Source organism: Neomonachus schauinslandi, chromosome 1, assembly GCF_002201575.2.
Source record: "Neomonachus schauinslandi chromosome 1, ASM220157v2, whole genome shotgun sequence".
In the NCBI taxonomy this organism is placed as follows: Eukaryota; Metazoa; Chordata; class Mammalia; order Carnivora; family Phocidae; genus Neomonachus; species Neomonachus schauinslandi.
This window is the reverse complement of record NC_058403.1, coordinates 125,342,062-125,486,240: the sequence shown is the minus strand read 5'-3', so window position 1 is coordinate 125,486,240 and position 144,179 is coordinate 125,342,062. Positions and strand designations below refer to the sequence as shown.

The 144,179-nt window shown below is 45.2% G+C and overlaps 2 protein-coding genes across 2 annotated transcripts; both read left to right on the top strand.

The window, feature by feature from the left end:
* Positions 1-10,711: 10,711 nt before the first annotated feature.
* On the top strand, positions 10,712-29,376 carry TMEM108 (transmembrane protein 108). Its single transcript, XM_044912571.1, has 4 exons — positions 10,712-10,832; positions 14,638-16,065; positions 23,643-23,797; positions 29,119-29,376. The coding sequence occupies exons 1-4, from the start codon at positions 10,712-10,714 to the stop codon at positions 29,239-29,241; spliced, it is 1,827 nt and encodes a 608-aa protein (XP_044768506.1). The 3' UTR covers positions 29,242-29,376.
* A 4,155-nt stretch (positions 29,377-33,531) lies between these two features.
* Positions 33,532-97,816, top strand: BFSP2 (beaded filament structural protein 2). Its single transcript, XM_021678704.1, has 6 exons — positions 33,532-34,020; positions 71,028-71,110; positions 76,414-76,570; positions 77,610-77,771; positions 90,648-90,779; positions 97,592-97,816. The coding sequence occupies exons 1-6, from the start codon at positions 33,532-33,534 to the stop codon at positions 97,814-97,816; spliced, it is 1,248 nt and encodes a 415-aa protein (XP_021534379.1).
* Positions 97,817-144,179: the final 46,363 nt, after the last annotated feature.

The following is a 144,179-nucleotide window of genomic DNA, read 5'->3' as shown; positions in this document are numbered from 1 at the left end:
TACAGATATGGTTCCCAGAAAGCAGACTATGAGCTACAAATCTGCATGTAGGATGTTTTTTGGAAGTGTTCCCAGAATCAACATTTTTAGTAGAATAAAGGAAGCAGGACTGGGCAGGGGGAGAAGTTGGGCTTTGATGCAGTCACACCAAAGGCCTCAGCCAACCCTGTGGGGAACTCCAAAGCTGGAGTGGCCCTTCACAGTTCTCCCAAATTAAGGCAAGGAGATCAGTTCTTTTAACCCCACAGGAACCAGTCATTGGATCCAAGTTTTCTAGGAAGGGGGTGTAACCTTGAGCAAGGCAGCTCTCTTCAACTGAGAGCAATTCCTGAAGAGAAACTCAGCTATGTGCCATCAACTGCCAACACTCCTAGCATCTATAGAACAAGAGCCTCCTTTTTGGGAGTAGAAGGAGGAAACTAGGTGGCAGGCTACATTGTCCGCTCAATGCAAAATCTAAAGAACCAATGAGAGAACATGATGGTGAATAGAAAGCACCAGACAGAATCCCAACATAGCCAGCTTGCCTGGGAAGTTGATACAAGGTCATACAACTAGTGAGTGAATTTATACCTAGTTCTAGTATCAGCTTTCTTCCCATATCTCTCCAGGAAAGAGAAGAGAGAGGTGAAGAAGAAAAATTAAGCACCCTTCATTATAAAGTGTCCTATTCCTAGGTCTGTAGGATTTAAACAGTGTGTTCTAGATTCTAAAAGAAATTTGGATCACCTTTGGGTGGGGGGACACCACTTACCTATGTGGTTTAATACCTGAGTTGTGGGAGCTGTGGCTAGAATAAGGGGAGAACAGCTAACCAAATTTGGGGTAAGGAATTACCTCCCCTCCTCCCCATGCCTAGGAGGTAGTGGCAGCTACCTTTAGCTACTGAGGAGGGTGTCTACAAAAGACAACATTCTGAAGTTGGACTGTGGTGGTGGTCCCCATACCACCCCAGGCTTAGCCTGGGATTAGAGTCTTTCAGCAATGTGCTTCAGTTTTTATCCTGATCTTATTTTCTTAGGTTCAAGTCAGAAGCAGGATTTGAACTGTGCTATGTGTTCATCTTGGCTCCCCATTGAATGTGTGACCTTGAATAAATCTTTTAACCTTTCTGAACCTTGGTTTTAGGGAATGAGACCCACCTCTTATAAAATATGAGTATTTAATGGGTTTGTAGGAGTAAAAATACCTATAAACATAATTAGATACTTAATAAATGCGTGTTCTGATTCTGAACATTAGTACAGTGTAAAATATAAAGTGCTAAAGTGTTTCTTACTCATGGATAAATTCTGAAAAAATCCTTTTCAGAATTTGCCAGAATTTTCTCTGCCAATATGCATTTTAGTACCCATGATAGGGAATGAGGTAATAGCAGCCATCCCCATGGCTGAGATCAGGATGCAAGTTTGTCTGGGAAACACAAAGCCACAGTCAGTTTAGCCCTCAATAAATGTTTGTTGAACATATGAATGAAGAAATGAATGAACAGTGGAATGGTAATGAGGGGATTCAGATTTCTCCTCTTCCAGGAAGCCTTCCTGGGTTCCTCTTGCTTTCATGGGTTCCCTGCCAAGCTACTGCACATAAAATCTGTTACATCCCACATAGTTTTTAATTACAGACCATCTTCCATTGTTCTCTCCTTGTTCTGTGTGTGTTGTTCTTGTCTCCTTGGTTTGACATGGATAGGAAAAGATTTTATTAGTTTTTCCTCCAGAAAGCTACCCCCAAGTCCACACTGAATTATCCAGGTACCTATATCCATGGATTTATACTCCAAAGGAGAATAATAAAGAGGTGGAGGGTGGGCACTTTGTAATCACATGGATTCCGATTTGTTCTTTTCTCCATCATAGGGTTTTATGATGACTGAATAAGATAATATATAAAAATCACCTAGTAGAGTGCCTGGCACATAGTAGGTACTCAATAAGTAGAAATCTAGAATTAGTGAATAGTTATCAGTATCAGTACTGGGGAGAAAGAGAGATGAGCAGGGAGGAAAGCCTTAATCCCCAAGCACGCACGGCCTGGAGGAGGGCTGACTTTCAGAATTCAATTGTGAAATCTAACTCATGCCCAAAACCTAAATTATACCTTGGAGTATGGGCATCCTGCCTTGAAATGGGAAATTAGGCAATTTCACAAGGATGCACAGCTGTGTTGCTTGAGCCGTTTTGTTCCAGGCAAACTGGAACAGGCAGTGAACCCTTGGCAACTGATGAGAGCCGTACCAGACAGTCTGCGCCCAGCCCCATCAGGGAACCAGGCGAGAATACCAAACAGCCTTGCACAATGCACATGGAGGAGCTGTGGGGGCTCAGGAGCAGGTGAGCCAGTGTCCCAGAGAGAGCAGACATCCTTCTTTGACGTCAACCTCTCCACTCAGCCCACCCCCCTTCTCCCAGACTTGCCACTGTCCCTGCTAGCCTCTTTTTCTCCTCTCAGCAAGCAGTAAGCTCTTCCGTGAGTAGGAGTGGGTGCTGAGAGATAATGCTTCAGACTGTCAGCAAGCACAGGAGGATGTCAGGTCAAAAGCCCCAGTGCTCTTTTTAGGTAAGTGATTCTCAGACATGATTAGGCCAAGACTTTGTGCTTTTTCTTCTCCTTTTTGCTTTTGAGAATTTGAAGCTGAGGGTAGACAGATACTGGTGAGCTTAACCTCTTTGTGCAGGTCCCAGGACTATCCAAAGGGTTCCTCAGGAGTCCCAAAGATCCTCTTATGCTCGCTGAGGAGCCCACTGGACCAGACCCCAAGCTGTGGGACTTTAGGGCCTGTGGGAATCATTTTATTGGGTTTGTAGGAACCAAGCATTTGGAGACTCCATGGGCTTCCCAGGGCTGCCCTGTGAGCTGGTCCTCAACAGTAAGTCCTCCTGTTTGTCCTGCTTCCTTACTGCTCTCATCAAAACCTGCCCAGAGCATACACCTTCAACCAGGAAGCCAAAGCTGAGACATAGCTCCATAAAGCCCAAATCCTGACACACACTCTCATACAACCTTTTTAGAATTTTGGAAAGAAATAAAGACTGATTTGCTTTTGTAATTAGGAATAGAACATGCAGTGATGGGCACAATTGTGGAAGAGGATCTTAGGAGAATCTGTAGGAGGTAGGTTCCATCTCAGCCTTCTCTTGCCTCACCCTGTCTTACGGGATGTTGTGTGCCCTTGAACTAGCTGATGTTAATCACCAGAGCAAGCAAAGCAAAAATGAGATAAATACACGCATGCACACACTCACACACCTTATACTGCCACAACATAGGACTCACATTATTTACTGCTTTCTTTCATTGACATTGTCTTCAAAGAAATAAACTTTATAATTTTGTTGTAAGCATTCAGCTGCAAATAACTTAAATGTATGGAATTAAGTATTCTTTTATTCCCATATTGTTCAGAAAACATTATTGTGTTCCTTGTATGAGTCAGACAGTGAACTAAGTTCTGGGGCTCCAGATGCTTAAGAATGGCCCCAGGGGAGTGACCTAAATGTAGTAGAGACTAAAACAACAGTTGTCACCTGTTGAATGCCAGTACTGTGTGGGGCCTCTGTACCTCTTAGTCTCCTATCCCACCTCTGAAAGCACCTTGAACTGAAGTGAGGCATTATCATCCTATTGTATAGCTGAGGGAAACAAAGCTCAACTCATTTGCCTGAAGGCACAGAACTAGGAAGTTACAGAGCCAGAATTGTTCCTAAATACCACTGTCCTCCCCGCCAGGCTCACGCCTTCCCCCCACACTCTTGAATGAAGGGCTCTATGGGGAGAAGAGCCACAATATGAATGGGAACAGAGTGTCCTTGGAGCACTGGGCTGGGAGCCATCATTTCTGACCAGAAATATTGAAGGACCTTGATCTTGTCAAGACAAGGTGACAGTCAAGTTGGGTTTTTAGAGATTGATACATCATCACCCAGCAGGAAAGGGGTATAGGCAGAAATTTTGAATGAGGATGGAGGTATCCATATCCAACACCTTATATGGCTCCCATGGTTAAACAGCAGGGCAATCTAGCCCCGTAGTAATGATAAATAAGCTTTGATTTTCATGCAGCCTGCTTCCTGGGTCAAGAAAGTTGTGACTTTTTTTATTACATGAATGGCATTTACCCTAACCCCTCAGTTGGATTTTGAACAGGTTTAAAACTATGTGTTCAGGCTATTAGTCTCTCTGACCAGTTCACCTCCAAACTCTACACTTTAGTTCTGAATGCAAATATTTAAAATCTGAGAATCAGAGGGAATAAAAAAGATGTGGCAATAGTCATGGATTTTTTTTCCCTTTTCTCTTTCTCTAAATAGGCTCCACAACATATCAGTAGCTAGGTTAGATCAGAATCTACCCACTACGTTAAGAAAGATCTGAGGAGCCAGAAGCCATTAGGGCAGGGTTGAATGCCAGTACTGTGTGGGGCCTCTATACCTCTTTGTCTCCTATCCCACCTCTGAAAGCACCCTGAACCCTCTACCCACTGTCCTATCTACATGCCCTCATCTCTGATCTTATACCAAGTTGCTGGGAAGGTTGCCTGCAAACTTCCCTTCAGCTATATCCCCCTCCAAAACCCATGTGGAACTTTTTAAGAATATTTTTTTTAATTTTAGAATAGTTTTAAACTTACAGAAAAGTTGCAAGAGTAGAACAGAGAATTCCTATATACTCTACATTCAGTTTTCTGTTAGTAACATCTTATATTACTATAGTACATTTGTCACAATTAATGAAATGATATGTTATTATTAACTGAAGTCCATACTTTATTCAGATTTTCTTCATTTTCCCCTAATGTTGTTTTTCTGTTTCAGGATCCTACCCAGGATACCACATCACATTTAGTTGTCATGTCTCCTTAGACACCTTTTGGCTGTGATAGTTTCTCAAACTTTCCTTGTTTTTGATGACCTTGACAGTTTTGAGGAGTATTGGTCAGATGCTTTGTAGACTGTCCCTCAATTTGGATTTTTCATTTTTTTTTCTTATCATTAGCCTGGGTTTATAGGGGAAAGAAAAGTACAGAGGTAAAGTGCCATCTTCAGATCAAGGGCACATACTGTCACCATGACTTTATCGCTGTTGATGTTGACCTTGATCACCTGGCTGAGGTAGTGTTGGTCAAGTACTCTACTATAAAGCATGGAACATTTTTTTTATTAGCCTTTTCCTTTTAGTCTTGGGAGAGTACAAGCCAGTCGGGACTGCATTTGTGTTCTTTCCCATGATGTCAACAAAATGTTCCCTGAATATTAATAATCCTGTTATTTTATTAGAAGCTGAGTTGACCTTTTCATTTTTGTTTGGGGAAAGTCTTCAAGAGAATGTCTTTAGTGTATGGGTTTGTGCCCCAGTCCTAGCTGATTTTCTTCCCTTTTAGAATAGCAGTTCCTTGAAAGAAAAATGGCCATATTCTCCAATATGGGGCACCATATACTGGCCTCCAACTGTATTCCATCTGTCCCCCAAGCCACAAAGTGCATGTGTGCCAGGAAGCTCCATGGCACTCCTAGGATGCCATGTTCCTTTCTTCCTTTGGGGGAACTTGTAGCCTAAATTGGAGAAAGATGATATAGAAAGAGCCCAGAATTGAGATGTTTCCCTTCCCTTTAGTATGAGCAAGAGAGGAGGAAAATTAAGGAACCCAAGTCAAAATCAGCCTGTTGAGTTCCTGCACTTAAAAAAACAAGCAAAAGGCACCTGGGTGGCTCAGTCATTAAGCGTCTGCCTTCGGCTCAGGTCATGATCTCAGGGTCCTGGGATCGAGCCCCGCATCGGGCTCCCGGCTCAGCGGGAAGCCTGCTTCTCCCTCTCCCACTCCCCGTCTCTCGCTGTCTCTTTCTCTGTCAAATAAATAAATAAAATCTTTTAAAAAAATAAATAAATAAAAATAAAAAAATAAGCAAAAAACAACTCTGATGCTTAACTCCAGAATGAGCACTGAGAGTTAAGTTCACTTAATACAATGGGAGGTATTCCAGTTACTGTTGCTGCCTAACAAAGCACCCCAAAATTTAATGGCTTATCATAAATCTGTAGTTTGGGCAGGGATCACTTGTCTCTGCTCCATCAAGATTCAACTTGGGTAGCTTGACTCAGCTGGGAGATCCACTTTCACAGTGGCTCACTCCCAGGGATAGCAACTTGGTGCTGGTTGTTATCCAGAAGTTCAGCTGGGACTGAAGGCCAGGGGCCTCAGTTCCTTTCCACATGAGCTCTTCAGTGGGCTACTCAGGCTACCTCACAGCATGGTGGCTGGCTTCAGAGAGTAAGCACCAAAGAATAAGAACTAGGAAGAAGCTGTACCCACCTTTTATGACCTGGCCTCAGAAGTCATGTGACTTCACTTCAGCCACAGCCACAGCCCCACCCAGATTCAAGGGAAGAGAACGTAGACCTCACCTCTCCAGTAGGAGTGCCAGCTCACATTTAGGAAGAGTAAGTGGGTTGGGATGTATTGTAGTAATTATTTTTGGAAAATACAAACTGCCACAGCTGACTATGGTTTTTGTGAGTGATTTAGGTTTCTTAGCCTTCAGCAAATGCTTGTTGTAGCCACAGTGCTGCACTAGATAAGGAGTTATAACATTGAGCCAGATGCAGTCTCTACCCTCTGGCAGCTTAGAGTTCAGACAGGCAAACAAGTAAGACACTCACCATTTCCATTCAGAGACATGGAGGCTGGAATAGGTTAAAAGTAGAGGTTACAGGGGCGCCTGGGTGGCTCAGTTGGTTAAACGACTGCCTTCGGCTCAGGTCATGATCCTGGAGTCCCTGGATCGAGTCCCGCATCGGGCTCCCTGCTCGGCGGGGAGTCTGCTTCTCCCTCTGACCCTCCTCCCTCTCATGCTCTCTGTATCTCATTCTCTCTGTCTCAAATAAATAAATAAAATCTAAAAAAAAAAAAAAGTAGAGGTTACAGGCACAAGGAGGGACGTCTAACAAGGCCTTCAAGACCAAGGAGGAGTTCTAGGTGGAAAATGTCTGTCCTAAGAGGAGCTGAATGCATAAGGCAAAAAGCTAAAGCTGAAGACAAAAGGCAGCATAGTTGCCCTAAGTGTTGCTATCTTTGGGGGAAGTTTTATTTTTTAATTGTGGTCATCACAGTTGTTACTATTGTTATATCATTGCCTGTCTTCATACTACATTCTTCTGCTCCTGTAGGACATTTTCCTGGATCAAAAATCTCTCAGTCCCTGAGGTCTCAAGGCACCAGGATCAGAGAACCTGGGTTTAAATCCTGGTACTTCCACATGGTAGCTGTTTTGACCTTAGACAAATGACTTGACCATTTGTTAGCATGGAGATAATAGGAGGGCCCGGGCTGCAAATGGGGTGTCCTTGCCTGTTTCCTGCTCTAAGAGAGAATCTGTGCTGTGTGTGCATGCGTGTGTGTGTGTGTGTGTGTGTGTGTGTTCACATGTATTTGTAGTGTTTTTGTTAGGAAACTGTGCTCTGTCAGCCTTCCAGAGCAGCACAAGGAAGTTCATGCTGGCTGGAGGCCACAGGTGTGGCTGCCTGGAAGGAGGGTAAAAGAAAAGATTTGCACCCTAAATTCCCTGGTTTCATAAAGAAGCCAAGGTCACAAGCATAAGTTATCTCTTAAGAGCATTTGTCTAGCACATCCTGAAGGCAATGATGCATATTTCTGAGGGAAACCATGCTGTGAGAAATGAGGAGTTCATGTTTGATCTTTAAAATAAAAGGGAACATTGAAGTTTAGAGGATGGAACACTCTAGAATACCAGGACCAGTGATATAAAGAAAGTACTGTGGGTTTGGAGCATTAGTGGGATTGGAGGGGCAGTGAGTTGGCCTGAGTCACTCCCAGTTGTAACCCTATATAGCTGTATGGCCAAGGGTAAGTATTTCACTTTGTTGGGCCTCAGCCTTCTCATATGTAAAGTGAAGGAGTTAGCTCCAGAGAATCCTAGTATCCCTTCCAACTTCCAAAAGATAATAATCTTGAAATTAGAAAAGCCCATTTCCTGGCAAGATGGTATGTTCCTGCCCATGTTGAGAACAGACTCCCTGATGGTCAGATGATATGGTGTGGATACTCTTCCCTTCTGTTGTTAAAACACCAGTTCAGAAGCTAAATTCCTAAGTGCTCCACTTATTCATTGCCATAAAACAAACTACTGCAAAACAGTGGCTTAATCATTTACTTTGTTCCTGAATGTTAAGAGTTGACTGAGCTCAGTGAGGCGATTCTCATTTGGTGTCTCTTGTGTGGTTGCAATCCAACAGTGGCTGGAACCAGGGTTATCTCTAGCCTGCTTCACTGTCGTGTCTGATGCCTGGCTGAGGTTGGAACAGCTGGGGTTCCTTAGGCCTTTGTCTCCCTTTCCATGTGGTCCCTCCACTCAGTCTCTCCACGTGGTGGCCTAAAGGCCGCTGGACTTCTTATATGGGACCAAAGACACCCAAAAGAAACCTGCAGAAGCTGTGTGACCTTTTCTGTCCTGGCCTTGAAAGTCATGTGATGTCACTTCTGCCCCATTCTATTCCTCACAGAAGTCACAAAGGCCTACCTAGGGTCAAGGGGAGAGATACAGACCCCACCTCTTGGTGGGAGGGGTGTCCTTGAACTTACAGTGGCTGAGCTGCCATCTTGCTTGGTGGCTTGGTGATGGGGGGGATGGCTCAGAAGACTTCTCAGTCTCCTGATTTTGTGATTCTGTCACAAGGTTTGAAGACAATGGGGAAAAGACCTAGCAGTAGAAATCTAGTTTAATGGGGAGGAAAGCTCTACTTAGAAGATAAAGACATTTTAAATTACAAGGAAAATGATGGGGTGCCTGGGTGGCTTAAGCATCCAACTCTTTTTTTTTTTTTTAAGATTTTATTTATTTATTTGAGATAGAGGGAGAGGGAGAAAGAGAGAGCATGAGCAGAAGAGGGGGAGGGGCAGAGGGAGAGGGAGAAACAGGCTCTCCACTGAGCAGGGAGCCCGATGCGGGGATCGATCCCAGGACTCTGGGATCATGACCTGAGCCAAAGGCAGATGCTTAACTGGCTGAGCCACCCAGGCACCCCAGTTAAGCATCCAGCTCTTGAGCTCGGTCCAGGTTTTGTTCTCAGGGTCATGAATTCAAGCCCCATGTTGGGCTTCACACTGGGTGTGGTACCTACTTAGAAAAAATTTTTAAAAATAAAATAAAATAATAAAATTACAAGGAAAATGAGATAGAATTGTTTATATGTGTAAGGGAAATTTATCCATGTAATAAATTGGTCTTGTGTGTGTATAAGCAACTTTAAGACAAAAATTAAATAATTATTTACATGATATGTCAGGTTTGGAGAAGAGCAGAGAATTAAAGCAAGGATTTCCAGCCCTTTTATTGTACTGCTACAAGTTTCCTGTTACTTACAGGACAAAGTTAATTGACCATTTTATTCAAAGGACACCACATGTGTCATATAGAGCCCTGAAAGAAAACAGGTAAGAGGGAAGAAAAGTCAAAAGACCAGTAATAGAAAATCAGTTCCCAGAGGATTGTGAATCATTGCTTTTGACTATGCAGAGCAGCCTGGCAGGTGGGGGGAGGGGTGGTGCAGAGTAGATCCCTGAGTGAAAATCTTTTAAGAGTGTAGACTCTGTTGTTTGTTTTGTTTTAAGTACACTCCACGCCCAGTGTTGAGCCCAGTGCAGGGCTTGAATTCACAACCCTGAGATCAAGACCTGAGCTGAGATCAAGAACTGAGCCATGCAGCTGCCCTTAAGAGCGTAGACTCTGAAGCCAAGGTGCCAGGTCAAATCATGGCTCACCATTCCCCACCTGTGTGAAAGGAGACAGGGTCCTGAACCTCTCTGTGCTGCTTTTCCTCAGTTGCAATAATGAGCTAATAATACTACCTGTCTCATCAGGGTGCTCTGGGAATTAAATATATCAGGACAGGCTTAGCCCTTCAAGCAGTGCATGATATATAGGAAGCACCTCATACATTAAATTAGCCATTTCTCTCTTCACCAGCTTGCTCCTTGCCTTTGCCAGATGCAAATATCATGCCCAATATGCACTGTGGGCAGCCAACCAAATAAACAGAAGGAGGAGGACCTTTCCTTTCCTTGGGTCCTGGGATCATGTACGCATTGGAATTCTAGGTAGGAGGAGGCCTTCCTGCAACATCTGGACACCCATCAGTCTGTGGGTTTCCACCCCCTACACTTGTCCAGTTTCCGAGATGCTTTAAAATTCAGTTCCACATTTAAAGCATGTCAAGCTGAATTTTAGTTTTAGTCTCTCTCACATATTTGGAATTAGAGCCTCCAGAGGCTATTATGCAAAGCTATGCAAATGATATGTAAAGAGGCGATAGCCCCAGATTGTGGGGAGAAGAGCGAGCAGGCCAACACAAAGGGACTTGAATGAAAATTCGCATCTGTTAGGGGAGGCACAGGTTGAAGGCCTTGCACAGTTATTGTGATAGTATGTGCCCTTCCATTCAGTTATTAACCTTTTATGCCAAAGAGGAGAGGTAAAGTCACGTAGGATTTCCTTAGTGAAGGTGACAGTGGGGGTTGAAGGAGGTGTTTGTGCAGTGCAACATCATAACAATTTTTATGATGCAAATGAAAAGTTGCTTTGAAATAGTGGCTGTGGTCCAGACTGTGTCCCCAACCTGCTGTGTGTTCTTGGACAAGTCACTTCACTCCTTCCATTGCCCCCTCTCTGAAATGAGGGAATTTGATTAAGTTCCCACGATGGCCCCTCTCACTGTGACAGCTAAATGTCATCCTCCAAATGCAAACTTTTGGCACCCAGATGGCAATACCCATTCATTGTACCAAAGGTTTACTATGAAGTCTAAAGAAGGGCTGGGAGGTAACTTAACAGTCTTCCTAGAGAGAAAAATAACTTCACAGGATACTGATAACTTAAAAAAAGGGGAGGGGGGGCAACAGAGGCAAACATTTATTTACACTGTAAGTCTTAGAGCAAGAAGGGTTGTAGTCATATATTTTCCAGCCGGGAGGATTTTAGCCCCTGGAATGCTGCTGGTGAGAAAGTCAGGAGAAGTTCTTTCCCTGAGTATTTTAAAGACTAGGATGTGTTAACCCCTCTGCCTCTAGAGTGCTGCCAAAGTTCTTCTGGAGGCCAGGGTGGCTCCTCTCCCACCTGTCTCTCGCTTACAGGGTCTCTGTAAGCTTCGTGCTGCCCTGGCGCTGCGGCCAAAAGATTGCCATGTCCTTGGTCTCCGGTGTCTGATCGTCTCTAACACATCTGGCATTCTACCCCAGGAATCCGCTGGGCCCTTAACTGTAACTCCAACTGTTGCAGCAGCCACCAGCTGGGCACAGGCCTACCCTGACAGCCCCTCTGCCCAGGGCTTCTCTGACTAAGCCACATTGGCCATGGGCCTCATGCAGGAGTGAGGAATACAGAGGAACGAGCACCAGTGGAGTAGCCCTGAGCCAGTGGAGATGGGAGTGATGTAGGAAATGTTGGGGTTCGGAACCAACAGGCAAGAAAGAATTCTTGAGACGTCTTTGAAGCAAAAGGTGATTTTATGAAAGCACGGGGACAGGATCTGTGGGCAGGAAGAGCTGCACTGGGGTTGTGATGGGTGACTGATTATATACTTTCAAGTTGAGAGGGGGTTAGGGACGGCACAAGCCTCCAGGGTATTTGGGAAGCAAGGTTTCCAAGATCCTAAGGGGGCTAGCCAGTGTTAGGAAAAGGTCATTTATTACTGTTTAGAAAAAACTCAGTCATGAGACCCTTCAGATGTATATCAGTGGGCCATATGCTTGGAGGATGATTGCTAACTTGTATCTTGGGGGATAGAGACAACAGAAGTTTCCAAAGGAATTTTTATCTGTTAAAGAAGACTTACAGGATCCTGGGAGGGCGGGATAAGATTGCCTCTTGCCCTTAGCAAAGTATTAACATCGAGGCAGCTGAGTTCCTAGAGGAATGTCACTGCCTGTTTCAAGGATTTGTCAATGGGCTGTAAGTAGTAAGGAAATTTAATTTTTCTTCTGCCTTTGTTTCCCACATCAGGAATTGCTGGGTAAGTGAGTGCTTCTCTCACATAGACAGTTTGAGGTGCAGTCTACTCAGCCCCTCAGAGGTCCCCAGCAAATACAAGTTGCTCGTCCTGATCAACTCATAACCTGCCCTCGGATTGATGTTCTCTATTTGACTCATCTCAGACCCCCATGGTTGTCCCCTCGGATCACTTCGCAAAATACACTACCTGCACACAACTCTGCCTTTCCTTTTTCTGAGGGATCTCTAATGTAAGACGCCTGTCTTAGCTCGGGCTGCCATAACAAAGTACCACAGGCTGGGGGTGCTTAAACAACAGAAATTTATTTTCCCCACAGTTCTGGAGGCTACAAGACCAAGATCAAGTTGCTAACAGGACTGGTTTCTGATGAGACCTCTCCCTTTGACTTGAAGATGGACACCTTCTCACCGTGTCCTCCCGTGGCCTCTCCTCTGTGTGCAAGCATCTCTGGTATCACTCTATGTGTCTTAATCTCCTCTTCTTATAAAGACACCAGTCAGATTAGATTAGGGACCACCCTAATGGCCTCATTTAAACTTAATAACCTCTTTAAAGGCCCTATTGCCAAGTACAGTGACATTCTGAGGTGCTAGGGGTTAGAGCTTCAACAAATGAATTTGGGGGACACACAATTCAGTCTTTAACACTTACACTGAACCAAGGGACTCATGAGCAAAACAGAGGCTTATAAGAGAATGTCCCTCAAAACATCAGAGATCAAGACTCCCAGCCCTAAGAAGAGATTGCCTCTGTGGTGTTCAGCTGCAAGAGAAGGGGTTGGAATAACCCTGAACCAGTCAGAGCATCGTGGCACAGCAACTTCCTGTCCTCTTTCTCCTCCTGCATCATTGGTGGTGGTTGATCGGGAAAAGCATGCATTTTAGATAACAGCTCGGTTTCATATACTGCAGCTATGGTGGGACTTTAAACACATTTGTTAATCTACCTGAGATCTCACTTTCCTTCCCCGTCGAGTGGTTGTGAGGATTAAATCAAGCACGAAAGACTGGGCCAGAGCAGGTGCTCAGAAAACAGTTTTTAGGGTTGACTTGAATAAGCAGAGCTTACTGTTAATATATGGTTTAGATCACCAAAGAAAGTTTGGGAAAAAATAGGTGGCTTAGGGCAAATTGTTGGACCTAGAGACTGCGTGTGCTATACAGTCTGTTCAATCTCTTGTCCCTTGGCCTCCCTCCACCCGCTAATTTAGAAGTGCAAGGCGAGGGGAGCTGGTGCACGCTCAGACCCCACCCCACACCTAAGTCAGAGGTGGCTTCAGTGGTGATCCTGGGCCTGTTTCAAAGGCAGGCCAGGAGATGATCTCCCCTTCTTTGTTTCGAAACCTCACCAGGGCCCCTGCCTTCCTCGGTCAGCAACTTCGCTGACCATCCCAGATATGTAGAAATCACTGCCAGGACCCCTGCTTTGGCCATTCAGTGCTTGAATCTGGTGGGGGAGGGAGGCTCCCAAGGAGTTACGAGATAGAGACAGATCTCTACCATTGTCTGAGTGGCTGGCAGAGCTGAAGGAAGGGCATGAGGGTAACCAGGAAGGAGTACATAAGAAAAAGGAGGAGTTCACAGGTCAGAATCAGGCCTTAGAAGTCGATCAGGCCACTCCTCAGCAGTGGAGACCAGTTCCTCCTAGGCCATGTGTTGCGCCGGGGTGGCCAGTTTTCCAGTTTATAATCTGAACAGATCCTATGTCTCACATTTATATGAGATGTGTTATTTGTAAAGTTTGGCACATGCTATTATGATTAATAAATGCACATATATTTAGAAGTATTTTTAAACGTGCAGGTTTTTGTCCTTGTGCATTTCTCAATGAACTAAAAGCATACCGCTCAAAAGAGGTCCTCCTACTCAAAAGGCTGGGCATCACCAGTGATTTTCCACAGAGAGTTCAGCCACATGAGCGCCATAGGGAAAGCAGTTAACATTAATGACAACCATAATACCAGCTGGCGTTCATGGAGTGCATCTTCTCTCCCAGGCTCTCTGCTAAGTGCTATATGCGCACCAGATCTGGTCACCCTCTGGACCCCTGTCCCCTTCGGCCTATCACTATCCTATAGCACTGAGATGTCTCTGCCTTGTTTTAAGATTGTTTGTGCGCTTGTGTGAGCTCCCTCAGAGCCAGAGACTGCCCTGTTCATTTTTGTGCCCTCCAGTGTCAAGGAGAGGATAGAGACCCTCCTTACTTGTCCAGTGAATGGTACTGAATAAACAGAGGTCTGACCATTTGTGCCTCTGTCCAGTCCATAAATGGAATATTCAGGAAGGGCAGAAGAGTTGGTCAGCTCTGCCCATGTAAGCCTTGCACATTTGACTAAGGCTGGCTCACACAGAGCCGCCAGCCTGCCTTTGACCAGCCTGACCTTGACCACGCCCTGGCCGCAGGGGGCAGCAGGCACTCAGAGGCCATAATCCTTCCCACACCCGGCCCGGCCTGTTCTGAGAGCTGCTCTTGGGCATCAGGGCGGCAGTGTGGACCTCCAGAATGATCCCAATGTTCCTTTTGTTCCCAGAGCTCCATAGGTTCATGGGTAAGGAAGGTCCAGGCTCTGAGCGACTCCCCAGGTATTTCATCTCTTCTCTCTGTCTTCCTCTCAAGGCTTCCTCCTGATCTTGGCACTGACCGAAGCACTGGTATTTGCCACCCAGGAACCATCTCCCAGAGAATCTCTTCAGGTCCTCCCCTCAGGCACCACCCCAGGCACCATGGTGACAGCATCCCTCAGCTCTACCAGACACTCTTCTGTGGCAACTGCCCCCACTTCTGTGGTCTCACTGAGCCCCCAGCCCGATGGACCCTCCTCACAGGCTGCAGCTCCCATGGCAATGACAACGCCCCATCCAGATGGACACCCTCCTACAAACACCGTCTCTACCATCATGGCGACAGCAACCACCCCACAGTCGGAAGGCCCCCTGACCACAGGGCCCCTTCCTGCTGCCATGGAAACCACATCCTCCCACTCAGAGGGCCATCCCCAGGGGGAGGCTGCGCCCACCATCCTGCTGACAAAGCCAGTGGAACCCACCAGCCGTCCCACCACAGCACCCACCCGGGCTACCACGCGCAGGCCTCCCAGGCCCCCAGGCTCTTCCCGAAAGGGGGCCAGCAATTCATCACGCTCTGTCTTGCCTGCACCCAGTGGCTACTCTGGGAGGAAGGAAGGCCAGTGGGGACGAAATCAGAGCTCCACACATCTGGGGCAGAAGCGGCCCCTGGGGAAAATCTTTCAGATCTACAAAGGCAACTTTACAGGGTCTATAGAACCTGACCCCTCCACCCTCACTCCCAGGAACCCACTCTGGGGTTATTCTTCCTTGCCACAGCCCCAGACAGTGGCCACAGCCATGGCACCCAGCAGGACCTCGTGGGCACCACCCACCACCCCCCTGGTGCCTGCAGAGGACAAGCCAGACCTTAGCAGAGCAGCCCAGGGGGGTGGTGCCACATTCACCAGCCAAGGAGGGGAGCCGGACACCACTGTAGCCTCAGGCGCCCCTGCCAGTCCACAACCTGCCCCAGTGCCTTCTCAGCGCCCCCACAGTGACCCACAGGATGGCCCCAGCCGCAGTGACTCCTGGATTCCTGTCACGCCTGACATCAACAGACCTCCATCTACCAGCCCTGGGGTCTTTCCAGCCACCATAGGGCCCACGCAGGCTGCCTTCAATGCCAGTGTCTCAGCCCCTTCCAAGGGGACTCCTCAGGGAACATCCTCAACCTCGCAGGCCCCAGCCCACCCCACCGGGGCCTCAGAAAGCACTGTTTCCCAAGCCAAGGAGGAGGCTACAGCCACCCCCACCATGACCAACAGGGTACCCAGTCCTTTCTCCACAGTGGTGTCCACAGCCACAGGAAACTTCCTCAACCGCCTAGTCCCTGCCGGGACCTGGAAGCCTGGAACAGCAGGGAATATATCCCATGTGGCCGAAGGGGACAAACCCCAGCACAGAGCCACCATCTGCCTGAGCAAGATGGACATCGCCTGGGTGATCCTGGCCATCAGTGTGCCCATCTCCTCCTGCTGTAAGTGCCTCACCCTCTCCTCACTCTTCCCTTTTTCCCTCCTCTCCCTTTATCACATCCACTTGTCTGTCCCCAGAGTTCCTTTGCCCCAGAGCTGGGAAGTCCCTACCAAGTAGGCTGCAAAACTTTCCAGAATTACAGGAAACCAAGTGGCAGGACAAGAATCATGGGTTATCCCTACCCCTAGTCCTCAGCTCTGCCAGGCCATGGCTCAGATGCCCACTCACCATAAAGACAGAGCTCCCAGGAGTGGGGGAGAACCTTCCAAGTAGTCCAGTCCAGCTCTGCATTGTGCAGAAACACCAAGCTGGAGAGGTGCCATGGCTCGCCCAGGAGCCCAAAGTTAAGTGAGAGATAGGCCTGGGATGGAAGGTCACTGTCTTCCTGCCCAGTGCTCTTGTCATGACACCACCCTGCCACCCTCACCCTCAAGGACAGCCTGCTAACGGCTGTAGGGCATGGCACCAAGACACCGTAGGTGAACATTGGCACTTCTAAACATACAGCCTTCAAGTAGCAGAGCCCTCACCTCCCTCTCCCACTTCACATCCATCTTTCTGCCTGTCTTTCCTCCCCTCCCTCATCTATTCTCTCCTGCTCTTTCTCTCTTTCTCCAAAAAAAGAGAGGGGGCTTTGATCTTGCAGGAATTTCTATTAGCCTTGGCAAAAGCAGCAGTTCCGATAGCTAAATTGAGAGCTTGAGAGTTACATGTGAATTTAGCTCTTCTCCTCCCCAGTTTTATTTGTTCATGGATGGTGTGAGCTGGATGCAGTGTGGACCTCATCATTGCTTCCACTGGTACTGGTGGAGAAGGGCTCTCCCCAGGCCACCAGCACCAGGCCACCAGCACCTCCTTGCTGCTGCCTGTCACTGCTTTAATGAGAATTTGAGAGGTCCTTCTCCCTGATGTCTCCGTAAAGAACCTGCTGTAATCACTCAGAACCTTAGGACTTCCTTTATGTCTTCCCCATGTACTTGATCCTAGATTCTTAGAGTTTCTCTAATAACCTCACAAAAATCCTAATTTTAGCTTCCCCCACCCCTACACAGTTATCATCTGGCCTCCTTCTGAACCCTTCCAGGGGTGAGAAACCCCCTGTGCCCTCAGTTATTGGACAGCCCATTCTCCTTTGACTCCCTCAGGTTGTTACCCAGCTTTCATGGAAGCCTGACGTTTGTCTCTGTAATTTCTACTCTATGGTCCTAAGCCCTCTGAAACCACACAAAACCAGTCTACCAACTCCTGAAACATTTGAAATGGTGCTCAAAGACAGCTTTTCCTTTTCTAAGCTGCTCATCCCTATTCCTTCAAGTCTCTTTATACGGCCGCATTGCCCTGGCCCTTCCCCATCATCTGCCACTCTGGATGACCACAAGTTTATCCCTGCTCTCCCAGAAGGGAGCATAGCACTCCACATGCCCAGCCATGGCAGAGGAGAGCAGATGGTGGTTCCTTTGTTCTGGACACTTCAGTCACACTCAGGAAGCCAACACAGGTATCAGTTCTGTTGGTTGCACTAGCTGTCACATCACACCATGAGCTCATCCTGATCTCAAGAGGAATGAGGCCCCAGAAACTTTCCACAGAGGAGGCTGTTAAGCCAGCTCTCCCAGCCCTTCCTCATACTATGGGTCATTTGAACATCAGTGTAGGAGGTATATGCCTTTAACAGAGCATAATTTCTACTTGGCGTTGTACCAACAAGATCTTTTTTTTTTATTTAATTTTATCTTATTATGTTATGTTAGTCACCATACAATACATTATTAGTTTTTGATGTAGTGATCCATGACCAACAAGATCTTTTTAAATCTATATTCTGGATTCTTTCGGAGAAGCCACCTCTGCCAGCTTTTTGTTTCTTTCTAGTTGACAAGCAAAGCCAACTTTCCATGTCAAAAGTAGGCAGCCTACTTCTGCTCAAGGACCCAATTCAGGAAAAGTGAAAATGTTTGCGGGTTGCATATTTTATTCATTCATTAAGTGCTTTTTTCATTTATTGTCTCTCATGGAAACCCACATGAATGCTTAAAACTGTGATTGTCCACTTCTAAAACAGAAGAATGATAATGAGAAAATGTAGCTCTATTAGCTAATAAATTATTAATAGTGGTCATATTTGAGAAGTAACCACATCAGAGACAGCTTTCTAATTTTCCATTCTTTACTTGTCTCTAGAAGCTTTAGTTTACAAAGTGAGTTCCCATTATTTTTAATCAATCCATCCTCAAAACAGACTAGCCAGAGGAATAAAAAACATAAACACACTATGCAAGGAACATACCTTATAGGCAGAGACTAAGTCACCAGGTGAATTGACTTGCCCAGGGTCCCAATCACATAAGTCAGCTCAGATCCGGTGGTAGAATCTGTCTGATTCAACACAATATTTCCCAAGTGCATGCCAAGCACTAGGGAATCGAGATATACAATGTGGCTGCCTCCCCCAGCTCCCAGAGCCCTCTCCCCGCCCTGGGCCTTTCTCTTTGCCTGAGCTGGACAGCACAGAGTAGATCTAGCCTTCACCCCACAGGCCACACCCACCTGTGTTTTATAGTTCTAAAAAGACTTCTACAGCCCTTTTTGCCATGTGTGAGTTTGAAATTAGATCTTACTGCAAAGCCAGAAAACCCATGAGCTGCCTAAACCATGCATAATAATGTCAGCCAAGACAGAAACAAGGACACGGCCTGGAACTGCACCTAGAGAATGCTCCCGGCACTCTGAAAGGAGCCTTCAGGTACTGGGATAGGACGTACTACTTTGTAAAGGAAGCTATGAACCCTTTGTTCAAAGTGGACTCTTGCAGCACCTTGGAACCACAGACTCCACGTCCTTCAGCATCTGTCTTGCATTCCCACTGTCCACATGGGAGGCTCCCCTAAGCCCTCACTCGCCAAGATCCCTGCCTTAGCCCTAGCTGCCCCCATATAAAGCTCCCTATCCTGAGTCATGGCCCCAACTCCTGTGGGACCATCCTGTGGGGGCTCTGTGAAAGTCCTGATGCAAGAAACATCAAGATAGAATACTTGTCCAGCTTCGGAATACCGTGCTCTTTCAAAGCACAGATGAGTAAATATCCAGGCTGCTTTCATAGCCTAATCCCACTCCAGTCATCAGACAAGCAGACCTCTTCCAGCAGCTGCATTTATCCTAAAGCTCACTCTACTGCCCTCCAAGAAGGGTCTTCTTTGCCAGTTTGCCATATATTTCAGGCATCTGGGTTAGTAGCAAAGCGCATGCATAGATTTCCTCACATCTGGCTTTTCAGACCAGCCCTGACCTTGTCCCTGCTTTCCTCCATCTACCGGAAACCAGACTTCAGGTGGCCAGGCTTGCTAGACAGATGGTTGAATCCCCTGCTTCTGTTGGAAGCAGGGGGTGATCATAGCAAATCTCAGGCCTGCCCAAGAAGGGCTGTCATCAGTTCCACCAACCCTTCCAGATCTTGAGCCCCACCCAATGGCCGGAAGGATATATGTGCTAGGACTGAGAAATGCCTTGTCTCCTGAGCCATGCCAGAGACAGCCACACAGGGGTTCAGATGTGCTGAAAACCGAAACTGATCGGATCCGGGCCACATTTGGCTGGGGCAGAGGAACCACGTGGCTCTTGAGCTGGTCTCTGCTGCCACCATCAGGATGCAAAGAGCCCACCACCTCCTGTTAGAACCTCTGCGCCTGGCACTGAATTGGTCCTGGCCCACCCCTGTCAGTGCATTGGGCTTTCATCAGGAGGTCAGTTTTGTGGCTCTGCCAAGCTTCCTGGCCTCTCCTGCATATACCACATCCATTCTCAAGAATGTCTTCACCCTGCCTCCCTGAAAAAGATGAAAGGCTTTATGGATGGTGAGAATAGTAACCAGGCCAGCTGCAGATGTTTTTCATCACCAATCTAAGTTGAGCCTGGTGAAGCAGAGTAGCACCTCTTTCTGCCCCCAGATATGTGAGGGTCCATGCGCACTGTGCCCCAGAGCATTCTGGCTTCCTTCCAGACATGCGGTTAATGCCATTAGATATATGTATCTCTTACAGGCCCAAAATGACTTTGTAGTTATTACATAAGAAAACATGGGTCAGAGTTACTCTTTCCATGAAGGAGTAGAATAAATTGGAATGAGAAGGAAGTGTGACCAAGAGTGTGGAAGGGAGTATGTCTCCTTGGGGCTTATGAACTAACTGAAGCAACGGGGATGGGGAGTAGGCTCAGAGCCAGGCAGGGTTGTCCAGAGACTGTCACCTCAGCTGCACCAGAGTACCATGCTCTCACAGCTCTTCTCTGTGCTTCCCAACCAGCACCCCCTGCTGGGAGCCTTCTAGTCCCACCCACCAGGATGGGGAGCCAGATAGCCCCCAAACCTGGTTTCTCCAGGCCTATAGCCTCATGTCCAGCCTGGCCTCCTTCCATATCCTGAGGCCTCCCTGAGCCTCCTTTCCCAACCCCCAAAGTAGGGAAGTGATTGTCCACAGGCTGGGCTGGTCCCTCAGGCTGGCACCACTGGACCAATCCTCCCTTCCAGGATTTCAGTTTTCTCATTTTCAAAATCAAGGAGCCAAACTGAAATATGTTACAACTACCTGTCTTCTAACTTTTTTTTTAACATTAAACCTGCATAAATCACTGGAGAAGAGGCCTGGTATGACAGAAAGGCTTGGCTCGTGGAATCAAATGTGTCACAGCCCCTCTCTTGCTGGCCACTTGTGGGGCTTGGGCACGTTACTTAACCATTGGTCCAATGTCTTCTCACCTATAAAAACAGGACTAATACCCACTGTGTTAGCTTAGGGCCTTCAAGAGGCAGATGCCAGGGGCGCCTGGGTGGCTCAGTCAGTTAAGCATCTGACCCTTGATTTCAGCTCAGGTCACGATCTTGGGGTCATGAGATCAAGCCCTGCATTGGGCTCTGCACTGAGCGTGCTGCCCACTTGGGATTCTCTCTCTCCTCCCTCTCCCCCTCCCTGCTCACTCTTTCTCCCTCCCTGTCTCTTAAAAAAAAAAAAAAAAAAGAGGCAGATGACAGCATGGGCTTGTGTTTGCACAGAGTTGTGTCATTTACAAAGTGCTTCCCCATGCCTCAGATGTGTTCCCTGCAGGGTTCAGGGCAATATAAGACAACAAGCATCACCCTGAGGGTCACAAAGACCCAGGTCAAGTTCCATTAATTACCTGAGTGATCAAGATCAATTTTGTTAACTTCCATGAGTTTCATTTGCCTCTTCTGCAAAGAGGAAGAGTAACAGTACATTCCTAAGACAGCTATTTTGTGGGTTAAATCAGACCGAAAGTGCCTACGTCAGCGCTGGGCATATATTGAGACTCCATAAGTCTGAATTGTACTTTTTCTTGGATGTAAGGTCAGGCCACCAAAATAATGAAAGTTCTAAATCACAGGTGGTCCCTTGGCCTTGAGCCACTCAGTAGTCATGTAGCCCAGTTTTTCTTTCTCTTGTGGAGGGTACTGGAAGAACTAGAAGAAAACTCTCATTAAATAAGCACTGACTGTGCATCAGGCAGTGTGCTCAGCATTTTGCATTCATGATCTCTAGCTCTCATGACAGCCCTGTGAGTCCATAGTAGTCAAGTGCGATGAAATGACTTACCTAATGTAACGCGCAGCAGAGTCAGACTTGAACCCAGGCCTTTTGGACTCCACGCCCAAGCTCTTTCTACGGCCAGGCAAGCTTCTATTGTAAATGAAAGGGCACTTGAGAGGTACTAGGAATTCCCGGAGAGAAACATTCAGGCCTGGAGCACTAACAATATTCGAGGGGAGAAAGCTAGGAACAGAGTTCCCTGTTCCAACCCCCAGATCATCCTGCAACAGGGCCAGCCCTTCCCACAAGGCAGGGTCCTGGTCCCATGTCCCAAACAGGCCCAGGCTCTGGAGCCAGGGGCAGTGTGGGCTTGAGGGGGCACTGGGCTGGGGGTCAGAGGACCCAGACTCTGCAACTTGTCAGTGCCGGCTAGCAGCATTATGGCCTCTGTTTCACCAGTTTGAATCCCCCCAGGCCATTTCAGCACCCCAGCTCCAGGAGCAGGATGGGAGGGTAGTGACAATGAAGAATAAAGATGCCAGAAAGGGGGGGGTCTTGCCCCAGCCCAGCCATTCACGGACCTGTGACCTGTGGCAAGTCAGCTGGATGCTTTGGACCAGTCATCTCATCTGTAAAATAAGGAGATGCCCTAAATTAGCAGATTTTCAGGCTGAGTTCTGCATCTCCCCCTCCTCACCCCCATTCATCCTTCAATCACCTCCTTCTTTGGAAGGAAGGGAATGAAGAAAAAAGGAGAACTTGAGTTTGGAAATTTTTCAAAATTTGAAAGTCTATACCAGCCAGTCTAAAATTTCTTTTAGCTCAAACATTCAGAAATGTCCTTTCTATCTTTAAAACTTTTTTAAGGGTACCTAGAAAAGTAATGAGCAAATTAGAAGCCTTTCTGATCAAAGCAGATTGGATCAGTAGAAACTTGCCCAATCTCTTGCCTTTGCCTGGAAGCCTTTTCAGGTTGAGGTGCCAGCAAGGCCAGCAGCTGAGAAGAGAACTACAGAATTCCTGTGTCATCCCACAGGGACTGAAGGGGTGGGCCTGAGGTCTCAGCCTGTATGGGTGCCAGCTTCGGCAGATACCCTACACCCTGGCATGTTCAAGCCCCCCCACCCCCACCCCCCAATGCTGGCCAAATCCTCAGGCTGCTGTGGGCAGAGCTGGCACTCTGCTGCCCCCTGGTAGTCATTGCCATCACGGTGCTGGCCTCTGAACTGCTGGATCTGGGGTCCCCTCCCCCCAGCACAGATGGTTGGCACCTCCAAGATGTTGAGTGCAGCCCTGCCCACCCCTGGCCTGGAGTTTCAGCCACCCCACAGGCTGTGGTGATGGTAAGCCTGGCAGGGAGATGCCCAATCTTCATTTACTGGCTTCTCCCCAAGAAGGCAACTGTCATCCTTGTCAAAGGATCACCCACTGCACTATGTGAGCCTGGACAGGCCACCTTACCTCCCCAATCTCAGAAGCCTTCCCTCTTGGCAAGCCGAAGCCCCTCTGTTCCCACACCTGGTTCGTTAGCAACATCCAAATATACTCATTCCCTCCCTGGAGCCCTCAGAGTAAGTCTCAGAGATTGGACAGACAGGGTCGCACATTAACGTCACCTCAGGAAAGCCTTTCATGATCACCCTAAAGCATTCTCTCCCCAACTCCTCTCCATTGTCTCTCTCACTTCACCCTATTTTATTTTCTTTGAACAATTATTGCTATCTGAATTTACCTTATATTCATTTTATTTATTATAGATCATGTGACCCCCTCTGTGCCCCTCCATACACAAACTCAGAGGGATGTTTATGACACAAGACAGCCTTGTCTTTTTTTCACTCTCTCTCTCTCCTGGAACCTGGCCCAAAGTTGGCATTCGATGTATGTAGATAATTGTTGAACCAACAAACAAATTAACAAATGGGGTAAGTGGGTGAATATATGACCATCACAGACCTACCTGGAGACTTGCATCTGTCACTCAGCAATGCTGGCTCCTTGCTTGTCTCCCTCCCCTCTCTGACTTGGACTCTCTCTACAGCTGTCTTGCTGACAGTGTGCTGTCTGAGGAGGAAGAAAAAGACGGCCAACCCAGAGAACAACCTGAGCTACTGGAACAATGCCATCACCATGGACTACTTCAACAAGCATGCTGTGGAGTTACCAAGGGAGATCCAGTCCCTTGAAACCTCTGAGGTAATGAGCCCCAAACCAAGGGGTGCCCCTGGAAGGTCCGGCCCCACCACAGGGAATAGCACGGGCTCCAGAGTAAGCTGTGGAGCATCTGCTTGCTTCTTAGTGTCTTGCTCCTCAAAGGATGGTCCACAGACCAGTAGCAGCAGTGCCCAGGAAACTACAGGCCGCACCCCAGCCCTACTGAATCAATCTGTATTTTAGCAAGAATTCCCAGGTGCTTTCTGTGCATGTTGAAGTTCGGGAAGCACCGTTCTTGGGACCCCGGGTTGCTGGAAACAATTCAGTAAGTATTCGTTGAGAACCCATTTCGTGGCAGGCAGTCTCTGGGGATTATGAAGGTGAGAGCTTGCTCTCAGGGGGCCCAGATTCCAAGATGTGGTTGAGGTATGAGCCCCAAGCATCATTCAAAAGCAAACAAACTAGGGGAGATACAAGAAGAGTTGCAGAGAGCTGTAGAAACCGAGAAGAAAGCCTTCGCAGTGGGGGTTAGGAAGGATAAATGGATTTTAACAGGTATTCCAGCAAAGGAGGTAACCTGAATAAAGGTGGGAATGTGGGCTGCACACAGCATATCATGGGAGAACAGAATACGTTGGGTCAGGAAGTGTTGCCCAAAACACCCATCCGGCCAGTGAGAGAGCTAGGCTGGTAGGAGACCGGGTGCTCCTTCCATTCTCACACAGAAGGTGAGGCAGAGGCCAGGGCACAGCAGGAAAGGGAGATTGATTAGGAGTGGGCCTGAGTGGGCTTGAATGGAGTTTATACTTCAGTCTTGGGCAGCAGAGGGTCATTGAAAGTTTTGAGCTTTGTGTGACCTAGTTTTAGAAAGATTGTGCTGATGGCCTGGTGAAGGTACTCTGTATGTGATTAGTGAATGGAGAGGAAGGGTGGTTTAATGCATGAATGAATGGATGGAAGGACAGGCAGGAAGACAGATTCAAAATAAGTAGGCTAGCTGGAATGTAATCGAGATGGCCCAGAAGAAAGATGGCAGACATCTGAGTAAAAGCAGTAAGAGCTGAGAAGACTTCTTCTGGAGACAGTCCCTTCTTCCCCTGCGGATCCATCCCCCACTGCAGCCAGGGTGGGCTTTTATAAACATAAATGTGATCACATCACTCCCAGACTCAGAACCCTTCAGTAGCTTCCTGATGCTCTTAAGTTCACAGTCTTCTGCAGGACCTGTGAGGTGGGCCTGGCCCAACTGTCCAGACTCATGTCGTACCACTCTCCGTCTCATCTGCTGAGCTCCAGCCACACTGGATTTCTTTTCATATCTTTATGACACCCAAGTTACATCCCATTCTAGGGCTGTGCAGGACTGTTCCTTCTGCTGGAATGTCTTCTGTCCCTGCCCAGCACTCCTTCACCCATCATTCAGGCCCAGTCTGTCACTTCCTCAGAGAGGCCTTCCCTGACCTGCCAGGCTGGGTTCTGCTCTCCTATCATATGGTCTCAGCTCCTTATGCTTTACGCTTTTCCATCATGGCACTTACCAGAGTTGTAAGGATATAGCTGCTGGCCTGGTATTAGTTTAATATTTCACTCCCCAACTAGAATACCCAGTTGCTTCCACATTGTGAAACCCAGAGGTTGATTCTAAGCATATCTCTTATTTGATCTATCAGCAGCATCAGCACCATCAGTCATTTCCTCCTCAGAAAGTTTCTCTGTCTTCACCCCAACCGGTCCTGGCTCCCCCCACCTTTCAGCAGCTCCTTCTCAGTCTCCATCACTGACTCCCATTCTTTTGCCAGCCTCTAATCACTGCAGTGCCTGGGCTCAGTCTTCCCACTGCTTCTCTTCTCTCTCTCCTTAGTTTCATGACTTTAAATACTATCTCTGCACCATTGACTTGCAATTTCCATCCCTGGCCTTGACATTTCCCCTGCATCCCAACTCATGTACCCAGCTACTGCCATGCATGTCTAGTGGGCATCTCAAATTCAATATGCCCAAGATTGAACTGTTGACTTCCCCTCCCCGCCCAAATACCCAGAAGTTCCCTGGTGTTTCTCATTACGTAGATGGCACTGCCAGCCACCTTTTCCTCTCACACTCCACATCCAGTCTATCAGTAGATCCTCTTGGTTCTTCCTACATAGGAGTATTTTTCACCACCTGCACTGGTGCCTCCCTCAAATCATGGATTGCTGCAGTAACTTCTGAAAACAAGGTCTCTGCTACCGTCTTGCCTCTGGTAGTGTGTCTTCCACACAGTACCCAGATGATCTTCTCTAGGAAGGGCTTCATGTCTGCCATGGCTCCCAGCCGTCAAGTGGCTCCTCTTCACACTTTGAATAAAATCCGGATTCGTCTTACCAGACCCTTCATAGGCTGGCCCCTGCCCACCTCCCTGGCCACCTCCTGCCAGACCTTCCATTGACTACACACTTGAGCCACACCGGCCTTTGGCTCTTCCTCAACACAGTCCTTCCAACAACACAAGATTGTTCTCGCACCTATGTAAGATGCTCTTTCCCTGGTTCCATCCCTCACTTCTTTCGGGTCTCTGTTCCAGTGCTGCCTCTTCAGGAAAGCTTTCCCTGACTTCTCTATACAGAGTAGAAGCCCACCCTCCACCCCATGGTTTTCTATCCTCTTTTCTGCTTTATTTTCCTTCAGAGCACTTCTCACCACCTGATATTGCATCATTCTCTGTTGACTGGCCCATTCTCTGTCTCTCCTACTAGAATATAAGCTGCCTGAGGGCAGAAGTTTGTTCTGCTCACTGCTCTATCCCTAGCACCTAGAACAGTGCCCAGAACATGGTATGTACTTGGTAAATGTTTATCACATGAATGAACCATAAGTTTTATTCACAGTTGACCCATCACCCAGCCCAAAGCCTAACACACAGTGGATGCTCAATAAAAATGTTGAACTGAAAGAGCAACAGGCTTCATGAAAGCATTGACCTTTAGTATGGTCAGTATAAATCTTGCATAGCAAAATTAGCAACTACGCTTACTGTGGTGAGCATTTCATAATGTACATAATTGTCAAATGACTATGTTGTACACCTGAAACCAATATAATATTGTATGTCAACTACACTTCAATAAAAAATAAAAATGTTCTGGGGCGCCTGGGTGGCTCAGTCGTTAAGCGTCTGCCTTTGGCTTGGGTCATGATCTCAGGGTCCTGGGATTGAGCCCCACATCGGGCTCCCTGCTCAGCGGGAAGCCTGCTTCTCCCTCTCCCACTCCCCCTGCTTGTGTTCCCTCTCCCACTGTTTCTCTCTCTGTCAAATAAATAAATTTAAAAATCTTGAAAAAAAAATTAAAATGTTTTAAAAAGTGTTCCTGAGAACTATTCTAGTGAGTGAAAAAATGAGTAAGTTGGCAAAGGGGCTGGCCACGCTTTGAGTGTGGCTTGTGAATCTCTGAACTCTAAATTTCTCATACTCTCTTTGCAAATTGGTAAATAAAAACCAAAGCCAAAGGACAGTGTCTGTGAGCTTACTATAGAAAAGGCTCTGCTTATGCAGCATCCCAGTTAGTCATTCCAGCCTAAAGCACTGGGGCTGCCATCAGACAGAAGCCAGAGGTTCTGGTAGAGCTGCCCCCTGCAGTCACCATCCCAGGTCAGGAGGTTACAGGAGAACCAGCAGCAGGAAGGTCAGTTTGGCTTCAGAATGAGTTTTATCACTATTTCCCTCCCAGCAGGTCTGCTGCCCTCATTCTGCTTTATTTAGAGTAATGTTACAATTTGTTCCAACTCTCTGGGCACACGCAGGCCCTACGGACCACCCATAGCGCGGTCATGCGGTCCCAGGGCGTCTGCCCTGCACTCCACAGCCTGGGGCTGCACTCACCGCCTGCCCTGTAGCTGCCAACTCTGGTGGCTGCCAAGTGCTTTGCCTAAGCAAGTTTCTCTGGTGCCCTGCTCCCCTTCTGGGTTGATGAAAGCAGCAAAACACAAATCCAGGCTGTACAGGCAAAATTGTGATGCCCAAAACATGCCTGGAAATTTTTCCATACTTCCCCCCCCCTTCCTTCCCTTCCTCCTCCTCTTCTTTTTTTCTTTTTTCTTGTCTGTCATTTTCTGAGTAACTTTCTCTTTTACACTGCAGGAGGTGTCCACATGGTTCACCCTTGGTGAACACTTGCTTTGTAAGAACTATAAAATGACATGCCAGAGCTCAGCCTCCAAAATTTCCCTCCACAGCTCAACCCAAAGCCCAGTGGAGAAAGGGGATGCCCTGTTTTCCTTACTCAGAGGGCTGACCCCCTGTCCAACTCTCAGATGGACACTCAATCAATTCCAGACATTGAAGAAAATTTTTATCTTCTGAAAAGACATTTCACCAACAAATGGCCTTTCTTCCTTTCTCTCCTTATTATCCATAAGGCAATATGTACTCCTCAAAAATTATACATGTTTTGCTTAAAATAAACTTCAGAGAATTAACTGTATCTTCTTCAAGTGAAGACAACTAAGCAAGTCTGGCTTAAAACAGTTCAACTTTGGCATATTACTGAGTCTTTGGTAGCGTATAGGTTCTGAGACATCAAGTTTTTTTTTTAGAATTGGAACAAGCTATTACTTTTTTTTTTTTCTTCCTCAAGTAATACCTGGGCCTGAGTCTGAGTACAGACGTTTAGTGGACCACAAATGTTTGCAGTCCTTGTTACTTGAGGCCAAAACCGTTCAGACGACCTAATCAGTGAATTGCCTATCTCTAGGCTTGTTCATTTCTGAGGCTGTGTAGACAGACTGAATTTTTCACTTACCACCTACTGTCACGTACAGATTCATATCTGTTCACCTCAGCACATCTAGTGCTACAAGAAATGGGGCAATAATTCTGACCAAGCTCTGGGAGGACTCAGGAGGAGGAGGAATGAGCCCCTGAAGCCTCAGACAGGTGGGTGGTAGTAGAGGAAAGAGGTGAGAAGTGTAGGGTGTGAAAGTGCAGGCAGGAAAAGCCGCCAGGTCTCCCAGAGATCTGTGAGAAAGAGGCAGGAAGGAGAGTCTGGGGCCCACACAGACCCAGTTTTGCCCACGAGCGCAGTGAGCCCTGCGCTGCGTGTCGCGCATGGCAAGCCCTCTCAGACTTCTACCCGGAGAGCAATGCCGTCTCTGGCAACCTGAGCTGGGAGTCATTCAGGGAGCAGGAAATCTTTTCCAGAAGCTGCTATAAAAATCTGAAAGAAGAGCAGAAAGGGCTCTGCACCTCAGCATTGGCAGTGAGGGTGATGAAAATGTTTATGGAGCCAATCCCATGTGGAAATGGATGTCCTCATGTGTATTTCTTTATGAATGGCCACCACCTGAACCCTCCGAGTACACACTATCTCCTCCTTCTCTCCTCCCAGGACCAGCTTTCGGAGCCCCGATCCCCAGCCAACGGCGACTACAGAGACACTGGGATGGTCCTCGTCAACCCCTTCTGCCAAGAAACACTGTTTGTGGGAAATGATCAAGTATCGGAGATCTAACCACAACAGCCCTCGCTTTGCTGTTCCCTACCTTTCGTCTCTAAATTATAAATACACAAATATATATTATAAATACAATCTTTGTGTAACCCTGACTTAATAAGAAACATTTTCAGCTTTTTTTCCTAAGAATTGTCAACATCTTTTTTATAAGTGTGGTTTAAAAAAAAAAAAAAACTTTACAGAATGATCTGTGGCTTTATAAAAATAAAGGTATTTCTAAGCAAAGCAGTTGCATTGATTACTTCTCTTAATAACTGTCCTTGAGCATTTGGGGGTCCCAACAGCCCCAGGCAGGTGAAGGAAGAGACAGACCTATGGAAGTGAAATGTTAAAATGGTCAAGAGCATGGCCCTTTGAGTGCTTCTTAAAGTTCCAGCTCTTCTTGATTCAGTGGGACCCCAATGCCTCCCCCTCCTTATGCACACCAGTGAAGGCAACTGGGCCTCCTAGGGAGAAGCAGCAGACTCGCGCACAGGGCAGGAAAAGGGAACATCTCATCACTCCAGTGGATGAGTATCCTGCCCCCTCACAGTGGCACCACTGGCTGTCAAGGCTAATTCCATGAGTTCAGGACAGCAGGCAAGAGCATGCCGCCCTCAAGAGTCTGTGGAGGATGTCAGGCACCCCAAGGCCACATCCCCCAACATCACATGACAGAGAGCTTCCACTGTGCTAAACAACAGGACTGCCTTGCCCTGATGGACAAAAAAGGCCCCCGCTTAAGCACATTCCTGCATCCTCTCCAACACCCACATCTGCTTTCAAACTCGTGCCTTTCTCTGGAGATGGTTTAGATGTGGATCCTAACCCTGGAGCTTGGGAATGCTTGCCCTTCTTCAAGGATCAAATGTTTATTGGGGTTTAGCTTTGTTTTCTCAAAAAGCATCGCATTGTGCCCCTTGAGGAACATGCTTATGTAAAAGGCCTTGAAGCGTGGAGCTGTAATTTTCTAAACCCTCCTGCAATCTTACAAAAACAACATTGCCAAAGTGGATCGCTTGGGAGAAGACATCACTATATCCCTCCTTGGCGCTGCAGACCTGCTCGTGGGTCCGCAGGTGGGTTTGCCACCCAGCGCTCATTTCCCAGTCTCCCCTGCATGGCTGCCTTCACCGGTGGTGGGCCAGCCACCTCCCCCAGCCCACACTCAGGAGAGGTCAGACCCTCAAAGACGCACCAGGGGCTTCCACAGATGGCTGCTTCTTACTTTTTTTCCTAGTAGATAGTGGTGGGGAGAGAAGAGAACTGCTTTGACTCTTTCTCTAAAAGAAAATTAGTTTGATAGTATATTTTGAATATAGATGTACTTATAGTCAGATTGGGAATTGACTTGAATGTTGATTCATATGTTTGTGTTGTTACTGTGGTCTTTTTATCATAACCTTTTCCTTTCTTCCTACGTTTCCTTTTAAAAAAAGATGGCCTTCAAAAATGTGTGTTCTCAATGTTGTATGGATCTACTTAACATGAGTTTGGTGGTTGTCTCTCTTTCAAGACACTTCAACCCATAAGGAAGCAGGTTAAATGTTGCTCTGAGATTCATTTGCCAGCGAGCTGCTGTCTGACCTTTTAACCTTATATTTCTGTCAGCTGTTGCATTTACTATAGCAGTGTGTGTGCGTATATAAAGAAATCTGTTTGTAAAGTAAAATTATATATAACATATGTAATCAAAGATACATATGTTATATATATATATGTGGATGTATGACTTATTTTTCCTTATCCACAGAATTCAACTACCATGTATATATAAATAAACTTATTTTATTAGCCAGAGGATTAAGTTGCTAACACATTTTGCATTCTTTTCATTTTAAAATAACTTTTAAGTCTTCCTTAAGGACCGACACTGCTTAATGTTCATCTATATTTTTTAATCTATTTGAACAATAAGTTGGGTTTTATGAGTGTAATGAGCTAACAAGATTAGCAATTCGTCATTTGATTATACAAATCCTTTAGAACATGTTTGTGATTTCTCCAAAAGAGAGTCATCTCTCTTTAGGTCTTTGGAAACATTGGTGTCATGTAAGGTATATCCCTTCTCTCTCCTCTTCCTCGCCCAGGGATGGGGGTTTGGCTATACATATCTTTGGGTCAGAGAAAGCTGCAGTTTACCTGGCCACTGAGAATTATCATTCTGTAGAGAATAACAGTTCGTAAACATGACCCCTGTGCAAAACCTTAATCAGTATCTTGAACCCTCCATTTAGCCTCGGATGATACACCCTGGAATTCCTACAGCTCCTCGAGATCCAGTGTTAGGAGGATGTTATTGTAACAGTCTGCTGGGTGCCATGGGCCCTACAGGGTGTACCACAGGGGGACGTCTAAATAAATAAGGGACACTGCCAGCTTTTACTTGATCAAGTTGGTTCCTTAATCTGTTAATCATATAACCAACAATGATATTTATGAAGTATCTTCTATGTCATCTCAAATAGACAAAGTAGAAGGGGAAAAAAAGGTTGTGGTGTCTTTTTTTTTTTTTTTTTAAGATTTTATTTATTTATTTGACAGAGAGAGACACAGCGAGAGAGGGAACACAAGCAGGTGGAGTGGGAGAGGGAGAAGCAGGCTCCCCACGGAGCAGGGAGCCCTCTGCGGGGCTTGATCCCAGGACCCTGGGACCATGACCCAAGCTGAAGGCAGACGCTTAACCGACTGAGCCACCCAGGCGCCCCAAAAAGTTGTGGTGTCTTAATCAGCAAGGAAGAGCACATAGAATATTCCAGTAGGTAATCGTAGTTTTGAACTCTGCTTGTGTAACTTTGAATAGTACCCTAGTTCTCTAAGTGTTGGGAGACAGAGGGGTTCCTAGATAAGTTGCTGGACCAGGAGTCAGAAGAGGCCTTCTCATCCCAGCTTTGCTACTTTCTGGACAGGGGACCTTGGACGAGTCACTGGAGCTTTCAGGGTCCTCATCACATAAGGAGTTAATAACCCATCATCTGACATGTGATGATATTTCTGAAGTTGTGCAGTGCACAGCCCGAGTAGTAGTACATGTCAACCTTCTGTCTACTTCCTCAGGTTGAATTGAGAATTCAACGAAATAAAGTATGGAAACCATATACAACACTAGGCTGGATTCAGTACATACTAGAAGTTGACTCCCTTCCCCTTCTTTCACTTGAGGTATGTTTCCATGTTGCAGGATTTGGGATAAATATCCAGCTCTGGGTTTTGGCTACTTGGTTTCTCTGGTATACAGCTTAAGTGCAGTGGGTTTTTGGTCCATTTTGTTATCTCAGAAGATCTTTTCTAGACTTGGAAAAGTACTCAAGATGTGACCATAACAACATGCCTTAGTAGATGCTGACAGTAGGAATTAAAACCCAAGGGGTGTCATTAAATCCTAACTTGAAACACCCTTAAAGAGCTTACTGGGAAACCCTTGCTTTGTTCTTATTTATTAGTTTTCTGGCAAATGGAGAAACAGAAGTGTACGGAACAGCTACAGCATAATAGGTGCCCAGCATGTGTGGGACCTGAATTTGCCCAGGTTCCCTTGTCTAGTGCTTTAGAGAAAGCTTAGGCCAGTGCATGGAAAGTAGGGTCCAGAGAAGTGGAGCAACATGGCCAAGGTCAAGCAGCTGATAACAGCAGTGTTCGAGGTAAGAAAAATGCCACAGAAGGACCTGAAGCTGCCAGGACTGAGGGAGGGTGAGGGAAGCAACAGGCTTCATTTGTTTCTCTTGAGTTCATGGGGCTACCTCCCACCATGGGCGGTTCACACCCATTTCCATCGTCTGTCATCTGTGTGGACATGCATGCACATTCACACATTCACATACACAGCACACACAAGGATGTAGAAAGCTCTGAAATTGGCCCTGGAACACCTGGATTCAGTTCTGGCTCAGCCACTCACTACACTTGTGATCTGGTCTCTGAGCCTCAGTTCATTCATCTGTGAAATGGGGCTGCTTAATGCCTGCATTGCCCTCTCTTAGGTAATGAACTACACAGACCCAGATGAGCCACCTCCACAGCCTGCACTGATCCAGCCTCCCCCACCACCAGTGGAAACATCTGGGAGGTCAGACACATGACCTTGCAGAGAATGCATGAGTGCCTTTCTGCACTCAGCCCTGGGCAGGGCCCATTTCTCTTTCAGCTCGGTGAATGGTGGAAGCTCATGGAAAACAGCAGACAAAGCAACCCTGGGGATAGGGGAGCTTCCAGAGAGGCCCACAACCGGACCACACAGACACTGGGGCTGGAAACCAAAAGCCACTAGGCTCTGTAAACCCACTAGGCAGAGCAGAGGCAGAAGGGGAGATGAGCACAAGGCGGGTGGTGGTGGACATGCCCACCGGGGCCAGCCCCAGCATGCCCCTCCAGAGGCATAGGGCATCCTTCGGGGGAACATGGTCATCATCCTCCCTGGATAGCCCCACAGCCTCCAGGACCAATGCCATGGGTGGTCTCATCCGAGCACCCAGAGTCTATGTAGGGATGGCGCCCAGTGGGTACGCAAGTGGCCTGGGCACACGAGTGACACGCCGGGCCCTGGGCATCAGCAGTGTTTTCTTGCAGGGCCTGTGGAGCTCAGGTCTGGCCACAGCACCAGCTCCGGGTCTGGAGAAGAACCTCAGTACCGTTGAAGACCTGGGGGCTTGCCTGGTGGAATACATGGCCAAGATCCATGCCCTCGAGAACGTCAGCCAGGAGCTAGAGGCACAACTGCGGATGCACCTAGAGAGCAAGGCCACACGCTCGGAAAGATGGGGTGCCCTCAGGGCCTCCTGGGCCAGCAGCTGCCAGCAGGTGAGTGCCTGGACCATGCCCACGGGCTTTGCATAGGGCCAGGAGAGGATGCTGACATCCGCCCGAGGGGTCATTATCAGAGAGCAAGAATGCTGAGGCAGGGGCAGGGGAGTGAATGGTCTGAGACCAAAGAAACTAACTATAACCTCTCATCCTTTCGTGCTAAAAAATTCTAATAACGATGAAAACAATAACGACAGCTACCATTTACTGACGTAGACTATGGGCCAGGCCCACAATAATCCCTGTACACACACTATCTCCTATATTCAAAGCAATGCTATGCAGGTGCTCATTCACTGATCACATTTTTCAGATGAGAAAACAGAGGCACAAAGGAATTATGTAATTTGCCTAAGATCATGCGGCCTGCAGGGAAGCTGAGCTTTCAGCCTGAATTTTTCCACTTCCAAGGCTTGCATTTGTCCCATTACCCTGGGCTTGCTCTGTAACCTTTGTGTTAAGAAAGGGTTTTTACAGCCATCATCAAATGGATGTGGCACCAAAAGCAAGGATAAATGGAGGTGTGTTCCTATATCCATCTGCTGCAGTACTGTCCAATAGAAATATGAGCCATGGGTGGTCTCATCCCAGCGCCCAGTGGGTACGCAATTGACAAGTAATTGACAAGTTTCTATTACTCACAGTAAAAAAGTAAAAAGAATCAGGTGAAGTTCCTATTAGCATATCTTGTTTAACTCAGTATATTTAAAATGTTATTTCAACAGATAATCAATATTTAAAATATTAGTGAAATAGTTTACACTGAAATAGAACTTTCTGCAGTGATTGAAATGTCCTATATGCACACTGTCCTATCTGGTAGCCACCAGCCACATATGACTATCGAGCATATGAAACGTGGCTAGTAAGACTGAGGAATTGAATTTGTATTGTATTGTATTGTATTTCGTTAGCCACATGTGGCCAGTGTTGTCTTATTGGACAGGGCAGGACACAGAGGTTTCATCTTTCTCCCTTGCTTGGTCAGGATGTGCTCTCCAGGGTGATTTCTGCAGAGCGCTGAGCTCATGTATCATGTCTGGCCTGCAGCTGCTCCCACCGCAACTCTAGCCAGCATCGCACAACTCATCAGGTCTCTGCGGTGGCTGGCTTCTCGTCTCCCTTCCCTCCCCCACCTCCACCCGACAAATGCTGGCCTTGGGATCCCTCAGAGCCACATCGCCTCCAACTCCGCCAGGAACTGCGAGCTTGGACCCCTTGCACCCTAGGGCCCAGCATGCACTCCCCAAGCAGAGGTCACCAACTTCCATTTGTGTGTGGCTGGGCGTTGCAATGCAGGCACACTCAGAGCTTCCCCCATTTCCCCTACCGCCTCCCATTTCATCCTAGAGTGCTTCTTCCCTGTCCGTCAGTACCCAGCCGTCAGCTCAGGACGTGTGATGTACAACACTGTCTTCTTGGTTTTCCTCTGGAGCGGTTGTTCTGCTTACATCCATCTGGGCTGGGAGGGAGAGCCATTTTAGAGCAGCCTGGGGCTTAAAGCTGCAAATCTAAGACGGCCATCCCTCCTGGACTCTCCCCAGCAGTCCTGATTCCAAATATTTGTGTCCTAGAAACCAGAAGACCATCCCTAGGTATTCCAGTATTTCAGCATCTGCAGGACAATTGCTTGCATTCAAATGCCACGCAGACTTTTCACGAGAAGTCAGGCATCCCAATTTCTAAGTCAAAAAGTATAGACAGAAAACTTAGTCCATATTCAACAGATACTGACGTGGTCTGGCTCCAGCTAGCCCCGGGGGATTGGCCAACTTCTCTAAGCCTCAGTGTCCTTATCCATAAAATGAGCATAATGGCACAGCTACTCTAGCAAATCCGTGGTTAGCTAAGTGGCATGGTTCCTGCTTGCCGGCAGACTACAGATTCAAAAACTGCACCATGGCAACAGCACGGCCCCACTGCTGTCAGAGCCAAGACTGGGCAGCAGGACATTCAGGCCTGCCGCTGATGGTCAGAATCCCAGACGAGCGTCTTTTCCTCTTCACTGACCCTAAGTGAGATCCTTCACACTAATACAGAGTTCTCTTCTTCTGCTTTTGCTTAAAAACAGGGACTTGAAGATACAGTTAGACCGACCTGTAAAATGTATTTCTGTATCACACAGCCTCGCCTTCCAGCCATATTAAGCTCTGTTCCACCAAGAACCAAAGAAAATTCTACAGATTTGAGAAATGCACATTAATTTTCCTTTGCTGTAGTGACAAAACTGACCCACACTATCCACCCCTCCCAGCTTCACCATAAAGCTTTAAGTGATGCCTGTTCTCCCAGTCAGCAGCATGATCTTTTGGACATGTGGGATCTGACTACGTGATGTCCCTGCCCAACACCTTTCTGGGCTCCTCATTGCTGACAGGACACAGCCCATAACCCTGGGCTTAGTCTACAAGGCTTAGAAAGACTTTCTTCACTCATGGCATTGCAGATACTTAAAACCGTGTACACAATTGATACTCCTCAGTGAGCAGGATCCCGCTTCAAATCCTGGTTCTGCCACTTACTTGGACCAGCCAGTCCTCTGCTCTGTGTCTCCCTTTCCCCATCTATAAAATGGATGAGCACCTCCCAGGATCATTGTGAGCATGAAATGAAATAAGATGTGAAAAAAGAGCATTAGAGAAGGGTGCCTGGGTGGTTCAGTTGGTTAAGCGTCTGACTCTTGATTTTGGCTCAGGTCATGATCTCAGGGTTGTAATATCAAGCCCCACATTGGGCTCCATGCTGGGCGTGGAACCTGTTTAAGATTCTCCCTCTCCCTCTCCCTTTACCTCCACCCCTGCTCACACATGCTCGCTCTCTCTCTCTAAAAAAAGTTGGGGGCATAAGAACTGTGAAGTACTGTGCACATGCAGCAGGCCATCCTGAGTCAGAGTGCCAGTCCTCTAGGGGCAAGGTCTCTGGCCAAGGGACTTGCCTCTGGAGGCCACAGCCCCCCTTCAGGGCCTTGGCTGGACCCTTTCTTCCTCTCTCCACCCCTAACAGAATCCTCTTCACCCAACAGACACAAGATGACAGCTCCCTCCCAAGCCCCATCTGCCCCCAAACGACAGGCCCAACTTCTGGCTACTCAGAAACAAAGCCTTTCCCACTGGGGAATGGGGGCCCCACTGCATTCCAGGGTGCTTTGTCATGGAGCCCTAGACCCACCAACCAGCCCAGTCCCCATAGAAGTGCAGGAGGGGCACCCCCGCCAGGGCCTCTAACCTAGACTTGGAGAACAGACTACCAGCAATTCATTTATTTCAGAAAGTGCTGCCTTCCCCTCAGATGGGCTTCAGAGGCAGCCATGCCATGCTAAGAGTTTCTGGGCTCCAGAAAGCCAAAGCTCTCAGCTGCCCAGGCCCACGACCCCAGGAACCCCAAGCCCCTCTTCACCTCCACCCACCCACCCCCACCTCCAGCAAGGGCCTGGTCACAGCCCCAGGGAGGGTCAGGTTTGCTTCTTAGGGCGGGGCATGGATCCAGGGCTGGAAGCACCACAGTGCACTTGTCAAGCGACTAGAACAGAAGGGCAAGCCTTTTGTCCACCCTTGATCCAGGTACCTCCAGAGTGGCACTGGGGTTCAGTACTCTTAGGATTACCTATCCTCCATGGGTTGGAGTGGCCAGTCTGTGGGAAAGGGAGATGCCCGGCTTCACTCCTCGCCTCCCCCCAACTCACCAGGACAAGGCACGTCAGTGCTGTCACTGGCAGGAAGGGTCACCCAGCAGTTGGTGGGCCACACAGTGCCCCAAATGGTGGGGCAGAGTCCCCGGTGGGGGGGGGTGCCTAGGAGAGTTTCCTTTTGCCTCGTTGAGTATCCTTGTGTCTGAGGATGTGCAAGATTAAATAGCAAAAATTACCATGACAAATCAAGAAAAAAACCATAAAGCTTCATATTTTACCACATTTATTTATTTATTTATTTATTTATTTATTTATATTTTACCATCTTTTGAAGCACCTTTCCCCCTGCCTTTTGAACAAGGAGCTCCACATTTTCATTTTGCACCAGGACCCACAATCATGTAGCCAATCCTGGCTAGGGGTACTGTATATGAAGTTCCTTTTCACTTCCAAACCTCTCTCTCCTCACTCCTCTGTTGTGTTAGAAACTCTCAGACACTTCTGCTAAGCAGTAAAAACAGACAGGAAAACTCCCAGGTGGCCATGGAAGCCAAGGAGGGCACAGTCCCTGCCCTTTGCTTGGATAGAAAGTGGTTCTTTCCCTCTCCTGCTTTGCCAAATGCTCCTGCCCTTTCTTGCCAAGTGAATGGTGCTCATAATAAGCTCCAGCGGCAACATCAGGCCCTTTCATCTTCAAATATGCCAAACTGCAAGCTTGGAATTAGGCAGCCTCCTTGCCTTGGAGCTGCAGATAAAGGGAAAGTGGGGACAGAGGAGGGACGTGGAGTCTCAATGCACAAGGAGAAGGAGTAAGCCAAGGCCAAGGCCAGACAGATGCTGTCTGGGAGAGAAAGGGGAACCTGGAGGCTTCGGTTCCACTGCAATTATTTGTCTCCATGGGAGAAAACAGCAGCTTACATCTCAGACAGCAGAGGTTGTTAGCTGGAGGAAAGGGAAATCAAAATTATTGAAAGGCAAGAGAATTAGAATTTAAAATGGACCTGATTTGAATATCTTTCCTGCTGTTCACAGTTCCTCTTTCTGTCCCTTGCAGAGAGAGAGAGCTCAGACTCTGGGGATCAGCCTATTTGGGGAAACTGCTGGAAACTCAGGCAATCCAGGTGAGGGCCAGCTCTCTCCCCACAGAACCTGTAGTCCTAGCAGCTTTCTAAAAAAAAAAAAAAAAAGAAAGAAAGAAACAAGAACTAACCGCCCACCCCACCCCACCCCCACTCCAGCCCCAACCCCCCACCAACCCTGAATAAGAAGAAGGCAACAGGACCATTGTTCTTTTTTTTTTTTTTTTTTAAAGATTTATTTATTTATTTATTTGAGACAGAGAGAATGAGAGAGAGAGAGCACATGAGAGGGGGGAGGGTCAGAGGCAGAAGCAGGCTCCCTGCCGAGCAGGGAGCCCGATGCGGGACTCGATCCAGGGACTCCAGGATCATGACCTGAGCCGAAGGCAGTCGCTTAACCAACTGAGCCACCCAGGCGCCCTGGGACCATTGTTCTTGATTCACAACCTGGTGTGCCTGAAAGGGGGAGAAAGAACCATGAGCTATTTATCTGCAACAGCCTGAATACATTTACCCAAGATAAACCACCCCATCTATTTCTTTTTTTTTTTTTTAAGATTTTATTTATTTATTTGAGAGAGAGTGAGGAAGAGAGAAAGCATGAGTGGGGGCAGAGGGAGAGGGAGAAACAGGCTCCCTGCTGAACTGAGAGCCCCGATGCAGGGCTCGATCCCAGGGCCCTGGGATCATGACCTGAGCCGAAGGCAGACGTTTAACTAACTGAGCCACCCAGGTGCCCCATCCCCATCTATTTCTTAATACTGTACATGCATTTTGTTTGGCCAGAGCAGGTCAGTAAGGTAGTTACTTTGTTAGCCAAGTTATAAGGGACACTAAAGTATCATTTCAAATGTAACTATACAGAGAAAAAAAAATGTATTCAGGAGAATTCCTCTCAGGGAGAGTAACATATGAGATTGGAAGAAATCTTTTGATGGAGCAGGGAAGAGAAGGAGGCATGAAGCTGCTCCCAAGGGTCTTGGTGGAGTAATATAGGTGGTCACCAAATTGCTTTCTAAGAAGGGTAGTTTTTGATTTCCTGGGTGGGGGTAGGGAGGGTCTTGCTTTGCTAAGTAGAGTATATCCGTGCAGAAACACAGTAGAATATATCTGCCACAGAAGACAGGGGAGAGAGTAAGTGCTCTCACTGGGGGACACTCTTTAGTCTCTTAAGATCTCTTAAAATATGAGGGCCATGTTGAAGAGTAGAGGACAGGGGAGTCCTGGTAATGAAAAATAGGGAATGTGCTACAAAGACTGAGGATTCTGAAGCCAGAGAGTCTGTAGGTCACACTCGGACCCAGCAAGGTCTTTGCTGATCTTTCTACATCTTGATTTCTTACCTGGATAATAAGGATGTTTGGAGACTTTCTTGACATGATGAAATAGCTAAGAAAGAAGTACTAGAGGACTTCCCGTAGAAATTAAGAACAAAATAAGAATGCCCTCTATCTCTACTGTGATGTAACATTGGTCAGAGGCAGGGGGCGCCTGGGTGGCTTAGTCGGTTAAGTGTCAACCCAGGGTCCTGGGATCGAGCCCCGCATCGGGCTCCCTGCTCAGGAGGAAGCCTGTTTCTCCCTCTCCTTCTGCCTGCCGCTCTGCCTACTTGTGCTCTCTCGCCCTCTCTCTGTCAAATAAATAATTTTTTTTTAAATCTTTAAAAAAATAAAAAAAAAACCATTGGTCAGAGGCAGTCATTAATGCCAGACAAGAGAAAGCAATTGGAGGTATAAAGATCGGAGAGAAAAAGGGAAAATGTTGGTCTTTCTGGAAAGCCCAAAAGGATCCATGTGAAAACTACAACAGACAATAAGATAATTTAGTAAAGTAGCAGGTTATAAAATAACATTAAAGACCTATGCTAAATATATATATATACACACATATATACATATATTAATTTAATATATAAGTGGCTACCATCTCATTTATGATAGCAAAAAATAAAATACCTCTAAATAAACTTAACAAGAAATGTCCAAAATGTATATGAAACAATAATAAAATTCTCTTGAAAGGACAAATGTAAAGAAATACCATGTGCTTGAATATAGACTCAAGAAAAATGTCAGTTCTCCCTAATTTATAAATTTAAGGCAATCCTAATTTTTAAAATATCATAGGGTTTTTTTTTAGAACTAGAAGGGTTTATTACAAATTTTCATTTGTAAAAACAAAAAGGCAAGAATAGCTGAAAAGAAGAACTGAAAGAGGAGGGCAAGGAGGGACACCCAGACATTGCAACATACTAGAGAGTCTCACTCGGAAAGCAGTTTCATGTTGGTGCATAAAAGATGGAAAGACCAAGGGAACAAAATATAAAATTCAAAAATAAGCCCTGCTCCATACAGAAACTTAGTATTGATAAATGCAGCATTTGAAATCAATGGAGGAAAGGACGGACTTTTTAATAAATGGTATTCAGGTAACTGGATAGTCATAAGGAAAATAAAACTGGATCCATCCTTCTTCACTGTACCCTAAATCAATTCCATATGTATCCTAGATGTAAGTGTGAAAAAGGAAACCATACAAGTAGAATGCATGACTGAATTCCTTTATAATCTGGGTGTGAAAGAAGTTTTCCTTGATATAATTCAAAATCGAAAAGCAATAAAGGAAATATCGATAAATTTGATTACCAAAAATTTTTAAATTTTGTGTTACAAAATAACACCATAAGCAAAACTAACAGATAAATGACAAACTAAACAGAAGTATTTGCAAATCTGAATGCAAAGGGTTAATGTCCCTACTCTATAAGTAGCATTTAGAATTTGCAGTTTTAAAATAAAAGCCGGCAACGTGCTTACTGTTAGGTAGGCTGGAGATATAAACTAGGAATTGACATAAATAAAATCTTTAAAAAAATAAAAAATAAAAATAAATGAAAGTGGCTCTTACCTTCATAAAAAGATATGCAGCTTCACTCCTAAGAAGAGAAATATGAACAAAACAAAACAAAAACCTACCTGAGATACCATTTTCACTTATCAGATTGGCAAAACTCCTAAAGTGCATCAATCTGTTTTGTTGGTGAAGTGCTAGGGAAACAGCCAATTCCACAGTGCTGATGGGGAAAAACATGTTACAGTGTCTACGGAGAAGAACTTGGCAATATCTAGACAAACTGTATATGCATTTATGTACATGTAATTTAATCCAGCAATCCCACCTCTAGGAATCTCTCCTGATGACACACTGGCAAAAATGCAAACAAGAAGTATGCACAAGGCTGTTCATTTCAATCATATCCATAATGCCAAAAGACTGGAAAAAACCCAAATACCTAGCAATAGGGGCTAGCTGAATAAGCAATGCTACATCCACAAAAAGAAAGAGGAAGGGCTCTGTAAGTATTATGGAGTGATGATCTCTAGGATATAGTGTTGAGCTGAAAAGCAACGTGGAGAGAGTGTGTATTTCATCCTACCATTTATCTGAGAAAGAGGAAGGTATGCATACATATTCACTTGTAACTGGAAAAACCAACCACAAATGTTTTTAAATGATCACTTACAGGAGAAGGGAGGGAATAGGGTAGAAGGGAAAGGAATAGACACTAGAATTCTTTCAATTTATCTTATTACATGGAGATGACTTTGGAACCATGGAAGTATTTTACAGAATTATAAAAGTGACTTTTAAACCACAGTCATTTGTACATCTCTAGTGGGATGCAAAAGGGTACTGAAAAAAGAATCTTAAGTCATTTTCAGTAATCATATTGTTGGTGGCATTGTTCATAATTCTAACACTAGTGTGTGTGTGTGTGTGTGTATACTGTGGGATAAAGCCAAAGAGTAATTATATTTGTGTCATTGAGAATTGAGACTTTTAGTATTGGTAAAAGGAGATACACTTGTAAGGCAGATTAAATTTAGTGACAGTTCTCTAGTCCTGAATTTGAATTGGAATTATCAGTATAAAATCATGGTGTATGTGATCCTAAAATAAATGTATACCCATTTCCTAGCTCCATCCAGTGAAAAGAACTAGAAACAATTGCCAACCCAGTGGCAATGAGCATTTTTAGCCTCAGATTTTGGTCACTAACTACCATCTTCATTAGAAGAACTGAGGCTCCTTAGTTAGAGAAATGGCTGAATCAAGGTTTGGGAGCAGTAAGTGTAAGAGATGAATCTGAAACATCTCATTATACCAAAACCAAGGGAGCTATAAAGAACTTCTAGAGTCATATCAAAAGACTTAGGAGCAATTTGAATAAGCTCCCACTAATCAAAGATGGCTACGTATCAATAAGAATATTAACTGCTAAAAAAAAAAAAGTATTAACTGCTATGGATTGAAACACATCAAATATGTTAAATCAGTGAGTTCAGTATAATACAAAAAAAAATCCCACTTATTAGTTGCCTTGGAGTCTGCTGGGGAACCAACTCATTATTTTGAAACTGGTAAATAATGAGAAGGAATTAGGAATTTTTCCTGCCTTTCCTATAAGAACTGAGGATCCATCATCATTTTTTAAAAAAAAAGAACTGAAGAGAAGAATTACCCTTTTATAGAAATATTACACCAAGAAACAAATAATGTAACTATTAACTATTTTATTTATATTTATAATTAATATTAATCATTAAAATAGAATTCAAATATCAACACTTTGCAACCATAATAAAATAATGGATCTAGGCAATAACAATCATCAAATGGCTACTAATATCAAAAAAGAGAGACCAGCAGACGTGTATACTTCCTGGTGGAGTATACAACATCACCTATGACATAGTCTTGACAGAAAAAGAAAAAGAAAAAGAAAACTGAATGTGATTGAGCCTCAAAATAAAATTACTAATTTACAGAAAATACAGAGGTCAGATGAACATGGGAAATGATGCCACTGGGATGGAATCAGCAAGACCCAGACTGTTAGGAAACTATAAAACTAAACACCCAATTGTTTCAACAAGCAAACATTGCAAGGGACAAATAAGGAGGTGAGGGGGAAGCCTATAAATTAAGAGATTAAATTGACATATCAACCCACTGAAATGGACATTATTTGAACCACTATTCAAGCAAACTGTAAAAAATAGACAACTGAGGAAAGATAAACTAGGTATTTGAGGAATTGTTATTAATGTTTAGATGTTATTTTTAGATTTTTGAAAGTTATTTTTTATTTTGTTAAAGATTTATTTATTTATTTTTCACCAAAAGATTTATTTATTTGAGAGTGAGACAGAGAGAGAGCGTGTGCGCACAAGCAGGGGGAGGGGCAGACGGAGAAGCAGACTCCCCACTGAGCAGGGAGCCAGACACAGACTTGATCCCAGGACCCTGAGATTATGACCTGAGCTGAAATCAAGAGTCTGACACCTAACCGACTGAGGTACCCAGGTGCCCCAAAATTTATTTTTTTAAAGCATCTTTAGAATTTAACAAGACATACTGAAATATCGGAAGAAGAAATAATGATATCTGGGATTTGTTCAAAATAATCCAAGGCAGAGTAGAAATAAGTGAAACAAAACAGGCCATGCATTTGTAATCATTGGAACTGGGTGATGGGTATATGGATGAAATAATGTATGTAAATTGCCACATGCATAATCAATGCCCAATTAAGTTTGTGGAATTGAATAAATGAGAAGCTACAGACATTGAGTAGTAACATAAACAACCGTGTTTACATACATGTATTCATGAGTTGTTCAACCCACCCATGCTGCAGGAGTTTAGAGAAGAGACAGGATATTGACTGGTCCTCAGTGAGAGTACCCCAGGAGGTTGAGTCTAAATGTGGGACCCAAAGAACATGCCAGAAAATGGCCCTTCAGACCGGGGGCCAGCATGGACAAGGGTTGGGAGTCAGGATCCAGTCTGACCATCTGCAGAGCAGTCTATGCATGGGGCAGATTTCTCAACTGTCAAAGAGAAATTTTGCACTGAACACTTGTTAAAGTCGGCAAGACATATTTTATTCAGACTACTGCAGTAGGGGAGAGACATTTCAGTATAGAATGAGCTCAACTCCACTGAAACAAAAGACAGAAGGCTTTTTAAATGCTGGGTGTGCTAAAGGAAAAGTACGGAAGGAGTTTAAGGGAGGGGATGGTCTATGTGATTAGGTCATCTGTGTTTGCTAATTGGTGCTTATCCAGAGGAGAAACACACTTCTCATAGCTTTATGACAGGAGCAAATTAGAGGAAGATGCCCACCAAAGTCAGCATCCCACCCTCCCACGGGAGCTGGGAGAGAGCTGTCTCGCCAGAAGTAAGCATTTCACAGAGATTGTTCCCAGGTCCTTGAGGAAAGATTCTGGGTTGTAGAAGATTTACATCTCCTAGGGGCAGAGAAAGGATTTACAGTTCTAAGTTTCCTAAAATAACTGCCAAGGAAAAGGGAGGTCGGGGGCCTCTTGTCAGGTTTTAGCTGGAATGGAACAGTAGATTCTTTTGGCAGCATTGACCTTTCTCAAGCAAGCATGTTAAGGGGGCTAGGTTCATGCTAGGGACCTTGTCTGGGGCCAACAGAAGCCATGCCAGAGTGTGGTCAGGTGCCTTAGTGTGCGGGGCTAGATGACATCATTTATGCCTAGAATTTTCATTCTCACCACTAAGCACCAAGCGCCTCCTGGTCTCTGCTCTGTCCCCCTCACCTCTTTATTCCGAGACCCAGCGCGGAATGGGCATGCCACGGCCCACAAAAGGCAACCAACAAATGGGCAGCCAAGGCTGAATACAGAACCAGACTTAAGATTTTCAATAGGAACCCTGAAGTTACAGGCAGGGAGCTCCCTTAAAATCCCACACCACATTGAAATACAAGCAACAACCTCAATGTCTAATACAACTAAATAACACAGCAGAATCCTCTGCAGCTGTAAAAAAAAAAAAAGAATAAGGAAGCTTGTTATATACTGAAGTGTGACTAGCACATATATATATATATATATATTTGAGTAAAAAGGCAGGCTGCAAACCCCCATGTATGCTCTGCTACTATTTAGGTCTCTGTAATGTGGGGGAGCAGACTGTCTGGAAACATATAGAAGGGGTGGTAGCAAAGTATGCTTCCGGTGAGGACTGGAGACAAGAGTAGGAGCAGGTGTACTTTGCACTATGTGTACTTTTTGCAGGGTTGGGATGTTTTCCCTAGGTTTTAAAAAATGAAGTAATAAATAAAACTCCTGCCAGCGACCTGGGGCGGGAATGGGGGTGTTCCAACCAGGCCCAGGGCAGGTGAAGCCCTCACAGCCTCACGGAAGCTACTGACATGTCCCAGGGGGAGAGGAGAAGACTCATCTGCACACTCTCCTCTCAAAGCGAAAACCCAGCAAATTAAATTAGCACATATAGGAGCAATAGAAAAGCCCTCATAGTGGGCTACACTCTCCAGAAGAACTAAATTAAAATTTAATCCAGGGAGCGGGCACAAATGCCGAGGACAAACGTGGTGGCTCTTTACAGGGAATTATCGAAAGAATGGGTGAACCAAGCAGAATGTTACGCAGGGTCCGTGTTCCTCCAGAGGGTTTATGCAGATCCCCTGAAGTCGAGGACTCAATTTAGGGAAATAAAACCTAGTTTATCATCGTCTGGCTGGGGAAATGCACATAAAGACTCATTTATTGGGTTGTAAACGAGCTAATAGAGCTGACGGTCACAAATGCATTATTCAGCAGAAATGAGAAGTTACTTCAGCTGTTATCAGTGGGTAGTGAAAAGCCGAGCACAGGGAGTGGAAAACTCCATCACAAAACCAACTTGCTATCAGAAAACAACTTGTAATTTTTATTTATATTTTTCAAGGGCCAATGAATAACCATCTAAATGTGTCAGAGGAGGGCACCTGGGTGGCTCAGTTGGTTGGGCGACTGCCTTCAGCTCGGGTCATGATCCCAGGGTCCTGGGATCAAGTCCCACATCGGGCTCCCAGCTCAGCGGGGAGCCTGCTTCTCCCTCTGACCCTCTCCTCTCTCATGCTGTTTCTCTCTCGCTCGCTCTCTAATAAATAAACAAAATCTTTAAAAAAAATAAAATAAATGTGTCAGAGGAAACACCACAGTATGGAGAGAGAAATGAAGTTAGAAAGGCTCCTTCAGGAGACTCAGGGCAAAGTTGGACAAGAGGCAAAGAACTGTGCCTGAATTCTGAGTGCCCGCACCTGCCAGCCCTCACCAGCACCCTGCCCCTCCCTGCACGCCCCCTTGCTCCTTGCACCCCTTCACAGCCCTCCTCCTGGCCCTGCTGCCCGGAGCACTTCCAGGCATCATCCCCAGCCTGCAATTGGGCCACGCCTTCCTCTTCCTTCCCACTAGGCAGGTAAGAGTCCCTTCCTCAGGCCCACTCCCAGCCAACTCTGAGGAGGAAGCTGATCTCACACCTGGATTTATTATTAGTTACTTGCCAAGGAAACCTGGGCCTCTTAACTTAGAGCCTCCGTGTATCTGCATAATGAAGGTGAAAACTCTCCTGCGGGGTTGTGAGGAGTAAATGAGACAAGAAGGTGAAGCCCTGGGGCATCTTGGGAGTTCACTGGCCCTGTCCCTAAGGAGCTTTGCTTGGGAAGTGAATTGCTTCTGGTGATATTTCAGACCACCTGCAGGTGATGGGGAGTGAGCCCAGGGACCCCCGGTGCAGAGTCTGCACCCTAAGGCCAGCCCTGCCAGGCACTAACCCCGAATTCCTGGGGTTTTGGCCCACATCCCAGCCACCCCCTGGAGCAGGCACAGGTACTCTGGGGGTTCTACAGATTTCCCCCTAAGGTCTCCTAACAAAACCGTGTACTGTGACAAGACCATGATCATGACACGGTCCACACTCTCACTATGAATGGCAGGCCTCGGACACCACACTCATTTTGCGTGACACAAGGACTAACAAGAACTTTCATTCACGTGTCCTTGATTTTCTCGACAACGTCTGTGTCACCCAGGATGCTGGGATTATGCCCACTGAATTAGTGTGAGGGCTGGTTCCGACAACGGACGTTATTCCCTCGGGGTCTGGAGGCTGGCAGTCTGAGATGGAGGTGTCAGCAGGGTTGTGGGTTTTTTCTGAGGCCTCTCTCCATGGTTTGTTGACGGCCATTTTCTCCCTGTGTCTTCACAGGGTCTTCCCTCTGTACATCTGTGCCCAAATTTCCTCTTCTCACAACCGGTGGAACTGGATTGGGGCCCCACCCTCAGAGCATCATTTTAATGTAATCACCTCTTTAAAGGCTCTATCTGCAACCGCGTTCTGAGGTCCTGGGAGTTGGGACTCCAACATGTGAATCTGAGGGGGACACATTTCAGCCCATAACCCCCATTTTATAGACAAAGAAACTGAGGCCTACAGAGATTAAGTTCCCCCTTTGAACTAGTGTCCCCGCCAGGACCCACTCGATGTTATTTCCACCCCCAAAGTATTATGAAAAGCCTCCTGTGGTCCTCATTTATAAGACCAAGGTCAGTCCTGCCTCAGACCCCAGGTCCTAAAAGGGTATATACTTTGAGTGCCCACTGTTTGATTAGACAGTCATGGTGAACAAGAGCTGCTCTCTGTGAGGAGTTTAAACACCAAGATATGCTTCCTTTTTCTCCTCTTCTCTCTCTTTTAATTTGGAAAAAACTGTTGGAAACCGTGATTGATCCTTAGCCAAGCACACTTTAACTGGAACTAACTGCTGTAGCTAGGATGCGTGAGGCTGGGCGGCTTCCAGCTTGTCAGGCAGCTCAGGACTAGGACTTGAAAGTTTAATAGCTTTGCTGCCAGGAAATGGTGCAGCACTCCCTCCCCTGCCCCAGGGATTTCTACTTTTCTTTTTCAGTGATTTCAATGCTCAGAAAAATGTGCTGAGCAGTCGGTCCTTGAGGCAGAACGTCTGTATCTGAGCAGAGTTCAGGAGCTCCCCGAGGTGCACCACTCCAGCATGGGTGGGAGGACGCCTCTTCTCCAAACTCCTGCCAGCATCAGTGCTTTCCACAGGATTTTGGGCTGGGTCCCTGTCCCCTGCAGGGTGATACCCTCCAGGAACCTCCAGTTCCAAGTACTACTTGAAGAGCTGAGGGTTCAGCAAGAGCCACACCCAGTGGGAGGGGCCCCCAGTGCCAACCCCCAGAGTTCCTGGTCTGGGGGTGAGGCATGCACCTGCTAAAGCCAGACAGACCACTGAGAACACATCTCTCGGTGGACAAAGTCAAGTTTATTAGCTTGCTGCAGCAAAGGAGAACCTGGGACATCTCAGGAAGAGGGAGTTGGAAGGACTTATTTTGAGGTCTGGGCTTGTGCTGGGTGATCTGGGGAAAAGGTTCAGAGCAAGGATTTGCTCTGCATCTGATGCTGCCAGAAATTGGGGGCGGTATGATGAGTGGGTATCTTTCAGGTTTTATCCAGGAGATGGGAGGGAGGAAGCAGGCGCAGAGCAGGCGTTAGTAAGCAGCAGGAAACCTTGTCACCTGTGCAGGCTGTAAGGGGGTGGGGGATGTTGAGTTTTGTGGCTGCGGAGCATCCTGGCCTCTCTGTTCCCCTATGATTACAGCAGGTCTCGTCTCTGTCTCTTTCCACCAGGATCACTTAGTGACCCTGTCTGGTTATCGCTGAGACTGTGTGCTTGTTCAGAGCAGGTGAGAGTACTACAGCCTAGCTGTTAGCTGCCAGGGCCATGGTTTTACCTCATCCCCCAAACTGGGCTTCCCCCCGCATCCTCAGGTGGCTGGAGGCTCCAGGCCTCTGGAGACAGAGCAGGAGTGAGGGGTCTCTTCCCCACACAGCTAAAAGTAGGGCCCCTCAAGGCCAGGGGCTGAGGCATAGTTTCCTGACTGGAACATGACTTAGGGCCCACTCTGTGCCTCTGGGAACCACACGCCTGCCAGTCTCACCCTCCTTTGCCCCAGGAGTCTCTCTGGGCCGTCACGTGCACACAAAGTAAATGAGGTAGAACAGAGTGATGGGTGAGTGCAGGGCCATGCCCCAGACAGAGCCAAGCCCGGGCGCAGCTTTACCCTTACCAGAAGTGAGGCCTGGGCCCAGTTACTAACCCCCAGAGCGAGTTTCCTTATGTCTGAGTTGCCAGAGAATGATTCCTATCCCACAGAACATTGTGAGGACTCTGGGAGATAATAGAGGTCAGTAGAACGCAAGCTTCAGGAAGGAAGGAATGAGCATCTCTCACTCCCCGATCTTTCTCTGGTGCCCAGGATAGTGCCTGGCACACAACGGATACACAGGAAATACTGGCTACATCAACAAATGGAAGGACCCAGCACAGTAATCAGTTAAAAGGTAGCTATGTTAGTTCGCTGGGGCTACCAGAACAAAGCACCACAAACTGGGTGGGTTAAACCGCAGAACTGTATTCTCTTATGTTCTGGAAGCTGGAAGTTGGAAATGTAGGTATCAGCAGGGTTGGTTCCTGCTGGCGCTGTGAGGGAGGTTCTGTTCCGAACGTCTCTCCTACCTTCCAGTGGTGGCTGGCATCCTTGGCATTCCCTGGCTTGTAGATGCATCACTCCCATCTCTGTCTTCACTTTCCCCGTGTGTCTGTGTCCAAATGTCCTTCTTATATGGACGCCAGTCACACTGACCTGGGGCCCACCCTAATGACCTCCTCTTGACTTGATGACATCTGCAAAGATCTTACTTCCAAATAAGGTCACATTCACAGGCACTGGGGATTAGGACTTCAACCTGTCTTTGGAGTGGTACCCAATTCAACCCATAAGAGTAACTACTGGGTTGTTTTTTTTTTTTCACTTTATAGTCCTGATTTCCAACATTTTATCCTATTTCCTCAAACATCATTTTAAAAGTTCCAGAATGACCAATATCTCTGTACCTACTCCATTTTACCATCACTTCCTTTTGCACTTGGCATCAGATCCCAAATCCTATTGAACCACATGGAGCTTGAGGTTCAGAAAAGAAAGCCATGATACAAAAAGACTGAGAGAGTACTATCCATACAGTAGAAATAGAGTAAACATCACTAAGTTGCTATGTGATCTTGGATAAGTTACCCAACCTCTCTGAACCTCAGGTTCCTCAACTGTTAAATGAAGAGATTGGGTCAAACTGACGTGTCCTTGCAGACACACGGAACAGGCCAGATTCCCTTCCCTAACTCTGGTGAGCAGGTGGTCACGTTACCCCCGCTTCAAAGACACGAAGACACCAAGTACATCCGACCCCGATGTCTGTTTTCACTTCTGACTGCTAGCTGCTCCGTGCCCTGCAGCAATCCCTTTTGCTCTGAGGCTCCTCATCTGTAAAATGAGAGGGTGGAATTCTCTGATAGCCATACACCTATCTGTCAGGGCTCATCATTATCTCTGAGCAGTGCAAAGCCTAAAGAGAAGCAGCAGCCGTCCACGGAGCCCAGTTCCCTAAGCCATTGTGGCTTAGCAGACTGTCTGGCTGGGGCCAAGAGCGGGCAGTACATATTGGCCACCTACTTCACTTCCAAGGGTCAGGTGGTGGCCTGTGCCCCACCACTGGCGAAACAACAGTTTGGTTTTTTGGGTTGTTTTTTTTTTTTAATTTTATTATGTTATGTTAGTCACCATACAATACATCATTGGTTTTTGATGTAATGATCCATGATCCATTGTTTTCGTATAACACCCAGTGCTCCATGCAGTACGTGCCCTCCTTAATACCCATCACCGGGCTAACCAATCCCCCTCCCCCCTCCCCTCTAAAACCCTGTTTGTTTCTGAGTCCGTAGTCTCTCATGGGTCATCTCTCCCTCCAATTTCCCCCCTCCCCTCATTTTTCCCTTCCTTCTCCTAGTGTCCTCCATGCTATTCCTTATGTTCCACAAATAAGTGAAACCATATGATAATTGACTTTCTCTGCTTGACTTATTTCACTGAGCATAATCTCCTCCAGTCCCATCCATGTTGATGTAAAAGTTGGGTATTCATCCTTTCTGATGGCTGAGTAATATTCCATTGTCTATATGGACCACATCTTCTTTATCCATTCATCTGTTGAAGGGCATCTCGCCTCTTTCCACAGTTTGGCTATTGCGGACATTGCTGCTATGAACACTGGGGTGCATATGGCCCTTCTTTTCACTACATCTGTGTCTTTGGGGTAAATACCCAGGAGTGTAATTGCTGGGTCATACGGTAGCTCTATTTTTAAATTTTTGAGGCACCTCCACACTGTTTTCCAAAGTGGCTGTACCAACTTGCATTCCCACCAAAAGTGTAAGAGGGTTCCCCTTTCTCCACAACCTCTCCAACATTTGTTGTTTCCTTCCCTGTCCATTTTTGCCATTCTGACTGGTGTAAGGTGGTATCTCAGTGTGGTTTTGATTTGGATTTCCCTGATGGCTAATGACGATGAACATTTTTTCATGTGTCTGTTAGCCATTTGTATGTCTTCTTCAGAGCAGTGTCTTTTCATATCTTCTGCCCACTTTTTGACTTGATTATTTGTTTTTTGGGTGTTGAGTTTGAGAAGTTCTTTATAGATCTTGGATACCAGCCCTTTATCTGTAGTGTCATTTGCAAATATCTTCTCCCATTCTGTGGATTGCCTCTTTGTTTTGTTGACTATTTCCTTTGTTGTGCAGAAGCTTTTTATCTTGAAGTCCCAAAAGTTCATTTTTGCTTTTGTTTCACTAGCTTTTGGAGATGTATCTTGAAAGAAGTTGCTGTGGGCGATGTCAAAGAGGTTACTGCCTATGTTCTCCTCTAGGATTTGGATGGAGTCCTGTCTCACATTGAGGTCTTTCATCCACTCTGAGTTTATCTTTGTGAATGGTGTTAGAGAATGGTCAAGTTTCATTCTTCTGCATGTGGCTGTCCAATTTTCCCAGCACCATTTATTGAAGAGACTGTCTTTTTTCCATTGCATGTTTTTTCCTGCTTTGTCAAAGATTATTTGACCATAGAGTTGAGGGTCCATATCTGGGTTCTCTATTCTGTTCCATTGGTCTATATGTCTGTTTTTGTGCCAGTACCATGCTGTCTTGGTGATCACTGCTTTGTAATATAGCTTGAAATCGGGCAACGTGATGCCCCCAGCTTTGTTTTTCTTTTTCAATATTTCCTTGGTGATTCGGGGTCTTTTCTGATTCCATAGAAATTTTAGGATTGTTTGTTCCAGCACTTTGAAAAATGTCATTGGAATTTTGATCGGGATGGCATTGAAGGTAGAGATTGCTCTGGGTAGCATAGACATTTTAACAATGTTTATTATTCTGATCCATGAGCATGGAATATTTTTCCATCTTTTTGTGTCTTCTTCAATTTCTTTCATGAGTGTTTTGTAGTTCCTAGAGTATAGATCCTTTACCTCTTTGGTTAGGTTTATTCCAAGGTATCTTATGGTTTTTGGTGCTGTTGTAAATGGAATCATTTCTCTAATTTCTCTCCCCCAGTTGCGTTGTTAGTGTATAAGAAAGCAACTGATTTCTGTGCATTAATTTTGTATCCTGCCACATTACTGAATTGCTGGATGAGTTCTAGTAATTTGGGGGTGGAGTCTTTTGGGTTTTCCACATAAAGTATCACGTCATCTGCGAAAAGAGTTTGACTTTCTCCTTTTATTTCTTTTTGTTGTCTGATTGCTGTCGCTAGAACTTCTAGTACTATGTTGAACAATAGTGGCAAGAGTGGGCATCCTTGACGTGTTCCTGATCTTAAGGGAAAGACTCTCAGCTTTTCCCCATTGAGGATGATATTCGCTGTGGGTTTTTCATAGATGGATTTTATGAACTTGAGGAATGTTCCATCTATCCCTATACTCTGGAGAGTTTTAATCAGGAAAGGATGTTGTATTTTGTCAAATGCTTTTTCTGCATCAATTGAGAGGACCATATGGTTCTTCTCCCTCCTCTTATTAATGTGTTCTATCACATTGATTGATTTGCGAATGTTGAACCACCCTTGCATCCCGGGGATAAATCCCGCTTGGTTGTGGTGGACGATCCTTTTAATGTATTGTTGGATCCTATTAGCTAGGATTTTGTTGAGGATTTTGGAATCCATATTCATCAGGGATATCGGTCTGAAATTCTCCTTTTTGATGAGGTCTTTGCCTGATTTGAGGATTAAGGTAATGCTGGCCTCATAGAACGAGTTTGGAAGTTTTCCTTCTGTTTCTATTTTTTGAAACAGCTTCAGTAGAATAGGTATTATTTCTTCTTTGAATGTTTGGTAGAATTCCCCAGGGAATCCATCAGGCCCTGGACTCTTGTTTTTTGGGAGGTTTTTGATCACTGCTTCAATCTCGTTACTGGTTATTGGCCTATTCAGGTTGTCAATTTCTTCCTGTTTCAGTCTTGGCAGTTTATAGGTTTCCAGGAAGGCCTCCATTTCATCCAGATTGCTCAGTTTATTGGCATATAGTTGTCGATAATAATTTCTAAGAATTGTTTCTATTTCCTTGGTGTTAGTCGTGATCTCTCCCCTTTCATTCATAATTTTATTAATTTGGGTCCTTTCTCTTTTCTTTTGGATAAGTCTGGCCAGTGGTTTCTCGATCTTATTAATTCTTTCAAAGAACCAACTTCCAGTTTCGTTGATCTGATCTACTGTGTTTCTGGTTTCTAATTCATTGATCTCTGCTCTAATTTTTATTATTTCTCTTCTAATGCATGGCTTAGGCATCGTTTGTTGTTTTTTCTCTAGTTCTTTAAGGTGTAGAGTTAGTTGGTGAATTTGGAACTTTTCTATTTTTTTGAGTGAGGTTTGGATGGCTATGTATTTCCCCTTAGGACCGCCTTTGCAGTATCCCATAGGTTTTGGACCGATGTGTTTTCGTTCTCATTGATTTCCATGAATTGTTTAAGTTCTTCTTTGATTTCCTGGTTGACCCAAACATTCTTGAGCAGAATGGTCTTTAGCTTCCAAGTGTTTGAATTTCTGCCAAATTTTTTCTTGTGATTGAGTTCCAGTTTTAAAGCATTATGGTCTGAGAATATGCAGGGAATAATCTCAAGTTTTTGGTATCGGTTGAGACCTGATTTGTGACCCAGTATGTGGTCTCTTCTGGAGAATGTTCCATGCACGCTCGAGAAGAATGAGTATTCTGTTGTTTTAGGGTGGAATGTTCTGTAAATATCTATGAGGTCCATCTGGTCCAATGTATCATTCAAAGCTCTTGTTTCCTTGTTGATTTTCTGCTTAGATCATCTGTCCATTGCTGAGAGTGGAGTATTGCGATCTCCTACAATTAACGTATTGTTATCAATATGACTCTTTATTTTGGTTAACAGTTGGCTTATGTAGATGGCTGCTCTCATGTTGGGGGCATAGATATTTACAATTGTTAGATATTCTTGTTGGATAGTCCCTTTAAGAATGATATAGTGTCCTTCTGTGTCTCTAATTACAGACTTTAGTTTAAAATCTAATTTGTCTGATATAAGAATTGCTACCCCAGCTTTCTTTTGAGGTCCGCTGGCATGGAAGATGGATCTCCATCCCTTCACTTTCAGTCTGGATGTATCTTTAGGTTCAAAATTAGTCTCTTGTAGGCAGCGTATGGATGGGTCCTGTCTTTTTATCCAATCTGCAACCCTTTGCTGTTTTATGGGAGCGTTTAGGCCATTCACGTTGAGAGTGATTATTGAAAGATACAAATTAATTGTCATCATGTTGCCTGTGAAGACGTTGTTTTTATAGATTGTCCCTGTAAATTTCTGTTGTATATCACTCTTGGGGTCTTTCTCCTTTTATAGAACCCCCCCTTAATATTTCTTGCAGGGCTGGCTTAGTGGTCACATATTCTTTCAGTTTCTGCCAGTCGTGGAAGCTCTGCGTCTCTCCATCCATTCTAAATGACAGCCTTGCCGGATAAAGTATTCTTGGCTGCATGTTCTTCTCATTTAGTACCCTGAATATGTCTTGCCAGGCCTTTCTCGCTTGCCAGGTCTCTGTGGATAGGTCTGACATTATTCTGATGTTCCCCCCTCTGTAAGTAAGGAATCTCTTCCCCCTCACTGCCCTTAAGATGGTTTCCTTGGTTCTAAGATTTGCAAGTTTTACTATTACATGCCGGGGTGTTGGCCTGTTTTCCTTGATCTTGGGAGGGGTCCTGTCTGCCTCTAGGACTCGAATGTTTGTTTCATTCCCCAGGTTAGGGAAGTTCTCAGCTACGATTTGCTGAAATACATCTTCTAGGGCGCCTGGGTGGCTCAGTTGGTTAAGCGACTTCCTTCGGCTCAGGTCATGATCCTGTAGTCCCAGGATCGAGTCCCGCATCGGGCTCCCTGCTCGGCAGGGAGTCTGCTTCTCCCTCTCCCACTCCCCCTGCTTGTGTTCCCTTTCTCGCTGTATCTCTCTCTGTCAAATAAATAAAAATCTTTAAAAAAAAAAAAATTATGAAATACATCTTCTAGTCCTCTCTCTCTCTCCACTCCCTCCGGGATTCCAATTATTCTGACATTGGAAAGCTTCATGGTGTCACTTATTTCTCTGATTCTATTTTCATGGATTCTGAGTTGTTTTTCCCTGGCCTCCTCTTTTCCCTTTTTATCTATTATATTGTCTTCCAGGTCGCTTATTCTCTCTTCTGCCTCAGTTACCCTAGCTGTTAGATTATCTAGATTGGATTGGATCTCATTGATAGTATTTTTAAGTTCTGCCAATTCACCTTTCATTTCTGCCCTTAGAGACTCTATGTTGCCATTAATTGATTTCTCCATTCTAGCCATTGTCTTCACAATTGCTAGCCTGAATTCCATCTCCGACATCTTGGTTATATCTGCATCCATTTGTAAATCTGCAGCATAAGTCATAATCTCTGAGTCTTTTCTATATTGGGGGCTCCTCCTCCTAATCATTCTGATGATGGGTGTTTGAGGGAATGTATAGAGTCCAAATTATTGACCAAAACCCAAGCAAGAGGCATCTGTTTTCTTGGGACCTTAGGGTTGCTGGCCTCTTGTTTTCCCAGCCTGTCTTCTGCGGGAGGGGCCTGCCGCACTGTTACTCAGGCAACCCTGTTTGGGCGGAGTTGCCCTGCCCCCCTTTGGCGGGGGATGGGCTCAGTGGGAATCAGTCTTTGGGGCTTTTGTTCTCTGGCAGCTTTCCCTGGCGGCTTTCCGCGTCTCTTCCGCTAGTCAGAGCAGAAGAGACCGTTTCCAACCCTCTGCCTCAGAGCAGAGAGATCACAGTCTGTTCTTCAGTGAGCTCTCCAGGCCACACCATCTCCATTTCTGTCTGTGCTGCTATAAACTGCAGCAGCCTGGGTTGTGCGCCCCTCCGCAGCGCTCCCAGTCCTGCCTCCATGTTGGGGCACATCTCTGCCCTTTGTGCTTCTAAAACCACCAGCCATTCACAGTTTGCCCGCGCAACCCCGCCACTCCAGGTTTCCGATCCGGGGGCTGCAGTTCACAGGCGCGACCCTGCTGCTCCGGGTTTCCGCCCGGGGGGCTGCCCCAAAGTCCTTTCCCAACGCTACTGGTTTGCAAGTCTGTGCCCCTCCGCAGTGCCCGAGGCTGTCACTCACCGGCGGTGCAGGATTCCCACGGCCAGGCACCTTCCCGCTGCCATTTATCCTCCGATATCTGCCCGCAGGGCTCTCCGCTTCATACCTCAAAACCAACTGCCTGCGATATTGTGTTTGTAGAGACCCAGATCTTCTTACATCTCAGGCTGGTTTCGTGGGTGCTCAGAGTGGTCTGGTAGATATCCAGCTCAATTCCAGGGACCAGTTGAAATAGGGTCCCCTACTCCTCCGCCATCTTCCCCCCGCAAACAACAGTTTTATTAGCCTCCCCCCACCCCCCAGGGCTCTCCAACTGGCTCCTGGAGATGGGGGGAGTCCCACACTGCTGTCTCTGACCCAGTTCTCTTGGCAAATGGCACCACCTTCTAGCTGCCCTGAGCACTATCTTGCATACCTAGTCACCCACGTTGTAAAAAGTCATTTGTGTTAAGTTTTGGACACCTACCACCATCCCTTTGCTGCCAACGCCACCCTGACTGAAAGGCCAGCCACGCAGTTCATGCTGCCCTGCTGTCTCTCTGTTTAGGTCAGAATTTCCATGATGGCTCCCGATTTTCTGAGGATTATAAATCAACCATAAAATTTCACCATGCCCTGAGACTTCGCATATATTAGCCAGCAAGTCTGCTCTTACTCTCTCCTGCTTCCATTTATGATGGAGAAACCACCCCTCCTTTTCTCTGTTAGTTGCATTTTCTGTGACTTTGGGCTTTAGGTCAGAGCTTGCGTTTGGAGTCAGGAGTCCTGTGTCTGCCACCTCCTCCCAGTCTCAACTCACCAAATGCTTCACCCAGGTCCCTAATCTTTCCCACCTGCAGCTTCCTGATCTGCAAAAAGAGGGAGATAATTATACCTGCCACCATGGCCCCGACCTTTTTGAAATTTAAGGAGAATAACGTGAGTGGGAAAAGGCTTTGTCAGTGTCAGAGATTAGGCTGCAGATTCTCAGTCCGTGGGTGTAATTAGTGTCATGTGTAAGTACAGAATCGTTAGTGATGTTGGCATGCGTTGGCCCTGCCTCCCTCCTTACCAGCAGTCTTGACAGGGTAATATTTGTCATGGTAGCTGCTGTGGGGCTGGCACAGAATTCAGTTTTATTATGTTCATTCATCAGGCATTGAGAGTGGGTCTACTGTGTTCCGGAAACTATGGGAATTCAAATAGAACGCAGCAAAATTCTCAGACTCCAGGACCTGAGGTCTAAGAGGGATGATGAGTCATTAAATCCACACATTGTTGAGTGCCTGCTTGTGCCAAGCACAGTGCTGGGCATCTGATGGATGTCAACTATACATTGAAACGAAGGACTCAAGAGATAGTTACAAAAGGAGCTTTGGTTTGGGTGGCTCAGTCGGTTAAGCACCTGACTCTTGGTTTCAGCTCAGATCATGATCTCAGGGTCCTGGGATCAAGCCTTAAGTCGGGCTCCCTGCTCAGTGAGGAGTCTGCTTGTCTCCCTCTCTGCCCCTCCTCCCGCTCGCACTCTCCCTCTCTCTCAAATAAATAAATCTTAAAAAAAAAAAAAAAAGGAAAGAAACAGCTTTGGTTTGAGAAGAACCTCTTCCAAGGTCCCTTTTGACCTGTTCATTGGGAGGTAAATACTGTCTCCTACCCCTGGTTGAAAACACAGATGGTCTCATGACTTTCCTGATCACTTGTCAGTAACTAAAAATTCCATGTTCATTTTAAGTCACAAAACACAGTCCAAGCCAGTAAATATAAGGTCTAGTCAGTATATTATTCAACACGTCAACCCTCAATTCCCCCCTTCTCCCAGAACAGGCCCAGCAGCCAACTCTTTCTTGCAGTCCTCCTACCCTCACTTCCCACTGCTCTTTCAACCTGACCAAAGTGCAAGCAGGGGGAAAGGAGAGGGAAAGACAACTGGAGAGTTCTTCCTTGAGACATGCTGTTGTGAGGTGGCTTCACAGCCTCTGGGTCTGGCTAAAGTTTAAACCAGATTCTTTCTCTTAGGGACCCTTTTCTGGGTTCTTCTAAGACTCCCCTACTGGGCCCCCTGCAAGGGGAAGCCCCTCCTTCAGCTGCTGTCCCCCAGGCCACCCCTCACCTTTGCAGACTGCCCTCTTGGGCAGGAGCCCTCTCAAATGAGCCCAGGCCGCCACCTCTGTGCCCGGGATGGGTGCCCCTTCGGGGCCTCGTCGAGGAGTGCAGGACCTCCCAGCCCAGTTACCATCGTGTTGTAACACATATATTTCTCCTAATCGTCTTGCAACCCTGGACAGAAAATTTCCTAGATAGGGAGACTTGTAGAGCATTGCAGTCCCCAAGTAACAAAGACAGGGTCTGAGGCCCTGTCTCTCTGATCACAGCCTGTGGTCTCCCCGTGAGTCCTTGCTACTGGACTCTCAAGGGCAAAGGACCTGCCCCGGGGCCTGGGGTAAGCCACCACACCTCTCTGGGCCTCGGGTCTTCATCTTTCACGATCTCCAAGAGCCCTTTGCATTCTAAGACTGTGTTGTGAAATTGCTGAGTTGAGGTTTCCTGGAAGGTGATGGCAGAGAATTCTGCAGAGGCCTCACCCCACGTCCCATGTGGGAGGCAGCCCACAGTTCAGCTCTTTACTTCTTGCTCTAACACTCTATGTCTCCCACTCTGGGTCTGGCTAAAGTTTAAACCAGATTCTTTCTCTTAGGGACCCTTTTCTGGGTTCTTCTAAGACTCCCCTACTTAAACAAGTGTGGGGAAGAGAGAAACGCCGTTTAAACAGTGCTGTCATTCTGCTCCCTCCATGCTAATCTCTAGTGGAGAGGGACACAGCTGACATTTATTGGGCACCTACTATGTGCACCTATTATGTGTTCTGAGGTTCTTGCATATCTTAATTCCACTCAACCTCACAACAACCCTATGAGGCCAATACTTTTTTTTTATTTTTAAGATTTTTATTTGTTTATTTGACAGAGAGACAGCGAGAGAGGGAACACAAGCAGGGGGAGTGGGAGAGGGAGAAGCAGGCTTCCTGTGGAGCAGGGAGCCTGATGCAGGGCTCAATCCCAGGACCCTGGGATCATGACCTGAACCGAAGGCAGACGCTTAAACAACTGAGCCACCCAGGCTTCCCAAAGCCAATACTTTTATGACTCCTTTTTTTTGAAGATGAGGAAACTGAGGTACAGAGCAGTTAAATAACTTTTCCCAAGGTCACACAGCTACTCAGGGATAGAGACAAGACTTTCAACCTGGGCAGTTTGGTTCCAGAACCTGTGTGCCCAGCTCTGCCCTAGACAGACCAAGGCTTGAGGCATTCTTGAGGGCTTCTGGGGTACAAAGCAGGAGGTGGAGAAGCATCCTTGTCCCCCGACAGATTCCCAAGAAGCAGAACCCAAGTGCAGGTTGTGGGAAGAGAAAAGCAGCAGAACCTGGGGGCGTACAAAAGTGTTTTAAAACCCCCACGGGGCTGAGCACTGACTGTCTACTCCAGCAGCCACCCCTGAAATAGGAAAGAAGAGCTCCTAATTTGGTTTAAGCCTCAACAAGTCTCCAGCGAGAAGACGAATTCCTCTGACTCTGGCCAGCACCCAGGAATCAAATCTTGTCAGAAGGAAATCGGGAATAACCATTTCTGAAGGGCCCCCTTAGGGTAAATACAAAGTGCTGGGAGAGCTCCAGCGACTGTGACCGTGACCCCACGGCGGACCCACACCTGCGAAGCCACCTGCGCACTGCCTCCGCCCATTCACCGTGCTGTTCTTAGTTCCCACGTGCCCACACCTCCTGCCCGGCCCTGGACCCGAGTGCACAGCCAGTCCCACTCCATCGTCATCCCTGCGGCCCAAGGAGGCCCTCTGGAGCTCTAGAGGCTCTCCGCTGCCCTCCACCTCCTCTACCCATCTCTGACCTGCCTTCTCCAGCCAGTCTCCCTCTCTGCACATTAGAGACCTATCACATAACATTCGCTGCACTACATTGCTTCTCCTAGTTGTTTTCTTTATGTTAGCTCATTGTTTCCTTCTTAATTATGAACTATTCCAAACATATAAAAACGGGTGCTCAGCATCCAGAATTGTCAACCTTAATGTTATTTGCTACAGACCTTTCATATTTAAACATGAAACCAAAGATTTCAATGGAAACCTCATTTGTGCTCTGTCCTGATTCCATTCCCCTCCCCACAGGCCAGGACTGCTCTAAATTTGGCATTTATCATTCCCACCAATGTTGTTCCAGTTTTACCATATATGTATATAAACCCTTTATAGGATTGTTTTGCATGATTTTAAACTTTATATTAAGTTGTATCATACTGTGTATTAGGGCTCTCCAGAGAAACAGAGCCAGTAGGATGTTTATATAGAGAGAAAGAGATTTATTTTAAGGAATTGGCTCACAGGATAATGGAGGCTAGATGCTCCAGATTAAGGGGTCAGCCGGGGGATCCCTGGGTGGCTCAGTTGGTGAAGCGTCTGCCTTCAGCTCAGGTCATGATCTCCGGGTCCTGGGATCGAGTCCCACATCCGGCTCCTTGCTCAACGGGGAGCCTGCTTCTCCCTCTGCCCTTCACCCTGCTTGTATTCTATCTCTCTCTGTCAAAAAAATATATAAAATCTTTAAAAAAATATATTAAAAAAAAGAGGGGGTCAGCCAGTTGGAGACCCAGGGAAGAACCAATGTCCCCGTTCAAGTCCAAAGACTATCTGATGGCTGATTTCCTTCCCCCTGGGTGGGGTTGTTGTTGGCGGGGGGGACCACTCAGTCTTTGTTCTGTTAAGGTTTTCAACTGATTGGATGGAGCCACCCCACATTACAGAGGGCAATCCACTCTACTCAAAGTCTACCGATTTAAATATTAATCTCATCCAAAAACACTCTCACAGAAACATCTAGAATAATGTTTGACCATATCTGACCATCATAAAATAGTTGACATATAAAATTCACCACCACATAGTGTTTCCCTCTGCACCTTGCTTTCTTTAATTCTCATTTTGTTTTTGCAACTGCTCATGGTGACCCAGGTAGTATTTCATTGTATATACACCATAGGTTATGAAGCTTTTTTGTTGATGGATGTGGGTTGCTTCCACTTTTCTCTGTCACAAACAGGAGAGGGCATAAACCTTCTCATACACATATGGGAGAGTTTCCCTAGGTTAGAGGTGGGCATCCTACTATAAGCAGGCCAAATCCAACCAGGTACTCGCTTTTATAGCTACAGTTTGATTGGAATGCGGTCACATCCATTCACGTCCTAATTGTCTGTGGCTGTCTTCATCCTACAAGGGAAGGGTTGTGTAGTTGTGACAAAAACTGCGGGCCCACAAAGCCTACAATATTTCCTCTGTCACCCTTCATAGAAGAAGTTTCTGACCCGGCTCTCAGCAAGTACCTAGGAGCAGAATGGGCTGTGCCTGTCAGCGGCTCTTATATGGCATTGCCAAGTTGCTTCCCAAAGTGGCTATCTGAATTTACCCTCCCAGAACAGTGTGTGAGACCTCCATTTCTCCACACCTTCTCTTCCCAAAGGTTTGCCTGCCTGCTGCTTGTGATTCGGTTTTTCATCGTTATTTCGTATGTTTGGCTCTTTAAACATACATCACTTATTCACTTAACAAACACCAGTTAAGGGATTACTGCGTGCTGGGTACTACCAAGCTAGAGCGGCCCCATTTCTCAAGAGAAGAAATGGAGTCACCTAGTGTCAGACTCACGCTTCAAGCACGGTGGTAAGGCTAGATGGCTACGGGGGTTGTGTAGACTTGCCCTGGAGAGGGTAGCACTGAGAGAAAGAATCAGGCAGCTGACAATATTCTGCAGGCCTGAGGATGCTCACGTGGGACATAGAACAATTTGGCTCTCTGCCCATAGTTTCTGACAGTCCAGGGCAACTGTGTCGTAATTCCTAGCAGAAAGGACCTATATTTCACACAGGCGTCAGTAATGGAGGTTAGTAATTAAGCTGGTTTTGTGTCTTCTCTTTGACCTTAGACAATAAAACACCTGTGATTATAAGAGAGCACGAGTATGTGAAAGGGAAGCTCCATGATGACACAGCAAGAAATAGAGCTTTCTCAGTTAAAGTTACCAAGATGGCCAATAAAGACAGGAAAAGGGTGGTGGAGTGTGAGTGAGCGAAATCTTCATTTGTCGGCTGGGAAGTCAATAAATGATGTCTGTGGCTGATAACTCAAGGAATCAAAAATATGTAGAAATATGGGGGAAGCTCTGGACAAATGAAAGGCAGAAGCTGCGGGGACGGGCGCTGTGGGACGAGCAAATGTGGGGCATGGAATGTTTTTCTGCACCAGCCTTTCTTTTCAGCCTTGTTTCATTTTATGATCAAAGGTATGTGTTACTCTGATACCTTTTAAATTAAAATGCAGAAGTTCAAAATAGAGCATGACTCCTGAAATATTTATAGAGGAAGTGATATATATGTAATAATCTCAGACAGGAGTAGGGCGGGGAGCAGGAATAGAGAGATTTAAATTTAGCCATGAGATTTTAGTTATGGAAGTGGGGAGCCAGGGGGCCATCATTCCAATCTCTCTCTACATCTATATATAGTTTTACCTCGTTGAAATGTCCCGTAATAAAGAGTGGGGTTTTTGTAGGGGAAAGAAAAAAAAAAAAAAGCATGGGTTGTGTAGTCCGGCGGACACAGATGAAATTCAGCTGGGCCACTTGGCGCTGTGGGCAAGTCACTTGAACTCCTGGGTCTCGGCTCCTCATCTGCAGACCGAGTGTGCACCCACTCTGTATGACCACTGGTGTTGGGCGCAGGGGTTAAATGACAGCCTGACTGCAAAGAGCTGATCATGGCATAAAGTGTGGAAGTGTGGTAAAAATGTTCGGGTTTGATTTGTTCGGTTGCTTCTATTTTGGGTTTCATGAAGTTTGGCTCTAGATTTTGAGCTCTTCTCAGGCATCTTCTACTTAGCTCCACACATCTAAGTATGTCCTGCCTTACCTGTCTGTGTTCACTCAGCTAGCCTACTTCACCTACTGAGTCCCTGAACATCTAGTGTCCACATGCCAGGCACTGAGCTGGGGGCTGAGGAGGCAGAGATGCGAGGCTGTCCCCATCCCAGGAACACACAGGTCAGTGGTGGGGAAAGCTGAAAAGGTCAGAATAAAATACAGCAGGACAACTTGCAGTGATAGAGATATGCCCACAGGGGATCTGGGGCATACAGGGGATGCCCAGTGCGGCCTGAGCTGGGTTTTGAAGGATGTTAAGAGTTCACCTGGCAAAGAAGGAAAGCACGGCGGCCGGGTGGCATGTTGGGTCATGACATACAGAGGCAGCAGCAGGAGTCACAGTTCTGAAAGCTGGAAAGACCTGAGCCTGTTTAGAAAAATACTTCAGTTTGCAGCAGGAGAGTGAAGAAGAGCTAAAGCCCAAATCGTGCGGGGTTATTCAAGAGCACCCTCTTGAATAAATGTGAGCTCAAATTTGCATCTTAGTAAGTCATTGCAGTAAAAAAGGGAATGGGAGGTTGGAACGCATTTGCTCTCAATCTAGGAAAGAAAGAAAGAGAGAGCTCAATCAGCTGGCTGCCCCAACAGAGCCTCCCAGGGTCACGTATCTTGATGTGCCTAGCACGCAAAACTCAGATTTTGTTAGGACGTCTGTAGAAAAGTAGGCCCCGAAGGGCTGGCTCATGACAAAGAAAGCTTTGGGATACATACACCCAGGATGAGGTAGGAGGCTACTCTTCAGTGCCCAGCACTGGTGGCTGCCGTCCAAATCAGGCCCTCCTATTTCCCAGGGAGCTGCGGGCAGGATGCGAGGTACGCTCAGAACTAGTCCTGGGAGGCGTGCAGAGGTTTCCAGGGAAGGGGAGGCCTAAGGTTTGTCCTCATCAAGACAGAGGGCAACCTGTAGGGAGCAGAGTGTTCCTGATTGCCCCCTAATGGTTCATAACACCACCCACCCGTTCTGGCCCCTCACTCCATGCTCACCTGACCCCTTCTACAAAGACATTCTTCAGACAGAGCACAGTTCGATGATGAGGTCATTTATCTGCAGTACAGATGCAGAAATGTCCACCATCCTGGCCTCCCGAAATAAGACCCAACCTTAGCCCTCAGGTATCCCTGATCCTCCCTGGATCCTCAATGGCTGTGACTGCATTCAGGGATGAACTATGCTCGAGATGGTTCAACCTCTCCATCTAGACTTTATGACATGCTCCCTAACTCCACCTGTAGCCGCGATCTTAACTCAGTGTGCTTGGGCTTCGTACTCTCCATCCCTGGGTAGCAACAATCAGGCAAAACCACCAGAGAGATGATCGGGGCTTGAACCAAGGCTGGGCAGTGCGGCAGGAATGAACCAGGGCACATCGGGGCAGAGGCTCAGTGGTGCTCTGACCTGGGAGGTGAGGGAGAGGGAGGTGCTGGAGGTGATCTCATGTCGGAGCCAGGTAGGAACCTGGGTGTTCCTGAGAGTGGGAACCACGTCTTCCCTGCTTTGGTTCTCCATGGAGAGGCGGTGCTAATGCTGGGCTCATTAATTCAACTGATACCCTACTGCTCCAGGTCACTTAGGGAGAAAAGAACAAGTCCCATGACCCAACCTGAGAAAATCTAGCACGTGGAGGTCGGATGAGGGAGAAAGACCTAGTGAGGGAGACTGAGAAAGAATTGCCAGTGAAGTAGAAGGAAGAGCAGGAGAGAGCTGCATCATGGAGGCCAAGAGAGAAAAGTCCATCTTCTGTGACAAATGTGGCCGGCAGGTCAAGATGAGTGCAGAGGAGCATCCGTCCAGCTTGGTAACGTGGCAGTCTTCGCCATCATGGCAAAGACGCAGTTTCAGTGGGGTACTAGGGACAGATAATGACTTCTTGCTCATTTATTACTGGAACAAGTCATGCTGAGCATTCGTCCAAAACTTGAAAGTCAAATAAATGTGTAAAGGGTTTCCAGGGACTCTTATACCCTGCCACGGCCCCCGTCAAGTCTAATTTCCCAAGGGGCCCAGTCTTGCCCACCTCCTCCCCACACAAGCAGCTCTAGCTGCTGGGATGCCAAGATCTTTAACTCCAAATAAAGCATCAGTTGTACCCTTGGGCCCAAATGATAACCCTTCTAAAAATGCTGCTTGTCCTCACCTTTTTAAAAACACAGTAACGATCAAATTCCTCGCCTGCCCCCACCAGCATCATTTATTTTAGTAACTACAGCCATAGCAAGGAAATAGCAGTAGGAAGGGATACGATCCTCACCATCATAGTACCAGGGACCAGGGCTTTTATCAAATGACTATGGGCAGGAAAAACCAAAAGAAAAAAACAAAAAACCAAGCCACTAGATGGAAGTCTTCATTCAGCTGCCTGGGGGAGGAGCAGGAACGATGCCAGACTGCACACACGCATCAGGTCCATTGGACCATCACAAGTGCTCTGGTCTAAGGCAAATAGCAGTGATAATAATAGCCGCCGTGCACAGAACACCTACTCGGTGCCTGGCAGCCGGCCGAGCGCCTTACCTGCAGTGGCCCCTCTAATCCTTGAAGCCTCCCTAGCAGGTAGGGAGCAGTATCATCCTCATTTTATGGATGAGGGGACCGAATCTTAGAATTATCCAAGCAACTGGCCCAAGCCGCTGAGTGGAGGAACTGGGTTCGTGAATGAGGTCATTGTCTACTCAGTGTGGTATGCAGCTCAGGGTGTGACTCCGATGCAGGACTGATCCAACGAGGGGAGGAAGAGAGTCAGCCAAGGCACCATGCACCCAAGAGTGGGGGCTAAAAACTTAGAAGTCATCCTTAATTCTTTTCTTTCCCTCTTTCTGCAACTGCTCCGTCACCAAAACCCATCTGTTCCTTTGGCAAAATAAGTCTTAAACCTGTCTGCTTCTCTTCGTGGCCCCTCTAAGCGCCCTAGTCAAAGCAGCCACCAACTCCCTCGGGCTTTTGCAGAGCTTCCTGGCTGGGCCCTCGGCACGGTCCCCTGCGTCCGACAATCTCCCCTTCCCTCAGGACTCAGGGGACCCACCGACCGCGCAGATCACACCTGTGCCTGGCTCAAAACCTTTCACGGGCTTCCCAGCAAATCCCACCTCCCTTCCCTTGCTCCCGAGGCCCTGCCTCCTGGATCTGGCCTTTGCCTACCCTTCTCACTGCACCCCCTCCAGTCGCTGCTGATTCCCCCACAACCAGCACAGAGCCCGGCACAGAGGAAACAATGTGCTGAAGAAATGAATGCAAGAATGAGTGAGCAGATAAATAAAAAAGCTTTGCAGAGGAAGGCACGTTTGAGATGAGCATTAAAGTGGGGTAGGGGTAGGCGGCAAGGCCTAGGGGCGTGAGGTGGTAAAACGAGGTGTTCTAGGAATAGGCACTGACACAGGCAAGGACATGGAGGAATGCCGGGAACAGCCCAGGAGGCGGCATGGGCAGGACTGGAGGCAGGTCTGTGCAAAGCTGGGGTTCTGCAAGCCGCGTGTGCGCTGCGAGCCCCTGGAAAGCTTTTCAAACACAGATGGTCGGGCCCCACTCCAGAGCCTCGGAGTCAGACATCTGAGGTAGGGTCTGAGAGTTTGCCTTCCTCACAGGCTTCAGGTGGTGTTGATGCTGCTGCCCCAGGGGCCACACTTGGAGAACAACTGGGGTCTCCAAGTGTGCTGAGGACTCCTCCTCATGGAGGCGAGAGCAAGACAGTTCCAGGGAGGGAACTTAAGGCAGCTGCACTCCAAGCCAAGAGCAGTTCGAATTAACACCGGCCGGCAGTGAACCCACCCTTGCCCCTGCCTGTAGCCCTCCTCCCCCCAGTTCACGTGTGCTCTCTCTCTCCCCCTCAAAGCCGTGCAGACCTTGGCTTCTGGCAGCCCCTCCCCACAGCACTCAGCCCCGCTCTTCTCCTTCATTGAATTGTATGCTTTGAAGGCATCTTTTGTTTCTCCAGCAAAACTTACAAATCCTGAGTCCTAGTCCCTCCAGACCACCTAATCTCACACACCAATTCACACCGATGCGGCTATGACAGACAGGAGACCTGGTGTTAAGTCATGTTCCACAGAGGAAACCATCATCACGTGCTGATGGTAGGAGTCGGCTGTGTTTGGGCAGAGGAGAGAGAAGGGGAGGAGAGATGGTCCCCTGCTGGCCTTCCCAGCACGCCATGCGCTTAAAGTTCACCCTGCAGTGCAACTCTGACGTTGGTTCGTACTCTTTCCTATGAGAAAAGAGGGTAGGAGTGGTTCCAGGGTTATGAGCAAGTGTGCTCATGTTCACAGCATCAGCCTAGTGACTGTACATATTCATATTTGGTATTCATCTTGCCTTCACTCCCAGAGAGAGAAGATGATCAGAGAGGTGAAGTTAATTTGCATCTGCTTCAACCATAAATGTGAGGGGACCAGGTGGCTAATGTGCAGGTCCCACAGTTTTAAGTGCAGTTGACATTTCTTCTGCAGGCCTGACCGCACAGTGCTCGGCCACCGACGTTCTCCAGGCCTTCAGGGTTGGGCCCACAATCTGCTCAGCTCCACTCAGCTTACAGGGCTTGGCAGGGAAAACTCAGGACATGGGCATGGGAGATGGTTTGGTTTGGTTTGGTTTGGTGACCTTCCTCGTGCTGGTGGGCAAGGTAGCTCTTTATCTCCGTGATGCAGCCCAAAGAGGGACCAGGAGTCCTGGCTGTCCCATTACAGGAAAAAGACGGAAAACAATCCTCCCCAATGAGTGTCTCTCTTGATTCTGATAGGCCTTTTATTTTCCAAAGCAGTCGTGTTCCAGCCCACAGTCTAGACACCTGCTATGATTTGGTGTCCTGCACTAGAACGAGGCATTTGCCATGGGCATCATTGTGAGAACTCGAGCAGGGTGATTGCCTTTGGCGTCGAGTTTGTGATCTGAAAAATGGCATTGGCAAAGTGGCATCCAAAGACGGGAAAGGGGGCTCCCGAATGTGGGGACTGCCGCTGTGTGAAGGAGGCTGAGGAGAGGGCTCGGCCAGAGCAGCCAAAGTCAATCCTCAGGGACGCCTCAGGTAGCCATGGCCGGCTGGAATAACTATATTCAACAATATTAACTCTATTTTCACTTTTTCTGTGTTCTTCATGCTCTGGCATCTGGGGCCTCGCTCTTAGGGCGAGACCACCCCTCGCAGAGCTAGCGAACCTTTGAGATAGTAAACCACTTGCCACGCTTTTGCTGTGCAGACCAGCGGATCCTGAGCACATACCCCCACCCGCCTACTCTTTCTGGCTCTTACACTCCAGGAAGCAGTGTTCCTCTGCCCTAAGCATCCCAGGTGGCCGGAGACCACCCCAGGGGCCCAGAGACGGCTGAAATTCTCCAAACTACCCAGTCCTAAACCTGCTCAACTGTTTACCTTGCCTCACCAGTTCCTTCCCATGAAAACTACAATAAAGGCTTTTGCCCACGCTTTCCTCTCAACCTTTTGCAACCAACCCTGGTACTTCCTCCTCTGGCCCTGCATGGTGGGGCTGCCCCTCCCCTTGGGAACTGTGAGTAACATCTTTTCAATGTCAGTCATCTCCTGATCTGTTCGCCTCACCTTACCTAAATAAAAACAAAATCTTGGGTACATTCTGTAGGGTTTGGGGAGCTGGTTTTGAAAAACCACTCTTCGTGTCTCCATGAAACCCCCAAACTGTATGCACAGTATTTATGTTCATATGTATGTTTTTTTTTTAAGATTTTTATTTATTTATTTATTTATTTATTTGAGAGAGAGAGAGAGAAACAGCATGAGAGGGGAGAGGGTCAGAGGGAGAAGCAGGCTCTCCGCTGAGCTGGGAGCCCGATGTGGGACTCGATCCCAGGACTCCGGGATCATGAGCCGAGCAGAAGGCAGTTGCTTAACCAACTGAGCCACCCAGGCGCCCCCATATGTATGTTTTGACAGTGGATAAAATTCTAGAGCCATGCTAATATGATGGCCACTGGCCACAGGTGGCTATTCAAATTTAAATTAAATTTAAACAGGGGCACCTGAGTGGCTCAGTCGTTTAAGCATCAGACTCTTGACTTTGGCTGAGGTCATGATCTCAGGGTCCTGAGATCGAGCCCCGAGTCGGGCTCTGTGCTGAGCGTGGAGCCTACTTAAGATTCTCTCCCTGTTTCTCTGCCCTCCTCCTCCCAGTTCATGTGTGCTCTCTCTCTCCCCCCCAAAAAAATCTATTAAAAATAACAATAAATTGGGGCACCTGGGCGGCTCAGTCAGTTAAGTGTCTGCCTTCGGCTCAGGTCATGATCCCAGGATCCTGGGATCGAGCCCCGCATCGAGCTCCCTGCTCCTCGGGAAGCCTACTTCTCCCTCTCCCACTCCCCCTGCTTGTGTTCCTGCTCTCACTATCTCTCTCTGTGTGTCAAAAAAAGTCTTTAAAAATAAAAAATAATGATAAATTAAATTTAGATAATATTAAATTTTCAGTTCCTCAGTCATCCTTGCCACATGGTGAGTGTTCAGTAGCCATGTCAGGGCGCTGTGATGGATGGTGCGGACATAGAAGAGTTCCATCATCACAGAAAGTTCTATTGGGCAGCACTGAACTAGAGATTTCATCAGCTTTTCAAGGACATCCATGACCAGAAAATGTGAAGAGCCACTAAGTCAAACCAGGGAATCTTCATTTAAGGAGCCAGAAACTTCACTGGTAGTTGAAAGCTCTGCATTATGACAGGGGCAATGAACAAATCTGCCTTTGAATAATATTTTAGCTCTAAAAATCCAACTCTAAAGGCCCTTAAAAGACATCCAGATTTTATGCTTTATCGTTTATCTCCTCCCCCCCTTTTTGGAGAGAGACACTTGAATTCTAAAAATATTTGCTATAAGAAAGGTGCTCTAAGTTCCCCAGAACCTCTGCCCGGTGCAAGTCACGGTGGGAAGGGAGGGAAGACGGTCCAGTGGCCTCGTATCCTCTGATGTGTGTGATCTTTCTAGGTGGGCGAGGCAGTCCTGGAAAATGCCCGGCTCATGCTTCAGACAGAGAATATCCAGGCGGGTGCGGACGACTTTAAAGAGAGGTAATATCTGCCACAGAGGGGACAGTCCTTCCACTCCCCCAGACTCTGGGCAAGTCGAGTGATGCTGTTCTGGGGTCTGCAGGACTCACTGCCAACCGCACAGAAGGCTGGAGTGGGATGGTAGAGGTCCCCGGGAGGATCGGAGCAAAGATCGTCCAGCTCGAACCCTCCTGATAGACACAAAACCAGGTCTTAGGGCTCAGAGATTTTGCCCAGTGTCACCTGGTTCAGAGCAGGGGTTCTCAAACCGTGGCTGCTTCAGGACCACCAGGAGCTCTTATAGAAAACACAGATCGCTGTGCCCCACCCCCTGAGTTTTTGGTTCAGTAGTCTGGGGTGGGGCCCAAAATTTACATTTCTAACAAGTTCCCCACGATGCTGATCCTGCTGGTCCGGGGAGCACACTCGAATAACTGCTGGTTTTGAGCAATGCTTCTCAATTGCAGCTGCATGTTAGAATTACCTGGCCACTTAAAAATGTCAATGCCCAAGCTGCACGGACTAATTAAACCACAGTCCCTGGGGGTGGGGCCTGGGCCTCAGAATTTTTAACTCCCCAGCCTTGAAAAACACCTCTTTGAAGTCTAATATAGTGTTTCCTAAAATATGGTGTAGATAGCACTGATGAAGATCATCTTAAGTGGTATAAGGATAAACATTTTCTTTTTAATAGTTATGTATTTTTAGAGTTACCTTCTATTTATGACTCATGAAACTTTTTCCACCATAGTACTACAATTTATACTGGCAATTTAAAATTTATTGAACATAAAGAGCTTTTCAAGTTTACTGATTTAACATTTACTTTTTAAGTAGATGAATTTAAGGAACAATGTAAAATAAATAATGACAGGAGAGAGACGCATTTAGGGCAAAATCACGATGGTCAGTGACGTTCGGAAACACTGGTCTAATGGAGAAACGAAACGAAAAAGACCTTTCATTGATAAACACAGCGATTTTGAGAATATTCTGTGGGGAAGGTGTTCTGGATGTTGGGCAATTGGATGGGTGATGGGATAGTTATTTAAGGAACATTTCCCTAAGTTGGTAAAGACAAAGAGGAAAGGCATGTCGTTGGGAGTCTTTGAGGAAGTCAGTGATCCATTCCACTGCCATTCTTATCTTAGGATAAGAGTGTTGTGATGAGAAGGAAAATCTCCACCATCTCCTCATTCCCAGAGTCCTTTTCTTTCTATAAGACCAAGCTTCTCCATCTGCTAAAAGGGTCCCCACAAGCGGCCACTCTGGAGTCACGGAGACTCTCAGTCAGCTGGCGTTGCTGTCTCGGACAACACTGTGCTCGCCAAGGTCACAGGAGCACAAAACTGAAGCCATCATCCAGCCACCGCAGCTTACTGCACAGCTAAAGATAGTGCCAATAGACATGAAGCCATTTGTACTAAATTTAAGATAGAATTTAATTAAGTGTGAAGTCCAGGTAGGATGTGACCCAAATTTCTTTCGCTCATTCATTTATTCATTATGCGTTCATGCCTTCATCCAGCCACTCAACCAAGTAGCAGGGGCTTGGTCTGTTTTGTTCCCCGCTGCATCACCAGTGCACTTCATTACTGGGAATGAAGTGAAGGGGACCTCCGGCAGCTCACAGTTTAGTGTCAAATACAGAGGAGTGAACAGACAGCAGCATCACAGAGTGGTTGTGCCATCACTAAGGTGAGCACAAGTGAAATGGGGACATTTAGTCTGGCCAGGGAGGCTTGACAAAAGAGGTGACGCCTGATTTGGGCCCTAAACTGGTGACCAGGCCAATGAAGGAGGCATGACTTTCCAGGCAGAGGAGGCAGTATGTGCTAAGGCAGAAGGACATGAGAAAGCGTGGTGCATTAGTGGCCACCAAGTAGCTCATTATAACTGGGGCATATGGAGTGAAGGAAGGAGGGGCAGCCAATGAGGCTTGAAAACCAGGGAGAGACCAAATCCCAGAGGACCGTGTGAGCCATACCAACGAGCTCAGAGATGACCTGAGAGGAGACCCATAGAAGGGATCTGAGCAGTGGCTCATCATGACCGGATGTCAGCTTAAAGGGAGATTTGTACTGGTAGAGAGGAGAGGCGGGGCAAATGAGCAAGAAGCAACGGGAGCAAACGGGCTGGCTGGATGGCAGGGCAGGGTGTGTACTGGGAGCCAAGGTTAGAAAGGAAGGCAAGATCAGATTACTAAGGGGCCAGAGGAGGACACTTATGGCTCTGAGTAAATGGTGACCCAGTGTGTTTAAGGATGGCCCCTCTGGGGGCAATACTGTAGGTCAGTTGGAGGAAGACAATCTTATAGCTCAGGGTCTGCCTGGGATGGTGGCCATGAGCAGACTTCAGAGATGGGTCAAAGAAATCATTGGCAGGGTTTGACATATGCAGCCTGGAAATAGAAAGCAAAGATAAGTTTCAGGCTTTGAACTTGGGTAATTTAGAAGATTTGTGGTTCTACTGACTAAAATAGAAAACTGTAGAAGGAAAGCTGGTCTAAAAGTCAGGGATAGATAATGAATTTGGCTTTGAGCAAGCTGAGTCGAGCAGGTGGTAGAGCAACCAAGCAGAAATTGTGGTATTTCTGAAGATGCTGGGCCAGAGTGGCTTGCAGGTCAAGACAGAAAGTTCTGGGTATCACAAGCAAAGAGATTCTATTTGAAGACTTTGAAATGGGGGGGAAAGGAAAAAAAGATAGCAAGAGAAAGCTAAAAGCTTAACAGCGGCTTTGGGAGATACCACAGGGATGTGTTAAATGCTTAGAGGACTTCCAAAAAACGGTTTGTAGGACACCTAAGACCTCCCATAATGCTGACTGGAGCACACCCTGGAAGGGGCCAGGCTCCCTGGAGAGAGAAGCAAAACAGGACTTCAAAGGCACAAGGGGGATTCTTCCGGCCCCGGTCAGCAGGGACCAATCCCAGTGATATGGGTGGGTTTTCATTCCAGCTGGAAGGCCAGGACTTGATTCCAAAAGGACTAAATGTTAATAAAAATACAGTCCTTCATGAAGAATATATATGGGTAGAGAATCTAATCCTACATATAGAGTAGATAAAAACGACTTCAAAAACCAGTTCTTCGGGGGGAGGGAGATTCAAAGGTGCAGGTCCGACTCTGAGGAAAGTCTCTAGCGATATGCCACAGGGCTCTGTCCTCGGTTCCTGCATTTACTATTTTTAACTGTAAGGTGCATGAAAGCTACCTTGGCATGAAAGGGCAAAATGGCAGAAGACACAAAGCCAGGAGGGCTGGCAAGGAGAAGAATGATCCTAACACATTGGAACAATGGGCCAATGAAACTGAAAGAGGATATATATGAACTCCTATTTTGGGGTTCAAATACCAGGTGCACCCAGAAAGGACAGGGTAGTTGGACTTGTGAAAAATGGTCAGGGACTCTAATTGACAGGACACCCAATATTAGTCAGCAGCAAATACAGCTGGTCAAAATCAAATGAACAAACATGCAAACAAAAACCCACAAAGCAAACCTTAGGGCCCATGATGAATAGAATTAAAGGGTTTTAACAAAGGAGCAGACAGTCCCCCGGGACTCTGAACTGATCAGGCAACATCTGGAGTTTTGCATTCCAGTCTCTGAATCATATTTTGAGAAAGATGTGGACCAATTAGAGCATTTCTAATCATTCCATGCATATATTTGAAGCCTGAAGGTGGATGCTAAGAATACAAAGTCCCTGCCACTGATGATGAGGGATATGGAAACCAATTTATATGAATAATGGGGGAACTGGGAATGTTTAACCTGAGGAACAAAAGGCTCGGAGGAAGTGATGAGGGAAAAGAGAATGATATAAGAGACTAGACTCAATATTTATAGGACTGCCAGAAGGAAGGATCAGACTAACTTTGGATGCTCCAGTGAGTGGAACTCAGACTCTTACAGGAATGAAGACTTAAGCTCTTGAAGGAAGAAATTTCCATAATTAGATCTGTCCTAAAATGGAATGGTGATGGTGGTAGGTGATGAGTTCCCTGTCACTGGAAGTAGTCAAGTAGAGGCTACATGATCACCTATCAGGAATGCTGTCGAGGGACACCAGGGTGGTTCAGTTGGTTAGGCAACTGATTCTTGATTTCGGCTCAGGTCAGGATTTCAGAGTCCTGGGATGGAGCCCCATGTCAGGCCCCCATGCTCTGCGGGGAGTCTGCTGGAGATTCGCTCTTCCTCTCCTTCTCTCTCTGCCCCTCCCCTGCTCCTGCGCTCTCGCTTGCACTCTCTCAAGCACCCTCTCTCTCGAATAAAGAAATAAATCTTTTTTTTTTTTTAAAGAATGCTATCAAGGGATTGTCACTGGGTAAGAGTTTGAATAGTTGAATCCTAAATTCCCTTAAAACTCTAAAACCCTAAGATGCTTTCTTCAATGAGTAATGTGAGATTTCTCCGTTCTATGGATGGATGAAGGTAAGGTGTGAAATGTGGCTGAGGGTACAGCTGGGTGGAAGGCCATAGAAGGAAAGGAGTAACACTGAGAGAAATTGGCAAAGATGTTGGGTGGTTTATAGAAAGAAGGCTCTGTGCAAACCAGAGATGGAAAGAACTCAGGGGGGAAGTTTCAGATTTGTGTCGATGTGTGTGCCTATGTGTTATTGTATAGGCTGCAAGTTTTTAAAGCTCTGGATATTTCGCATATAAATCCAGGTTTCCCATTTCTCTTGGAGAGAACTGGCACACCCCTTCCCACGCAGCAGTAACAGAAAGAGCTGAGCAGCAGGTCCCCTTTCGTGAAAGATGAGCTGTCCTGTGGGCTTCAATCCCCACCTCTCCCTGCTTCCCAGACCCGGCCCTCATCCCTCATCTATATTCCCCACTTGGCCCCTGAAAGCATTTGGGTTTGCAGCCACAGTTTTAAAATTTCACACGGGCTCTTTGGAGACAGAAACCGTGTTTTTCATTTGGGGATCATTAGCCTGTGCTTAGCAGATTCTCAGTAATGTTTGTTAAAGGATCCTCTGGGGAAAAGGATGACAAATCAGAATAATGGTGACATGCCACACCCCCCTACCTGGATCTCAACTCCTGGAGAAGCCTTCCCTAGAGTTCTGTGCTTCCAGGGCCTCATGAGCGTGGCAGCCTGTGAAGCTAGGTTATCAGAAATTGGCTGCCATCACTTTCATTTTAATAAATCAACATGTAACACTTGCGTTAACAGTGCCCTCAGAGCTGTTGGAACGGTGACTTCTAACATCCATTTGTCTATCACATAATTGGCCTGTTGGTAACATTTGTAATCTGATTATTTCCCCTTTGGGGTTGCCCACCTATGCTGATTAAGCTCCTTTATCCGCAGATATGAAAATGAGCAGCCATTTCGAAAGGCAGCGGAAGAGGAAATTAACTCTCTGTATAAAGTCATTGATGAAGCTAATTTGTCAAAAATGGATCTGGAGAGTCAAATAGAACGCCTGAAAGAAGAACTCTGCTTTCTGTCAAGGAGCTACGAAGAGGTAGGTGGGGGCCGGGCGGACGCTGGCTTGGTTGCAGCCCAGAGGCCCGCGCCTGTCTGGCGGAGCCGGCCATCGGTGAGGCTAGCTCCTGTCGGCCTGTCCCCCTCGCCTGCCAGGGGCTGCGGACAAAACACGCCCGAATGCTTGCAGTGGGTGAGGTGACGGCGGGAGTCTCAAGTTCAGACGGCTTCAGGCCCCGGGCTGGGACACAAGGGGAGGGGAAGGCAGGTCCACACTGGAGAGTGAGGGGGCCTGTGTCGAGCTGGAGAGAGAGCATCCCCTACCTCAAGGCCTTGTATTCCAGGTCTTTTTTTCTTTCTTTTTTTTTTTCTTTTTTAACGCTGCACTGAACAAACAAAATAACTCTGAAGCTAGACCCGGGCTGGGGTTTGCACACACTCGTTAACGAAATTCCGTCAGCTCACTGAGTGACAGGACTCAACGGGACCTCCCCCCATGACTCCGCCCAGTTGCCGGCAGAGCGCCCCCACTCAACCACCTCCCACGTGTCACTGTCTGAGCCGGCATGGAACGTGCTTTCAGCCAAAAAAGTCAAAACCCATTTAACTCCGCTTCCCTTGGGAAGTTCCTTCTTTCGTCCGCCCTCAGGCTGACCACGGGCACTAAGGCCACTTCCTCCTGCTCTTAGCTCCGCCGCTTGCCGCCACTCTCCACCACTCACCCTTCAGTGGCCTCCAAATCTCTCCCAGCCTACTCTGACTTTACAGAATTCATACATTTCATCTGGCTGTTGTTGCTTCCTCTGTGTTATTTTGCGGTTTATGTATTTTGATATTTGCTTTGAGGGGGCCCGGGCTTGCGAACACCGGCCTGAGAAACGCCTCCTTCTTGCCAAAGACTGTGGCATGCGTGTGGCGAGGGGGCCGGGGACTTTGCCAGTCTCTGTGAAGCCCCATGTTTGTCAGGAGCAGAACGAGAAGCACAGGGGTGCCCACAGACCCGGGCTTCTGCTGGCTGAAATTCTGTGTGCTCTCCTTGTCCCCTGGAGCTCACCTGGAGTGTATATTGTCATTCACAGGATGTGAAAGTGCTGTACAAACAGCTGGCAGGGTCTGAGCTGGAACAAATGGGTGTACCCATCGGCACTGGTCTGGACGACATCCTTGAGACCATCAGGATCCACTGGGAGAAAGATGTCGAAAAGAACCGGGCGGAAGCAGGGGCCTTGCTCCAAGCCAAGGTGAGGCAGGACCTGCTCCCTGTGCAGGAGGTCAAGCAAAGGTGAAAAGCAGTCAACATAGGAGAGAAGAAATGCAACATTTTTGATCTCATTAGACATAAGAGAAATACAATTTAAAATAGTAACATTTTGCTTCCCTGTCTAAAGGTAACATGTTGAAAATGGTAATACTCAATGCCCACAAGTGCGTGGTGAAGTAGGTTCTCCCCTATATTACTGAGGAGTATAAAAGCTACTATGACATCTTTGAGCAAGGGAATTGATGATCTGTATCGAGAATCTTGAAATGCCCCTACCTACCAGTTGAAGAATCTAGACACTGTCCTAAAGAAATAATTGAAAATATAGATAAAATTTATATCTAAATGTATTCACTGAAGCATTCATTATAAGAATGAAAAAAATTAGGCGGAAAGCACATAAATGTTTAATAATAAGAGTAAGGCTAAGCCACAACCTTTCCATGCAATGAAATACGAGGGAGCTATTAGAAATATTTACGAAGCATTTATAACAACATGGGAAATGCTCACGTAATAAGGTCAAGTGGAGGAAATAAGAGAGTACAGCAGGGTATGTACCAGGAACCAACAAACTTTTTCTGTCAAGCACCAAACAATAAATATGAGGCTTCCTGGGCCTGATAATCTATTACAACTATTCAACTCTGCCCTGGTAGTGTGAAAGACAAAAGGTAACACATAAGGGGCGCCTGGGTGGCTCAGTCGTTAAGCGTCTGCCTTCGGCTCAGGTCATGGTTCCAGGGTCCTGGGATCGAGCCCCACATCGGGCTCCCTGCTCCACAGGAAGCCTGCTTCTCCCTCTCCCACTCCCCCTGCCTGTGTTCCCTCTCTCACTGTGTCTCTCTCTCTGTCAAATAAAAAAAAAAAAAATCTTAAAAAAAAAAAAAAAAAGGTAACACATAAGCATGGCTCTGTTCCAATAAAACTTTATTTATAGAAACAAAAAGTAGGCTGGATTCACCTGCAGGCTGCAGTTGGCCAACCCCTGGTAGACATAGTAGAAAGCACTCAAACAAAGAAATGAGGCATCAAGAAAAAATTAGAAAGAAAACATTAAAATGTATTGGTGTTAACAGTGGTTGTCTTTGGGGGAGGGACCTATGTGACATGTTGAGATGTTTTTTTCTTTCTTGTTTTTGAATATAATATTTTTTCAAGTTTTTCTTAAGCAGTATGAGTTATATGCATGGAGGGAAACATCTTTTATTAAACCTGGTAAATAATAAAGGAATTAACCAGAACATAGAATGCACAGGATTTGTTCTTCCTTTCTCCATCTCCCATCCATGTATGACTTGGGGATTCTGAGGCACCGGGCGAGAAGAACAGAAGAGGAAGGAAAGTGTAGAGAACGTATGAAAAATAAGGTAGCTTATTTTTTTGAGAGAAAGCAAGCAGGCTCTTCCTGTGCTCTGGGTTACTGTTCAGTAGGTCTCAATCCCAGCTGCACAGCAGAATTATCCCAGAGCATTTTCAAGAATGCTCATGCCCAGGCCCCATCTAAGGCCAATTAAATCAGAAGAAGGAGAGGGACTTTGTGACTTTTTTTCCAACTCTCTGGATGATTCGAATATTCAGCCAGGCTTGAGAGCCACCAGAGTTTATAAAAGCTACCAAAAAACAAAAAAACCCAAGGAAGACCTTTTCTGTTCTTTGTTCTCCCATGCCCCCTCAGTCCCCTGCCCCCTCAGTATCAACAGGAACCTTCCCAGCAGGGTCTTCACCAATTCTGGATCCATCAAAAACATCTTTACTCCGCCATATCTCCAACCCCCCATCTCCTTTCAACAGCCCCTTTTCTTTCTGACCTTAATTCCTTGAGCCAGGTCACTGCAAACTCTTTTTAGGGCAAACAGTGCCTAGTAACCTCACAACAGGCAGTCTCCCACCCGCCCCCCCAACCAGGTGAGAGGGGGAACAACACAAAGGGAAAGTGAAACCCAACCATAGATTTGGTTTTGGTCCGTTGCTTCTTTTTTAAGAGACTCATGAATATTCATAATTCATGACCTTAGCCACCAGAGCATCCCCTTTCTTCACTTCAGAGGTGAGGAAACAGATTGAGAGAGGGCAGCTGATGTCCTGAGGTCACATGACTGGCTGGCAGCACCGTCGTTCAGCCCTCCTGGCTCTAGGGCCAGGCACCTTTTCTCCACATTGGGTAGTCGGTCCTCCTCCGCTCTGGTTCCCAAAGCGAGAGCTCTGTGGCCCAGGAGTTTGCAACCTTGCTTTTGTCCCAACACTCCTGGGGCATACCCCACACTGCAGTGATTATTTATTTAGGGAAGGGGGATGGGGCATGGTAAAGAACAGAAAGAAATCCTGCATAGTGTGAAAAAGAAAAAATCCTGACCATTATTACTCACCCTTCACCCTCTTGAGAATCATCACCAGCCCAACGGTAATTCAAGCATTAATTCTGAGCAGATTCATTAGTGTTTTTTTTTTTTAATAGAGTAATCTGAAAGCTACATCTCAGAGAAAACAGACAGTACTTGTTTTCATTTGGCTGATGCTACCGGGGCCTCTTGCAGAGAGGTGGAGATCAGAAAATATTTGCAGAATGAGTGAATTCCTCTGATCGTCAACAGAGATCAGAACTGACAGCCAGAAGTCCTCCAATAAATAGTTTTGTCAGTTGCTGTCATGCCCTTGGGGGCTGACATTTGCCCATCCTGAGCACCTCTTGTCGGTTTCTTGGCAGCAAAGCATAAGTGTGTAATGGCTTAGCAGACACTCCTTTCAAACCTTTTGCAGAGAGCGTACAGACATGTATTTAATTACCTTTCAGCCTGGGGAGGCTGAAAATTAATTGACATGATTAATTTGTGTCTTTGTTTAGGTTTCCCCAGAAACTGACCCTGTGTGAGACAAATATTAAAGAGGAAATTATTTATCTGGAAGTTGGGGGAGGAGGGGGACAAAAATACCAGTAGAGAAGAAGCAGAGAAGGGAACCAACAAAGAACTCACTAACCAACCAGCACCCACTGTGGGAGACAGGACTCTGCACCCACAGGGTTTCTGGGGAACAGTACAGAATACAAGAGAGGGGAAAGGTGAGGAAGCTGGAGTAGTAATACCATCCCCATCAGACATCTGCCGTCTGCTAGCAGAGTGACCTTTCAAAGACTTCAGAGAAAGCTCTCCCAGGCAAAGGGTAGAATCTGGCAGTGGAATGGAAGGGTGGGGAGAACCACATGTTCTGGGATAAAGGTTCCTGAGGGATAGAGGTGGATGCCATCAGTATCTGTTCCCAAGTTATCTGCTAACTCCTCTTAAGTCATTAAGCTTATAAAGAGGTTCGGGCTAGGTTCTCTCCAGCCTCGGCCATGGATGTTGGGAACTTTGGTAGTCCAGCTTTTGGAGCTTCTCAAGTTCTCAACATAACTCCATGTTTGGGGGGGTGGGGTCAGTTTTGTCCAGAGAATTTCTGGAGGGTCTTCCAGGCCGGCCCTCCCTTGTCTGCTTGTTGTGGTTACCCAGCCCTAGGTATTTGGGGATGCTTGGGGAACCACAGACAACATGCCATCCCACCCTCCAGACCTCTTGGCTACCCACGGAATACATTCCCCAGTCTGCAACCCACAGACCCTAAACAGGCCACCTTGGGGAATATGGGAGAGCCTCTATCATTCACCTCTTTCCTAGCATTCCTATGCTGAGATGTTTCCATTCTGTAGCAGCAAGACAAGCTCTGTTTTGCGTTCTTAACCTCCTCCCTGGGATCTTCTTCCCAGGGAAGGGCTCCACACACTCACTCCTGGAAGCCTCTTCTCTGTCCCTTGTTCACCAAATTGGGAGGATGTGTACAATAACCAAAGGCTTATTCAATTACCAGCACCAGCTGGTGTGGTAGGGTAGGAGGTGCCGACAAGAGAGAACTCAGCTTCCTTTCAATAGCCCCTAGTGGCCAGGAACCCCACAGCAAATGCACCCATGCTGTCTCTTCTGATAGTGGTCTGCACTTGCCTCAGATCAGTTCAAGGGATTCGTGGTCAGGAACTTTAAGGGAGCTGTAACCATCATGCCTTAAACAGCCAGGTGTGGAGACAGTTGAGCATGGAGAGGTGAACAGATGGAGATGAATCGTGAGGTTTCTGGTTATTGATAGGCTTAGAACTGGAAGAGACATTAGCCACTGACTAGAGCAGTGTCCTCTAGTAGCAATTTCTGTGAGGATAGGACTGTTGTGTAGTCTGCACAGCTATCCAGTATGTGAGCCACTGGCCACATGCACTGTTGAGCACTGGGAATGTGCCTGATCCAGCTGAGAAACTAAGCTTTTAATTTTATTTAACATTTATTAATCTTTATCTAAATAGCTACGTGTGGCTAGTGGCTACCATGTTGGACAACATAGGTCTAGATCTAACCATGAACAGATTAGGAACCTTAGATAACATGTCTCCATATCATCCACATTCACAAACAATAATTTCCCCTGAAAGGGCAAATATTTTATATAGGCTGCCATATCGACACCCTCTCTTTGCTTGCTTGTACAAAGAAGAGTGAATATTTTCTAGAATATATGAAATTGGATTGGAATGGGTTTCTACTAGTCAACTGGGGTCACTGGCTCTAGATGACAAGATGGCCCGATGTGGTATCACCACGAGAGCCAACTGGGAGAGTTCCTTTCAAGGAGAACAGAAAGAGCAGAACCCCTAAAAGCATCTGTAATCTAGGGGTCCCTGTGTGTTGATGAGTTGGCTATAATCCCTGATGTCTCTTCAGTGAAACAAGCCATGGTCTATTCTGGTGTGCTTCCTGCAAGCACTGAAGGGGAGTCCTTTAGCCTTTCTAGTATGTCTCAGGGAGGGCTTTGCAAAAGGGCCCAGCTCACTTTTATTTCATTTTTCATATACTTGGATTTTATGTAAGCATTTTTAATATATAATACCTTCACTTGTTTCAAAGTTCAAAATGTACAAAATGATACACAGTGAAAAATGACATCCAACCCATGTCCCAGCCACCCAGTTCTTTTCTACAGGGTCAGTCAATGTTATCCTTTTACTATGAGTCCTTTCAGAGATACCTTATGCACATCCAAGGAAATATGTATATATTCTCTCTCTCTCTTTACACAAATAGTAGTATTCAGAACATGCTGCTTTTTAGATGGCATGATATTATACCACAGTGGGCAGCAAACTGTGGCCCACAAGCCAAATCTCACCCACTGCCTGTTTTAAATAAGTTTTTTTTTTTTTTTTAAGATTTTATTTATTTATCCAGGAGAGAGAGAGAGAGAGAGGCAGAGGCAGAGGGAGAAGCAGGCTCCCCGCGGAGCAGGGAGCCCTATGCGGGACTCGATCCCAGGACCCTGGGATCATGACCTGAGCTGAAGGCAGACGCTTAACCGACTGAGCCACCCAGGCGTCCCTAAATAAGTTTTATTGAAACCCAGCTTTGCTCATTCACTTATATATTGTCTATGGCTGCATTTGCATACACCAGCAGAGTGGAATAGTTGCAATGGAGGCCATATGGTCTGCTAAACCTGAAATATTTACTATCTGGCCCTCAACAGAAAAAAATGCCTGTTCTAGCAATGGATATCCCAGGATTTATTTAATGTCCTGCTGATCAATATTTAGGTGGCTTCCAATCTTTTGCCTTTATACATTAGAATATGTATGTCCCTCATTCCCCAATATAGAAATATATCTGCTGGATAAATTCATAAGATGTGGAATTGCAGGGTCAAAAATTATGCACAGTAGTAATTTTGATAAATATTGTCAATTACCCTCAGGAAAGGTTGTAACAATTTACGTTCTCATCAGAAATGTTTGAGAGTGCCCATTTCCCCACATCCTCACCAATACTGTGAGTTCTCATACCTTGTGATCCTTGTCAATATTAGAGGTAAAACATGGTTTTTCAGTGCAGTTTTATTTTGCATTTCTCATATTATAAGGAAGGTGGAACATCTTTTTACATGCTGAATTCCAGCCATATTTGTTCTTGTGTATACTATCAGATCATATCCCTTGCCCATTTTTATTAGGTCTTGGACTTTTTAGTACTGGTTTGTAGTGACTCTTTGTACACAGGAGAAATTAGTCCTCTCCCTGCAATATGTTGTAAATATGTCCCCAGCTTGTCAATTGTCTTTTTACTTAAGTTATGATGGTTCCAGGTGGCTCTCAAAAGATATTGTTAGCCAATAAGGCAGGGTTACTATAGGAGCTGGGAGGCCAGGATTGGGTTCCCGTCACTGTATGTTACAGGAGCATAGCCAAGCTGGTTAGAGCTGGGAGACAGAGTGAAGGCAATCAAAGTAGTTGTTAAAAGGGAAACTAAAGAGACTGTTGCATTGAGGTAGGCCCTGCCTATCTTTCACCTGTTCTTTACCCTTACCCAGCACAACATGTATATTGTAGAGGGCAATTCCAGGCTCTCAGCCTCCACGTTGTGTTTCCAACCCCACAACTGGTTGACAACCAATATTTGAGTGACTATCTATATAGAGGATCCCCCGACACGGTAAACTCTACATACTACCAAGAAATCTGCACTCACTCGCTCATTCAGACTCCATTTGTCAAGCACAAAGCAGGTGCCAGGCCTCGTGCATGGGGCTGTGGGCACAAAGTCCCTGGCCATTCCTGGCCACCCGATTCTGAGATCTCAAAGCTATCTTTGGTATTTCTCAATGGTATTTCTTTCCCATGAAAAGGGTAGGGACCTTACTTCCAAAATAAGAGACTTGCAAAGATAAAATAACCCAAATCCCTGAGAAATTAAAGTAGTATGGGCGCCTGGGTGGCTCAGTTGGTTAAGCGACTGCCTTCGGCTCAGGTCATGATCCCGGAGTCCTGGGATCGAGTCCCACATCGGGCTCCCGGCTCGGCGGGGAGCCTGCTTCTCCCTCTGACCCTATCCCCTCTCATGCTGTTTCTCTCTCTCTCTCTCAAATAAATAAATAAATAAATAAAATCTTTAAAGTAGTATGGTTTGCGTTCAACACTTATCAGTCTCTGAGAAGAGACAGAGCAGAGGAGTCCCTTCTTCAGAATGGGATGATCTCCATGAACCAGAAGAAAAATACTATCGTTTAAACTTCTTCAATAATACCTTAAGAAGAAAAACATATTTTTCTCTTTGGAACCACACTCACTGCTGAGCCTGTTCCGCCGCCTTCTTCAGCAGTGTACCCTTCCTTATGACCGAGGGGCAGCAAGTCTGCAAAGCCAGGTGTCCCTCGGTGTGTCCTTGGGCAGCTTCCGCTGAGGCTGGGAATTGGTCCCATAGCCTTTTGTGAGCTGCTTCAATGGCCAGGCAGTTCTTGTGTCAATCAATTCAAGGAGACACTTGGCTTAGCCTCGCCAGGCCAGCCCTCCTGCCAACACTAAAGTTCCACCGAGTGAGACATGTACTTCTTTTTAGTTCCCACTAAGGAGAACTCGTGTCTCAGGTGAAACCAGATGGCATCCAGCCTTCTCCCAAATAAATCCTACGTCTGGCTCGAGTAGGTCAGGGGTGTGGGTGCTGTTTGTCCACAGCTATCCTTAGCTAAATAACATTTATATGATACCCCATGGTCATTATAATACTGATAGCTAATCCTCCTAATGAAAAGGAGGTGAGATTTCATTCCATTGCTGGTGGACCCTCCATTTCCATAGTCCCTAACATGTCCCTAGGACACACTGTGGACCTTCAGTAAATGTGTTGAGCGTGCCTGAGGTGTAAAGCACCATGTTAGGTCCCCAGGGCAGACAGAGGCGTCAGGAAGAAGTTGTCCCCCGCACACAAGGTACCTACAATCTAGTGCGAGTTTGGCTGAGTGCAGGTGGCAGGAAACGGAGAGAAAGACCATTCTTCTCCAAGGCAGAAGACAACATGCTTGAGAACAGCTCCAGCAGAGCATTTAGTAAGCGTGTACCAAGTGCCCAGACCAGGCTCTAAGCCCCTGATAGGCCTGTTCTCCTTTCATCTTCCCACCAGGAGTTAGGTATTATGATCTTATCCATTTCATAGAGGAGGGGACTAAGGCACAGAGAGGTTAGTCACTTCCCCAAGAACACACGGTTCCAAAGTGGTGGAACTGAGATTCAGACCACACTTTCTGACTCCAGAATCATCACTCTGAACAGCTAGGTTGTCCTGGACAGATCACATGGAGTGCGGGGGAGTCTTGATTCAGTGTCTCATGGAATGTGAGGTTGAGAGGCCTTTGTCTTGAGGGTCCAGAAGGTTAGGCCAGACCTTTGTCATGATCTTCCCAAACCATGATTCTGTGCCCTCCCTGTGGGATAAGATTCCTCTGTGATACAAGACGGGGAACCCCTGTATCCCCAAGGAATCCACTGCTTTCCCTTTTTCCATGATAGTGAACACCATGAGATTAGTGTGATCCTGTGAGGTCTAAGAGGCTGCAGAGCAAGGCAGTCAGCTGTACTCGGCAGCAGAGCAAGGCTCTTGTAAAGCTCTTGTTCACCAGCTGCCAAAACAGAGAGCTTGAGCGGACTGGCTGAAATCCACACAGCAACTGCTGGAGAAAGGCAGAGTACACATTTCAGCCTCTCAGCACTCATCTTGGACACATGTTCTGCTAAGAACACCCCTGCATAGCAGAGGGATGGGTTTGGAGATGGCCCTTTTCCCCCTCCATGTGGGGACTCTCAAATACTTCCTCCGACTTACTCCAAAGCAGGCTGCTTTGCTTCTCTCCCATCCATCTTCCATGTGCACTTAATTTAAATTTTTTTATTCAAAATTTTTTACCCTATTTCAAAGTGTCAATATGCTCTCCTGTCCCAGAAATATAGATGGAGTGCAAACATGGCAGCCTAGCCCCTGCACAGCAGAGCCAAGATTTCAGGCTGGCTTGAAAGCCTGGGGACCAACATATTTGAATCTCATTACACATCCTAGCGACTGCACTGAGCAACAAACACAGTCCTACCTTCCTATCCTCAGGGTCTAGAATGACACACCTGCTGTATGGTCTGTGAGGAGAAATCCTGAAGGCATTGGGTTGAAATGGAAATAGAAGTAATTATTAATCAGAAAGCATAACTCTAAAAAGCCATTGGAGAAGAGCAGGTAATACATTTAGGTGAGTTAAAGCAGTTGACTGTCCCCAGATGAAAGGCAAGTATCACTTGTAAGCTGATTTGAGAAGGTATTGGGCATGATATAAAATGACACTGAATCTCATAGTGATCAAATTCATTTTTTTCTCTTTCAATCTTAATTAAACTGTATAAGAAAGAGTCCATTTGGTGCCAGTAGGTCATTAACACTTCTCTTATACTCATCAGTCTCATGTTTCAACAAAGAGAAAGCAGGCTTTGGGACTCAGCAACATGGTGGGCAGCATTTGCTCAAATATAATAACATTGGTTTATTTTAATTTTATTAATTTTTCAGCTATTTGTTGTCTATGACCAGTGATACAGTTTTACAGTTTTATTGGTTTCCGTAGCAATCTAGAACTTTGTTCCCATGGACCAGGCATCACATGGGAGTTTTAAATGCAGATTCCTGGGCCCACTCAGATCTCCTGAACCAGAACCTGCATTTTCACAAGCTCCCTGGATGATCCTGATGCACATAAAATTTGAGACCTTATCTACAGTTTCCATTTTAAACACATTTATCTACAAAGAAAAAGTGAATCAATTTAAATAAAAATTGTTTGAGTCAGTATTCATATATGTGAAAAACCATGCTGCTTGTCGAATGTTTGGGAAACACTCCGATAGAGCATTCATCCCCCCAGAGACCAGTGCATACCTCTGAATACAGACCACTCATTGTCTGGGTTCAGAGGAGGGCAGATCATCTGGGGAACTGTGGTGATAGCCTTGGCCAGTGGATTTACCCCAACCCACCTACCTAGGCTTTGAAATTTGCCTTCAGTGGGACTTGACTTCCACTCGTGCCCGCTTCTTACCCAGGGTGTGCTGGTATGTTTCATATCTGCTCTCCGAGGACAAATGTAAGCATGTGTATTTATGTGCTGGTCAGATTCACAATACCACGTAAAGGAACATAGAAGTTTCTGTTGATGTTTTCTTTATATAATTTTAGAGATAACATAAATTTTAGGATAAAATATGTACTTTGCTTTTCCGTTTGCACCTATACTTTCAGTGTGACTAGCTATTTCTTGCAAAATCTGCCAACTGTTTTTATAATTCTGTCATCGACAATAATGTCACAAAATCAGATTACAAAATATGCTCGATTATTAATATCCAATTAAGCAAAAAGTCACATCAATGATAAATGAGGATAGCTCTGATATGAATTTTGGTTGATATTTCCATTAACCTTAATGAGTCCTTTCATCAATGATATGAGTAACTTCTTTTAAATCAGATAATGGTTTGTAAATACTGGAAAGATATTCCCTCTAATTTTTTTGCTATTCATAATGTGACAGCTATAGACATGACCCATTTTAAGTTTAATCTGCTTTATTAACATTTTCTGCATCCCTTTAAGTCTAGACAGTCAGCAAAACAACAGTTCAATCCCTGATTTGTAGTGTTTGCCAATTTCCATGAGGTAAATAACTCTCACCACAGCTGATTTCAAACTCCTAAGTTGAGGTAAATAAGCACAGAGTTTGGAAGAGATGCTCAGAAGCTCAGCATTAAATGTCATTTCTACCACACAGCTACCATCGATATAAATAACTTTGATAGCACAGATAATGATAAAATGTAAATAAATTAGCAAGTGATGTGTTTGGAGTATTTGTTACCATTTTAACATAACTTAATTGTAAGTGGATATAATTTAATTTTTAATAATAGCTGTGTTTACCGACCAGCTTACAAACTTCCTGAAAATTTAACCCTCTGCTCTCAAGAGCTCTCAGGAGCGGGCTCCAGCTGCCGGCTGACCCCCTGGCCGCTCTGTGCACCTGCACCTCCCAGCTCCATCTGTCTGCTGGAACCCGGCCCGCCCACCGCCCAGCCACCCACACGGCCCACCGGGCCAAGTCCCAACCCCAAAGACAGGGAGAGAAACGGGGCGACCCATCACAGCAGGACTTGACAGACCACGAGGAAGTTTTAGAGGGGTCCACCTTCACTTTGGGGAAGACAGCTCCACTTTTGGGGGTCTTGATGGATTGGCAGAAGCAGCGGCTTTCAAACCTGGTTGAGAGCACAGTTCTGGCGTCAGCCGCGGCAGGGAGTCCAGCTCTGTCCCTTATAAGTCATACGATCTTGAGTAAATAATTCAGTCTCTCTGCCTCGGTTTCCTCACGTAAAATAAGAGTAACAATGACACTTGCTTCATAGAGTCGTGAAGATTAACTGAAATAATGGACTTAACACTGTTAATGGAGTGCTTGGCACAAAATAAGTGCTTAACGTGTATTAGTTATCAGTAGTAGTATCCAACCTACAGTGGCTTTTACAAACTCATTTTTGGCTAATATTACTTTTTACGTATAGAAAAATATATGCAGTCACTATTTGCGAACTTTTAAGGTTCTAAAAGTTTCCGCATGTATAACCTAATGGAAGCCTCATAGGTACTCTACTCGCTGTCATTTGCTTTCTGTGGACAGGGACTGGGGCTCAGAGAGGCTGAATCATGGTCCAGGGACACACAGCCATGGACTGACCAGTCTGAGCTGGGCCCACAACTTCCATTCTCCTTTAGCTGATCCCAGACTTTTAATGGACATTTTTGTTGACCTCTTTCTAGCTCTCACACAGGAAGAACTACACCTGAGATATGAGCCCTTTGACCTGGGTTTTCTTAGTCAGTCAGTTAAATTGGACTATTTTTGCATAACCCTATAAATAAGTATTCATATGTAGTAAAAATGGTCAATCCAGACAGCCAGTAAACTAGGAGAGAAAACAGGTTTTTTTTTTCTCCCGTATCACTGGCTTAGAGACATGCGTCAGAATGTACCAAAGATGAATGAAGGTGATCTCTAGTTTTTCCCCTTTCCTCCAGCAGAGAGAAAGAGTAGCAATGACCTATCCCCTGAAAGTATGGGAAAGAATCAGACTATGTCCTTGCTGAGGGAGAAATTGCGAAACACAGGCCTTCCCCTAGTGTTCATAGTTGTGGCCAGACTGGTTTTTACAAGGAAACGGGGACTATCAGACCAACTTGGATAGTTCCTCATTTGAAGAAGGTGTGGGGCAATCAGCACTGACTGACAGCGTTGGAACCGGTTACGAGTTCTCTGAAAGGCAATTTGGCAACATCCATCAAAATGGCAAATGCATACCCTTTGACTCAGCAGTCCCGCTGCAGGGATTTACCCCTCAGAGATACTCCCGTGTGTGGAAAGTGAGGGTTGTAGGGTTATTCTTTACACCATTGTTTGTAACAGGCGAAGACTGGAAACAATCTAAGCGCGCATCAGTACAGGGCTTCTGAATAATTACGGTACTTCCAAACAAGGCAGTATTATGGAGCCATTGAAAAGAATGTAACTGATCTATATATACTGGTAGAGAATATTTTCTAAGATATATTAAGTACCAAGGCAAGGAGAGGATGATCATATATATTTACTTATAAATATATGAAATATTTCTGGAAAGAGGTATAAGAAACTGGAAACAGAAGAACTGGGTAATTAAAGCATAGGGACAGAAGGAGACTTTCTTCTATAAATCCTTCAGAAAAAGCTTTTGAATTGTATTCTACTTGCATGTACTCTGTGTTCAAACTAAATAAACGCTTGGATACAAATGGGTGGGGGCGCCTGTGGAAAAAGAGGGATTTTTCCATCTGCCAGTTGTTTGCTCTGAGTCAGAGGCCGTGGAGCGGTCCCTGGGGAGGGCGAGAGGGAAGGCGGGGTTCGGGCTGTCCACGCTCCCCTGCTCACGCGGAGACCTGGCCCTCCACAGCAACAGGCAGAGGTGGCCCGCCGGGCGCAGACGCAGGAAGACAAGCTGGCCGCTGCCCTCAGGCTGGAGCTGCACAACACTTCGTGCCGGGTCCAGAGCCTCCAGGCCGAGACGGAATCCTTGAGGGCCCTGGTGAGTGGGCTGGGAGAGCCCCGGCATTTCTTATGTCAATTTTAACTCTCAACTGTTGAGCTGTAGTCATCTGGGTCGGAGTTCGCAAGAGATTCCCACCTCCCAGCATGTTGAGTCTTGAGGCCGGAAAGGGTCAGCTGATACCGAACCACAAGTATAGTGAACGCTGTTAGTGCCCCACCGAAATACCCGACACCAGGCCACCGCTGTGAAGCTTACACCCCTAGATGCCCCACTTGGCCAGAGAATGGGCCTCAGCCAAACAGTGGACACCTGGCCTGGGCGGTTAGGCCCGCCTCCTCTAGCCCTCAGCCAATGACTAGCTGAGGTGGGGTTTAAGAGCCCAGCCCGCTTGCTTCAGAGTGGAATGGGTTGCACCCTGTAATTCACACTCGCTGGCTCTCTGTGGGATCAGGCTGTACCAGATTCCAGTGGAGACTCCTCCTGGCTTAGCGCCTTCCTCTGCCCTATCCTGATTTCCTTGCTCCCCTTTTCTTGAGAGCAACCCCTTAATTATTTACATGTACCAGGATCCCTGCCTTAGGCTCTGCTTCTGGGGAACCCCAAACTAAGACTAGGAAGCTCCTCAGACTCACTGGGGTTTGTGGGAAGGTCTCTTGCATTATTTATTATTAGTAGTGATTAAAATAATTATTAATAATTTAGCAATTCACCCTCTGCTCTCTGGGGTCAACTGAAGTTATTAGGGTACCAAGCCCACAGCTCCTGCTCGATGCCCCCTGCGGGGGCCATGTGTACTGATTTGAACCACAAGTGTGTTGTCCACACTGGAGTGCATGAAGGGATGGTTCATGTAATCCTTGTGCAGCTGAGGTGGGTCTGGACTCCACCGAGGCCCAAGGAGCCCCTGTCTCCCATCAGCTTCAAGCCTTGGGAAAGTTCCAATACGATCACTAGTGCCCCTTTCTTCTACCACTCCCCATATACCCTCCTCATCTCAATTTTGCCACCCAAATCTGTTCCATCACCAAACCAGCAGCCCCACCTCCCAATGCAGTCTTAGTCTACCATCAAGTTAGCTCAAGGATTTATTCTAGTTGGTTCCCTCAGAAACAATGTTTTCAGTGCCCGTGGCCAAGATCATTCCATCACCCCCAGTTCCCCTCCTCACGTGTCTTCAGTTCCCTTGGGTCCATTGTCCTCTGGCCAACAAGGTCACAAGCTGCCCAGTCAGCTCAGGGAGATGTTCGTCTTGCCACAGCATAGCACAACATGATACACGTCTCGTTGCTACATTCTGTGATGGGATCAGGGTCAGTGCGAGGGGATGTGAGAAAAGGATTTGAGGTGAGAAAAATTGAGAAACTACAGCCTAAAACAATGCTACTTTAGCTTAAAAATTGTCTGAAAGACATTGCATTATTTACTAAGTTATGTGAATTTTATGCTCATCAGTTTTATTCCCCTGCCATAACCCTTGATCCTAATACTAGGAGTGCTGCCTTTTGCCCAAGTCCCTTTAAGCCTGGTTAAGGGGCTGCCATTTATTCCCCAGATGTCCTTGTGGCTGCCAAAATTGCCTTCTTCCAGTGATAAAAAGTGCCAGGCAGGGATGCCTGGGTGGCTCAGTCAGTTAAGCGGCTGCCTTCGACTCAGGTCATGATCTCAGGGTCCTGGGATCGAGCCCCGCATCGGGCTCCCTGCTCAGTGGGGAGCCTGCTTTTCCCTCTCCCTCTCCTGCTCCCCCTGCTTATGCTCTCTCACTCTCTTTGTCAAATAAATAAATAAAATCTTAAAAAAAAAAGTGCCAGGCAAAATATTGGGCATATACTCAACCTCACATCATCAGAAAAGCCTGGATGAATTGCACCTGGATGGAGGTGGCGCATTACTTAGCCACACATACACTGGCTGCCTACTGTGTGCTAAGCCCTCTGTGAGGTAGGTCCCAGGGACGTAAACATGAAGTGGATGGTTCCCATCCTCTAAAAGCTCATGACCAGATTGGGTTCCACCAAATGACTGAACACGGCAGAGGGTACTGTGCTCCCAGAGCAGTTGCTCCCAGCAGCCTCCGTTCTCAGCGAGCGCCAGCCTGCCCTCACCTCTGTCCTTCGCAGACGCTGTCACCTGCACCATTCTGCAGGTAAGGTTTAAGTCCCCAAACAGGAGATCTTCTGTCTTCTGTTTCCAGCCTCAAAATGTCTCTGAAGTTTTATCCACTCTCTCCTCCCTTCAGTAAACTTGCCCTGTCTACTGTTGCCCCCATCTGGGACATTCCTCTATCTACTGTCCCCTCTCTTCTGCATTTTCAGTGTCCCTCCCCCCTGAGATTGCCTGGGGGTAAAAGAGAAAGCCTTCCTTCGCCAGACCTTCCAGCACCACCCAGTGCTTGGGCTTCATTCACAGACCAGCCCAGATTCTGCAGGAAGGGAAATGCCTAGAACTCACCCTTTGCTCTCCTACACTTGAGCCTCTGGACATGTTCTTCCCATGGCTGCAAGGAGACCCCTCCCCCCAACTCTGCCCCCTCTACCTGTCCTCACACCCTTGGCACAGGTGAGGTAGAAGATACACAAGTGCTACACCCAACGAAAAGCCTAGATCCTGACTCCCACAGGTGGGATGACCTCTCCACCTGCCACCCATTTGCATTCAGAGCCCTGTGGTTCATGTGGTTATATCAGCTCATCCACTGACATCACATTAACTTCTTCAGGGCAGAGACCATGTCTAATTTGTTTCATGTCCCCAAAGCACTTGATGAGTGTCCAAAATGTAATTTCTTCAAAGAGATGCTAATAGTCATGAGAGCATGCTCACCTGCATTCTCTCATTGGACCCTCATAGAAACACTGAGAAGTGCAGGGGGCTGGGACTGACATCCCATTTTGCAGCAGAGCAAACTGTGGTTCAGGGGTTTGCCCATGAACAGGAGTAACAAGTGGAGGGGCTGAGCCCTTCTGGCTCTATTTCTCTACTAGACCACAGCAGGCTTCTGGAATTGGGGATTGGCACTCACTCTGGAATCTGGAATCTTGACTCCCCTACTCATTAGCGCAGTGACGTCTCTAAGATTCTGTTTTCTCACTTGCGAAGTGAGGATCTGTTTGGGTTATCATATGTATCTGCTGTGTTGGTGGCTTAAGACAACAGTAAAAAATGTGTTCAATTGAGGCGGAGTCCGGCAGAGACAGCTGGGCATCTGCTGGGGCCAGACCATCCAAGAATGGTGGCTTCCGCTCACATGTGTGGGGCCTCAGCTGTGCATCTCTTTTTCTCCCTCCATGGGGCCTGTCCAGGTGGCTAGCTCTGACTTCCTCAAATCATGGCAGTCATGTAGTCGGACTTCTGATGTGGCATCCGGCTTTCCTCAGGGCGCCCGCACAGAAGCTACCAGGCCTCTTAACACCTGGGCTTACAAGTCCCTGAATATCACTTATACAGAACTCTGTTGGTCTTAGCAGGCACGGGCCATCTCAGATCCCACAAGAAGAGAAAGAAACGCCACCTCTTGATGAGGCAGTGGCAAGGCCACCTAGAGAAAGAACACGTGGGATGGAGACAGGGATTGCAGCTGTCTTTGGAAATGTGATCTGCTGCCAGATGGAACAGAATTTACCTCATAAAGTCATGGGGATGATTGATGAAACAATGCAGGTCAAGCCCTTAGGACAGTGCCTGGCACAGAGTGAGCAGTCAATAAATGGTATCTATTACTGGTTATCATTGTAAAATTATTATTATAACCCCTGGTATAGCAATCCCAAGTTGGCATCATCTGATCACCTCACTTAAACCCCATGGTCCTGCCTGCTGGAACCAATCGAAAGAAAACTCACACCCCCAACCAGAAGACTTAGGAGTAGTGACATGCTGGCTGTGCTTGGGACCCAGGATGGGCTGCCTCTGTCCCCTGCTAGCTGGTAGATCAGAGCTCTGGTCCCTGGGCCTTACAGCCAAGGTTAGGAGCCCAGACAGCCATAATAAGAAGCACACCTTTCTGCAGCTTTCAAATGGACAGCTCAGTCCATCCAGCCATCCCTATTATCCTTGGTCAGAGCAGCCTGCCCACACACAGGGCCCCCGCAGCTCATACAAACCTCAGACAGGCGAGCTGGTGGCGCTTGCAGCCCCCTATGCCAGCAAGGCACTGTTTGTATTGGCAGCCAGGGACCCGTAATGGTGCTTAAAGCCTACTGAGCTCTGTGTTCCATCAGCTCAAATCAGGAATGGAGCTCAAGGCCAGAAATCACATAAGGTCACTATTTTTACTTTCTGGAGGGCTTAGCAATTCAATCTCCAGAAACTGGGGAATAAGTGTGCTTATTGTTGTGTTGTGCTGTGCTGCTGTGGGGGCTGGAACTGGGAGACGGGCGGCAGTGGCCTGGCTGCCATCACTCGAGCCCAAGCGTCTCTGTGAGAACCAGGCCAGGATGTCAGGGACTTAGCGGGGAAAGCTGGACCGGGACTCTGAGGATGGGACAAAAGAGACAGCAGACCTCTGATAGGCATTTCCACGAACCTACATTGGGCAATGGTTCCTAAGTCATCAAAGAAAACCTCAGGCCACATGGAGAAGTCACCTCTGAACATGGAGCAAAAACTGTAGACAGATGATCCAAACGTGATTCCATGAAAGTTTTTTCCAAATCACAGCTGTTACAGGTCCAATGTCAACACTAAACACTACAAACCAAGCAATTTCCTGAGGAACAAAGGAGGAAAACCCAGAGAGTTTGGAACAAGTGATTCTCAAAGTGCAGGTGGCCATTTCTGCATCTTCATTGCCATAGAGGGGTTTTCAGATCTCACCAAAATAATAACCCTAGACTAGATACTGATCCAGATTTTTTTTCTACTAGTCACATTTTTTGCCACCTGTAAGTGTACCTAGGATGGGAATCTGACTCAATATTCTTATATCCTATGGAATTAAGATGGTTTAAATAAGATGATATGGTGGCCCCTGCTTAACAGGAGCCATGATTCAAGATGGCATCCTGACCAAGAATCCTCCATTTCAACCACAGTAATCAAAAGGGTATGAAAAATCTCCTCTTAGGGGGCAGGGTACAGAAAGTTGTATTATTGAGATTTTACCTCAATTTGAAAAGATACTTATCTGTTGTTATGTGTCATATAAAAAAAGCCGGATGCTAAATTATAGGTGCACCATGATGACAACTATTAAAAAATGTTAAAGATAGATGCACACAGTTTTTTAAAGGTGTTTATTGGTCAGCCCTACAGTCTGCAAGGCTTGCTATATGGGAAGATGAGGTTTCCAGTCTAATGGGGAGACAGGTAGGGCAATAAGTGTAACCATAATAAAAGTGCTGTCATCCTGGCAACACACCCGTTTGAGCACCTACTCTGTGCCAGCCCCTGTCTTATCATGGGAGTTACAGAAACTTCCTTTCTGCTCTCAAGAGTTCACCGTCTAGTAGAGGAAACATGCCCCTAAGAAGCTCAGCCCACTATTACAAGTTTAAGGGCATGCAAGTACTTGGGCAGCCATGGAAACCCAAAGGAGGGGCCCCTAACCCGGCCTGGTGGGGGAAAGGGCAAGAGACAATCAAGGAAGTCTTCCTGGGGGAGGTGACCCCTAAGCTTGGACTTGGGGATGAGTAGGAATGATCCAGGTGAGAAGGAAGGGGAGATACAAATCCAGATTCGGACTTTCGACAGAGCACAGTGGCTGCTATGTGGAGAATGCAGGGGCAGGAGGAACTAGAGACCAAGAGATGAGCTACAAGCTACTGAGGTTACCCCAGGGTAGCAGTGATAAGCATCCATCCTGGGCACCGGTGCCTGGGGGAGAGAGGGCATAAATGTGAAAACTTTCCAGAATATATAAGAGGCAGGACTCCATGATGATTGAATCAGGGAGGGGAGGAAGATGAGGGACATGCCTTTGCCAGGTTTCTAGTCCATGCGAACTCACCAGCGGAAGCACAGATAGGAGAGGCAAACAGGTTCCGAAAGAAGCCAGTGGCTCCATTGTGGACATGTTGATTTGAGGTGCCCTTGGACTGTATACATTTCCAGGAAGAAATTCAGTAGCAGGTTTATGCTCAGGGGGAGAGGTCTGTCCTGGAAACATCAATGCAAGAGTCACCGGGAGAGAGACAACTAAAATCATGAGCGTGGCAGAGACCAACCAACGCAGGCGCAGGAAAAATGGCTCAGAGAGAAACGGGCTCAGGACGGGGCAGTGGGGAGCCCACAGGGAAGGGGCAGCAAGGGGAAGAGGCATTAGCCAAGGTGTGCTACTAACACACTAAAGAAAAACCTGCTGAGTGTATATAGGCCAGAGACATTCATTCTAACTCTGGCAATCTGGGCAAGCGTGCTGGAGGAGAAGGCATTTTAACTGAATGATGAAAGGGGTTTCAGCAGTGGAGGAGGAAAGGACCCCCCAGGGAGTGAGAACTCATGAGCAAAAAGGCCCAGAGGCAGTTCAGAGAGCAAGATTTGTTTGAAAAAAAACACCTGCAAACTGCCTCCCCTTGTGTGTATGTCAATTTCTCACTCTCATTTTTTTCTCACATTATCTTTCTCACTCATTCTCTCTCATCAGTATACTTCATCTTTCTGCCTCGCCTTCTTCCCCTTTTCTCTGTCTTCCTCCCCGGGCCCCCTCATCAGAAACATCAGTGAATTAGACTAAACAAGAGTCTGGCCTCCGGAGGAGGATTCATCATCCCCCCCGTAAGCCAGCGAGGCCATTGTCCTTGGAGTAACGGACAGCCCAGGCCCAGCGCAGCACTTCCCACAGCTGTGCCCACCTCCCTCTTCGAGGGTCCTGCCTGCGGCCTCGGGTGTGGACTGCGTTCTCTCTTTGGCAGAAACGAGGCCTGGAGAACACGTTGCACGACGCCAAGCACTGGCACGACATCGAGCTCCAGAGCCTGGGCGCCGTGGTCAGCAGGCTGGAGGCGGAGCTCAGGGAGATGCGCTGGGAAGCCGGGCAGCAGCAGGAGGCTCGCGAGCATCTCCGGGCGCGCAAGGCCCAGCTGCAGAGGGACGTGGCGTCCTACCACGCCCTGCTGGACAGGGAGGAGAGCTGGTAAGCCTCTCCTCGCCCCGCATTCCTGTGACAGCTCTACATACTCATGGGTTCGAAATTAGAAGTTTTTCAAACACTATAGAAGCAACTAAGGTAAGAAGGAGAAATCACCCTCAAACTCCCCAACACACACACGCGCGCGCACACACACTCCCACAGCCGGTGTCCTTGCAGGATTTTTTTTTCAAATGTATGCTTCTCAATTTACATTCAATTAATTAACATATAATGTATTATTGGTTTCAGAGGTACAGGTCTGTGATTCATCAGTCTTATATAACACCCAGTGCTCATTACATCGCGTGCCCTCCTTAATACCCATCACCCAGTTACCCCTTCCCTCCTTGTCCCTCCCCTCCAGCAACCCTCAGTTTGTTTCCTATGATTAAGAGTCTCTTATGGTTTGTCTCCCTCTCTGGTTTCATCTTGTTTTATTTTTTCCTCTCTTCCCCTATGATCCTCTGTTGTGTTTCTTAAATTCCACGTATCAGTGAGAGCCTATGATAATTGTCTTTCTCTGATTGACTTATTTCGCTTAACAAAATACCCTCTAGTTCCATCCATGTCATTGCAAATGGCAAGATTTCATTTTTTTGATGGCTGCATAATATTCCATTGTATATATATACCACATCTTCTTTATCCATTCATCCGTCGATGGACATCTGGGCTCTTTCCACAGTTTGGCTATTGTGGACATTGCTGCTATAAACATTGAGCTGCACGTGCCCCTTCGGATCCCTACATTTGTATCTTTGGGGTAAATGCCCAGTAGCGCAATTGCTGGGTCATAGGGTAGCTCTATTTTCAACTTTTTGAGGAACCTCCATACTGTTTTCCAGAGTGGCTGCACCAGCTTGCATTCCCACCAACAGTGTAGGAGGGTTCCCCTTTCTCCACATCCCCGCCAACATCTGTCGTTTCCTGACTTGTTAATTTTAGCCATTCTGACTGGTGTGAGGTGGTATCTCATTGAGGTTTTGATTTGTATTTCCCTGATGCCAAGTGATGTTGAGCACTTTTTCATGTGTCTGTTGGCCATTTGGATGTCTTCTTTGGAAAAATGTCTGTTCATGTCTTCCTTGCAGAATTTTTCTATTCGTATATTCACATCTGCAGATATACACATACACACACGGACATACTTCTACATGTTTGGACATACCGAGGACATACATGCTGTCTGTTAGGAGTACTTTCAGCTGCGGGTAATAGACCCTCATTAATGGGGCTACAAACCAATGCTCCTGAAACTTTAATGTGCACTCAGAACACCAAAACCTGAGCATATTTTATTTTTTATTGAACTATAATAAACATGCAGTATCATATTAGTTTCAGGTGTATGATATAATGATTCAACAGCTCTAGACATGACTCAGTGCTCATCAAGATAAGTGTGCTCTTAATCCCCTTCACCTGTTTCCCCCATCCCCTCCACCTCCCCTCTGGTTACCATCAGTTTGCTCTCTGTATTTAAGAGTCTGTTTTTTCACTCATAGGTAGAATTTAAGAACAAATGAACAAAGAAAAAAAGAGACAAACAAAAAAGCAGATTCTTAAATACAGAGAACAACCTGGGGACTTTTTTTTTTTAATGCAGACTCTGCTTCACTAGGTCTGGGGTAGGCCAGAAATTCTTCAAGTCTAACAAAGCTCCCAGGTGATGCCTATAACTGCTGGCCCACAAACCACACTCTGAGCGGCAAGGGCACAAACTGTGCTTATTTAAGAGTTCCAGAAATAAGGTGGTCTAGGCCCCTCAGTGATTTCATTAAGGTCCCAAGCTCTTTCATCTTCCTGATATACCATCCCTGATATATGGGCTTTTTGTCTTCATTTCATTACCCATGGTTGCCAGATACCTACCACAGCTCCAGACTCATATCTTCATTCATGGTAGAAGGGGAGGGAAGAGGGAGGCAGCTCTCTTCTTTTATCAGTGAAGGAAAAACATGTTGAGAAGGCCTCCAGTGGATTTTCCCTTACATCTCATTGACCATAACCTGCTCATATGAGCATACCTCCCTGCAAGGGATGCTGGGAAAGAAATTACTTAGCTTTTCCAGCCTCCATAGTGGAGAGAATCAAGGGGTAGGAATGGCATATATATTCTGTATACGTACATGTATGCACATGCACACAGGTATGTGTATATTCGCAGTCTTTTTTTAACGGGTAAGGATTCCAGGAGCATATGTGTAAGTCTTGGGATTCTGCTTCCTTGCCAGCTTGTTAAGGAAATCCAAGCTTTAGTCTATCATAATTCTGTATCTTCACTTTTCCCTCCAAAGTCCCTTCCAAGACATACATTGAATAATGAATAGAACATCAGCTCTGAGAGACAACTTAGTGATTACATAATCCAACCCCTCAATTTCAGAGAGAATACAAAAGCCCAGAGCAGAAAAGGATGTGTTTGTGATCACACGGGGAGGTGGAGGCAGAGCTGGGACTGGAGCCCAGGTCTCCTGGCTTCTCCAAGGTGCTATGTAACATTTTTCTTCCGAAGGCAAGAGAACTGTATAGAAGCAACAGAATCCTCCCTCTTTTCCAATAGAGAATATGTCATCCAGCTCCTTTCCGACTGTCTTTTTATTGCATTGATTTCTGCTGATTATAAAAGCTAGATGTTCCTAACAAAGCTCGTTTTCTCACATGTCCTTGAACATCTGAATATATACATAAAATTGTTTTAAACATATACAAAAAGTAATGAGTTAGGCTGAATTTACTTCAAGAATATAAGAACTCCACTAGTGAGTGCCCACTAGGTACCAGCTCAGTTTTAAGCTCTTTATCTTCATTTCTCCCCAAAACTCTGCCAGGATGACATCATTCTCCCCATTTTACAGACAGGAGACAAAGCCTCAGAGAGCTGAAGTCATTTGCCCAAGGTCACACTGCTAAAAACCATGGAACAGGGGTTTGAAACCCAAACTGCCTTGTTCCAAAGGCCAAATTCTTTCCATGAGACTCTTGCCTTTCCTGTACTCCCACTATGACCTCTTTACTAATTTTCATCATCTACAACTTCTCTCACTTGCGTTTTTTGTTTGTTTCAGCGAATGAAGGAACTTCTCTTTTCACGAAGAAAATGCTGCCTCCCTCACCAAGTGACCAGTGAAGTTCCTAGAGGAGTTTTCCCCACATCGCCTAGACTCCCACCACCACCCTACCCTCCCGAGCTGCATTCCTTGCTGGATTCCGTGGTTGATTCAGCTTAGTCTGAAAAGCATCCTGAAGTGGAGAGGGTCCTTCTGCCTTAATTTAAATAGTCTGTAGCTTGATCAACCTTCCTTGTCCCTCTCCAAATAAATGCTTTGTGTGTGGCTTCCAGTCTGCCCACCTTGTTCAACCCACTGTTAGGTGAAGATGGATAGCGCTTTACCTGCCTGGCTTTTTGCTCCCAGAGCCATTCTTAATGGCTTCTGCAGGGGTCCTTGAGCATGACGCCATCTACCTCGTCATCCAAGGGTCAGCTGCTCTTGGGTTTATGGACATAAACATGCGGCTTAAGCAAGACTTGTGCTCATGGCATGTAAGATTGCCATGGTTTGGGGGCAAAAACAACACTTTTGCTAGACAGGGGATTGGCCTGGTGCTTTGTTGAATATATCATGATCATAAGCATCACAGAGCATTCAGATCTCTCTCATGCACTCTGCACAGGCATATTCGTGCAGACTCACACATCTCACTGCGATGGCAGAGCATCTCTCAATCAGTTTAAATGGTACTTCAATTCAAGTCGGGGAGGGGGGTATTAATTAGGTTGTGGTTGCCTACCCCACTGGCAGCCTCAGAACTTTTTTCCAGGATCCTTCCCCCAGCCTTCTCAGGGCCTAGCCCAGCCAAATATAGTGTGTGAATCTGCCACCGACCCAGGCAAGACTCCCCTGCCTTCTGATTAAAACTGAAACCACCACCTGTGTCCTACCACAGGCTCTCAGTGTCTCCAAAACCACACACACAAAGCCCAGCCTTAATTTCTTAATTCTTCCCCCAAGCTTCTGTTAGTCCACCTGCCACACAGAATTACAGACCAAAATATCCACACGAGTCTGTCCTCCTAAGTGGCTAATCCAGACAGGGGGATGTGTCCAATATGGGCACATTCAAAGACACCCTCCCCCCACCCCTGGGGTTCCAAAGAGCCAAAGCCAACATAAACAAAAGAAACCTTCTTTACCCTTAAGAACGCTTAAAGGAGAAGCAAGGCAAGAAGTGGGGTCTCCTGGTTGACACCGCGCCAACTGGCTTTCCTTTTTGGTTTCTAGGATCAAAGGGATTGTATTAGCAAGTCATGTGGGCAGAACAGCTATTTACAGCTTGCACCACACCTTTACATAATTCTGTTTGTGGTCTGAGGCTCAGAAATAGTCAAGGCACCACCTGATGCTACATCTCTGCAAAGCACCAATCCCTGCACAGCTGCGCGCTCCCCGGTGCCCTCCGTGGAAGCAGTGGGTACAAGGGCCTCCCTGTAAGAGGGCATCGTGCACGGGCGAGCTATGCTGGATGCACTGAGGTCTGAATAGCCATTTTTCCAAAGAAAATAGATAAGTGGCCAACTGAGGTCTGTTTCTTTCCTTTCTTACTTGTTACAGTTAATTTTCTGCCCCCCCCCCCCAGCCAAGACCTAAATCCCTAACCTAAACACAGCTGGGGGGCCCCAAAACGTCAGCCGTCAAAAGGAGGTACTTCTGGGTCTGAATGGCCATGCGTTTTCCAGAACCTGGACGCTGTTTCAGCTATTGCACGGAGGGGAGAACGGATCCGCACATCCTCCCGCGTTTCCACCGGACAGCATGCTGCGCGGAGCCGCACACACCGCGTCTCCTCCGCCCCCTAATCTCAAAGAGCATCTGCCATAAATCATTAAGTTAATCATCCTTTGGCAGGGAGAGCCAGGGCAGACTGGGGCTTCCAGTTCTCAGCACGGTGTCTTGCTGTTTCTAATGAGGCTTCATTAACAGGTAAGAAAAGGCGCTGCTGGCCCCTGATTCCGCCAGGACCTTATTGAGCTCGGGCTTCCCCCACAACAGCCGGTAAAATTACACCTTGGCAGCAGCTCGCTGGCAGGTGGCAGGGATGCTTACTGCTCCTGTTGGTGTCAAGGACAGAGCATTTGTTCTGGAGCGGACCAGAGAAGGGCTTCCACGGGGCTCCTCCAAAAGCACAGACGCGCTGTTTCCAGACCAGGTAACGCCAGCGGCCTCCGGCCTCGTCCCTGGAGCACAGTGTAAACACCCAGGGAGACTGCTAGAACGCTCGTCCTTAGGCTTTCAGACCGGGAGCAAACTCACCTTCACTGTCATCCACAGCACTTCTGAGCACCTCCTGGCGCCCAGACATTTTGCTGGACTTTGAGGACAGCAGTAAACAGGAGACAGTTTCCGCCCCGGTGGGCTTACTGTCTCCCTGGGGAGCCTGAGTGTGCACATAAAAGGAAAAACAAAGCAAAACAGGCAGAGCATCACATTGCAGTTCGCGGGACCCCTTCATAGAATTCAGTTTATTATAGAAGGCATGGAAATAGACATCCAGATCTAATCTCTGTGGGATTTCAAGAATCATCAAGTAAGTCCCATGCTGGTTTCTGATGATCTCTAAATACCCCACAGATATTCTTTTTTTTCCTCCCAGATGTATTGAACTGTGATTGATGTTCAGCACTGTGCAAGTTTAAGGTGTATAATGAGTACCACCATCAGTTACCATCCATCATCTCCTTTAGATACAGAAAAAGAAAAAGAAAAATACATTGTTTCCTTGTGCTGGGAACTCTTGGGGTTTACTCTCTTAACTTTCATAGGTACCAGACAGCAGTGTTAGAGGCAGTCAGTCATCATGCTGTGTGAGGCATCCCTGGTACTTACTTATCTTCCAACTGGAAGTTTGTATCTTTTGACCACCTTCCTCCAACCCACCCCCTCCCACCTCTGCTAACCATAGATCTGATCTCTTTTTCTAGGCGTTTGTTTTTTAGGATTCCACAAACAACTGAGATCATACATTGTTTTTCTTTGTGTGCCTCATTTCACTTAGCATAATGCCCTTAAGGTCCACCGATGTTGTTGCAAATGACAGACTTTCCTGCTTTTTATGGCTAAATAATATTCCTCTGGGTATATGTGTGTGTGTATCTGTATATATCCCAACTTCTTTATCCATTCATCTGTCCAAGGACACTTAGGCTGCTTCCGTGTCTTGACTATTATAACTAATGCTGCTATGGATATGGGGGTGCAGAGATCTCCTTGACATAGTGTTTTCATTTCCTTCAAATATTGTCCCAGAAGGGGTTTTGTGGGATCATAGGGTAGTTCTATTTTTAACTTTTTGAGGAACCTCCATTCTGTTTTCCATGGTGGCTGCACCAGTTTGCATTCCCACCAGCAGTGCACGAGGGTGCCCTTTTCTCCGCATCCTCGCCAACATTTATTTCGTCTTTTTGATGCTAGCCATTCTAACAGGTGTGAGGTGATATCTTATTGTGGTTTCCTTAACAATTAATGATGCTGAGTATCATTTCATGAACCTGTTGGCCCCTCATCTATTTTCTTTGGAAAAATGTCTATTCAGGACTTTTGCCTATTTTTTTAAATTGTAATTTGCTAATTTAGTTATTATCAGATATTTACACTGCTTCCAAGGTTGAATATATATATTTTTTTAACTGCAGAAATCAGGGTGCCTGGGTGGCTCAGTTGGTTAAGAGTCTGACTCTTGATTTCAGCTCAGGTCATGATCTCAGGGTCATGAGATGGAGCCCCAAGTTGGGCTCTACACTGGGCGTGGAGCCTGCTTAAGATTCTCTCCCTCCCTCTCCCTCTGCCCCTCCCCCCACTAATGTGTACACACAGGTGTGTTCTCTCTCTCTCTCTCTAAAAAACACATTTAAAAAAAATGCAGAAATCAACATAGTACTTTGGCTATTAAAGATAAAGAAATGAATGATTTTAACATTTCTAGAAGGGAAACTAATTGTTAGTACTCTATCTGCACAGAACTATGTGATCCCAATCTGTTAGCATAAGATTCAAGTTTACCAATTATTACAAATGAATTTGCAGGGGCCCTTTGAGGAACAGGTGATGCCAGCGTAAGGGTGCCAGCAGCAGCCATAATAAGAGGATTTTCTTCTCAAGAGGCAAGAATGGGGCACCTGGCTGGCTCAGTTGGAAGAGCTTGTGACTCTTGATCTCAGGGGTCATAAGTTCAAGCCCCACATTGGGTGTAGAGATTACTTAAATAAATAAAACTTAAAAAAAGGCAAGAGTAAGTCAAGCAATAATGGAGATTTGATATTACTCCTCAGGAAAGCAAAGTCACCTGTTTCATATTCTACGTGATGAAGCAATAACACATACACATCACCATCAGAGCTGGTGGGGCATGATGACTACAGCTGACCTATTACCCTTACAAATCTAATGTTTTGCAGTTTGTGAGCAGGGACTTTTCACTGAGTGGTCTTATCTCCAAAGTGAGGTCCTTCCTGTCCCCAGGAACACTGAGGTGGCAGTGCCAGGGCTGATATGGTCCGCCGTCAGGACAAGAAGTCTTCAAGTAGATTAGAAAGCAGATATGATCTCTCCTTGGATATGCCCTTGTCTGGCCAGTTGACATTTTGACTGTTAAACCAAATGCCTGTTCTTCTTGAGACATCTTCTTGAAGTGCTAGTGGGATATGGTGCTGGGTCACTGGAAATGAGCCACTGCGTGCTGAGTATCTGTAGGACAGGGGCCTGGAACCCCAAGGCTGATGCTGCCACAGCCTCCCCTATTCCCATGCCAGAGTACAGCACTCTATGTCCTGTCCATGATCCTCAGCAGGGTCAAAGGGCATTGGGAAGTGATGGCCTTGAAAGACTGGGAGCCCCAGTTTTGCCCAGTTTTAGTTGAACTATTTGTTTTTTGCTATTGAGTTGTGTGAGCTCTTTATATAATGTGAATATTAACCTCTTACCAGATACATGGTTTACAAATATTTTTTTTCCCATTCAGTAAGTTGTCTTTCCTTTTGTTGATGATTGCTGTGCAGAAGCTTTTTAGTTTGATGGGGTCCCACTTATTTATTTTTTAATTTTTTGCTTGTGCTTTAAGTGTCCTATCCAAAAAGTCATTGCCAAGACCCATGTCAAGGAGCTTTTTCCCTACGTTTTCTTCTAGGAGTTTTATAGTTTTCAGTCTTACATTTAAGTCTTAAATCCATTTCAGGTTAATTTTTGTAAGTGGATTTAAGAAATGGGTCTAGTTTCATTCTTACACGAATATCCAGTTTTCCCAGCACCATTTATTGAAGAGATTGTGTCTTCCCCATTGAGTATTCTTGGCTCTCTTGTCAAATATTAATCAATTGTATGTGCATGGGTTCACTTCTGGTCTCTAAATTCTGTTCCATTGGTCTGTGTGTATGTTTTATGCCAATATCATACTGTTTTCATTACTATAGTTTTATAATATGGCCTCAAATTAGGAAGTGTGATGCCTCCTGCTTGTTCTTTCTCAGAATTGCTTTGGCTATGCAGAGCCTTTTGTTGTTCCATGTAAATTTTAGGATTTTTTTTTCTGCTTCTGTAAAAAATATCATTGGAATCATGATAAGGATTGCACTGAATCTATGGATGGCCTTGTGTAGTATAGACATTTTAACAGTATGAATTCTTCCAATCCATGAGCATGGGATACCTTTTGATGTATTTGTGTCTTTGATTCTTTTGTCAACGTTTTCAGTGTAGAGATCTTTTACTTCCCTGGTTAAATTTATTCCTAGCTATGTTATGGTTTTGATGCTATTGTAACACAGATATTCTTTCATAAACTCTTACATCATCTTTTTTGTTTTGATAAATGGCAAAAGAGGATGGTGCCTTTTTGGGGCAATTCTGGCATCTTATCTAGGGTTGCTGGACTTAAATAAAATACAGGATGTCCAGGTAAATTTGAATTTCAGATAAACAATGAATCATTTTTTAGTAGAAATATGTCCCACATATTACATCAGACATGCTTCTACTAAAAAATTACCAGGTAGGGCACCTGGGTGGCTCAGTCAATTAAGCGTCTGGCTCTTGGTTCTGCTCAGGTCATGATCTCAGGGTCATGGGGTCAAGCCCTGCTTTGGACTCCATGCTCAACATGGAGTCTGCTTGAGAGATTCTCTCTCTCTCTCCCTCTCCCTCTGCCCCTCCCCTCCCGCTCATGTTCTCTCTCTCTAAAATAAATAAACAAACAAGTAAATAAATAAAATTTTTAAAAAAATAAATAAAATCTTTAAAAAAATTATCAGGCAGACCTAATCATAATCAGTCAGAAGCACTCCATACTCATATCCCATATAGTTTTCTGACCTCAAGTGATTCATGAAGATTTGTCCAGCATTTTTAGCTTGGATATCACAAGAAAGGGAAGGGGTAACCCAGGCCACGTTCTTGCTCAGTCTTGATTGAAAACTCAGTCTCCTGACACAACAGCACAGCAGGTCCAATCACATTCAAGAAATTAATCTGCTAGTTGAGTGAAGAAAGCATACTATTTTCTCAGCTGAAGTGACTGGCTTAATTGGATCATATAGACCAGTTATTTTGAACAATAGGTTGAGCAGGAACTGGAGAAGATCCCAACATAGATGTGCTGTGCTGCAAAGTCAACAGAAAACCCAACTTTCCCTGTCATGCCCAAGAGAAAATCGTCCATTTTCTCCTTCTCCTCCTGAGAGTGAAAGACCATTCACACCATAGGGAGTCAAGCTTTCAGTGTAATTTCGGGATTGAACACAAAAGATATGTTGCATCTTAGGAGAATGGACTTTGCAAAGTGGATAAGCCACAAACTCCTGAATTTCTCCGGACAAGCCATAGGTACTTTGGCTTTTTTATTGTTGTTTCATTTTGTTTCTATAGCTAAAGTTCTTATTGATGACCTACCTAAATAAGGTTCACAATTTTTAATTAAAAAGCCTAGTTGGCAGGGGTGCCTGGGTGGTGCAACTGGTTAAGTTTGATTCTTGATTTCAGCTGAGGTCATATTCTCGGGGTTGTGAGATCAAGCCCCGCCTCTGGCTCTGTGCTTAGCACGGAGCTATTTGGGATTCTCTCTCCCTCTCCCTCTCCCTCTGCCCCTCCCCACTGCTCACTCTCTCACTCTCTCTCAAATAAATAAATTAATCTTAAAAAAAAAAAAAAAAAAAAACCTACTTGGCAAACCTGACTAGATAATTAAGACAAGATGTCACCAATTCCCTTTATGTCAGTATTGCTATGGGTACTTTGAGAGGGAAACAAAAGGGCAGGAATCAACAGACCAGTGGTAGGTTAAGCACCTCATCATTTAGCTACTAGTGACCAAGAGAAAAGAGGCAAGAGAAACATGTAGGGTAACAACTGTCTGAGGAAGTGAAATTGTGGTTTTATGTATTATTTGGGGAATTCAATCTTAGCAGTTCACCTTTGTGCTCAGTGGTGGAAAACTGTCTCCTCTCCAAGATTAAATCCTCTTCCTCAAAAAACAGTTATACAGCCCCTGTTCCACATCAACACCATGCTAGGTGCCAAGGATGTGGAGAAGTACAAAATGTAGACCCGCCTTTAAAGAATCTAGATCATCACTGTCCAATAGAAATAGAATCCAACCCATGTACCTAATTTTAAATTTTCTAATAGCTACATTTTTAAAAGTGTCAGAGGAGAACAAGTGAAACTAATTTTAATAATACATTTTATTTATCTCAATATATTCTAAATCCTATCATTTCAGCATATAATTGACATTTTAAAATTATTGATAAGATATTTTAGATTCTTTTTTTGGTATTAGGTCTTCTAATCAGGCTTATAGTTTACCCTTATACTCCATCTCAATTTGGATGTTAAATTTTCTTCAGAAGTACTTGATCCATATTTAGATTTTAAAATTTATAGTTGAAAAAGTAGATTCACAAACCCAAGTTATACCAAACATACTTAAAATTTTTTCAATAACCGAATTGAGGACCAAAAAATTGTCCTCCTTTGATGTTTATATTTTTTCCTTTGATTTATATTAACAAAACTGGTTCATCTTTTTTGGAAGAGTTTATTGGCTTTGAAGCAAAAGCATATTGGTTTCAAAACCACACTTGTCCAAGTTAAATAAATTCACTAACTCTTATGTCCACTCAATGTTATTAGCATCACGTTTAAGAAAGTAATTGCATATGTTTGAAAATCAACTCTATAAACATCAAAAAAAAAAAAACACTTCTCAAATTTTTCTTGTTTTACAGGACAAATATTTTATACTGCTTTTATTTTTAATTTTTTAATTAAAATTAAATAACCTTTAAAATTCATTACTTCAGTCACACTAGCCATATTTTAAGAGTTCAATAGCTGCATGTGGCTGGTGGCTACTGTTTGGACAGAGCAGATAAAGGTTGCTTAGAGGTGGGCGGGATGTATAGTTGGTGAGAACTACTGAGGTGTTTGCAAGCTTATTTGTGGGAAGTCCTGCTTCCACCTCCTCAGATATATGTGAAATGCTTGGCTGGTGGGTATCCCAGAGTATCCTAGGCAGGTGTAAGTAGAATGGCCACCATTCCAACAGTTTCACAGGCATCCCCCATGGCTCAAGTAAGCCTTCCACTCCACAGAACTGCTTCTCACAACCAGCTCTTTTGGAAGGAGTTCCTCTGGCAGAGCTCTTAAGCCTCCTGTGACTAAATCTTTTGTTTCATGCCACATCCCTCTCCTTTCCTTGACCGCCTACCACACAAGCCCTGGAAGGGGTAAGCTGAGTCAAAATTGGCCACAAGATCTCACCTCTAGCCCCCTCTTCCTCAACTGAATCGTTCTGCCAGTCTCTTCTCTCCCTTGTAGGGATTTTCTCTCAAGGTTCCATAGACTCTCCCTCAATCCAGCTTCATCAGGACTCACCCCCAACCATTTCAGTCCCTCAGACATATATGAACTCCATATTTGGACTGAATTTGTGTTCTGTCCTCAGCCCCATGCCAGCTGGGCATGTGACCAGGCATCTGTTTCAAAGTTCCTAAATATCTCCTAAGTTTTAAGCAACTCCTGAATTATCAGTAGTAACTGTGGGCTAGTCTCCCCAGAGTATAAGAGGGACATCCAGAGGGTAGTGTGGTCCAACTCCATGGGCTAGCCTACTTGTCTCAGCTGGTCCCAGCCCGAGGGCCCCATTATATACTATGTGCATGAAACTTAAGGCATCACTGATTATAAGATGTACCATCACTGGATGTAACACTAGGAAATAAAACCACTTCAAATGGAAATCTACTAGGAGACCCCAGATTCAGCTGAGACACTAAAGGCCTTAGTAGAGGAGTAAATGAGAAATTTACAGAAAAGAGATAGCAGGAAAGGAACATGCAGAGTAGGGTAGCAAGGGAAGTTGCATGTTTCAACTTTGCCACTGGGGGGAGAGAGGGAAAGTTCTTCCCTAACCATTTGAACCACAAGTTGGTTCTCATGCAGGCTGTGGGACTACTCGCGCAGTTCAAAAACCTCAGAGAATTTCACCTAAAGTGGTCTCACATTATTGAGTTCCCTGGCAGGGCAGAGCCCAAAGCTTATATAATTTGGGGCCATCTTTAAGAAAATGAATACAAAATAACTTATTCTTGCAAATTTTACAAAAACATATGATCATATGAAGTTGTGACTAGGACCCCTTGCAGGGCTTCAGAAGAGACGCACAAAGGAGGGACGCTGAAGCTTTAGTTTCACTGGCTTCAGGTAAACTATCTCTGCTTCCAAGAAACTGGCAGAAGCAAAAAGAAATTCTCTGTGAACAGACCCAATCTTAATCCTACTGGACAGCAAAACATACCATCAACTGTTTTCATACCCTAATTTCAGAGATGTTCAAGCATGAAACAATGTGCTTTTAGGATCGGTGATCAAAGAAATTTGGTACTTTACAAAGGGAAATGGTAATGTAAGTTTTGCCCCTGGTCTGGCTGAAACAATAATGACAACAACACCGTGATGATGATGGTGATGATGATGGGACGGCTACCATTTATCAAGCTCCTACAGTGTGCCAGCCTCCTATAAATGTTTTTCCCTGCTCTCCTGAGAGCTTAGTGCCACCACCAAAGACCTGAAGATGCAGGGTGGCGATCGCTACCATATCCACGGTTAGCTTACCTATTTAGTGAGTGCACGAGTCAGCTGGGTCACGGAGAATACGTGCAGATTATCACAAAGTAATCAAGCGGTGAGGTGAATCACAGCGAGGTTGCAGAGGTGGTATTTTTACTGGAGCAAATCAACACAGCTCTGGCCCTGCTATACTACTGACCTAGCCAGTGCTTTCCCTGTCCTCTTCTGCCCCTCCTGGCAGGGATGACAGTACACCTTTACCGGACTGCCTCGGGCTATGTCAGCTCCCCTGCGTCTGGCCCCCAGAAGGCCAAGCTGATCCATTTCATATTTTCATCGTACTAATTGGACCTGGTGGGCCTGAGGGAGCTGGCTAGCAAGTAGGTGCCTTAGTAAGGCACCTGCTTGCCAGAGGATGGGAAATAAGCCCTGACAACATTCAGAAGACTGCCACACAGGTAAAGCCTCTAGGGTTTGTTGGGATAGATCTTCTAAAGTGAGTAGTGCATGTTGTAACTTACACCAGCCACCATGAGGAAAGAGGAACAAAGCTTGATTTTTCAGAAGCAACACAAATCAACCTGGGCTGTGAACTATTAACTCAGTAACTCAGAAGACTACAAGGTTTTGGGTTTGGGTTTTGTTTTGTTTTTCTTTTTCTTTTTTCTTTTTCTTTTGACATAATTTCAGATATAGAAGAGTTGAAAGAATAGTTAAGGAATTACCATATAATTCCAAATCACTCAGCTTTCACAAATATTAACATTCTAGGTAGAAAGATTCTTAATGCAGATTTAAACTTTATTAACTTCAGAAGTATAAATGCTGGGCGCCTGGGTGGCTCAGTTGTTTGAGTGACTGCCTTCGGCTCAGGTCATGATCCTGGAGTCCCGGGATCGAGTCCCACATCGGGCTCCCTGCTCAGCTGGGGGTCTGCTTCTCCCTCTGACCCTCTTCCCTCTCGTGCTCTCTGACTCTCATTCTCTCTCTCTCTCAAATAAATAAATAAAATCTTTAAAAAAAAAAAGTATAAATGCTACAAACTTACGAAAAATTATTTTAAAGTTAAAGCATTTAAATGTCTTGTATACTTGGGGGAGGAGTTAAGATGGCAGAGCGGTAGGGGGACCCTAGGCTTGCCTCATCCCCCAAACACAGCTAGATAAATATCAAGTCATTCCAAACACCCAAGAAATTGATCTGTATGTTGAGAGAACAAATTGCAGAACTAGAGAGAGAAAAGAAGCCACATCACAGAAGGTAGAAGGTGCAGAAATGTGATTCCAAGGAGAAAAGAATCACAGGTGCTGTGGAGGGGAGGGAGCCTTGATCTCAGAGAGAGGAGAGATAGAGAGAGAGAGAGAAACAGAGAAAGTGGTGTGCAGGGGATTACACAAGAGAAACATTTCCCCAAAAGCACTGACTGGGAAAACTAGAGCAGCTGATTATCGCAAGGTTTTTACAAGCAGCAGAGCCCAAAGTCTGAAGTTTTAAAGTCCACGCCAACACCAGGGTCATGCCTGGTGGGCATAGCAGTGCTCCTGTGGGGAAGGAGGGCGGAGGCCCAGGAGCAGACAGCATGCTCTGAGCACCCCCTGGGTTATATGAGGAGAGACAGTGCCCCTTCTTGGAGTGGCATGGCCTCTTGGGGGACTAAAGAACTGGTGGCTCCAACATGCTACCCTGTTCCCAAGCACAGGAACAGGGACACCAGCACAGGGCAGCAAACCTTAGTACCAGCTTTATGCTGTGCTTTATTATAAACTCTGAAATGCTGCCCAGTAGTGTGACTGCTTTTCTGGGACAGAGTGGCAAACAGCAAAAGCGAGGCAAGATCCTCCCCCAGAGGATCAGAATGGGTCCACACCAGGCCAGGTTCGTAAAATTTGGGGTTTTGAAACCCAGCTGTGTGCCTGAGATAAAACACAGGAGTACTGTGCCACCTGGCAAATAGATGGCTCAGACAGGATGAAGGCAGGTATCTGACGGAAGCTGGGGACACAAGAAGGGTGACTGTTGACTCTTCTGTGAAGGCTTCCTGAAGAGTGGTGGCAGGAACTTTGCCCTCTGGGGTGAGAGAGCGGAGCAACGCCACTCCCCCCGACCCCAGCCCGTTAACACTGACAGACTTCAGTGAGCCACACAGCACTCCCCAGTGGAGACCAGAGCTGCTTAAACCGAGCTCCACCCCTTGGCACCCTACAGGCACATTTCCAATAGGGCAAGTCCCCCCGAGAATCAGCGCAGCAGGCCCCTCCCCCAGAAGACCAGCACAAACCCCTCGCTCACACCAAGTCAGAGTGCTGCAAAGCTTCAGCACTAGAGGAAATAGGATCTAGATCCTCTTCTTTTCTTTTCTTTCTTTTTTTTTTTTTTTTTTGGACCTCTTCTTAATATAGCCATTACTTTCAGGAGCAGGAATACAACAGGCTTTCCAACAATCACACAAAAAAACAGTGACCTAGACAAAATGATAAAATGGAGGAATTCACCCCTAAAGAAAGAACAGGAAGGAGTTAACAGTCAGGTATTTAATCAATACAGATATAAGTAAGATGCCTGAACCAGAATTTAAAACAAAAACTATAAGGATATTAGCTGGGCTTGAAAAAAGGATAGAAGACACTAGAGAATCCCTTACTACGGAGATAAAAGAACTAAAAACTAGTAAGGCCAGAATTAAAAATGCTATAATTGAGATACAAACCCGAATGGATGCCATGACAATGAGAATTAATAAAGCAGAGGAACAAATCAGTGATCTAGAAGATAAAATTATCAAAAATAGTGAAGCTGAAAAGAAGAGGGAAAGAAAGGTATCAGATCACAAATGTAGACTTGGGGAACTCAGTGACTACATAAAGTGTAATTACATTCATATCATAGGAGTCCCAGAATAGAAGAGAGAGAAAAAGGGACAGAAGATTTATTTGAGCAAATTATAGCTGAAAACTTCCCTAATCTAGGGAAGAAAACAGACATCAAAATCCAAGAGGCACAGAGAAGTCCTATTAAATTCAACAAAAGCTCACCATCACCAAGATGTATCATAGTCAAATTCACAAAATATGCAGACAAGGAAGGAATCCTGAAAACAGCAAGGGAAAAAAATGCCCTTAACCTACAAGTGGTGAAGACAGATCAGGTTTGCAGCAGATCTGTCCACAGAAACTTGACAGGCCAGAAGAGAGTGGCATGATATATTCAACGTGTTGAAAGGGGGAAATATGCAACCAAGAATACTTTATCTAGCAAGGCTGTCATTCAGAATAGAAGGAGAGATAAAGAGTTTCCCAGACAAACAGAAACTAAAGGAGTTCATGACCACTAAACCAGACCTGCAAGAAATATTAAAGGGGACACCTTAAGTGGGGAAAAAAAGACCAAGCAACAAAGACTGGAAAGGAACTACACCAGAATATCACCAGAAAAAACAACTTTACAGGTAACAACACAATGGAACAAAATTCATAGCTATCAGTAATACTCTGAATGTAAATGGACTAAATGCTCCCATCAAAAGACAGGGTATCAAAATGGGTAAGAAAATTAAACAAGGCCAATCTATATGCTACTTACAGGAGACTCATTTTAGACCTAAAGACAACTGTAGATTGAAAGTGAGGGAATGGAGAACCATTTTTGTTTGTTTCTATATCATTCATTTCTGACCTTTATTCTTTATTATTTCCCTTCTTCTGCTGGCTTTAGGCTTTATTTGATGTTTGTTTTCTAGCTCCCTTAGGTGTAAAGTCAGGTTGTGTATCTGAGACTTTTCTTGTTTCTTGCGGTAGGCCTGGATTGCAATATACTTTCTTCTCAAACTGTTCCAAAAAAGCGAAATGATAGGAAAACTTACAAATTCATTCTATGAAGCCAGCATTACCTTTATTGCATCTTTTTAAAAAGATTTTATTTATTTATTTGAGAGAGAGAGAGAGAAAGAGCACGAGCACATGAGCAGGGGGAGAGGGAAAGCAGACTCTCCGCTGAGCAGGGAGCCTGATGTGGAGCTGGACTCTGGGATCATGACCTGAGCCGAAGGCAGACGCTTAACCGACTGAGCCACCCAGGTGCTCCTACCTTTATTTCAAAACCAGACAAAGACCCCACTAAAAAGGAAAATTACAGGTCAACATCCCTGTTGAACATGGATGCAAAAATTCTCAACAAGATACTAGCAAATTGAGTCCAACAGTATATTAAAAGAATTATTCACCACGTTCAAGTGGGATTCATTCCTGGGCTGCAGGGATGGTTCAATATTTGCAAATCAACGAACGTGATACACCACACTAATAAAGGAAAGGACAAGAACCATATGATCCTCTCAATAGATGCAGAAAAAGCATTTGACAAAATACAGCATCCATTCTTGGTAAAAACCCCCAACAAAGTAGGCATAGATGAAACACACCTCAGCATCATAAAGGCCATCCATGAAAGACCCATAGCTAATTTCATCTTCAATGGGGAAAGGCTGAGAGGTTTTCCTCTATGGTCAGGAACAAGACAGGAATATCCACTCTCACCATTACTATTTAACATAGTACTGGAAGTCCTAGCCTCAGCAGTCAGACAACAAAAAGAAATAAAAGGCATCCAAATCAGCAAGGAAGAAGTCAGATTTTCACTATTCGCAGATGACATTATACTCTATGTAGAAAACCCAAAAGACTCCACCAAAAAATTACTAGAACTGATACACAAATTCAGCAAAGTTGCAGGATACAAAATCAATATACAGAAATCTGTTGCATTTCTATACACCAATAATGAAGCAGCCAAAAAAGAAATCAACGAATCCATCCCATTTACAATTGCACCCAAAACCATAAGATACCTCAGAATAAACCTAACCAAAGAGGCAAAGGATCTGTACTCAGAAAGCTATAGAATACTCATGAAAGAAATTGAGGAAGACACAAAGAAATGGAAAAATGTTCCATGCTCATGGATTGGAAGAACAAAATGTTAAAATGTCCATACTACCCAAAGCAATCTATGCATTTAATGCAATTCCTATCAAAATACCACCAGCAGTTTTTACAGAGCTAGAACAAACAATCCTAAAATTTGCATGGAGCCACAAAAGATGCCAAATAGCCAAAGCAACCTTGAAAAAGAAAAAGAAAAAAAAAAAAAAAAGCTGGAGGCATCATGATTCCAGGTGTTAAGCTAGATTACAAAGCTATAGTCATCAAGACAGTATGGTACTGGCACAGAAACAGACACATAGATCAGTGGAACAGAATAGAAAACCCAGAAATGGACCCACCACTCTATGGTCAACTAATCTTCAACAAAGCGGGAAAGAATATCCAATGGGAAAAAGACAGTCTCTTCAACAAATGGTGTTGAGAAAACTGGACAGCCACATGCAGAAGAATGAAACTGGACCACTTTCTTACACCATACACAAAAATAAATTCAAAATGGATGAAAGACCTAAATGTGAGACAGGAAACCATCAAAATCCTAGAGGAGAACACAGGCAGCATCCTCTTTGACCTTGGCCACAGCAACTTCTTACTAGACACGTTGCTGGAGGCAATTTTACCGTATATATTAACTAACTAGAATTTAAATAAAATCTTGAAATAAAAAAATTATTTACTTTTATAAATAAAAAATAAAACAAATGTCTTGTATACTTAGCTTTAGAAATTTTGACTGGCAAACATTGAGACAAAAACTTAAAAATTTACTATTTAAAATTCATTAAATTGAGTAATAATTTCTAATTGATAGACTTCATTTTTTAAAATATTTTATTTATTTATTTAAGAGAGAGAGCAAAAGAGCACAAGCAGGGGGAATAGCAGAGGGAGAGGTAGAAGCAGGCTTCCCGCTGAGCAGGGAGCCCAGTGCGGGGCTTGATCCCAGGACCCTGAGATTATGACCTGAGCTGAAGGCAGATGATTAACTGGCTGAGCCAACCAGGTGCCTTGTAGACTTTATTTTTTTAAATGGTTTTAGGTTTACAGAAAAATTGAGCGGATTGTACAAGGAGTTCCCATATTCTCTCTGTCCCACACATTTTTCCCTATTATTAACTTCTTACATTACTGCGGTACATTTGTTACAATTAGAGAACCAATATTGACACGTTATTAATTAAAGTCCATAATTCACATTAGGGTTCACTCTTTGTGTTGTACATTCTATGGGTCTTGATAAATGCATAATGTCATGTATCCACCATTAGAGTGTCACTGGAATAGTTGCACTGCCCTAAAAATCCTCTATTAATCCTTTCCCCCTTATCTGAGCCCCTGGCAACGACTGATCTTTTTACTGTCTTTACAGTTTGCTTTTTCCAGAATGCCATATAATTGAAAACATGTGGTATGTAGCCTTCTCAGATTGCCTTCTTTCAAAGTTCCTGTATGTCTTTTTGTGGTTTGACAGCTCATTTCTTTATATTGTTAAAATAACACCGCATTGTACAGATGAAAATGATACACCAATTTGTTTGTTCATTCACCTGTTGAAGGGCATTTTGGGTTGCTTTCCGTTTGGGGCAATTATGAATAAAGCTGCTATAGACATCTGTGTGCAGGTTTTGTGTGGACATAAGTTTTCGACTTATTTAAGTAAATACTTAGGAGTGTGATTGCTGGATCATATGGTAACACTGTGTTTAACTTTGTAGGAAATTGCCAAACTGTCTTCTGAGGTGGAAGTAGCAATGCAAAGTGCCATTCACATTCCCAGCCAACAATGAATGAGAGTTCCTACCGCTCCACATCCTTTCAGTGTTTGCTATTATCAGTTTTGGGGATTTTAACCCTTCTAATGTAGCAGTACATCATTGTTGCTTGAATTTGTGATACCCTAGTAATATATGATGTTGAGCACATTCATCAATGAGGTGTCTGCCCAGATACTTTGCCCCTTTTTTAATTGGATGGTTTTCTTATTGATGAGTTTTAAGAGTTCTTTCTAGGGGTGCCTGGGTGGCTCAGTCGGTTAAACATTCAACTCTTGGTTTCAGCTCAGGTCATGATCTCAGGGTCATGAGATCAAGCCCTGCGTTGGGCTCTGCACTGAGCATGGAGTCTGCTTAAGATTCTCTCTTTCTCTCTCTCTTTTTCTCTCCCTCTGCCTTTCCCCCAGCTCGCACTCTCTCTGCGGAAAAAAAAAAAAGTTATTTCTATATTGTGGATAAAAGTCCTTTACTATACATGTGACTTACATACATTTTCTCCGAATGTATGACTTATCCTTTCATTCTCTTAACAGTGTGTTTTGCAGGGCAGAGGTTTTTTTATTTTAATAAAGTCCAACTTAAATTTTTCTTTCATTGATCATGCTTTTAATATTGTACCTAAAAAACTCATCACCAAACCCAAGATTTTTTCCTATGTTTTCTTCTAGGCATTTTATAATTTTGCATGTTACCTTTAGGTCTATGATGCATTTTGAGTTACTTTTTGTGAAGAGTGTGAGGTCTGTGTCTAGATTCATTTCGTTCCCATGTGGAAGTCCACTTATTCCAACACCATTCATTCCTCTGTTGTATTGCCTTCGCTCCTTTGCCAAAGATCAGTCGACTCTATTTGCATGGGCCTGTTTCTGGGCTCTCTATGGTGCTCCCCTGACCTGTCAGTCTATTCTTTCACAAACCACACTGTCTTAATTTCTGTAGCTTTATAGTAAATCTTAAAGTCGTGTAGTGTCAATCCTCTCACTTTGTTCTGCTTCTTCAGTATTGTGTTGCCTATTCTGGGTCTTTTGCCTTAAATTTTAGAATCAGTTTGTCAATACCCCCAAAATAATTTGATGGAATTTCTAAACCATTTGAAAGTCAGTTGCAGGCATGATGTTTCTTTATCCCTATTATCATTAATTAATGAATATGTCTTTAAAAAAAGGAACTTCTCTTAAATAACTACAGTACCACTATCAAAATCAAGAAATTAACAATACTATCATCCACTCTAAAGACCTTATTCAGATTTGATCAGTGGTTTCAATAATGTCCTTTAGGACAACAGAAAATCCCATATCATGGGTTATGCTGAGTAGTCGCATCTCTTTAATTTCCTTGAATCTGGAAAAGTCCTCAGTCTTTTCATCTGTGTTTCATGACATTGACCTTTTGACAAGCACGGATGTATTCATTTCCTAAGACTATTGTAATAAATTGGGCGCCTGGGTGGCTCAGTTGGTTAAGCGACTGCCTTCGGCTCAGGTCATGATCCTGGAGTCCCGGGATCGAGTCCCGCATCGGGCTCTCTGCTCAGCAGGGGGTCTGCTTCTCCCTCTGACCCTCCCCCCTCTCATGCGCTCTCTCTCATTCTCTCTCTCTCAAATAAATAAATAAAATCTTTAAAAAAAAAAAAAAGACTATTGTAATAAATTACTACAAACTGGGTGGCTTAAACAACCATATGTATTATCCCACAGTTCTGGAGTCTAGAAGTTCAAAATCAAGGTGTCACCAGGGCTTTGCACCCTCTAAAGCTCATGGGGAAGGATCCTTCCTTGCTCACGCCCAACTTCTGGTGGTGGCCACCAGTGCTTTGTGCTCCTTGGCTTGCAGATGCAGCCCTTCACTCTCTGCCTCCTTAGTCACGGACATTCTCCCCTCACATGTCTATGCCCCTGTTTTTCCTCTTCTTATTGTGTTTTTTCTCCTCATCTTAACTACTTACATCTGCAGTGACCCCATTTCCAAATAAGGTCACATTCTGAGGGATTAGGATTTCAACGTATCTTTGGGGCGGACACAATTCACACACAAACAGAATATCCCTCTGTTTGGGTTTGCCTGATATTTCCTCAAGATTAAATTCAGGTTGAATACTTTAGGTCAGAATACCATAAAACTGATGAAGAGGAACATCATATTAATATGTCCCATGATTGGTGATGTTAACTTCCTTTCTTTTTTTTTTTTTTAAGATTTTATTTATTTGAGAGAGAGAGCACAAGCAGGGGGAGCAGCAAAGGGAGAGGGAGAAGCAGACTCCCCACTGAGCAGGGACCCCGATGTGGGACTCCATCCCAGGACCCTGGGATCATGACCTGAGCCGAAGGCAGACGCTTAACCAACTGAACCACCCAGGTGCCCTGGTGATGTTAACTTTCATCACTCAGTCAAGGTGGTGCGTGTCCAGCCTTTCTACTGCACTTACCGTTTTCCCCTTTGTCATTGATAAGTATCTCATGGGAAGATAACTTTGAGACTATGTAAATCATCTGTTACTCCTCAAACTTTCTCCCACTGGTTTTAGTTTTGGTATCAATTGATGATTCTTGCCAAATGGTGATTTCTCAATTCCATCACTTCTACATTTTCAGTTGGCTTTGTCCTATAAGAAAGAGATTTCCTTTCTCCCCTATTTGTTTGTGGGTTTATATCAGGATGGACTCCTGGAGGGGCTACAGCAAGAGAGGGATCTGCCCAGGTTCAGGAGGTAATACAAGCTGCCCTGCCCTTGGGCCTTATGACGAACACACCCAATAACATTAGAAGTGGCTGCTGCAGGGGCACCTGGGTGGCTCAGATGGTTAAGCGTCTGCCTTGGGCTCAGGCACCTGGATTGTATCCTGAGCCAAAATTTTTCTTTTTCTATAAAGGACATATTTGGGACAATTTACAAAATTTGAATAAGGTCTGTGGGCTAGATAACAGTACTGCATCAATGTTTACTCTCTAATTTTGATCATTACACTATAGTTATGGAAGAATATGCTTGCTTTTACACCTGAATAAAAGTAAAGAGAGCATCCTGTCTATAACCTACTTCCAAATGGCTCAGGAGAAAAAAAGAAATACACACACACACACGCATGCACACACAGAATGATAAAACAGATGTGGTAGATACTAGTATTTGTGAAATCTAGATAAAGAGAATATGGAAATTCTTTGTAGTAGTCTTGCTACTTTTCTGTAAGTTCACAATTATTTAAAAATAAATATCTAAAATCCTGCACATTACAGAAATCTTAAGCCACACCAGAAAGTCAAATAAGAAACAATAAATCATTTAAAATCTCACCCTGCAGAATTACCCTGTGCTCGAGTCTAGTGGTCATTTTTCCAGCCCTCTGTCTATGCCCACAGTCAGTACAGAGTATTGATCAAAAGAGATCCACTAAAAAAAAAATTGGGGGGGCACACCTGGGTAGCTCAGTCAGTTAAGGGGCTAACTCTCCATCTCAGGGTCATGAGTTCAAGCCCTGAGTTGGCTCCAAAGCCTACTTAAAAAAAGAGAGAGAGAGAGATCTATTCAAGACTAGCACCCGGAACAAATTATATGTGATTAGGCTCAAGCTACACAAGCTGCTTTTTTGAAAAGGAACAAAAACAAAAACAAAACTGAGAGTTTTAGTTTAATTCCACCTGAATTTAACATAAGAAAAAAATGTTGAAAGAAATACTGAATTTTTGATATATCCTTTTTCACCTTAAGAAATATTAGTTGCGGGCACCTGGGTGGCTCAGTCGTTGGGCATCTGCCTTCGGCTCAGGTCACGATCCCAGGGTCCTGGGATCGAGCCCCGCATTGGGCTCCCTGCTCAGCGGGAAGCCTGCCTCTCCCTCTCCCACTCCCCCTGCTTGTGTTCCTGCTCTCGCTATCTCTCTCTCTGTCAAATAAATAAATAAAAATCTTAAAAAAAAAAAAAAAAAGAAATATTAGTTGCTATAGGATTCTTTGGGGTCCAGGGTTAAATAAATAAATAAATAAATAAATACAGTGAAAACTGTTGAGAAGTTGGAATATTATGTGTCACTTTTAAATACATGTTTGTTTTATCTAATATCCATTGTCCCTGTACTAGAACACATGTAATTATTAGCACAGCTACACTTTTTTTCTTTCTCTTCTTTCCCTCTTAATACGTTTTTTTTGCTCACATCATTTTCACTTTATTGAGGTTTCTAGTATTCCCCTTCCTTTCTGCAACTGTAATTCCTTTTACTATTCAGTCTTAGTCTCCCCATATTTAAATGAACTCTGAGTACGTTTACCACAGCGTTGTTGTTCCTGAGTTCTTTATTTTGTTTAATCTCTCGGTTAAATGGATTTACCTTTAAGGAGTTTTCCAAGAAGGGCGGATGGCTAAGGCATGCTTCACTTCCTGACTTCTCTCATGTTTGACCATGTCTAACAGTCTCTGTTATATTTTACTAAGAACTTGACTAAGGACAATGTTCCTGGGTCACACTTGGTCTCCCTCAGCACTTGGCAGACATGGCTTCATGGTCTCTTGGCTTTGACTGTCGCTGAGAGTAAGTTGGGGGCTGGCCTAACTCTTCACCTCTCCTGCTTCTTCCTGGACACCTGAATAGTCTCTCTGCATTTTTCAAGTTGTTAAATAAATCAGAACGTAGATATGCTTTGACTGCCATCACGTTTAATCAGTTTTTCCAAGTATGTGATGTGCGCTTTTTGCCTGAAAATTCTATTCTTCTTTCACCTCCAGGCAACGTTTTTGGATTCTGTCTCTGAGTGTTCTTTCTGTGCATGTGTTAAGAGTCTCTGCTTCAAAGCCATCATAGGATTGTCTTTGCTCTCCTGTATGTCTGTCATTGTCTCTCTAGTTTTCAAGTCTTTTTCTCTCTTTTCTCTACATTATCTCCAGCCTCTCCACCAAAGTTTAGCTGCCGGTCATGTCTGTTCATAACCATATAGAGTTTATTACATATCTAATAACATTAACTTTTCTTTAGTTCTGCAGGCTCCTCTTCAACCCATTTTGCTGTCTTGGCTTATCATCTCATAGGTCTTATTATATTTAATTAATATTCTATATGTTCTTAGAGTGCAAAACATGGAGAATAAGCCCCTTGAGAGTGGTGTTTTCTTCTCTACTGGTATCTTTCTAGATCATTTATTTTTAAATTATTTGTTCGACATATATTTGAATACCTACCACTGCAAGAGGGTGTTCTTTGGCGATACCGCAAAGCAGAAGAACTTGCTCTCATGGTGCTCACGTTGTGTGTGCGCTGCGCTTTTGCGTGCCCAAGCTATATGGCTGTGTGTTTGGGTTTGCAAAGGTGTGTTTACATTACATCTCGTCATTTCCCTGATGGTGAAACCGAACTGCGCTGCCCACGTCCTTCATCTCTCTAATGAAGTGAGATTGAATTTTCCTGGACATTTATTATTTTCCCATTATCTGGAACCAGTTTGAATTCCCTTCAGAGCTTCAGATTAAATTACCCATGTTGATTTTAATCCACTTTTCTGTAGCCTGAAGATAGAATTGCCTGATTAAATGTATGGACTTCAACCTTACAAATGGGAATTCAGTTTGTTGTCATAACAAACTTTTCTTTATAAAGGTAATTTTTTTTAAAGGTTATGTTTATTTATTTGACCGAAAGAGAAAGTGTGTTCTTGTGTTCTTGAAGGGGGAGTAGCAGAGGGAGAGGGAGAAGCAGGCTCCCCACTGAGCAGGGAGCCCGATGCAGGGCTTGATCCCAGGACTCTGGGATCATGACCTGAGCCGAAGGCAGACGCTTAACCAACTGAGCCACCCAAGTGCCCCTATAAAGGTAATTTTTAATTACAAATTGTATAACTACATTTTCAAAAAGTTAGCAAAGAATATGATCACCTATATATGATTCTATTGGAAAACTATTTTTGTGTTTGTATGTTTTTTGAGTAACTGGATCATTACCTAAAAATGAAAAAGCTGAGGAACCAATAGTACAAGCCATGGTCTCTATAGTCACCTACAAAAACATTCATCATATGACTCTGGAAACTCTTTACTGTTTAGAAGCAAACCACCAAGGTTTTTCTGATAGTTCCACACAAATGAGCAATCCTAAAGGTGTTCTATATCTTAGTTGTATTTCAGGATAAAAATAACCATATGCATGGTTATAATCCATGCACAAGGATGATTTCATTTATGTCCAAACTGGAAATATGGCCTCCATCTTCTCCCTTGTCTTCCTCTCAGTCAAGAATCATGTTAGTTTCTTGGGTGGAATGAAAAGGAATGATGTCAAGTATCAGAACTAAAGTATTTCCTCTCTAGGTTGTCTCCCAAACCCCAGGAGAAGGCAAGAGGGAGGACCTTTAACAAATTCAATAAAAACAAAATTGCCTCAAGCATCCACAAAGAAACTTCTCAAAGGGCATTGCAGATTCTCAGAGGAACCAGGTACAGAATGATAGTACCAACTCGGATTAAAGAACACTTCTGTATTCAAGCAGAATACGTATCTCTGAGTTTCCTGGTAGCCAGGGAAAAAAAGGAAAATAAAATAGGTGTCATATTTTCCTTGCCTTATAAATGTTTTCCAGACCATTGGAAGACTCAAAATTTCTTCCCATTTTTGAACCCTGAAAGGACAGTTTTTACATGGATCTGTACATGTAAGACCACGAACAATGGAATAGACAATATTCTCAGTAATAGTTTTAATAAAAAAACAAGGACAGATCTACTTATAACTATTTCTTCTATGACCCCAGATATGAAGACAACAAAGCAAGATGTTGTTTTTTTTTGGTTTTGTTTTTGTTTTTTTTAAAGATTTTATTTATTTATTTGAGAGAGAGAATGAGATAGAGAGAGAGAGAGCATGAGGGGGGGAGGGTCAGAGGGAGAAGCAGGGAGCCCGACGCGGGCCTCGGTCCCGGGACTCCAGGATCATGACCCGAGCCGAAGGCAGTCGCTCAACTGACTGAGCCACCCAGGCGCCCAAGCAAGATGTTTTTTAAAGTCAGTGCCACAAAAGGAACTCCTAAAATTTCTGTCTGGATTCATGAATCTATTGTGCGACTTCCTTAGTGTTCTATTTTCCACTGCTCCTGCCTTTGTACATTTTCTCTGATTCTCTTTCTCTCTTGGGGAGGAAAGCATCATCTGTTATGAGCCATTGTTCAACAAGCCATGTTGGCAGCCAGAACAGAACGAGTAAGCTGTCATCAGAGGCAGGTCCTGGTGAAAGCAGGAAGCAGAAACCATTTTGCCTTTGACAGGCTCCTCTCCATGGCCGCTAGATCCCCCCATCCCCTGCCCCGTGTGGGTGCTCACTGCCCTCGCGGCTTACAACTGCCCACTATGCCCCACGCAGGCTCACCTCCTCAAATACTGCCACAGCTTTAAGATGACTTTCTCTTTTTATTTCCTACGGAAACCTCCCTTTCCTCCGGGCTGAGGGCAGCATCCAAAGGAAATGATGTATATCATCCAGGTTCAGTCTGAGAAGCAACAATGAGCTCAGGGATAAGGGATTCGGAATTAGACCTTACACAGTGATGGGAGGAGCTGGGAAGGGCAGGTTGGAAAGGAGGAGTGAGATTAGACAGTCACTTGAGAAGTAGGTTTGCTGCCAAAGTGGGATGCAAAGGGGAAGCTGATAGAGAAATCTATAAGGAGCTGTTGCCTGTGTTGGCTGGGGGAGGCCCACAGCAAGCACTGCTGATGAGCCTGGGGCTGCTGTTGGTCCTCAAGGTCAGCACTGGGATAGATGAGCTGGTCTCGGAGTATGGGAGGGCCGGGACAAGCTGGAACCTGCTGGCACCTCTCCGTCTGTCACTTCATTTAACCATGATGACAGTCTAAAGTCATGGCTACGTCTTCTCTTCAGGCTCCCGAATTTTATGCAGGTTCCTCTTTTGGCTAACTCTAACCTGAAACCATACAGAAAAAAAGATTTGGAGGGGCTCCTGGGTGGCTCAGTCGGCTAAGTGTCTGCCTTCAGCTCGGGTCATGGTCCCAGGGTCTTGGGATCAAGCCCCGCATCGGGCTCCCTGGCCCGCTTCTCCCTCTCCCTTTGCCTGCCCCTCCCCCTGCTTGTGCTTCTCTCTCTCTGTCGAATAAATAAAATCTTAAAAAAAAAAAAAAAAAGATTTGGAAACATTGTTCCCATTTAAGTCGCCTGCTGGTTACATTTCTTAACATTTTTTCCCTTAACCACTCAGTCGCATAGATGAAGATGCACCCATTTCCCCTGTGGCCTCAAAACCCCCAACCACACCACCATGTAGCCCCTGGAAGGTGCATAGTCCAGACTGAGGAACAGGGCTTTCTCTGGATGCTCAGCTCGTCAGCCACTCCCCTGCTACAAATGATCAAAGGCTCCCAGCTGCCCTCAGGACCAAGTCCGAGCTCCCTCACCCAGCATTCAAGGCCTCCCTGGTCTGGGCTCACTCCACTTCTCCTGCCTTGCTTCCTGTCATTCATCATCCACTCCTGCCTGCGGAAGTCTCCTTTCCAGCACACTCTTGTGGGTCCCTGACTCCCCTGTGCGCTCGCTGTTTCCTCATAGTTCCACCTGATGTTCCTTTGCTCTGCTCTACTTCTCTGCCCAACTTACATGCCTGCCACATCCCTGAAGTACCCCCACCACGTCATCTTTGGTGGTTTGTACCATAGGCACCACCTTTCCACTTCGTATTATGTGTTGGTGTTTTGTCTGGCTTCCCAGGTAGCCTGTGAGCTCCACATGGCACACCGTCAGAAGCCTACCCCAGCCTTTCTCCTCTTCCGACTTGCCGACAGAAGACCAGCTATAGCTGGAGGAATCACTATTAGACTAAACCAGTCATGGAGACCCCATTGTCCTTTGCCAGTGAGTGATCTGACGTTGGGCACATGACTCAGTTCTGGTCAGTAGGATGTATAGAAAAGACACCAGAGAGCTTCCTCTTCCTCTCTCTCTCTCCACCATGTGAGGACACAGGGAGAAGGCAGCCATCTGCCAGCCAGGGAGAGCTCTAACCAGACGCTGAGCCCTGCAAACCTTGATCTTGGACTTCCAGTCTCCAAAACTGTGAGAAAATAAATTTCAGTTGTTTAAGCCACCTCATCTGTACTAATTTGTTATAGCAACTCAAACTGATAATTGATATATACTCCAATAGCTAAGACTTACTGAATGCTTATCATATGCGAGACTTTAAGTATTTTTATTTTTTTTAAGATTTTTATTATTTAGAGAGAGCATGTGTGCATGTAGGGGGAGGGGCAGAGGGAGAGGGAGAGAGAGAATCTCAAGCAGACTCCGCGCTGAGCACACAGCCCAGTGCGGGGCTCAGTCCCATGACTCTGAGATCATGACCTGAGCCAAAATCAAGAGTTGGACACTTAATGACTGAGCCACTCAGGTGCCCTGTTCTAAGTATTTTTAAAGCACCAATTCATTTAATATTCCCAACTTTCCAGGGAAGTAGGTACAAGTACGATCCTATCCATCATACAGATAAGGAATCTAAGACCCAGAAAGACTAAGAAACTCACCCCAAATCACAAAGGTGAAAAATGGCAGAGGTGGGATTTGAACCGAGCTTGCCTGACTGCTGAGCTCACACTTAGCCACTATGTTCTACTGCTTCTCGACAGCTGCCCTGGCTAGCTGATTCTCCTGAAAATTCTCAAAGGCCAGCACAGCGCCCCACACGTGTTAAAGCATTTGTTAGAAGTGCCAGGTGTCTGCCGTGCTTTGTCAACAGTCATCTAGCTTCACCCTCACGACAAGCTTATCAGCAGGGTGGCCGACTGGCCTGCTTCCCCTGGGCTGAGGGGGCTCCTGAAAGGCAGGACTGTCAGTTTCAAACTGGGGCAAGTTGGTCACCCCCGCCCCCAGGTCAGTTCACAATTGCATTATGACTTTCATGCCCTGGGCACTTTTTCTTTGAAGGGCCCCTCCCACTGTCGTAGATTTCTGTGGGGCCCTCAAGATTCATTTTTCTTAATGGTAAGAGAAAAAAATTAAAAACTTTTCTTCAACCTTGAAGGTTCATTTTTTTCTTCTTCCAATTTTAAAAGAAATCAAAGCATCTTAGTGGAGGTTCTAAAAATATGATGTGCCCTCGTTACTGTGCCCACATGCCTCCTGGTCTTGCTGGACGCACTGGCTCGAGGTTATAATCTGTCATGATCCCCATTTCACTGAGATTTTAAGTAATTGCCAAATAATCAAACATCTAGAAAATAATGGAACCAGGACTTGAATTCATGCTGTCTCACTCCAGAGCCTGTCTTCTCTTTTTTTTAAAGATTTTATTTATTTATTCATAAGAGACAGAGAGGGAGAGAGGGAGAGGGAGAAGCAGGCTCCCCGCAGAGCAGGGAGCCCGATGCGGGACTCGATCCCAGGACCCTGGGGTCATGAGCTGAGCCAAAGGCAGATGCTTAACCAACTGAGCCACCCAGGCGCCCCCAGAACCTGTACTCATAACTGCTGTGGCAGTGTTTTCAAACATTTGTGATGGGGACCCACAATAAGGAATAAATTTTGTAACACAATGCCAGACACATACACACACACACACACAGACACATACAAATATAGCTGAATCAAAAGTTTCGTGTAACACATTTACACTTACTATATGTCATTCACATTGATATTTTCTTTTCTACTTTTTTTGGTTTTATTTCATTTTTTAAAATGCCAGTTGCAGCCCAACAGAATTCATGAACCCTGTCAATATGTTGGGACCTACAACCTGAGAAACCTTGCACCCCACTCTAATACCATTTAATAATTTTTTTTTTTTAATGAATGTCCTGGGCATAGGGACAGGATAGGGACATCACTTTTTTTTTTTAAGATTTTATTTATTTATTCATAAGAGACAGAGAGAGAGAGAGGCAGAGGGAGAAGCAGGCTCCCCGCTGAGCCGGGAGCCCGATGTGGGACTCGATTCCAGGACCCTGGGATCATGACCTGAGCTGAGGTCAGACGCTTAACCATCTGAGCCACCCAGGCGCCCAGGGACATCACTTAATACAAATATTTTGAACCCAAAAACTATCAGTTTGTCGGGCGCCTAACTGGCTCAGTCAGTACAGCATGCAACTCTTGATCTTGGGGTCATGAGTTCAAGTCCCAACTTCAGAGTAGAATTTACTTTTAAAAAAAAAATGCAAAGCCTCCTTCCAAATATCTGTACTCTGTACCATCCCACAGTGCCTACACCGGAAAAGGAATAAATTTTTTTTTATTATGTTATGTTAATCACCATACATTACATCATTAGTTTTTGATGTAGTGTTCCATGATTCATTGTTTGCGTATAATGCCCAGTGCTCCATTCAGTACGTGCCCTCTTTAATACCCATCACCAGGCTAACCCATCCCCCTACCCGCCTCCCCTCTAGAACCCTCAGTTTGTTTCTCAAAGTCCATCGTCTCTCATGGTTTGTCTCCCCCTCCGATTCCCCCCCTTCATCCTTCCCCTCCTGCTATCTTCTTCCTCTTTTTTTTTTTTTTTTACCATATAATGTATTATTTGTTTCAGAGGTACAGGTCTGTGATTCAACAGTCTTACACAATTCACAGCGCTCACCATAGCACATACCCTCCCCAAAGTCCATCACCCAGCCACCCCATCCCTCCCACCCCCACCACTCCAGCAAACCTCCGTTTGTTTCCTGAGATTAAGAATTCCTCATATCGGGGCACCTGGGTGGCTCAGTCGTTAAGCGTCTGCCTTCGGCTCAGGTCAGGATCCCAGGGTCCTGGGATCGAGCCCCGCGTCGGGCTCCCTGCTCGGCGGGGAGCCTGCTTCTCCCTCTCCCACTCCCCCTGCTTGTGTTCCCTCTCTCGCTGTGTCTCTCTGTCAAATAAATAAAATCTTTAAAAAAAAAAAAAAAAAAAGAATTCCTCATATCAGTGAGGTCATATGATACATGTCTTTCTCTGATTGACTTATTTCACTTAGCATAATACCCTCCAGTTCCATCCACATCGTTGCAAATGGCAAGATCTCATTCCTTTTGATGGCTGCATAATATTCCGTTGTATATACATACCACTTCTTCTTTATCCATTCATCTGTCGATGGACATCTTGGCTCTTTCCACAGTTTGGCTATTGTGGACATTGCTGCTATAAGCATCGGGGTGCACATACCCCTTTGGATCCCTACATTTGTATCTTTGGGGTAAATACCCAGTAGTGCAATTGCTGGACCGTATGGTAGCTCTATTTTCAACTTTTTGAGGAAGCTCCATACTGTTTTCCAGAGTGGCTGCACCAACTTGCAGGAAAGGGAATAAATTTTTAAGGAAAAAAAAAAACTATCAGTTTTATCTGTCTCTTTAACAACCGAACATGAAAAGGAAATATGTGTCAGTTTAGAAAGAAGATGTCAGTGGGTGATTAAATATACTAAGGTATCTGCTTTCTAGAAAGAATGGAATGTGCTAAGAGCTTTGATTTTATACTGTTTTGACTCGAATAAGTCTTCACATTCCATCCTTCTTCAGCAGTTTGTAAGGCTGAAAGGGCAGGAAACCCTGCTTCAGAAAATTCATGAACCCAGGGGCTAACGTGAGACCGCTCAATCTCTTAGGTCTGTGTATGCCTGTTTCCTCCTTGATTAACCAAACATGAGCCTTTCACGGTGTTTCCTTCCCTGTGTACTAGAGGGAAATGTGAATTTCAAGCTGGCTAGGTAGATAAATAATTGTTACTAAACTAGATCTAAAAGGCAGATCAGGCAATGTAAATATACCATTGGGTTGATTTAAAATCCCTCTGATGCCTGTAGGACCTCTGAACCCCAAACAAAAATGCTAGATATTCTAAAGTGACGCTGAGGAGGTTGGATTTAAACCCAGCTGTATCTGCCTCCAGCATTCATGTTCTTTCTAGGGCACCACGCTGTACAAGTCTCCTGATTTGCAAGAAATAAGCCCCCTCCCACCCCACCCATTTTGGCATATCAGGAGGATTAAGAGACATCCCACTGGACACTTTTTATTTCTTTATAATTTATAGTATACTTACTTTTTTATTTTATTTTTTTTAAAGATTTTATTTATTTATTTGAGAGAGAGAGAGAATGAGAGATAGAGAGCATGAGAGAGAGGAGGGTCAGAGGGAGAAGCAGACTCCCCGCCGAGCAGGGAGCCCGATGCGGGACTCGATCCCGGGACTCCAGGATCATGACCTGAGCCGAAGGCAGTCGCTTAACCAACTGAGCCACCCAGGCGCCCAATATACTTACTTTTTTAAAAAAAGATTTTATTTATTTATTTGACAGAGAGAGAGAGCACACAAGCAGGGGGAGAAGCAGGCTCCCCAATGAGTAGGGAGCCCATCAAAGGACTTGATCTCAGGCCCCTGGGATTATGATCTGAGCCAAAGGCAGATGCTCAACTGCCTGAGCCACCCAGGTGCCTTGTAGCACACTTCTTTAGGATTTATTTATTTGAGAGAGAAAGAGAGCGATGGGGGGGGGGGAGCAGGGAGAAGGAGAGAGAGAATCTCAAGCATATTCCGCACTGAGCACAGAGCCTGATGTGAGGCTCCATCTCACAACCCTGAGATCATAACCTGAGCCGAAATCAAGAGTTGGCTGCTTAAAGACTGAGCCACCCAGGCGCCCCAATAGCACATTTACTTCTCAAAAGGGCTCGAAGACAGCTCAAAATATTAAAACACATACTATAGGACAGTTTTTAAAAATTAAAGAATATAGAAATACACACACAAATAGATGCAGGTTTAAAAAAATGATAGAAACTGAGTAAGGTCTATAGTCTACTTAACAGGAATTACCAAAGTCAATTTCCAGCATTGTTGTTGTGTTACAGCTATAGAAGGTATCTCCTTTGGGGGAAACATTCACAAGATTTTGTCTTATCTCTGCAACTTCCTGTGAGTCTCTACTATTTCAAATGACAAGCTTTAAAATTATATAAACAAATAATAAAAAGATTAAGAAATCAGAAATAATCTAGATAAGAAATAAATAATTTAGATGAGAAATAGCCTGGGATGGCATGTCGGGAGCTGCTAGCCCTCCACCCCAAATCTTTCTTCTTCTCCCTGGGCACTCAGCTAGACAGATTTCTCAGGCTCCTTTGGAGTTAACAATAGTCATGTGACTGCATTTAGCCAATAGCATGAGAGGAACGAATGGAACTTTTGCAAGCTGGTCTATAAAAACCTCCCAAATGTTTTCTTCCCTGCTCTTTCCCTGTATTAACTGAACACAGATAATGGCCAGAGTCTAAAAGTCGGTACCACATGAGTAGGGGGCATAGGTATGAGAGAAGCCTAAGTGACTAATTACAGTGCAGGGGAGAGCTACCTACTGACCTTTCCACCTTGGGCTATTACAGGAGCAAGAAATAAATTTCTATTTGTTCAAACCATACACTCTTTATGTTTCCCCCTTTACATTCTTTTTTTTTAAGATTTATTTATTTATTTGGGAAGGAGAGCACAGGCGGGGATAGCGTCAGACAGGGAGAAGCAGCAGGGATCCTGACGGGGACTCGATCCCAGGACCCTGGGATCACGACCTGAGCTGAAGGCAGTTGCTTAACTGACTGAGCCACCCAGGCATCCCCCTCCCCTTTGCATTCTTGAAACTATTGAGGGCTCAAAATTTTTTACTTATGTAGGCAACATCCCGTGATATTTACTGTATGAAAAACTAAAACTGAAAAATAGAATACTTACTAATTGGTTTAAGAAGAATAGATCCATGACATGTTAACATAAATAGCATTTTTTATAAAAAATAATGTCTTCTAAAACAAAAAAAAATCACATTTTTACAAATCTCTTTAATATCTGGCTTAAAATAGAAGACAGGCTAGATTGTCATATCTGCTTCTGCATTTGATCTGTGACATAAATTGTAGTGGTTTAAGTCCATGAAAAATATCTAACCTCACACAGATATGTAATTTAAAAAGGAGGAATATTTTAATGGTTTTTTTTTCAGATAATTGTGAATATTCTCTTTATACTGCATCTAAACTCTACAAGTGATGGTTTCTTTTTTTTTCTTTTTTTAAGATTTTATTTATTTATTTGAGAGAGAGAGAGAAACAGCATGAGAGGGGATAGGGTCAGAGGGAGAAGCAGACTCCCCGCCGAGCAGGGAGCCCGATGCGGGACTCGATCCCAGGACTCCGGGATCATGACCTGAGCCAGAGGCAGTCACTTAACCAACTGAGCCACCCAGGCGCCCTACAAGTGATGGTTTCTTAAAGGTTGGTTGCAGTATGACATCTAAAACTGTATCAATGAACTTTTCATATTCTGTTAAATTAAAATGTGCTGGTTTATTTTGTACTTTGAATGGATCTTTTACCCACGTGTGATTTTATAACATCATCCATTGGTCATTTGGAAAACAGTGATCCACCGAGCCATGCAGATCTTCCAGATGTTGACACATTTTAATTCACAACATTTTAAAAATCACATGGGGGGCGCCTGGGTGGCTCAGTTGGTTGAGCAACTGCCTTCAGCTCAGGTCATGATCCTGGAGTCCCGGGATCGAGTCCCGCATCAGGCTCCCTGCTCAGCAGGGAGTCTGGTTCTCCCTCTGACCCTCCCCCCCTCTCATGCTCTCTGTCTCTCATTCTCTCTCTCGCAAATAAATAAAAAATCTTAAAAAAATAAAATAAAATAAAAAATCACATGGGTTAGTATCACCACCAATATATTTTTTTTTAAGTCTCTTAAGTATTGGGAAGGTGTAAAGTACAAAATGGCAGGTATTAATTTTCCAAAATTCTAATTTTCACTTAAAAGCCTGAGTGTTATCACTGGCAACAAACACTAGCATTTGTTTTCCTTAAAGTAACAGGCTTGCTTCCTTCAAGAACATGTTTGTCCAGTCCCCGAGGCTAAATTATGAGCTTTTCAGTCAATCCTTCTAGTAAAACTGAAGTTCCATGGAAAAAGCCTCTAGTTCATTCAGCTCACAACTCGGTTAGGTCAGGGCTTTCCACTGAGACGACAGGAGCGCACCTCGGTGTGCAAGAGCAGTGCTTTATGGGGGCGCCTGGGTGGCTCAGATGGTTAAGCGTCTGCCTTCGGCTCAGGTCATGATCCTGGAGTCCCGGGATCGAGTCCTGCATCGGGCTCCCTGCTCGGCAGGGAGTCTACTTCTCCCTCTGACCCTCCCCCGCCATGCTCTCTCTATCTCATTCTCTCTCTCAAATAAATAAATAAAATCTTTAAAAAAAAAAAAGAGTTTTGGGGTGTCTGGGTGGCTCAGTCGGTTAAGTGTCTGCCTTCAGCTCAGGTCATGATCTCAGGGTCCTGGGATCGAGCCCCACGTTGGGCTCCCCACTCAGCATGGAGTCTGCTTCGCCCTCTGCCCCTCCCCCACCCCGCTCGTGCTCTCTCTCTCTCTCAAATAAATAAAATCTTTTTTAAAAATTAAATTAAAAAAAAAAGGTTTTCAACCTCATGGATTCCCGTAAATAGTTGGGAAAGCACTTCACCCCCCCCAGAGTTCCTCACACCATTCTCCGAGAGTCACCCAGGAAAGGATGCGCAGCCTTAAACTGACTCATTTTTTTTCCTCTTCCTCATTTGTTGTCTCAGCTTGGCCATTGGCAGGCCCTAAAAAACATGCATTCAGGGCTAACACATCTGGCTTCCTCTGATACCTTCAGAAGACTGAAAATAGAAGCTAGATTATAACCATTATCTTTCCCCTTCTCTGATGACCTGGTCTTTAAAATGACATTTTGGTATATTTTAGTCCTATTTTATGAAGTTTTCTCTCTTTTTTTTTCTTTCTCTTTCTGTCTGCCTGCCTGCCTGCCTGTCTGTCATTTTTACATGTCCTGGTATTCTTAATGATGGTGCTGTCCCCAAATCATCAGGATTTCTGAATTTCATAGCAGAAATTCCAGCAGTCCCAAAGGCTTCTGGGAAATTCTTGACCTGAAAGAGAAAGGAATGTCCCTTCTCTGGGAAAGCTGCCTGATTATGTCTATCCGATTAAAATGGCCACGTGCAGCAAGGTCACAAGATCAAGGGAGCCCTACAGATGGCAATTCCAGACCCTTCCCATTCCTCTATGCTATAGTCCCCCCACCTGAAGAGATTTCATTTTTTCTTTTTTCTGCTCTTTTCCTATTTCCATCTTTCTAACTCCTTCCTGGAGCCCAGACTGACCCCCTGAATTTGACTGTTTCCCTCTCCTTCTTGGTTAAACTGACTATGAAAATCTCATAAGATTCTATTACTTAATCCTCTGGTATTTGTTACCTAAGCTTTACTATATACTTCTTTGTGTTTAATTATTCTTGTTGGTTTGGGAATTTGACTTGAACTGGTGGTATTTGCTACTCTTCGTCTCATATGCTGCCAGTTTTCTTGAAGGATTTTTAAATTAAAAGCCATAATCGACTCCCCACCTTTGCACCTTGTGGAAGATGCTTTCTGTAATGTCACTGTGGCTCAGTTCACCCCTTCCTGAGACCCCCTCACCCACCTTCTAGAATGGGACCTGGCAGCCATTTTTGTTATCAGTGGCCCTGCCCATCCCAGACCATAGCTGATTGGACCAAGGGTGGACACCTGACTCAAGCAGGTCAATCAGAAGTTTTTCTCCCAAGAATGTGCTGTTGGGCCTCAAATACATGAGTCCGATTTTGCTGGTTGCTTGACTCAAAGATGGGTCCGCTCAGGAGCTCTGGGTGGGCAGAAAAATCAAGACGGCTGGTCTACTGAGGGGGAGCAGGAAGCAGATACGCAGAGAGGAGGAGAGATAGAGACCTCGCAGCTTTGGCAGGTCAGATGAAATCTCTACTTTGGTTTCCAAAGTCTGTCCAGCTCCTGGTCCCAGGCCTTGGGAGACCCTGTTTCCTGTGGGTTCCAGGAAAGTCCCTGTGGGCTCCAGAAAACTACCCCTTTTTGCCTAATCTAGCTCCATTTTGACCCAGACCCACATGATCCCTCCTATCCATCAGGTATCCTTCAAGACTAAGCACAAATATCCCCTGCCCTGAGAGCCTTCCCTGTGCTTTCAGCAGAGTGACCATGTCTTGCCCAGGATTTCTGTACTGCCACAGTCCCCTGCATGACCACAGTCCCCTGCACGACCACAGTCCCCTGCACTACAACAGTACTACTCCCCTACTCCATTCCCATTACTGCCATTGGCCCGTGAGCTTATCCCTCACTCATCTATTAGACTTGAGCCCTTAGATAACAGTGACAATAACCTATTTAAGCCCCTTCTCTTTTTTTTTTAAAAGATTTTATTTATTTATTTGAGACAGAGAGAATGAGAGACAGAGAGCATGAGAGGGAGGAGGGTCAGAGGGAGAAGCAGACTTCCTGCCGAGCAGGGAGCCCGATGCGGGACTCGATCCCGGGACTCCAGGATCATGACCTGAGCCGAAGGCAGTCGCTTAACCAACTGAGCCACCCAGGCGCCCCAAGCCCCTTCTCTTATGCAACAGCACCTGATACCTAGTAAGCACTAAATAGATTTTTGAATGAATAAGTCAGTGAGAAAGTGAATTCATGAGTGTGGAAATCTATTATTCAATGACGCTCATTCAACATTTCAAGTTGAAATAGTTTAGCTGCTTGTGAGAATTAGAAGGCGAACACCATGGGAGCAGGTACTTCTTGTCCTGTGACCAGTGTGGCCCCAGCACGAGGCACAGGACCCAGCATAGCGGACACCCAATGTTTGTTGTTGGAATGAATCTGTTAGGAGGTATGTGAGGAAGGAAAATTAGGGGGTGTGTTTGAGCCGCAAAAAATCTCAGTCTTAACTTTCTACTGTAAGTCCTCGCCCATGGATCGCAAGTTTCTAAATTCTATCCATAATTCTTACCCTATTATTTGCATTCCTTTTTTAAAGAAAACCTACAGAAGGAAATGAAGTGCTCATTCAGAAGGAGTTATAGAGCCCTGGTTAGCCTCACCCCCACCCGCATTGCTGCATTCCTGAGCAGGGCAGATGGGCCCCCAAAGTTCTGCCGGCTGCCCTTCTTCGGTCAGCTCAGGAAAGACTTCACTGCTCTGATGCTTGTAGCAACATGGCATATGTATTAGTTTGCAAGGGCTGCCGTAACGAAATTCCACCCACCGGGAGGCTTAAACAACACAAATGCATGTCCTCACAGGTCTGGAAGCTAGATGTCAAGAGATCAAATCGTCAGCAGATTTGGTTTCTTCTGAGGCCTCTCTCCTTAGCCCGCAGGTGGCTGCCTTCCTGCTGTGTCCTCACGTGGTCTTCCCTCTGTGCACACACATCCCTGCTGTCTCTCCGTGGGTGCCAGTGTCCCCTTCTTATAAGGACACCAGTCGGATTGCATAGGGACCCACCCTAACAGCCTCCATTGAACTTAATCACCTCTCTAAAGGCCCTCTCCAAATACAGTCACATTCTGAGGTGCTGGCAGCGAGAGCTTCTACATCTGAATTTTGAGAGAACATAGTTCAGCCCATGCAGTATATATTAGCCAAACATACTAGAACCCACTGAAATGGGTTCATATCTAATGATAAGATAATGATTAAACTCATTCAAGAAATACATCCTGAATGCCCCCAGGGCTGGGTACTACGCTGGGTGCTCAGTTCCTGTCCACAGTCCAGTGGGGGCAAGGGGCTAATGGACAAATCATGAGGGAGGCCACCTAGCATGGCGCCTACCCGCACAGATTCAGGATGCAGACTTCCTTGCTCTGCCCCCCGCCCCCGCACCTCACCCCGCCCCACCCCCGCTTACTAGCTGGATGACTGTGGGCAAACTGTTTAACCTCTCTGTACCCCAGTTTCCTCATCGGTGTAATGAGGTTAATAACAGCACTTACCTCATAGGTCTGTTTTGAGAATTAAATATTTATAAGACCCTTAGAATAGTTGCTGGCACGTAACACTAGATGAGTGGTAAATAAATGAATTTGTGAGCATCCATGTGAGTCATTTACAATGAAGTGTGTGGGAGATTGCAATACGGGCCCCAGTTTTTCCTCCCTCCTTGTGTCCGTGCCCTTGGCCATGCAACTGCAATTCCTCCACAAACGGTGGAGGTGATTTCTCTGTCCCTTTACTTCAGGCTAGCCCACGTGAGTTGCTCTGTCCAATGTGAAATCAGTAGAGATTTGAAGTGTGCCTGTTGGGTGTGTCCCCTTGTGTTTCTCTTATCATCATGAGAACATGCTGGAACTAGCCTGCTGATCCTAGGGGCAAGATGGAGGCCTATGGACCAGAGTCCACTGACCCACAAACCCCTAAGTGAGAACTAATTTACCACACGTGTGTACTAAGACTTTGAGGTTGCTTGTTATACAGCAAGAGTTGATTAACAGAAAGTTGACTGAGACTATTTAATGGCATGAGGAAATGTTCCCACTCAATTAAGTGGTGGCAAAGGCAGATAAGAAAACAATGTGTACTGTAAGATCCTAATTTTATTTTAAATAAATATGCGCATGCGTTTGTGTGAGAGTGTGTGTGTGTATTCCTAAAAAAATAGACCAAAATGTTAATCCATGGTAATCACTGATTGGTGGTGATTTTTATTTTGTATGTGTTTCTCTCTATGCTTCAAATAATTGCGCTTGGATTGTGAAATGTTATTTGAGAAGATATATAGATGAATAAAAAGATGAATTACCGGTAGCTGGGTAGACAAGCAATCCCTCCGTGGTGCCTATTTTCTCATCCCAGATTTCAGTCCAGATTCTTTTGTGGTGACCAAACGCACACTACTGTGGGGTTGGAGGCCACACAGAGTGTCTGTGATTATAGGAGTTTGGAAAATGATTTGTAAGATAGCCTTTCAAGGTGAGACAGCTTGTTAAGATTCTCTGGGGCTCTCTGAATGGTTCCCGCAGGGTTTGGAACATTGTGTTTAATGCATTTTGGACACATGCCAGGTCAGTGCTGAAATTAGAGGTTAACATTTAGTTTAAGAGCAAAACAAGAGGAGGGCCTGAGGAACAAGCTTGAAATATCTGATTTGCATGCAACAATTACTTTGCTTTAGGCCACATTGTCCCACACCATTGCATTGGCCTCCCCAGGTGACCAGCTCTGGTAGATGGAACTTGAGCGGATGGGGCATGGCCTCTCCAGCCAGAGCAGAATAAAATGGGCAGGTCCCACAGCCTTTGCCCCATCTTGCTCTGGAGTCAGAATCTACACTGGCACCACAGGGGGCTCCCAGGCCTGGGTAGGAGACACTGTTGCTATTTGCTTTCTTTTTTTTAATCAACTTTGTCCAGTTATAATTTAGAGACAATAAACCCATCCATTTTAAATGTACAGTTCAATTAGTTTTGGCAAACGTGTACACGCTCGTAACCCCCACCACCATCAAGATAGAGACATTTTCCATCACCCTGAAAGGTTCCTGCAGGTCCCCTTGTAATCAGTCCCAACCCTCATTCCCAGCCTCAGGCAACCACTGATGTGCTTTCTGACAAAATATTAGATTTGCCTTATCTAGAATGTGATATAAATGAAATCATATAGTATGTACCCTTCTGTGTCTGGCTTCTTTTGCTTATAATGTTTTTGAGGTTCATTCAAGTGGTTGTGTGTATCAATAATTTGTTCCTTTTTATTGCTTAATAGTATTCCATCGTGTGGATGAACCACAATTTCTGTGTTCATTCACCTTTTTTTTTTTTTTTAATGTAAGCTTTACCCCCAACTTGGGGCTCGAACTCACAACCCCAAGATCAAGAGTTGCTTGCTCCAACTGAGCCAGGCAGACACCCCTATTCATTCACTTTTTGATGGACATTTGGGTAGTTTCTAGTTTAGGGCTATAATGAAAAGGCATTTTTTTCCTTTGACTTTCAACTGTACTTATTTGATGGCTATTATGGGACTCACTAGCTACTGACTGAATAATTTTCCCTGAAAACTAAGGAAAAAGTTGATGATCAAACAAGTTGACAGTTTATTCATTCATTTAACCACTCATTCAGTTAGCCACTTACCCAATGAATATTCACTCACCACCTACTATTACTACCAGTAATAATTTAATAATATTATTTAGTGAGTGCTCCGTGAATGTTAAGGTCACCGTGCTTAGAATGTACCTGGGATTATATTGTTCGTTTCTCACAGCAGTCATGCTGTTAACTGGTCTCAGCTTTAGGTACTTTCTTCAACCTAAAGTGCTAGGCAAATAAAATTGCATTTTTTAAAACAAAAGCATTCTCTATACAACTGAGGTTTTTGATTTACTTATTGGCCTTCCCTCCTCTCTTTTATTCCACTTTCTGTGAACTGATGAGGCTTTATGACATCTCTTCTTTAATCAAGACCGAATGGTCTATGACACTGCTCTGGCTTTTATGTTTTTTTGGGTTGAAGTGATGTCTGGCTGGCACTGAGAGGAAGACATTACACTCCCAACATCCCTGCTATCCGAGCTAGATTGGTATTCACTCCCAGCACACACTGAACACTTCACCTTCTAGACCCACAATTGAGCCAAGGCGCTATATAAGTCAAATACATAAGTAAAGCCAAGGGCACTTCTGTCCTTATTTGGCACATGGAGATATAGTTAACTTTCTCTGGGTTCCTACTGAATGCTAACACTCACCAGGAACTTTGGAAAGAGAAAGAAAAAAAAACAACAACAATGATGAGACAGATAGAGAAAAACTGTCTTGACTCTTGAAGAGTTTAATTATTATGAAAGCCAAGAATAAGCTGGAAAAATAGTTATCAAGAAAGCATAAAGAAGGGGAGAGGGGTGCCTGGGTGACTCAGTCAGTTAAGCGACCAACTCTTGATTTTGGCTCAGGTCATGATCTCAGAGTGGTGAGATGGAGCCCCACACTGGACTCTGTGCTCAGTGGAGAGTCTGCTTGAAATTCTCTCTCTCCCTCTCCCTCTGTCCCTCCCCTCCACACTCACACACTCTTTCTCCGTCTACAATAAATAAATAAATCTTAAAAAAAAAAAAAAGAAGGGGAGAAAACTAGCATTTCTTGAGATTCTACCATTTGCTAGAATGTGCTAGTCTAATGGTTCTCAAAGTTGGCCAGTTATCAGAAGCCCCTGGAAGGCTTGTTAAAACATAGACTGTTAAGAAAAAGAAAGAGAGAGAGAGAGAGAGAGAGAGAAAGAAAGAAAGAAAGAAAGAAAGAAAGAAAGAAAGAAAGAAAGAAAGGAGAAAGAAATTGCTGCCCTGCCCCCTACAGTTTCTGATTCGGTAGATCTGGAGCAGAGTCCAAGAATTTACACTTCTAACAAGTTTCCAGATGATGTTGATCCTATCAGTCTAGGGACTACACTTTGTTTTTGTTTTTGTTTTTAATTTTATTATGTTATGTTAGTCACCATACAATACATCATTGGTTTTTGATGTGGTGATCCACGATCCATTGTTTTCGTATAACACCCAGTGCTCCATGTAGTACGTGCCCTCCTTAATACCCATCACCGGGCTAAGCCACCACTCACCCCCCTCCCCTCTAAAACCCTGTTTGTTTCTCAGAGTCCATAGTCTCTCATGGGTCATCTCTCCCTCCGATTCCCAACCCCCTTCATTTTTCCCTTCCTTCTCCTAATGTCCTCCATGCTATTCCTTATGTTCCACAAATAAGTGAAACCATATGATAATTGACTTTCTCTGCTTGACTTATTTCACTGAGCATAATCTCCTCCAGTCCCATCCATGTTGATGTAAAAGTTGGGTATTCATCCTTTCTGATGGCTGAGTAATATTCCATTGTATATACGGACCACATCTTCTTTATCCATTCATCTGTTGAAGGGCATCTCGCCTCTTTCCACAGTTTGGCTATTGCGGACATTGCTGCTATGAACACTGGGGTGCATATGGCCCTTCTTTTCACTACATCTGTGTCTTTGGGGTAAATACCCAGGAGTGCAATTGCTGGGTCATAGGGTAGCTCTATTTTTAAATTTTTGAGGCACCTCCACACTGTTTTCCAAAGTGGCTGTACCAACTTGCATTCCCACCAACAGTGTAAGAGGGTTCCCCTTTCTCTACAACCTCTCCAACATTTGTTGTTTCTCTCCCTGTCCATTTTTGCCATTCTAACTGGTGTAAGGTGGTGTCTCAATGTGGTTTTGATTTGGATTTTCCTGATGGCTAATGATGATGAACATTTTTTCATGTGTCTGTTAGCCATTTGTATGTCTTCTTCAGAGAAGTGACTTTTCATATCTTCTGCCCACTTTTTGACTTGATTATTTGTTTTTTGGGTGTTGAGTTTGAGAAGTTCTTTATAGATCTTGGATACCAGCCCTTTATCTGTAGTGTCATTTGCAAATATCTTCTCCCATTCTGTGGGTTGCCTCTTTGTTTTGTTGACTATTTCCTTTGCTGTGCAGAAGCTTTTTATCTTGATGAAGTCCCAAAAGTTCATTTTTGCTTTTGTTTCACTAGCTTTTGGAGACATGTCACGAAAGAAGTTGCTGTGGGCGATGTCAAAGAGGTTACTGCCTATGTTCTCCTCTAGGATTTTGATGGATTCCTGTCTCACATTGAGGTCTTTCATCCACTTTGAGTTTATCTTTGTGAATGGTGTTGGAGAATGGTTGAGTTTCATTCTTCTGCATGTGGCTGTAGGGACTACACTTTGATATCCACTCAGAGTTGCTAATATGTGCTAGACATATGTATTATCTCATTTAAACATCCCAAGAGCACTATGAATTAGGTCTCATTATCCCCATTTCATACATGAAGAAAGTAAGAGTTCAGACAGTTTTCAGAACTTGCCCTGCAGCTAGTGAATAGCAAAGCCAAACTTCGAATTTTGGTTTATCTCACTCCAAAACCCATGGTTTACTCACTATTTCAAACTTCCCCCAAAAGCTTCCTGGAAAAGTAGACCTAGAATATTATCTGGTCAATGCTGGTCAATGTTGTCTGAACCTCCAGGGTTTGGGAGTAAACAGGCATGGTGACATCATTTAGGATCACATGCTACTAAAGTAAGAAGGTGGTTAAGTGAATGGCTTGGAAGAGATCCAGAATGTAAGAGTCAATGAACCTGACCAAAACTACCTGATTCTTTGAAGCTAACTCAGAATGCAAAAATACTTCAAGGCAACCTATCCCCTCTGTTTCCTCCTTTCATAAAGACAGAGCTTGGTTACAGATCAGATTTTCATCTATCTCCCTTCTGCTTCCCATAAGCCCCCTGCTGCATTTATTCAGCATAAGAAAATTTCTATAAAAATGTATAAAAGCAAAGACTTCAAACTTAAGCACATTTTCTCATGCAAACAAAGCAATTCTATCTTCCTGTTGAATTTTTGTCTTCTAAGTCTTTAATTCAGACACAAATCACCAATTTAAGAAGTGAGAGAGGAGATATCACTATAGATTTATGAGCAACTTTATGTCAATAAACTTGATAATTTGATGAAATGGATGCATTTCTTGAAAGACACAAACTACCAAAGCTCACTGAAGAACAAACAGATAACCTGTGTATCTATTAAAGAAATTAATTTATAGTCTAAAACCTTTCCATGAAGAAAGCTCCAGGTCCAGATGGCTTTACAGGTGAATTCTACCAAACAAGAAAGAAAGAAAAAATATCAATTTTATACAAATTCTTTTGGAAAATTGAAGAGGGGGGATTACTTAGCAACTAATTCTATGAGGCTAAAATTACACTGAAATACAAAGACTTTAGATCAAAATTAAAAATTGCACTTAATATTAAGGGAAGAAAAATATCACGACTTTGGTAATGCTAGCCAACATGGAATCCTGAGCTCCTAGCAGCCACAGGAAGTAAGCAAGGTTCATTTGTGTCCCTTTTGCAGATAAAGAAATAGTTGGAAAAAGCTCAACCTACACACCTTTCCTCTGGTGTTAGGGAAGGCAAAGATAGGAGGACACCAAAAATAAACTATTTCACAATTTCTGTGTGAATGACGTTAAAATGTTCAAAGTCACCAGAGAATGTTAAAGAGGGTCCTTAGAGATGGACTTCAGAGATGGCAATTCGCACCTCATGGGAAGGGTTTTTTTTTAACTTTTTATGACAGAGAATTTCAAACTTATCTAAAGGAGATAGAATATAATGAAGCCCCATACCCATACCCAATCCCAACCATCAACCTTCAATCAGTCTATGCATCCAGACCTTCATCCATTTCCTCTATCACACATTATTTTGAAGCAAATCCCACCCCTAGTATCACTTTGCCCATAAATATTTCAGTATGTATCTCTAAAGTAGGACTTCTCAACCTCAGCACTGTTAACATTGAATGCCAAATAATTCTTTGTTGTGAGGAGCTGTCCTGTGCATTGTAGGATGTTTAGTGGCATCTGTGGTCTGTACCCACTGGAGGCTGGTAATACTCTTTCCCCTCGGTTTTGACAACCAATAATGTCTCCAGATATTGCCAAATGTCCTAGAGGGCAAAAATCTCAAAACTGAGGACCACTGCTCTAGAAGATGAGGACTCTGTTTAAAAATATAGCTATGGGGGTGCCTGGGTGGCTCAGTTGGTTGAGCGTCTGCCTTTGGCTCAGGTCATGATTCTGGAGTCCTGGGATCGTG

Bases quoted from the DNA above. Each gene is read 5' to 3' on its own strand.
- BFSP2 (XM_021678704.1), top strand. From the start codon at position 33,532: ATGAGCACAAGGCGGGTGGTGGTGGACATGCCCACCGGGGCCAGCCCC. The intron at 34,021-71,027 runs GTGAGTGCCTGG...TGATCTTTCTAG, and splicing joins GGGCCAGCAGCTGCCAGCAG to GTGGGCGAGGCAGTCCTGGA. The intron at 90,780-97,591 runs GTGAGTGGGCTG...TCTCTTTGGCAG, and splicing joins CGGAATCCTTGAGGGCCCTG to AAACGAGGCCTGGAGAACAC.
- TMEM108 (XM_044912571.1), top strand. From the start codon at position 10,712: ATGGCCCCTCTCACTGTGACAGCTAAATGTCATCCTCCAAATGCAAAC. The intron at 10,833-14,637 runs GTAACTTAACAG...CTTCCTCTCAAG, and splicing joins GTCTAAAGAAGGGCTGGGAG to GCTTCCTCCTGATCTTGGCA. The intron at 16,066-23,642 runs GTAAGTGCCTCA...CTCTCTCTACAG, and splicing joins TGTGCCCATCTCCTCCTGCT to CTGTCTTGCTGACAGTGTGC.